Here is a 137,016-nt window from a genome sequence, read left to right on the forward strand (position 1 = left end):
TAACTCCGCGGGCTCCTGCAGCTGAACACAGGTCGGGGGGTGGGAGGGGAAGCGGGGTGGTGGGGAGACAGCAGTGGGACCTACAGGCTGGCCAACACTGGGGTAGGATCCCTGCTGCGTGAGCAGGAGCCAACTGTCCCCCTTGCTTTGAGGGGCGCAGACTCTGTGTTCAGAAGAGACCACTGGCCTGTCCCACAGAGAACGGCTAAAGGACCTGGAAGGCTCAGCTCTGAGCACCTCCAAGTCTACTTCTTGAGAAAAAGTTCGTCCTGTCTGCAGGCTCCCTGCAGCCCCTCTCCCTTCCTCCCATGGGGAAGACCACCCACGCTTCTATGATGCTGGGCAGCTGCTAATCTCTCTGAGCCTCAGTTTCTTTACCTGTAAAATGGGAATAACACCTTGTCTCATGGTTCTGATGTTGGGACTATGTAAATGTTTTATATAATTAAAACAAAATTTGACAGAATTAAATTAATTTGAGATGAAATAAAAAGAAGGAAAGTGCTGTGATCCCTAAAAATCTAAAACAAACTGAAATAAACGCACCTAATTGTGCATGAAGTTGGAGGCAAAGCCACAGAGAAGAATTTTCTCTCAAGTGATTATAAAACTCAGCATTTTGACTATACATCTCTAGGAACAAATAGAACCATGGAGAAATTTTAATGTTGGCATTATAATTTTGAAAAGCACTATTTATTGTGATAGAGCAAAGAAGTAATTTTAGTAATGGTGTAGGAACTAAGATTTTCAGTGTCAGAAAAGGAAAGTTAAGCAGAAACTATCAATCTTGAGTCTGAATGGAAATAACAGCACGAACTCCTGGTCTGTATATATATCTCCTGTCTACTGAAAAGGCTTAGAAGCAGTGACAGCCCGACAACAATGACTATCCCTTGTGCCCGGACGGTGGCCTTTAAATAATACTTTCCACTGAAAGGAACCAGGACTCTTTGGAGAAACTCCAGGTCTGGGGCAGGATAGCTTGTCATACTTCAGAATAGGGAACTTGTAGGACTCCGATCAAGTTCATGTCAAAAGGACCCAGGAGCCGGCCCAGTGGCCAAGTGGTTAAGTTTGCATGCGCCGCTTCAGCGGTCCAGTGTTTCACTGGTTCGGATCCTGGGCGTAAACATGGCACCGCTCATCAGACCATGCTGAGGCGGCATCCCATATGCCACAACTAGAAGGACCCACAAGTAAAAAAAATATACAACTATGCACCAGGGGGACTTTGGGGAGAAAAAGGGGGGAAAAAAAAAAGGACCCAGTGGCCAACTTGAGAAGACTGCCACTGGCCAAAAAGGAAACAACTTCAGGATTAAGATGAATAAGGACTGTAAGAAATTGAACCACATCAAATATGTAAAAAGTCCGTGAGTTCATAATGATACTAAAAAATAAAATCACCTCTCACCTTTGGACATTTAAAGGCACCGACTCACGATTTTGGAAATGAAATCAGCATATAGCAGATACTGTTGGTGTCCTGCCCAGCTGCCCCCTCAACAAGCCAAAGGCTGCTGACCGCCTGAGGATTTGTTTCTGACCATGGAGGTGTGCTCCGCCCAAGGGCGTGGCAAGTCAGAAGTATCCAAGAGTTGATGCCCCTGGAAACAGCCCTGAACTGTGACAGAGGGGAGGTGGCAGACTAAAGACCCCAGCCCCCTCAGCTCTCAGGTGGGAACACTGCGAGGCAAGGGCCACAGTGTCCCAGAGCTCCCAGCAGCTTTGAGCTCCAGCTGCTCACAGACATCACCTGCTCAATTATCTGGATTATTTACTCAATTATTTATTGGATTCCTTCCCTTCCCTGTCATACTTTCCTATTAAGATCTGCAAATTTTCACACCCACCAAGTCATGAGCACACGTGGGTGGGCACAGCAGAATCCAAAATGGTACATTGTGATTGGGTGTGAGCGTGTTCAGAGGGCAAAAGTCAGCTACGTGAGCAGGAGGCCCAAACTCCCACATTATCGATCTCTGTTGCACCTGCCTCTCTCTCAGCTTGCGCTATGGCCCTGTGGGGCTTCTCTGTGATCAGGCTTCAGAGGAGGAAGAAGCCCAGGCCCGGTTCATGGATGGGCCACTTTGATACATTGGTGGGAACTAAACACGGACTGCTGCCGCCCTGCAGCCCTGCTCAGGGGTGGCCCTGAAAGACGGTGGTGAGGGGAAACCCTCCCAGGAGGACGCTCCAAGCAGTACACCAGCCACCTACTTTACAGTGAGAGAGGTGACTTGAGGGGAGTGCATACACGGACTCTTGAGCAGTGGCAAATGGCTTGGTTGGTTGGTCAGGCCAGGAAAGACCCAGACTGGAAGTTTGGGGATAAGGAAGTCTAGGGAAGAGCTATATGGATGGACTTACAGGAGTGGGCATTGTGTCTTGTGGCAGTGCCCTTAAAGAATATTCACTGCAGAGAAGGCACTGAACAGCCAGGCGGACAGAAGAACGCCAGTGGGTAACAGCCAGCCTTTGTCCTCTGCCACGCCGGGGCTTGCACAATGGGCCCATGAATGGAGTAGTTGTGGCAGTAGATATGGAGACTATGCAAGGCCCACCAGCCAGGCTCTCTTTCACCAAGCTGACCTAGCTACTGCCATTGCTGGATGCTTGGCCTATCAGCAGCAGAGACAGACGCTAAATCCTCAACATGGTACCATCCCTCAAGGACACCAACCAGCCACTGGGAGGCAGGATGATTACAGTGTACCTCTTTCCATCTGGAGGGGGAGTAATATCTCTTTACTGGGATTAATGCATATTCTGGATATGAATTTGCCTTCCCTGCCCAAGTGCCTTGGCCACCACCAATATCCAAGGATATAAAGTAAATTATTTATCCTTATGAGATCTCATATAGTATCACCTCTAACCAAGAGGATCCACTTTACAGTGAAGGAACTGTGACAATGGGCACATGACCACAGGACCCACTGGCCCTGCAATATACCACATCACCTCAAAACTGCCAGTCTGACATTAGTATGGCCTCTTTACAGCACATCTAAACACCAGTTTGGGGAAAACATCCTCTAAGACTGGGATACTGGCCTTCAAAATGCTGTATGTATTTTGAACCAATGGCCATTATGTGGTGCTGTATCCCAGAGAGCTAGAAATCATGGGTACAGGAACCAGGGTGTGGAAGTAGCAATAACCCTTTCACCATCAGTCAGTGACCCACTTGGGAAATTTGTGCTTCTTGTCCCTATAAATTTAGGCTCTGCAGGATTAGATGCCCTAGTTCCTGGGGTGGGAAATGCACCTGCCAGGGGTCACAGTAAGGGTATCACTAAACCCCAGGATACAGCAGCCATGGGGTCATTTTGGGCCATTCATGCCAATTGACCGGTTGGCAGATATTTGATCTTGATTATCCCCCGTCCAGTGGTAACTGTGGCCGGGCAGTTGCAGCAATGTTTGCCTGTCAAGGGCATGGTAATGAAAGCTTGAGGCCATCAGGGCTGAAGGTCTGGGTTTTTCTATTGTGAAAGCCCCAGAGACCAACAGAATGAATCGTAGAGGAGGGAGATGTTGAACATTGATTACAGCCTTGGAACCAACTGCAGCAACGGTTACTGTAGTTTGTCCCACTAGCCCTCCTGTTGTAAGACTTTCTTTTTAAAGAATTAGAAATTGTTATCAGCCACGACCTTGAAGAATCAGCGACAGGACAAAGTGAACTTAACTGGGGGGCACAAACAGATCTGAGCGGTGCAAAGGGTGGATTGCAGCTGTGACCCACATCCTTCAGCATTCACCTCTACCTACAAGGAGAAGGCTTCTCGGTGAACATCTGTGCCTCTGCCTGAGGGCTTGCTTTCTGGCTGCGGGAGCACGTTTGTGTGCAGGGCTAGCCAGGAGTGCTGGAGGGTTAATGTTCCCAGAAGCAGCCCTCAACCAACAGACAGGAAGCTGACCGACAATACCCTAGTTTCTTTGCCGCTTGGGTGGGCTTCTCTGAGACAGGCTCTGCGCTGTCTTCCAGAATGCCCCCGCAGGATCGAGCCCAGCTGCTCCACCTGCTCTATTCACAGCTTTCACAGGCTTCCTTCCCTTTCCTGCCTCCACTTCCCCATCCCTCTCCCGGTGCCACTTAGCATGACCTACCAAATAAACTACTTGTACTCAAAGTCTTGACTCACATCTGCTTTGGGGGAACCCCGCTGTCTATAACGAATTGCCAGAGACTGGGTGACTTAAACAACAAAGGTTTATTTCTCACAGTTCTGGAGGCCGGCAGATCTGGTGTCTGGTGAGAACCCACTTCCTGGTTTGCAGATGGCCATCTTCTTGTTGTATGCTCACGTGGTGGAGAGCAGAGAGAGGAAGCAAGCTCCCCTGAGTCTCTTTTTATAAGGGCACGAATCCCATGGTGAGGGCTCCACCCTCATGCCCTAATTACCTCCCAAAGGCCCCATCTCCAAAACCATCACGTTAGGGATTAGGGTTCTAACATATGAATTTGGGGGGCCACAAACATTCATTCCGTAGCACCTATCTAAGACAAATGGAAGCGAACCAAGCCTTAACCCTACCTTTCCTGAATGGGTTATATGTCAGAATAACAAAATAGTTGATGAAGAAAATTTTTCTTCATAGATGATTCACAGCGAATAAATGAAGGAGGAATGACAAAATTAGAATATCTCCCTTTTGCTAATGAGATAGTGAAACAAGGTATCTAGACAATGATCATCAGTAACCATTAGATAAAAAGTTGATGGGTGTAGTAGATTAAATGGTGGCCACAAAAAATATGTCCACGTCCTAACTCCTGAAACCTCTGAATGTTAACTTGTTTGGAAAAAGTCTTTGCAGATGCAGTTCATTATCTGAATTCGTTCCCTAAATTCAGTTAATAGTTTTGAGATAAGATCATGCTGGATTAGCCAGGTGGGGAAAATCCAGTGATGAGTGTCCTTATAAGAGACAGAAGAGAAGACACAGACACATGAAGATGAGGAGGCAACGTGACCACAGAGGCAGCCAAAGAAGCCATGGAATGCCACCAGCCACCAGAAGACGGAAGAGGCAAGAAAGAATTCTCCTTAGAGTGTTCAGAGGGAGTGTGACACTGCTGATGCCTTGACTTTGGACTTCTGGCCTGCAGAATGGTAAAAGAATACATTTCTGTTGTCTTAAGCCACCAAGTTTGTGATACTTTGTTATAGCAGCTGTAGGAAACTAATACACTGAGGAACTTTATAATGAATGAGTCAGACTGACACTACCTGAATTTACCGCTCAACCTAAGCATCACTATTTTACTACAACCACCAGACACCATGTGCCTCCTGATGCAATGAAAGAGGAAGCATACAGCATCATTCATAAAATATTCCTGGAAAAAAAAGTAAATGTAAATTTAATCAAACTTCTAAATATAATTGCAGGGGACAGAGGAATATGTTAAACGACACCACAAGGATACACTCGGCCAAATCCAGAATGTGAGAAAATTGACTAGAAAATGACCCAGTTTCTTGAACAAACAAAAGGGCATAGATAAAACGAAAGAGGAAGAAGTATTATAGCTTCAAAGATACTTAAAAAAATTAATCAAGTGCAGTGTATAAAGTTTTGTTGGATCCTGGTTTGAGCAAATCAACTACAAAATTGTGTTTTTTAGACATTCAGGGGAAAGTGATCATGAACCAAATATTAGATAAAATTAATTTAATTTTGTTGGGGGAGTGTGATGATGGAATTACGGTTACTTTAAAAAGTCACTGTATGTTAGAAATACGTACTGAGTAATTACAGGTGAAATGGTAGGCTGTCTGGGATTTGCTTTAGAATACTCCACAAAAACAAACACAAGTGAGAGGATTCATAAAACAGGAAGGGCAGAAACTTGAAATGGTCGAGCTGGATGATGAAGTGGATCATTATACTAGTCTCTATATTTATGTGTATGTGGGAAATTCTCCATAATAAAAAAAATAGTATGAGCAAGCCCTGATGGCCTGGCAGTTGAAGTTCGACGCTCACCGCTTCAGCAGCCTGGGTTAGTTTCCCAGTGGTGGAACCACACCCCTTGTCTGTCAGTTGCCATATTACGGCAGCAGTTCACATAGAAGAAACAGAAGGAATTACAACTAGGCTATATAACCATGCGCTGGGGCTTTGGGGAGGAAAAAAAAAAAAAAGAGGAGGATTGTCAACAGATGTTAGCTCAGGGCAAATCTTCCCCTGCAAAATAATAATAATAATAATAATAGCAATATGAGACGTAGTTGTAAGAATTAGTGGTCATGTGTCTTTATGGGTGAAGAAACAGAGCTTTGCAGCAAGTGAAAAGCTCCTCCCATGACCATTTCTCATGTGGTCTCTTGACAAAGGCTGAGACATCACACTAAAGAAAAGCCATCTTTCTGCAGGCTGAGTAGCTGGGCCCAGGATCTTGGCTTTCTGGGGCTCTGACTCCAGAATAGGTCAGAACTTAGAAACCCAGAAGAGCAGTGGGCGAGTGGGTGACTACCAGTATGTCTCAGAATCTAGACTGCCCTCTAAATTGATTCTTGTGTAGATGCTGGTGCTGATGCTGTTCATCAAGTATTTCCAGTTCTATTCTAGGCCTAAGCAGGATTGCTCTTTCCTGCCCCCTTGTGGTTGAGTGGGGCCATGTGATTAGTTCTGGAGAATGGTTTGTGAACACAAGGGACAGGTGTCCCTTCTGGGCTGTAGCCATTAACTGTAAGACCCTCCAGAGCTCTTTCAATTTTTTTCTTCTGGTGATTGATGGCATTGAGCTGGTGGCTGCTCTATCAGCCTGGGTCCCTGAATAACTAAACTGAGAAGAGTCCACTTTTTGACCACAGCACATAGGTAGCCTGAGCAAGAAATGAACCTTCGTTGTTCTAAGCCACTGAGATTTGGAGGTTATTTGTTATCACAGTATAATTTAGCTTATCTTGACTAAAATAGTGCCAGACAGCAATCAACCCCACAGGCTACCTGGTAAGAACCTGAATAATAATAATTATTGTTGTTCTGTTATTATTGTCATAATAATAATCATTAATTATTATAGTTACCACTTACTGAGTGCCTTTTATGTGTACCAGGCATGTACTACCCGGTACGTGCATTGTCTCAGTTACTCGCCACAAAAACCTGGGGAGGCAGATGTTACTATCCCATGACCAAGATGAGAAAAACCGGAGCTTAGGAACTGGCACAAAGATTTCACTTGCTATATGAGGGTTATTGAAGATGCTGTTCAATCATTCTCTGTCCTTATAAAAGTCCCATGGGATGAATTCTCTAGCAATTATAGCAAGAACCCTCTTGGAAAGCAATTTTACAACACATATCCAGGGCCATTGGGATGTTCATACCCTTGGCTCCAGTCATTACTACTGTCTAGCCCAGGCTTTTTGTGGTGTAGATTCCTTGAGTAGAATAAACGTAGTGTAAAGAAAAATGGATTAATGACATTAGAGTTTGTCTCTTGAATTACTAGTATGTTTCCTCTAGCCAGATGTTAAGAATGTTACTGGTCCAGTTTCCCTCTCCACCTGGACGGCCGTGCTGGTGGGGAACGTTAAACCGAACGCCCATCACCCTGAAGTATCAATCCTGCGGTGACCCTGTTGTTGCCGGTGTTGGCCGCCGCCTCCTTCCGCAGGCTAACTTGCCTGTCAATTGTAGCAATGGTATTACCTTTCTAGTTGTTCTGCAAACCCTTCTGGGAGACTGGCAGGATACAAACACATTTTGAAGTATGTTTAGGTGCATCTCATATTTGTTCTGTGGTGCCCCGAGGGTAGGCCTGGGGGTTTGGAGCGCTCCTGGCGGATTTGAACCAGAGTAATCTTAGGTGAGTGTGTGGCGCCCCCGCATGGGGCCTGGCGAAACAATACTGCTGGGTTCTCTCGCGACTGTTCCGGCGTCTCCAACTCTCCTTCGGCCTTTTGGTGTCCTCTCCTCTCAATCTCCACTCTCCTGCAGCCTCACTCCTCGGCAGCAGTAGCCCCTCCTCTTACTCTGTCTTCCTAGCCGCGCAGTCAGCCCTCTGGGTCCCCTTCATCCCTCCCCCTCCCCCGACGCATCGCCGCACTTACAGCTTCGCCCAACACAAAAAGTCCCTAAGTTATTTTATTGCTGTTTACAGAGGTCAGTTAATGCCCCCTGGGCACCCATTCCGTCCCCTAGTAGTCACTGCTTGGTTTGCTGGCGGCACGAGAACAGCGGCCGGTCCTCGATCCGCGGGGCCGAGGGTGGTACACGCACACCCCGCCACGGGGGGCGCCACCACCTCCCTTCCCACCGCCCGGCCAGCCGGGATCTGCTCGCTGCCCGCAGCCCTCTGCCGGCCGGGAAGGCGGGTCAGAAGGGGCTCCTCCTTGTCTGGCGAGAAGGCAGGCTCGTGGGAAAGGGGCGGCGAGAGACCCCGCCACGACTCCCAGGCTTTGTCGTGCGCGCTGGAGGGGGTGCGCTGGGCCGCTACTCGGAGTAGCAGTAGGTCCCGTAGGCGGCCTGCTGGGGTCTGGGGAAGCCGAAGCTGCGCACTCCGGGATCCGGGAGGCCCCCGCAGCGCGGCCGCGGCGTGGTGATGGGGAAGCGCACGCTGCCGTCCGCCAGCCAGCCGCCGTCGCATTGGTCCAGCGCCGAGAACTTCCAGGCGGCGTAGAGATGCCCTACCTTGGCCACCACGGCCCCGCGCCGCCGGCACGCCGCGTGGGCCTCAGACAGCGTCAGCCGCCCGGACACGAAGAACACGTGGCCTGGGGACCAGAGCAGGTCAGCGACTGGCCGAGAGCGGGGCAGGGCTGGGTGCGGCGGGGATTCAGACCCCCAGGGAGCGCGGGCAGAGAAGGGGCGGGACCGAGCTTGGGTAGCAGGAGTGGGTGTATCGAGGTACGGGGTGTGGGTGAGGTTGCGGGAGGCGGGCTGGAACCTGGGTGGGCGGAGTGACGGAGGGGGCGACTTTTTGACGAGACAGAGAGGCGGCCACCGATCTCAAGCCTCCTGCGTGGTACTTTCCCCGCCCCATTCTTCAGACCCCGCCCCAAGTCGCCGTCTTAGCCTCGCTCGCCCCGCCCCGCCTCCCTCGCGCGCCAGGGCCCCTCCTCCGCAGCCCGTCAGGCTCCGCCCCCTCCCGGGTCGCTCGCCCAGCCCGCACCTGCCAGCGCAGAGGTGAAGCAGAACGCGTCGTAGCGGTCGCGCTTCCGGTCGCGGGGCCCATAGCTGCGGATCCCGGGCCGACCGCGGCCGCCGCACGGAGCGCGCGCCGTGAGCACGGGGTAGCGCACGGAGCCCTCGAGCAGCCAGCCCGCGTTACACCAGTCCAGACCCTCGGTCCACGCTGGCGGGAGATGGCAGGGGCGGGGATGGTCCGGGGGATTAGAGGCCTCACAGGCAGGAGTCAGGCCCGGAGCTCGCCTCCACTGGGGCGCATGTGACAGCCCGTAGAGGGCCTAGGCAGTGCCCAGGTTCCGCCGCTCACCCTGGTACAGCTGGGCGTAGGTGGCCAGGCGTCCATCCTGCTCCTCGCACGCCTGCTTCGCCTCGTAGTAATTGAACTGGTACCGGCCCCGGCTGGGCTGGTACGGAAACACCACACCTAGGGGGTGGCGGACAGCCTGGGGAGAGCCGGCAGACGGGGGGAGGGGAAGGAACCGGGCAGCCAAGGAGAGAGGGCTGGGGGAACCCCGAGGCGGGCGGGGGAGACGCTGGGGGAGGAGCCCTGGGTGACCCGAGATGAGGTGGCAGGAAAGGAGCGGGGCGGGAACCGAAGAGCCTCACCCTCCAGGCGCAGAGTCAGCGCCACGCTCTCGTCCTCGATGCCATTGATGAGCTCACAGCGGTACCTGCCCTCGTCCTCCAGGCGCACGCCCGCGATGACCAGGGAGGCGTCTAGACGATGTCCCCTCCGCATCCTGGCGCGCCCCCCCAGAGGTCCGTAGCCCCGGGCGTGCAGTCCGTTAGTGATGAGGATCGGCGTTTCCTGGAGCTCCCCTGGCTCCACTTTGCTCCAGCGTACCTTGTAGCTGGGAGGCGGGGTGCCCAGGACGCAGGGCAGCGTGGCCGTGGCCCCACGACGAGAGTGAATGACCTCGTGGATGGGGGGCAGGAGGTAGTGGGGGCCAAGGTGGGATGCTGAGCAGAGGGGGCCACAGTGGCAGGAACCCCCTGACCCTCACTGCCCCAAATGCCCATCCAGACCCCGTTCCCCAGACTCCCCACCCCCTCTCGTCCCTCTCCCACTCAGCAGTGACTCTCGCTCCCTGTGTACCTCAGACAGCTGCCTTTTCAACACCCGGAGCCTCTCCCCAACTGTCCCCCAGATTCTGGGCTGGGCTGAGGTCTTACCTGGGTCCCCCAGGGCTTTGTGGAAGAAGACGGTGAAGGTCCAAGGGAGAAGGAGGTGGCAGAGCGTGGGGAGCGTGAGCCAGCCTGGCATGACGAGGAGTCCGCCCAGCACCGTCCGTAGGGCACAAAGGGTGGGCATTCCTTAGGACTAAGGGAATGAGGGGGGCAGGGTTGGAGATGAACTCCCATCAGGGGTTCCTCAGAGGGGACTGTCCAGCTGGAAGCCATGGGGGCAGAGAAAGGGACTGCTGTTGGTGGCAAAAGGAAGACGATGTGGGACGGGGGGCAGTGACAGTCCCTCCCCACACCCCCACCCACACCCCGACCTCCTGGGCCCGTCCCTCTTCCTCTCTCACATCTTTTCAGGCAGCTGGTCCTGATTTAGCATCTCCTCTCCCTATCCCCTTCTCATCACAAGTGCTACTTCCCAAGTCCTGCCATCTGGATTGCCAGCTCGTCTCTATCCTCTCCCAGCACCCATTCTCCATCTGCAGCCAGAATGAGTATGATCTTGTCACTCTCCTGCTTAAAACAGTGGCTTCTGTTGCCCTGAGGATAAAGTCTAGTCCCCGAGCCACAGCTTCCAAGGCTCTCTGTGGTCCAGCCTCCCTGCACATCCAACATCACCCCCACCCCCTGTGCCCTCTGCATTGTGCTCCAGACATGTTGACCTTCTGGCTCCGAGACAGCCCAAGTTCACCCTCGCCTCCTCACAGACATCAGTGTGGGCCTCACCTCCTCTGGGAAACCTCTCCTCTCCCCCGACTCCGCCACACTGTAGTGCAGTGAGATCTGCTCCTCTGGTTCTCCTACTGCAGTGGACTGGGGGCTTTTTATTCTTAGAAGTACTTTTATTAGCAGCTAAATTAACAGTATGAATTTGAAAGTAATACATCTGCATATGTAGACTATATCAGTGAGATTTCCAGTCATTATAAAGTGTAAAATTATAGTTATAAAAAATAATTTCAAACACAATTGTCTATTTCAGTAGTTTTTCCCTCCTTCTTTATTGTATCTATTCTTTATCACCTTGACCATTTAAAAAAATTGTACAGAGGTCCTCTTAACCAAGCTTTATTCATTTTCTAAATCTGATTCTTCCACTTCCTAAGTGCATGAGTGAATGAGTTATTTCACCTCTCTCTGACCCAATGTCCTCATCGGTAAAATGTGGATAATAATACACAGCTACCTCACTGGGTAGTTGTGAGGATTAGATGAAATAATATATGTAAAATGCTTAAAATAGTGTCTGATATGTGGTAAGTGCTATGCATGTGTTAGCTGTTATCTGCAGCTCCTAGCATAGTTTCTGGTACACAGTAGGTGCTAAATAAATGTGTGTGTGTGTATGTGTGTGTATGTGTGTTAATGAATGAGTTCACACTAAGGACTTCTGGGAAGGAGAGCTGGGACCTGGGGAGAGGGAGGAAACGCTGAGGAGGAGCCAGAAAGCTAAGGAGCTGAGTTCCATCTTCCTGCAAATGAAGCCCAAAGAGGAGCTTGCAGGAGGAGAATGGGGCTTGGGCACAGAAAGGACTTCCCAATGGTTAAAAGGGAAAGTATCTGGGCCAGGGACGTGAGCGAGAGAACCACTTCTCTTGTAGAGAACCTGCTTCGCAGAGTGATGGTGGGAACTGAGACTGACTGAAGGACCAGCAGCAGGGACAGCTGGCACTCACAAGTTTGAAGCTGAATGTGCCTGAAGCTGCTCTGAGCACTTTACATGTCTGCTTTTATATTTACTCCTCCCAGCCATCCTACAAGGTAAGAGCGATTATGAATCCCCTTTTATACCTGCTCAAACAGATTTTAGGAAACTTGAGCGAGGTCACACTGTTAGTAAGAGGCAGAGTTTGCCGGGATTTGAATCTGGATTTGACAGTGAGGCTCGAGCTCTTAATCACTGATCTGTATTTCAAAGCATCAGAGCAGGCACGCACATAGCTTCCTCATATCCCTTACAGAGACTGAGAGAGTGGCCCCCAGCTCCACTGCCTACCTGTTAGACGCAGGTCTCTTCACAGAGATGGAGGAAGCAGTGATTGGCAGTTTTTCGTCCTGCTGGAGGAAGAGGTTCCAGGTGAAGGAGTTGTTTGGGTCCCTGTAAGTTCTGAGCACCTTAGAGCTCCAGGACTTGAGCATCTGATCAGTGCGGTGACTCCTTTTGCACCTTTGAGGAAAGGCTTCTGCTCTGAGCTCACAGATGATGCCAAGGTGCCAAGGTGTCCAGCCCCTTGACTGGGCACTTTATCTGTGGTGCTCACTGTCCTGCTCCCAGGGGAAGATGCTGGGGTCGGGATGAGGGGTGGGGACCCATGAAGGGGGATGGAGTAAAGAAGGCAACCCAGGAATGATTACCTGGAAGAATGCAGAGAGCTGGGTGCCTCGTTTCTTCTAGATGCTCTTGGGCCAGAGAAGGGGTGGATCGATTGGACCAATGGGAGTGGGGATGAACTACAAATAAGGCTTAAAGATCCGTAGCTGTCAAGCTCCAGCTGCCTCCATCTTTCCATTTGGGCCTCATCTAAGCAGCCTCCCTCCCGCTCCCCGAACCAAGTCCTCACCTCTACCCTCCGGTGTCTGGGTGCGCATTGCCTATGGAAAGAGGCTCTCACGGTGGGAACCAGACTTCCAGGACCTCCGGCTGCTTCAAGAAACCTGACCCCTTCTATCCAGACCCCTAGCTGTCCGTCTGTCTGTCCTTTCCTTCTCTGTCCCCACCCCATCGGAAGCACAATTTCCCATTGTCTCCGTCTTTTCCCCTATTGTTGAATAACAGGGGCCCTTTCTTTATCTTGTGGGTACGAAATGTCAACAGCTGGGGATGTGGGATGCAGGACTGGCTGGCACACACCACCGGAAAAAGGGCCTGGGTGGGGGCGGGCTCAGAACAGGAACTGACATCCTCAAGGAGAAGGGAATGGGATGAGGGAGAGAGAGTGGTTGGTGAGACGGTTGAAATGGGGTCCCCCTCAGTACTCAAAGCTTCAAGGCTCTAAAGAGATTTTGTGTGAGGCCAGGGAGATGGCTGGACTCCATGGAGGGCAGAGTGAGGAGTTAGAATCGCAATAAAAGAGATGGAAATTAGACAGCAAGGAGGATTCTTCTGTCCCTGGGAAAGGACAGGGGAATTTCTGGGGATGGAAGAACTTCGGAAAACTCTCCAAGACAGAGGTCATCTTATTTGTTCCCTGGTTTCCCATCTCCTCCTTCAGAACAGATGGATAATCTTAAAGTTCTCAAGAGAAGGTTGACGCTTAGCCTCCCTGGGTGGAAACTCACTTCTCTGAAGTCGCCCTTTTTAGGAAGTTCTTTCTGAAGTCTAAACTCCTACTGGAGTTTAAGCTCATTTTTAAACCTTTCTACTGAGGTATAATTTACATACAACAAAGAGCACAGATCTAAGTGTACAGCTCAATCGATTTTTGCTTGCATACACACCATGGAACTAACCACCCCCAGATCAAGATATTGAACACTTCCAATACTCAGAATAAGCCCCTTTCCCTTTTGTGCGCTGTCAATGCAGTGGGAATACTCGCTCTGTAAACAGCCATTGGGAAACATTTCAAGCTTCGTTATCACCTCTGAGCCTTCTTTTCTCTCTGCTCTCACACCAGTAGCTTCGCACTATTAGAATCATCCACGTTCAGAACTGGAAGGGACCTCAGGACACTCGGCTTCCTCAGTTACCAGATGAAGAAGAGGACGTGGAGGAGAAAGTGACCTGCCCAAGGCCACACAGACACGGTTGTTGAGTGAAGCTTAGAATCACCGCTTTTTCTGCTAATCAGCCTTCTGCTGCTCTCCTCCACTCTCCGAGTTAGCTGAACTGCGGGGTTTTCACTGGGGCCTGTGTCTGATAACAAGGAGCCCACCCCACTGGTCCTCTTTGAGGATTTGATTGACTGTCTTTTCCCTCTCCGCTCCATCCTCATTTCTAAGCCCTTCCCTCTTCCTCTCAGAGAGAAGGACCAACAAGAGAAGACAAACAGCCGCTTGTCTCCTCAGCCAGGACGCCCTGATCCAGCGCATCTGATTGGCTTCCGCCCAACTCAAACAAACAGCCTCCCGCAGAGAGGGGGACAGTACAGTGGGAGGCAGCCCGTGGCTGCCACCATTCCAGGCTCACTCCCCACGGCGCCTTTCTCTCCAGATCACTTCTGAACTGTGGTTTGGAAGTCTCTGGTATGTACATCCATAAAAGCCTGAGTTTGGCAGGGAGCAAGGCCTAGAACTCTTCAATCGATGCAGAAAGAACCCTTTGAGGATGGAATGAGAAAGGAGCAGACCAGGAATGAGTCAGTAGTGCAGAGCCAAACTGGGCTTCGCTCGCTCACGCTCCTTTCTAGGTCTCCCCAGGACTCTCTGAAAGAGGAAGGCGTGAGACAGCTCAGGCGCCGGCTGGCGTCTTTTCACTGAACTAGCGTCTTCTGAGGAGAGGCCTCTGCCTCTCCTGCTACTACTGACCAGGGTGAGGTGGGACCCTCTAGGACAAGCGAGGAGTCCTGGCACCTCTTTCCGTAACACCCCAGACTCAGCTCCACCCTCCAGGCACAGCTGACCAGTTTTCTTGACCCCTGGTGATGGCAAACACAGTCCCAGTTTACTGCTGGGATTGTTGCATGAAGGACTGGAGGAGTTAGCAAAACGGCACCTTAGATGGAAGAGCAGGGAGCGGCTCGGTGTGCCCGGCAGGGCTCCTGCTCCTTCTGACACAATCCATGTTCACACACAGCTGCTGCGTTCTCTGCAGGCCACTGGGCAGCCTCCCCTCCTGCTCTGCTGGCCCTGGCCTTTCTCCTCCTCCCTGGCAGCCCCCAGGCCACTCTCTTCTCTCTGGTCCAGGCTCAGGCCTCTTGTGGCGCTGGATCCTGGCTCCACTGCAGGATGATGTGGGGAGTGAGGCCGAAGGAGTCAGCCTTGAAAAGACCCGTTTTCCACTCAGGAGGCCTCATTGTACCCTGAACAGACTTTGTATTGTGGATAGAGTCAAGGGTGGGAAGAAAGGGGGAGATGGAGTCCCTGTCCTTGGAGGGGCTGCCAATCTGGAGGGGGCATGAGGTCACACGGGCTATGGAAGGAACAGCGGAATGAGAGGAGTCCTGTGTCAGCCAGATGCTAACCTCATATAAGACTCTCTACCAAGCTCCTGGAGCTTCAGTCTTTAATTGCCAAGCAGGTACCACGTCTGCCCAGCGAGACTTATTGGTGTGAGGGAGACGGAACAGCATTCCATCAAGTGAAAAGCACATTATGAATCAGTTCGTTGTTAGAGGCTGGGGGATCCTTCTATATAGTGAGGGTAACCAGTGGGGTTTCCCAGTTTGGGATCCCTGGAAGTCTGAGACAACAGCAGAGGAGAAGAGGAAGGAAGGGAGGAGAGGCAAAAAGGGGTAGAGGGCCAAAGAGCTCTCTCCCTCTTACTCTCTCTATTTCCATCTCTAGGGCGAGCATGAGGACGTCACTGCAGTGCCTCAGATGCCACCTGGAGCCCTGACAGGAGACTGTGCCTCATGTCGACTGCCCTGCCCAGCCTGGAAGTCCTGGGCAGAGCTTGGTCGCCTGTTTGTCACTCCAGCCCCTTTATTTGGGGCTCTTGAGAAGTGGGCCTCATGGTGCCCACTTCAGTACTGATCAGAACCTAGAAACTAGCACCAAGGATGTCCAGAGGGAGGAGCTGGCTGGCTGTATGGGCAGCTTCTTCCTGGCTCTGAAACGTCTCAGAGGAATAGGATGGGGGTGTCATGCTGTCCTCATCTCAACCTGGCAGATGTTCAGGTTCATCAATCATGTCTGTTCTGAGGGTGTTGGGGGGCAGTGGGGGCAGCGGGCCAGGCCGTGCTCCTCTCAAGTCCTTCTTTTCCGAAGGGCCTCACTGTGCAGAGAAGCAGGTGAGGGGCAGAAGTAGATGGCCGTAGAAAATTCTCAGTCTAGTGGGATAACACCTGTTCTGTCGACCTCAGAGGTAGACGAGGGTAGAGTAAAATCATAGAAAGCGCAGGGAACAGCAAAAGACAAGTGTCCAGTGGCTATTTTCATGGTTAATAAGATTTAACGATTGTATTTTACTTATTAATAATCACATCACCTCTCATCCTGTCTGTAACAGTCAGTTCACTGCTATATCCAAGTGGGCCACTGAAACTGCGTCTTCGTTCGACCACCCCTGCCAAGGCCTTGAGATCCTGACCCCTCGTTTTATCTCCCAGACCCCAAAGCTCGCTCAGAGCCCTGCTTCTCTCCCCACTGTGGCTGGGCTGGGCTGGGCTGGGTCTGACTTTCGTTGGTACAGACTCTCCCTCCCAGTCTCATACTAGTCAAACTTAAACCCAGAAGTAAGAAGATTTGCAGGTTTTAATCAACTATTCTCAGATAGAATTTGAATAATTTAAAAAAGTGAGCCCTATCTTATAGCTCCACTTTCCTTCACACGGGAGAAATAAACACTACCACAGTATAATTATTCCCATTTTATGGACAAGGAACCTGATGTCCAGACAAAGCAGGTAGCCTGTTCAAGGTCATATGGCTACTAAGTGACCCAGTAGCTTATCGCAGAAGCTAGCTGAAGTCCTCCCTTCTGTGAAAGGATATTTCCTCCAAACTTGGAAAAGGTAAAATGCGGATTGCTCAGTTTTTCGTTTTTGTCTTTTTGGTATCACTCTAGAGCATTGTCCAAAAAGCTTGCTGGACACTCATCTTCCTCTCCCGGGGAGGGTAACTTTGTTGTTACAGTGTATTTGATAAATAATCGATAACAGACAAAGATGCAGACACTTACAGTCGTGTATGGTTAGTGGTTAACTGGCAGAAGTTGATAAAATGATAAGGTTGTATTGCCCAACAGAGAGGTTAACCACAAAAGTGTTTTCGTTTTATTGTCCGAGAATGTTGACCAGTCTCGTATCTAAATTAGCAATCTCATTTTGGCATTCCTTTTCTTCTTGACTGTATAAGTCCCTGTTGCTCAAATGCTCTTCAAAGCTACTCTTTTATCTTCTTCCTGGTTCCCTCATCAATGAGTCAAATAAATCTTTGACGTAAGTTAACAGATAACCTTAAGAATTGTGTTTTTCCTCTTCTCAACTTGCCTATATTGAAGACCACACACTAACGCTCTCCGCTTCCCTCGAACAGCAGATCCCCTGGCGGAACCAGCCCGTGAGTCCCCCTCAACCTGCACCTCCTTGAGGGCAGGGGACTGTGTAACTCCAGCCCACAGCGGACCAGCAACGGCACCGAGAGGAGGTGGCCATTCTCAGCAGGAGTCCTCTCTGTGCCTTCCCGTAGTTAAGGACACCCTCTGCTCCAGTGGAGCACCATCGTTCCGGCAGCTCAATCCCATTAGCAACATCAGGGACCTTATGACACACCAGTTGTGCTTCCTTCAGGAAGCCTTCCTTAACAAAAGCGAGAAACGATTCAACGGCTTCCTCCCTTGGCATATACTAGGCATTCAAAAATGTTTACTGAATAAATAAATAAAATTGAGGTTTTCTCATTTCTGCAAGCTTAGCAAAAACTCAGTATGGTGTAGTGGTTAAGCTCCACTGGCTCTGGAATTTAAGTGTCTGGGAATAAATCACAGCCCTGCTCCCTACTAACCGGATCACATTAGGCAACTTGCCTACCTTCTCTTTGCTTCATTGTTTTCATCTGAAATTAAGCACAACAACAGCAGTGACAACATCAATAACGAGAACAGTGCCTGACTCACAGAAAGCAATAGATGTATTTTAGCCCTTGTTATTGGTGGGGGGAAGAAATATCAAAGGGGACAGAATCAATCAAAACACAGATACTGATTAATTATAAGGAATTGCCTTATTTTTAAAAGGATATAAAAGCTGCACATAAAAGTCAATGTCCCACTTAATTATTTTTATTTATTACAAAACAAAATAAAGGCAATACCTGCATATAATGGAAAAGAATTCAACCACTATCAAAGGGATAATAAAATGAAAAGTAAAATTCTCCTTTCCTTCCTTCCTTCTTCTCACTTCCTTCTGGAACAATTAAACCGTTGTTAAGGTTCTTCTATATTTGTCAAGAAAGTTTTAAAGAATCTAAAAGATTGCAGATAAAAAGAAACAGACATCATGCGTATATTTTAAAAATCTAATTGAGATCATATTACACAAACTGTTCCCTACCTTGCTTTTTTCACCTAATAAGATGTTGTGAGCATCAGCACACGACATAAAGCTCCCTCATTCTTTTTCACGTCTGCTTGGTATTCCACTGGGTGGCCACAGAATAATTCATTTAACGAGATGCCTATTGATGGACATTTGGGTTGCTAGAGGTTGAGACAACTAGTTAGCCATCTGGGGAAAAAAATCAAATCTTAAACTCATTCCTTAAACTAAATAAATTTCAGGATGCTCAAAGATGTAAATATAAAAATGAAGCCAGAATGAATCATAGAATAATAATTTTTTAAATTGGAAGGCAACTTCTATCACTTTTTTAAAAACTGATTACAGAATGATACACTTAATTATAAACAATTGAACAAACAAAAACCTTAGAAATGAAAATACCCCTTAGTCCTGCCACACAGAGAAAATAACTTTTAACAACTTGTTGTCTGTCCTTCCAAACTTTCAAGACATTTCTATGTATTTACATGTGTGTGAATTTTTTTAGTCATGATGTAAATGGCAACGTGCATGACATCAGGTAGCCAGCAGGTGGCGCAAGAAGACTGCGATACCGGCGCGTCTGGGCCCTGCAGCGGGCGGGGCTCCGCAGCCAGCTGGTGTCCTGTGCACTGTGGCCGGGTCACCACACGTCTGAGGCGGAAGATGTTCTGAGATGCAAATGGTACAGCAGAGACCTCAAAGCTCCTGTGTTTAGCTGAGCTCTAGTTCAGAGGGAGGGAGTCAATTTCTCAAAGCGTTGTTCTTATTGTAGCAGCAGTGCTAAGAGAAAGAACGAGGCTGGGATTCCTTGCTGTTTTTCCTTCCAGCATGGTCCTCTTTTCCACCTCTACTTCCACTCGTGTTGGTGTTTTATACTGTCACTTTCAGAAATTTTTTCATAGAATTTTTACTGATGTATCTGGAAATATTTTATTTTTAAAAATAAAAAGAAACAGCCAAGATGGATGTGTTGGCTGGCTACCTTAAAAACTCCACTCCTTAGGACGACTCTAGAAGGGGCAGCAAGCGCTGTGAGGGAAAGGGGGCCCCGCTATGCCCCGCCTCCCTCCCGGGTCATCCATCCCCCGCCCCCCCCCCCCCCCCCCCCCGCCACAGCCAGCATTCACTCACACTGGGGTGTCCACATAAATCCCTTCAAAGAAAGATTCACTGCATTCATCAAGGAGAGGCAGAGACAAGAACTAGAGGGACAATGATGCAGGCCTCAGAGACGGGGCTTGACCCCAACTGGAGAGAAGGATAGCACCAAAAAACCAGATAGCAGTGGTGCTTCAAAGAGAAATAAATGTTTGCCAAGCAGATGCCACACCAGGCTGCTTCAGAGAACAGCAGAGTGTGGCTGAGACCGCGGTCTTGTCATTCCACTTCCTTTCTCTGTGCTGTCTGGCCCTCAGGTTACTTACCTACCAATAGGGACAATTACATACAACACTGAATTATGGTGAGAATCAAATATGATAATGTTTGTGAAAATGATATTTTAAACTGTAAACCACTGTTTTCAACAAAATCCACTAATTTTAAATAGTAAAGCCCGGTACACCAGGGCTACTGCAATATTTTTATTATCGTGAACTCAAATGGTTAATGAGGTAGGAAAATTTGAAACTGCTAGGCTGAGGATGAGGAAATAATATCCACCTAAGAAAAACCCTGTGAGACACAGGCGCAGCTTTTTTTTTTTCTCAACAGAAAGAAAAGTAAATAACATTCTACTGGGTAAACATTGCTAGCATTTGTGACATACACTTTTAAAAATCCCACATTGTGGTTGTAACCACAAGCTCTTTTCTCTTGCCTCAGTCTCAGATTTCACTAACAGAAAGAAGTGACTTTTACAACAGTGGGCGTGGACTTAAACCCACTGCAGAACAATAAGCCAAGACCTGAATATTGAGGGTTGAATTCTGCTGCCGAAATTTGGAAAGGAAAGGTAATCTCGGGGCCACACTCACTTCCTCCTCAAGGTCCCCCCTGTGGCCAGTCGTATGTCTCTCATCTCTGTGACAGTCCCTCAGCACTGAGGAACTCAACTGGATTCTTTTGCTGTTTTAAAATTATTTTTCCTGATAAAATATATTAACTGTAGAAAAATTGGAAATCGGAGAAAAATGTAAAGATAGGGAAATGCTTACTCATAATCACTTCACCAGGCATGACTGCTGACGACATGTTAGTGCTCCCCCCTGGGTGTTATAGTATGCCCATGGATTTTTTTTTTTTTTAGATATAATCCACACACCATAAAATTCACCCTTTTAAAGTGTACAATTCAGTAGGTTTTAGTGTGTTCACAAGTTTAACCATCACCACTGTCTAACTGCAGAGCATGTCATCAACCCAAAAAAAGAAACCCTGTTCCCAGTAGCAGTCAGTCTCCATGGACCTGTGTCAATGGGTTTGCCTGTTCTGGGCATTGCATGTAAATGGAATCATACAGTACGTGGCCTTTTGTGACTGGTTGCTTTTACTTAGCGTGTTTTCAAGGTTTATCCATGTTGTGGCATGCATCAGTACTTCATTCCTTTTGATGTGTGAATAATATTCCATTGTGTGGATCTACCATATTTTGTTTAACCATTCATCAGTTGATGGACATTTGGGCTCTTTCCACTTTTTGACTATTATAAATAATGCTTCTATGAACATTTGTGTACAAGTTTTTGTATAGACATATATTTTCAGTTTTCTTGGGTATATACCTAGGAGTAGAATTGCTGGGTCATATAGTAATTCTATGTTTAATTTTTTGAGGAACTTTCAAACTGTTTTCCAAGGCAGCTGCACTATTTTACGTTCCCACCAGCAATGTATGAGTTCCAGTTTCTCCACATCCTCACCAACGCTTGTTATAGTCCATTTTAAAAATTATAGTTATCCTAGTAGGTGTGAAATAGTATCCTTTTGTGGTTTTCATTTGCATTTCTCTGATGACTAATGATGTTGGACATCTTTTTATGTGCTTATTAGCCATTTGTATATCTTCTTTGGAAAAATGTTTATCCAAATCCTCTGCCCATTTTTAAATTGTGTTGTCTTTTTATTGTTGAGTTGTAAGAGTTCTTTATATATTCTGGATATTAGAATCTTATCAGACATATGATTTGCAAATACTTTCTCCCATTCTGTGTATTGTCTTTTCTTTCTTGGTGGTGTCCCTTGGAGTACAAAAGTTTTTAATTTTGATGATGTCCAATTTATCTATTGTTTTCTTTGGTTGTTTGTACACTTGCAGTCATAGTTAAAAAACTATTGCTTAATCCAAGGTCATGAAAATTTACATCTATGTTTTCTTTTAAGAGTTTTATAGGTTTAGCTTTTACATTTAGGTCTTTGACCCATTTTGAGTTAATTTTTGCATATGAAGTGAGGTAGGGGTCCAACTTCATTTGTTTGCATGTGGATATCCAGTTGTCCTAGTGCCATTTGTTGAAAAGACTATTCTCTCTCCATTTAATTGTTTTGGCATTCCTTTTGAAAATCAATTGCCCATAAATGTATGGGTTTGTTTCTGGATTCTCAATTCTATTCCATTGATCAACATCTCTCTCCTATGCCAGAATTGTAGCTTTGTAATAAGTTTTGAAATTGGGAAGTGTTAGTCCTTCAACTTTGTCCTTTTTCAACATTGTTTTGGCTATTCTGGGCCCCTTGCATTTCCACATGAATTTTACGATCAGCTTGCCAATTTATGCAAAAAATCCAGGTGGGATTTTGATAGAGATTGTGTTGAGTCTGTTGACCGATTTGGAGAGTATTGTGATCTTAACAATACTAAGTCTTCCAATTCATGAAAATAGGTATCTTTCCATTTATTTAGATCTTTAATTTCTTTCAACGACATTTTGTAGTTTTCAGTGCACAAGTCTTGCACTTCTTTAGTTATGTTTTGTTAAATTTCTAGGTGTTTTATTTCTTTTGATGCTATTGCCTATGGATTTTTAACATAGATGGGCTCTTATTATGGGTACCATTTTGTATTGGCTCTTTTCTTTTCAATTATATCATAGACATTTCCCCCTAGTTATTAAGAATCTTTCTTCAACATCATTTTTAAGGCTACATATCAGTCCTTGAATGGTTACACTAATTTATTCAGCCATTCTGAAAGGGATATTTAGGTTCTTTACAATTTTTCCATTTTACAAATATTTCTGTAATAAATATTTCTATGCATCCTGCTATGTCTGCATTTCAGATTATTTCCTTATAAGTATTTGTGTATTCTTGTTCTCTCTTAATGGCCTTTATTTCTACTCTTCTGAGGTGTGAGACCCCATGAAATTTCAAATTCCGTGAGGCCCATTCCTCCTCTTTTGCAAACCCACATAGTCCTCAGGGACAGGCCTACAGCCTTGAGGTGGCTCCTTCAGGAAGCTCTCAGGGGTCCTAGACTGGGTCAGGTGCTTCTCATCTTACCCCACAGCACTGTCCTGACCTTGGCATAGTTCTCATCACTCAGCAATATAAATGCCTGGTACCTTGTTATACCTCCAGATCGTGAGGCCCAATAGGACAAGAGGTGGACATTTTTATACCTCTAGCCCTGGGTCTATAGGAGACCCTTAATAAATGTTTATCAAATGAGCAAGTCAGGTAGAACAAGGAGCTCAAGTTTCTAGACCAGACTAGGAATCTTCAGTCAAAGAATTATGGCCACTAGGTATTTGGAGTGGCCTGCAATGTGTGCCACACAGAAATTGTGGGCTGGAAAGGGCCCTTGAGGTTGCCTCATTCAGGAGTTTCCAAACCTCTTTTATGAGCACAATACATAATATTAGATAGACAGATAGATAGATAGATAAATAGGTAGATGGAGTAGAAAAGATGAAGTGGAGGAGATGGTGGAAATTGAAGCCCTGTCTGTGGAATTTTCCCAGTGGCCCAAGAGACCACAGTAAAACCACGTTTGTAAAAATGACTGAACTAGTCCAGTATTTTTTTAAAGACCAGGGAAAGGGTGATCTTGAACGGGAGAAGTCCCTTGTTCAAGGTCATGTAATTAGTGGCAGACTGGGAAAAGGGCTCCGATCTGATTCACAGAACATTCCTCTATTGAATCCAGCCTTTGAGAAGAACCTCAGAATCATCCCACATCCCTTCTGCAGGCATCCAAAATTCCACGAACCAAGATTCAATGTTTAGAGCAAAGTATTGTCCCCATGGAGCATATTTTAAAAGTAAAAATAATTCTACTGAAAAAGACGTAGAAAGATGAGAAGTATGACATACTAAGCAACTGGGACAAGGCTTTACTGTGACATGACGAATTTCCTCTTTGGCTTCCTAGGGGCCGCGACGTTACCAGAAATACCGATGTAGGGAGGGACACGTCTTTGAGGTTTCACTCTTGGGTGGCTCAGTGAAGCCTAGGAACAGTTCGTGGGGAGGGGGCACGTACAACCCCTCTTGCTGACTTCTTTACAGTATCTTCGTTCCCTCCCCTGCTGAATGGATCCTCAGCTTAAAAGGCAAGTCCAAACAGCGTGGCACGTTTTCCGGGATCCTGCGTCTCTCCATGCCCCGCCCCCATCTCCTCCAATCCTACTCAAGGTCCCAACTTGCCCTGGCTAGACTGGGTGCTCTCCGAAGTCAGGGCTCGTGTCTTATGCATCTTTGTATCACCAGTACCAAAGGCGCAGGTCCTGGCACACAGTGGTGAGTTAAACGGTGTTTGATGAACCTACTGAAACCTCTAATCTCTAGGCTTTTATAAATAACTGTCCCGCAGGCTGGGTATTCATCCCCGCAAAATCACCTCAGAGGTGCTACCTCCTTCTCCGCCCCCACGAATCTCTCAGGCGACTCTCGATGCTTTCCTCTAGAGTTTTCCTTCCTCATATTTGTGCCCGGGACTAGCTCAGGGTCTGCAGAGAACAAGTAAGTAGAACACCTCCTGAACCTCCGGAAATAGGCACGCTCCGGAGCAGAGTTTCTATGGCAACCATACAGGCAACCGGGCCTCCTCAGTACAGTTTCTCCTGGGAAGACCGGGACTTTAGTTGCCACGGGCGTCTCTATGGTTTCAACAGCCTAGAAGGACAAAAACGACACTTCCGGGAAGATGGCGGGGCACAAGTCAGATCTGGCACGTGTTTCCGCGGAGAGGACCCTGCAGTAACGGTAAGGGGCTACTGTCTCCTGAATGGTGGCAGTCTGAGCTAGGGCTCAGGAGCAGATGTGAGAGCAGCAGAGCAGTTTTACCCAAGTGAAACTGCGGCGGGGAGGCTGGAATTTAGACCCCAAGAGGAGGCCAGGGGAGGGGGTAGCCGGCTCTTTAGAACCGCTTAAGAAGAGTGGACCTGGGCCACTTCTCCAGAAAACTCAGGGTGACTGGAGAGGTGACAGCTCCTGAAAGCGTGCTCGCAGCTTTCACAAAGACTGCGGCGCACTGCCTGGGACCTAGTTGTTTCTGTCCGCAGTTATCCATTGTAAGTCCGTTAAAGCACTTCCCACCTGTGTCATTCAGTTCAACAAATAACGACTGAACGCAGTCTCGATTCCCGGCTCTGATTAAGTGCACTAGGGTTGACGAATAAAGCCCGTCTCTGATTTCCAGGGCATATCGTTTCAAATTGCTGCTACAGGGATAGGCTGTGGTAAGACTTCACGGCAGAAAGCATAAAGAGCTGTGAGAGACTGAGGAGTGTAGTGATTAAGACCACCAGTTCTGGAATGCCTGAGATCTCAGATCCACCACCTACCAGTTATTTGATTTGGGCAAGTAACTAAGCCTCTCAGTGCCATTTCTTCATTTGTGAATTACACTAATAACATCTCCTTAATAGGGTTGTTGGGAGGATTAAATGAGATAATCTCTGTGAAGCAATTAGCAACAGGCAGGCATTGAGTAAATGCGTAAGTGTTGAATGATGTTGTTGTTATAATTATTGAAATCTGGAGCTGACAGATGAGAGAGAACTGAGAAGAGGCAGAGTTTTGAGGTGGCCTTAAAGGCGTCAGTGTTTGAATTTTACTTCTCTTACAGTATCAAGAAGCAAGATAGGATCATTTCTTCACTCAGTGCTTTTCTCTTGGGATTCTGAAGGTATCAGTTATGTTTTCAGGTAATTGTCCTTCACAGTAGAAATGTGAACAGAAACATAAGTCATTCTGAATTTGCTAGTGTTCACACCTAATCAGACTGGTCATCATTCTTAAGCCTAATATATAACGTTTAGGAGGGGTTACTTAATGATGTGTCTGATGTTTTAAAGCATACTTGCTTAAACACATGTGAAAGTTTTATCCTTCAGAGCTGGCACTTTGGATTACTCCAGTAGTGCCATTAATCAGCTTTCAAAATGGTCTGCGATTCCTGCGATAAATGATCTTAGTACAAGTTAACTTCAGTGAGCCACGTCAGCAGTGGTCACCCTAGTTTTGAATGTCTGTATGATAATCCATCTTAACCATTTCAGAGGCAAATTTGGTGTATAAATAAGTTGGAGACTGCCATTATGGGGGTCCAAGAGGAGGAACATCTGAATGTCTATAAAGAACTCCACCTAGTTGGTGATATCATCAAAAGGGCCACTTCAGATTTGGGCAGCCTAGGCTCGTTCCAGCTCCATCTCTTAGTAGCTGTGTAACCCAGGCAAGAAACCCAGGCTGCTTTCCTTGTTTGTAAATAAGGATAATACCGATCTCAGAACTGTCAGGATTAAATAAGACAATATGATGATATTTCCAGTCCACCTGTTATGCCTTAAATGCTCAAGAAAAGTGCCTTTCTTACGCTAGACAGTTTCAAAAGGGGTGCTCCAAAAAGACTGAAAGACAGCAGCAATGGGGACGAGGTCTGTAGCCCCCACACCGAGGAGACAGTGTAAATGCTGGGCATGGGTATGGGATATGGACTCTGTTAAGTACCGTTATCTTATAACTAAGGTTAACAAGTACGTCATTGCTTTGTTTTTCATGGTAATAATCGTGGGAGATAGTATCATGTAGTGGTAAAGAGTGGAGACTCTGCAGACAAGCGGCCTGGGTTTGAGTTCTGCACACATTAGCTGTGTGACCTTTGAGCAAGTCACCTAACTTCTTTAGGCCTTGGTTTTCTCATTTGTGAAAAAGAAATAATACTTTTCTGAACGTGAAGTTCAGGAATTCTTCCTGGGCTGGGAAGATTAAATGAAATAATCCACGTAAAGCTTTAGCACAGCCTAGCATGTGGTGAGCTCTCCATAAATTTCGGTATTATTATTAATACCAGTTCTCCTTGACTTTTTGACATGTTGATGTTGACCTCTCTGTGGTCAGACAGGGAGCTCCCCAAGGACCAGGCCTCCTTCCTCTGTCTCTGCCGCAGGTTCAGGAAAGAATTCTTATTTGAGCAGTCAGGATGGAGTTGATGGATGACTTGGGCACTCTTCCTTTCCTCTTAAAGGGATGATGGTGACCTCCTCTTCTCTAATGAGGGCCTGAGGACAGTGACTCTTCTCACCATGAGTGTCACCCCGGAGGTCAAGAGTCGTGGGATGAAGTTTGCTGAGGAGCAGCTGCTAAAGCACGGATGGACTCAAGGTGATCCCCGTGGGGCCCCTTCCACATCCTGCCAACTCCCTGCCTACTGCCCAAGGGAAAGGCAGCATCCTGGATTACCCCCATGTGGTCCATTCAGTTGGAGGAGGAAAAGCGAGTTTAAAGGGAAATTTGCAGAAGAAAATTTCTGACTCTTCCAGAAAAGGGAAGAATGGAAGAAATTTGACAGTGAATAGTGAGAAAGAAGTGGCTGGGAGGACTGGGAGAGGGAGAAAGTGACATGACCTCTGTCCTGAAAGAATTATGAAGGAAAAGATAGTCTGGGCTCAGACAGAGGCAGGGGGAACTGCCCGGAGTGGGCTTCCAAGAGGGACAGGGCTTGCCCAATGCTAGGTGTGTGGAATGGCAAGCAGTGGCATGTGTTGGGGGTGCCATGTGAGGGCTGGGGGCAGGCAGCAGAATAAGCCGAGTCACTCACTGTCTTCTGCAGGCAAAGGCCTGGGCCGGAAGGAGAATGGCATCACCCAGGCCCTCAGGGTGACACTGAAGCAGGACAATCATGGGGTAAGACTGGACAGGCTGAGGGAGGTCAGTGTGGACGGGAGAGAGGAACCCTTGAGGATGGGGGGGGAAGGGGACAGGTCCTGAGTTCATACTTCTTCCCCTGGCAGGTGGGACACGACCCTGCCAAGGAGTTCACAAACCACTGGTGGAATGAGCTCTTCAACAGGACTGCGGCCAGCCTGGTAGTGGAAACTAGGGAGGTATGAGCTCTAATAGATGGGCACATGAAACATGAGGGCCTGGGACCCATGGGGGGAGGGAGACATGGCACGTCACCCACTCACTGATACTTCCCCACAGGATGGAGTACAGATAAGGCGCCTTTCTAAGGGGACCACCCATCGTAATCATCCCAAGCCCAACTTGCTGTATCAGAAGTTTGTGAAGGTATTAGAGGCTGCGGGTGAGAGGGTCCATCCTTTTTTCCTTCCCTGGTCTCCCCTGGGGCCTGAACAATTGCCTTGTATGCCCTACCTGTTCTCAGGACTGTCCTAACATAGTGGAATCCCGTGACCGACCTCACTGTTGCTTCCTTAGACTGCCCAGACCCTCAGCAAGAATGGCAATCTTCGGGTTGCATGGATCCCTGCCATCTGCTGATGGGGCAGCAGTAGGGAGTGGGAGCAGGGACACAGTCAGGAGGTGCTAGGGCAGGGCAGGGAGCGGGTGTCTAATTGAGAGGACTCAGAAGCCAGGAGAGACCCGAGAGATCATCTGGCCCATCCTCCTTATTTTGCACACGTGGCCAAAAGTGGGGCAAGTGTCTTGCTGTAGAGCCCATGGCTGGCTAGCAGTGGCAGACAAGACTAGAAGCCAGGTCTTCAGACTCCTGCTTCCAGCATACCAAGAGACGGGAGCTGACATTTACTGATCATCTGTATGTGCTAAGGGCTCCACATGTTATCTAGCAAATCTGTCCCATTTCTCTTCATCTCTCTGGCCATCTTCTACCCTAGTTCAAACCATCATCTCCTGCTTAATTTCTTTCACAGCCTAGTAACCAGACTCCTCACCTCTAGTCTTACTCCCCACCCCAATCCTCCACAAAGCATCCAGTGTTCTCGCTAAAACACGTTTCATTGTCACTGGCTCCTTTTTGACTTAGGATGACACTGTCTAGATTTATCAGACTGGCTCCTGTGGCCCTTCATGCCCATCCCTGCCTTCTTCTCTAGCTTCATCCCTTGCCACTTCCCTCAGGACCTCTACACTTTGGCCAGATGGAATCTGATTCTTTTCTTTGAAGGTACCATTTTCTTTCACCTTCACGTTTTTGCACATGCTATTTCCCCTGCCGGGGACACACTGCTCCCTTTCCCCCTCTATCTGCTGACTTTTTCTTGTCTTCCAGAGCTCAGCTACTTCAAGAACCTATTCCCCAAACCCTGCAGTCCAACTTGGGTACCTTTCCTTTAGCACAGGCAACACTTGCATCACAATTGCCTCTGTTCTGCCATCGTCCTTTCCCCCTCATCATGTCGATTCCATCTGGGCTGGACCCCTCTCATTCTTGTTCCACTCTGCATCCCCAACCACTTGGCCCATAGGTTGTCAGTTAATCTGGTTAAATAAAGTAGTGTGCATAGGTATGGGGGTGTGAGAAGTGCCATCTTTATTGTCAGATGGCCACCAGGGGGCACTTGTCCCACTGTGAAGACCTGATGACCTAGAGCACTTCTTCCTCCCTTCTTTTGCCCACTAGCTATTGGTGAGCCAGGGAGGCCCCACCCCCCCAGGCAACTGCCGCCCACTTCCTGCCCAAGTTGAAGTATGCAGTTTGGCACATCTCTCTGAGGGTCTGTAAGGAGTGACATTGGGGGCTGGCAAATTTGTGTCTATGCCTAAATTCGTGGGGGACTTCCAGGAGGGAAGGGGGATGGCAGTGGTGTTTCGTGGGCCTTGTCCACCCCCATAATCCCTCCTTCTAGACGGCCACACTGACTTCAGGTGGGGAGAGGCCAGACAAGGACTCGGAGAGCTGCAGTGATGACGACAACCAGGGGCCCGAGCCTCCAAAGATGTGAGACTTCATTTTAGCGCTGGGGGCACGTGGGAGGAGATGTCTTCAAATCTCAAGACAAAGGACCAAACCTAATGCTTGAGTGTGGGTTTCTTTGGGGTGGAACCATGCGTACTAATCTTTGTATCCCCAACACCTAGAAAAGTGCCAGGTCCTGAATAGGAACTCAGTGTAAAAGGAATGTTTTAGAGGGGAGGAGAGGTCCAGCCTTTCCACCAGATCTGTTTGTAATTCCTGATCTCCCCGTTCTCCCAACAGTCTGACCGATGAGATGCTGCTCCAGGCCTGTGAGGGGCGAACAGCACACAAGTAAGTAGTGTTTAGCTCCTTGGGCTCCCTTTTCTTCCCATCCCAAGCTCACCCTTGAGGAGGGCCTGTGCCTAGGGAAATGATTCCTACTGTCTGCCCATTGCTGAAGCTGCCTGAAGAGAGGCAGCTCCTCCCCTACCAACTTTCCCTCCAGTCTCAAGGATTAGGCATATTTTCCCTAATATCTCGCTCTGACCTTGGCCCCATCTGTTTCAGGGCTGCCCGTCATGGGATCACGATGAAGGCTAAGCTTGCTCGGTTAGAGGCCCAGGAGCAGGCCTTCCTGGCTCATCTCAAAGGCCAGCACCTTGGGACTCCTCACCTGCAGTCTGAGAGCAAGCCCCCCCAAAAAAAGAAAAAGAAAAGGAAGCAGAAGGAGGAGGAAGAGGCTACAGCAACTGAAAGGAATGCAGAAGAAGAGTACCCAGAACACACTGATCAGAGCATCAGGAAAAGCAAGAAGAAGAAAAGACATCATCAAGAAAAGGTCTCAGAGGAGAGAGAGGGAACAACCATAGGGAATGAGGAAGAAGAGGACGCAGGAGCAAGTGGGCCTGGGGAATTGAAGAGCAGAGAACATCAGTCTATCAGGAAAAGGAAGAAGAAGCAGCACCATGAAGAGGAGGAGGAAAAGGCTGCAGGTGCGGTCAGGACAGAGGAGGAAGAGAGCAGAGCATACCCTGACCCACATAGCACAGGCAAGAAGAGGTGGCAGCATGAGGAGGAGGCGGCTGTTACAGGTGGTGGGACCAGGGAAGCAGAAGGCAGAGCATGTGGCGATCGGAAAAGCAGGAGAAGTAAGAAGAAAAGACAGCGGCATCAGGAGGAGGAGATCTTGGATGTAAGGGATGAAGGAGATGAGGAGGATGGCAGGACTGGGGAAGTGGAGAGCACTAGCTCAAGCAGCAGAAGTAAGAAGAGGCGGTGGCAGCAGCCAGAGGAAAGAGCTGGAGGCAGCACTGACCAGAGAGCAAAAAAGAAGAAACAGAAGAAGAGAGACTGACGGTCAGGTCAAGGTGGGGCTCAATCGATTCCTCTTCAGGAGTTGAAGCCTCAGAGACCTGAGTCGGTGCAGGCCTTCTGCACCCTCAGGGAGGAGTCCCTCCCAGGGAGGAAACAGCTCAGGAACACCAGTCTGCTGTGAGAGCAGTAGCACCATGCCTTAGGTGAGGGAACGGGCAGGGTCCCCTCTGCAGCTTCTAACCCAGAGAGCGTCAACTCAAGTGCCTATTTCAGGGCTGCCCATCTTGGGATCACAAGGAAGGCTAAGCTTGCTCGGTTAGAGGCCCAGGAGCAGGCCTTCCTGGCTTACCTTGGCAGCCAAGGGACAAGGAGTGCTTAGGGCTGTGGGAACAGAAATGCAGATACCCTTTGAAGGGGCATCCTTGCTATAAGAAGCTGAAAATGTAGACTTATGTGAAATGTAATGGTATCTAAATATTGTGAAGGCTAAGAAAAACATACACATTTAGGTCTCTGGGCTGCAATCAGCCCATAGGTTGCCAGTTTCTAACACTATACCAAATGATTGCATAAACATCAGCTTGGGCTCCTGTCTATAATAAAGTCCTGACTGGCATCTCCGTTTCCCAGTCTGGGAACATCCTGAATACAAAGTAGAGTTTCCTTGGACTCCTTTGAAGAAATGCCTTCTGTTAACCTCCTGTCATCTTGCTACTCTGTTAAGCAGAAGGAGAAAGCTTAGAGAACCTCCTTCAGCTCCCTGTTTCCCTAATGGGTAAGAGTCTCGTGTGGGTAAAGGAGAGCACACCCCACTTGGGAGCCTCTTTCAGCATCTGAAAGTCAGTTTTCATTGTCCCCAATGCCAGAGCAACCTCTCTTGCCTCTTCTGTTCCCCTAGAGATATGGCACCTCGTCTCCAGTGTTGCTTTCTGGCTCCCGCCACCCATTAACCTTTATTGCCGGAAGAGCTCCCAGGACGCCACAGTTCTGGGAGAGAGAGGCACTAAGTCTTTATTGGGAAGAATGCCCACCCACCTTCCCTCATTGCAGACGATAGACACACTCAGTGTCAGGGTAGGGTGGCAGATTCAGCTGGTACTTCTTTTCCAGAGCAGGTGGCACGAAACGACCCCCCAGGTAGTGGTAGCGACCAGTAAAGTGGGTTGCAGACTTTTTGGGTGCTGTCAGGGAGATGAGCAAATCTGGCTGGATCCCTCCAGAGTTTCCTTTCTCCACATCCCAGCCTAAAAAGAGGGTGGTATTCAGGAAGAGCAGAAGAGGCCAGATGTCTGGTCTCCTTCCATACTTTCCCCTAGTCCTAAAGAAGTGGGAAGCTCCTCTGTGTTCCCACCTGAGGAACTCGCATCCTTGCAGCTCCACGTACCCCTGTGCTTTGGTCTCTTGGAGCTAATGTGTGAAGGGAACTCCTGAAGTCTTTGCTCCCCAGCCCTACTGTGGGATCCATAGGCTGTGTTCTGCCCCTCTAGACTCAACTCATTTTAGACTTGGTCTGAGCCTTGGGTCAACAATCAGGACTCCTAGGTACCTACCTCAAGACAGGGCAGGGCCCCAATCCCCCCAACCTCCTTGGACCCAGCACCTGAGGGAATGTCGATGCTGGCAATGGGCACAGTGAGTCCATTCAGGACACTCAGGATGCTGCGAAATGGCTCCCGAACGTCACCCTTGAAGCTGAAGCCAAAAATGGCATCTACGACCAGCTCATAGAGTTCATCAATCAGCATGGACTGTGGTGGAACAGAAAAAGGGAAGGATGCAGAGCCAGCAGCTGCACAAAGAGCCATTAACAGAAGAGGGTTGTCCTCTGCACCCACAGACTATTCAGAGAGGCACAAAGGTAATTTTCTCTCATTCAGATGGCACTCTGAGGCCTACAGTTAAGTGCAAGTTGGTCACTGATCCAGGCCAAGCTGAGTCCAGACACATTTTCTGTTCTGAGTGCCTGCCAGCCATTGGGGAGGCTACAGTGTGGGACAGCCTGAGACTGGGAGTCAGGAGGGCCATGATCTGGTTCTGTGACTTTGGACAAACCACTTCTCTGCACCTCAGTCTCTTCATCTGTAAAATGTGTTAAGAAATTTAAAAAAACAAAACAAGTTCTCAATTTCCCACCCCTAAATCCATGCATCTGCAGAAAGGGTCAAGGATGAGGCAGTCACTTCAGCCCCTAAAAGGGGCAGATAATGTGTTTACTGCATGCTGGAGGCAGAGGAACTGACTAGAGGGAAAGGAGTGCCCAGGGGAGATGAAGGGGACAAGAAGCTTTAGAGAGGGGGTGTTGGGACTCCGGGAGCACACCTTGAGGAGGAGAAGGCTCTTACACTGCTTCTATTCACAGAACATACTTCAGGCACCTTCTGTGCCAGACACTATCCCTACCCTGTAAGAGCTTATTGGGTAAAGAGGAAGATAAATGAGCGCAGCCTGGAAACGAGGGAAGAGCAGAACACAGGCAGTGGTTATTGTGGAGGAGGCCACTAAACTGGAGCCACCTACCTCTGGGGGCATTTCACCAAGGAAAGGGATGTCCATTTTCTGACACTGGGTCACCAGTGCAGTGAAGAGTGGCTTGTTAGGCCTTTTGGGGTAATAGATGGTTGGCTGGTAGCCCTACGAGGAAAGGAAAGGGGTAATTCAAGCCCAGATCCTAGAAACCTCACGCCCACCCCCCCACAGCCCTTCCCCAAATACTTACAAAGAGTTTGAGGTGTCGGGCACAGACCAGGCCATCTCCTCCATTATTCCCGGGGCCACAGACGACCAGGACAGTAGGGGGGCTCCTGGACATGGACGTTGGGGGATAGGCCTGAAGGCAGAATCAAAGGGGATTCAGAGGGGTTTTGGGCACTAAGAGCCCAGGCTTGGTCCAGCTTACCCTCCCACTCCGTTGTGCCTAGGCCAGGGGGCTTGCACAGTGACTCGTCCCAAAGGTCGAGAGTTGCACCACTGACCTTGGCAATGGCTGTGGCGCAGCTCAGCCCAGCCAGCTCCATCAGTTGGTCCACGCTGAACTGGTACTCGTTAAAAAGCTCCTCGTCCACGGCCTGGGCCTCCTCCTGGCTGAGGAAAGCCACAGCCTGAGTCCCCGCCCCGCCGCGCAGCAGTGCCGCCCCGGCCCCGCCCCCGGGAGGACAGCAGGCCAACCCCGTCCCGTGTCCCGCGTGCCCGCCCGCAGCCTCGCCTACCTCAGGTACTTCACCCCCGTGCTCGCCATGATCCCTGCGTCCCCGCGGCCGCCCGAGCTCAGGCGCCGCGGCTCCCACCACGTGGGTCCCGTGCGACAGACGCCGGCCTGGACTCTGACGCGCGACAGGCGCGAGCCCGCAACCAGCAGCCCGAGCCCCAGCAGCGTCCGCAGCCCGGACATCCAGCTCGCAGAGCGCGCGCCCCCGACCCGGCCTCCCGCCCTAGCGCATGCGCGGCTCCTCGCCCCGCCCCCGAGAGGCCGGGCCCTCGCGCCCCTGCCGGAAGCGGTCCTGGCGCGGGCGCCGAGCTGGTGTTTTCTTCCGGCGCTTAGAGCCTGCGTCCCAGCCCTTCCCGAGAGTATGTACGTATTGCCTCACACGTCCAGGTGGACCAGGAGCGCTTTGCTCTCAACCGCCCTTTGACGATAGTTGGTCACGTTTAGCATGGCGGGTAACCTGGGGCCCTGCCCTCCCACTTGCTAGCTGAGTGAGCTTGGACGCTCTTGGTTTCGATTTCCTGTCGGTGAAACGGGAATACTAGTACACACTTCACAGGGTAGTAATGCATGTAAAGCCGTCGACAGCGCCTCGTGCGTAGAGCACGATAAATTAAGCTAATTTTTTTTTACACTACTGTGTTTTGTATAACTTCGGACCCCTCTTCCCACTACGTTAGTTTCCCCTCTTTACCGGGATAGCACGCCATATTCTCTAATCATACATAATATTTATCCCTCTTTATGGAGATAGAAAATTGTAAACTCTAAATAGGTTGAATATGCCATGGTTAAAAATGTGGTTGAAACCATAGACTCCATGTCACAAAAATATTTCAAGAAAAACCTGGAGAGAAAGACTTAAATTTTTTACCCAAGACACACTCTTGTAGGGTTAAGGGAGAAGTCTGCAGAATAACAAACCAGTTACCATCAAGGCACTAAAATGAAAATGAGTATCAAGGTGGGGTGAAGGTCCTGTTTTTATGCTATATTTATTCTTTTTCTGTTTCATGAATTGCATTCCTGGCTAGTTCACTGAGAAAGGCAAGAACAAGCCCTGCTTTTAACTACTACTCTGATGTCTCCTTTTTAATTATAGGAGGTTTCTCATTTCCTATAAGATATACCCTTAGCCTCCAGCTATGCTTGTTTTACATGTTTGTTGTGAGAAATTCAATTTATCGGACTGTGATTGTGGTGGAAAATTGTTTTTGTTAGACTGTGTTTGTGGTTGGAAACAGTTTATTCATCTAAATTGTAATGTACGGTGTATGTTACAACTGGATAATCTTATCAAAGGCCTCATTAACTTTGTTTTATAACTTCACTAGTATATAAGCAGCTTCACTTTTATATATTAGTCAAGTCAAGACTCCCTTCAGGCCTATTTGAGAAGATAAGTTTGGTGATTATGAAGATTCATTTCTAAAATGCGATGTGAAGTGTGTTTCTTTGACATAAATAACATTTTGAATACTTATATGTGCCAAGTACTAACGTGAATCATTTCATTTTATCCTCACAGCAACCCTGTTGTTATTCCCATTTTACAGATGAGAAAACTGTCTCAAAGATGTTGAATGGCATGCCTAATGATACAGTGATAGCTGTAGGTGAAGCTAGGATCCAAGTAGCTTGACTTAGAGTCTGCGCTCTGAAGTGTTATTTTATACTGAACTGCCCTCCCCAAATGCAGAAATATGTAATTAAAGGGATGTTGCTGCTAGCATTTTGATGAGGTGTAACTATAGAATAGTAACACAAAACATATCCCACCACACACACCCAGAATTTATAAAACAACCAAATAAGGGCTGTCCCCAGGAAGGCAGTGCCCAAGATCTAGTCCACCTTGTTGCTGCTGCCTTTCTGACGTTTGGAGTTTTCTTGGGGAAATGTCTTCAAAACCCCTTTAGGAAGGGCACGTGGATGGAGCGCCTGCTGAGTTCCAAATGCGTTACATATGTTATCTAATTTAATCCTGTTGATCCTGTGATGTATTTTTATCTTCGTGTTATAGATGAGGAAATTGAATAGCAGAGAGAAGTCACGTAATTTTCCTAAGATGATACAGCTATTAAATGGTAGAGCCAGTGATGGTTGATACTGGGTTGACCTGACCCAGTAGCAGTACTCCTGTGTGGCAGATGCTGCTACTTGTCCCTCAAAATCCATCCTCCTTTCTTCCTTTGGTAACAGAACCCCTGAGTTTTATCTGGCCACATGGCTGCCCAGCTAAACACTACATTTTCCTTCTCCCTTGCAGCAGCTAGGCATGCACCCATAGCTAACTTCTGACCAATTAGATGTGAGCAGAAATGATATATGCAACTGTGAGGTCATACCTTAAAAAAATGAACGTTTTCCTCCACTTCCTCTTTTCTTCTTATTGGCTGGAATGAAGGTATTACGGCTGAAGCTGGAGCAGCCATTTTAGACCATGAGATGGAAATCCTGTATTGAGGATGGCAGAGCATTCTGCCTGACTCCCCAAGCTCTATGGAGCCATTAAATCAGCCCTGGGCTGTTTATATGAGAAAGGAATAACGTTCTCTCCTTTTAAAGGCACTGTTATATCAGTCTTTCTTACAGCTGGTGAACTTGCATCCAAATCAAGACATCTTGAATGCCTGACAAGATAATAAGCTCCATTTAGATAAGGAAGATTGACAGCTGTGTCCCCAGCACCTAGTTCCACGCTTGGCATATAGTAGGTGCTCATAAATATTTTAATGAATCTTCAAAATCTCATTGTGAAGTGGTTCACAGTACAGTAGCCCTCTTATCTGACATGATCAAGAGTGGATTATTTTATTTCAACTTAAAACAACACATTCATGGGGCTGGCCCCGTGGCCGAGTGGTTAAGTTCGTGCGCTCCACTGCAGGCAGCCCAGTGTTTCGTTGGTTCGAATCCTGGGCGCAGACATGGCACTGCTCATCAAGCCACGCTGAGGCAGCGCCCCACATGCCACAACTAGAAGGACCCACAACGAAGAATATACAACTATGTACCAGGGGGCTTCCGGGAGAAAAAGGAAAAAAATAAAATCTTTAAAAAACAACAACAAAAAAAACCACATTCATTTGCCATCTGTCAAAGTGTGGTCAGGGTCTTTTCTTTGAGGATGGGGCCAATGATTGTAATTCTCCATCTTTCTTGCATAAACCTCACCAGTTATGTATCACCTGCAATTTCCAGTTTGCCTCCTTAAGGTGGAACAGACAGTTAATGGCATGTTTGAAGCGAGCTGAGTGTAAAATTCATCTAGATTTTTATTATTTTCCCTCAATCTGTAATAATCTTCCTGCTCACACTAATTCAACGGCAGTTTTTAAAGTGACTCACCTTAATCAAGTCTTCTAAGGATTCAACTTAGTTTTCATAGAAACAGTGCTTGTTTTCACACACTTAGTTCATTCATTTGTATAGTATTTAATTAAATTACAAATTACAATCACACATACAACCAGCATAAACACATTTGGTATCAAACGTAACCGGCTCTTGGTAAGCAATGGCTTAACTGGGGGAGTGGAACTGCATAGCATTCTGGAAGGTGCTCACTGTCTCAGTTTGAATCCTGGCTTCTCCACTTACTAGTGTGTGACCTGGGAGGACAGACTACATAACCTTTGTGCCTTCTCCTCATCTGTGAAAGGGGATAATAATAGCACCTCATAGGCTAGTGGTGAGGGCTAAAGGAGAAAACCCTTGTGAAACACTTGGAACAGTGTGTGGCAGGGACTAAGTGATCAGTAAATGTTACAGACTCTCTTTGTTGTGGCTGCTGGCAGCAGTTGTCCTCCAGGCTACAGGCTTGGGGTCCCGCAGCAGCATCCCTGCATCTCACGGAGGAAGCTGGGTGCATCAGTTGGTTAAGATGCATCTTCTGTAGTATCATGGCCCCATTTCTCATATGAGAAAATGAGGTCCAGAGAGAGTCAGTGACTCCAAAGCCTCTTGACCAGAAGCCTGTTTTAAGAACTGGCAAGGGCCTTAGCAGTCATGAGGTTTGGATCCAGAAAGAAAAGGGGAAAATTCACTATCCATCTTCCTTTTAACTTTTTCCTATTGAGTCCAAAACTCCCAGTGAGGAGCAAACTGAACACCTCTGTGCTGAGCCCGTAGAGCTCACTTGCTGACCATGTTGGGTTCCACGTCCATACAGCGCTGAACAACTGGGAAAGAGGCTCAATCCCAGGAATCCCTGCCATGTGTATGTTGGGGAGACACCGCAGGGGCCAGGGCCACGGCTAGGAGGATGGGCTCACATGATCGTGCAGAAGCCAGACTTGGTGGATCTCCTCTGAGGGTTCCTGCTGGGGGTTTCCTTGGGCCCTTTGAGTGACCTGAAGGAGGCAGAGAGGGGCTTGCCGTGGGAGGGACTGGGGAAGGAGCAGAAGGCAGCCTGCTCTGGCTCCAGCTTCTGTTGCCCTCTGGCCCTTACCTCTGCTGGTGGGCTCCAGGGCAGGAAGGAGTGGGCTTAAGCTGCATATCCCCCCATTCAGCAGGACTCCCCCTTTCTCCGAGGCCCACAGTCAGGCTGTGTTGGAGGCAGGGAACAACCCTGGATGAGGGTTGTTCAGATTGCTAGCAGGCAAAGACAAGGAGGCTCGGAGCACTACATCCCTAGTGACCAGACCACATCTCCCTCCAGCTTTAACAGTAATCATGTTCTGTTAAAATCATCCAAAGCCATGCCTCTCCTACTTTGTTTATCCATTCCCCAGGCCTCTTCCCCTCCCCTAGGGACCCACCTATTGGCTTGGGGACCATTAGGTGCCAGAATGCCAGGATACTTCATTTGGAGGGGGCCTTGGCCTCCAAATGGGACATGGGCCCTGGGTCCTGGACCTGGATGGAGAGGGACAGACACATTCATCACAGGCCTCTCTGCACCAAGAACCATCACAGTAGAAAAGAGAAAGCTTTGGGAAAACAAAGAGAGTGGGGGTTAGGGGATACATTGGTCACTGTACACGGAGGGGGCCCCAAGGACTGTGCCATGTATGGGGCAGATGCTTGGCAAACCTGGGCCAACTAGAGGCTAGACTGTGGGAATGAATCACCAGTGCCTGGAAGAAAACACACTGCAAAGAAGACATCAGTGAATTCAAGTCAACAAGTAGCAAGCAACTCTGCCCCCAGAGTCCAAAGCCTTTCGGGGAGGAGAGTAGTAAACAGTGAGCCAGGGTAGGAAAAGTGCCCAGTGCCCAGGCACACAGTAGGCTTCCAACAAACCCTAGTGCTCTAAGATGCAAAGTTCTGGAAGTTAGGAAAGCCGTGGAAGCAGGGAGGAAGAGGGGATTCAGGGAAAATGGGCCAGGGCCTTGAGAGAGGAACAGAAACTGGGGAAGGATGATCTGGGGCTTGGGACCCTGGAGAGCTGGTGGGGCAAGCCTCAGCATCAGGTCTGATGCTGAGACCTGGGCACGGGGGCAGGGGGGAACAGTAAGGGAAACGGGGATGGGGCTGAGGAGAGTGCTTCTGTTTTCAGGGAGGAGGAGCACACCAGGGACTTCGACTCACACTCCAGTCCCTGCGCCCAAGATGACTGCATGGAAATATTCACCGACCCCTCTTCCTCTTTCTCCTCATGGCCCTCCTCTAACTCTTCATCTTCCCACCCACCCGAAGATCTGTAGGGGTAGAGAACAGGGGACAGAACAGCTCCCTGGAGGTCCCACCCCTACACCCAACTTTGACACCTCCCAACACCCTCCAGAGCCACATCCATCCCGGAAGCTCCACCCTCATCCTTCACCTGTGCTGCGCTTCTGCTGTGCTCCATCCCACCCTGGCGGGGGTGCCGACCGCCGGGCAGATCCCACCTGGAGCCTGAGGCCTCTGTGGAGCCGAGGTCTGAAGATGAAGGGGAGTAAAGGGAATCAGTTTGAGAAAAATGCCCATCCCAGCTGTGGATGTGTGTTAGAGTGTATGTTCCCTCTAGACACAGTGGCCCCAGAGAGACGGAGAAGTGCCAGACAAACTGGGGTGTGCTGCTTGTCTGAGAATGAAATTGTGGGGCAAGGCCCTTTGTTCTGTTAAGGTCCCACTAGTAACTCAATTTAGAACTCAAGCTCAAGGACTAGCAGACCTGGCCAGAGCCCGACCACCACCCCATCCTGCCTGGGCCCCCAGGGACAAAATCACAGAAAGTTGGTGGATGACTTCTGATGGAACCCAGGTCTTCTGACTCCACCCCCCATCCAGTCCTCTGCCTGTACCAGGCTAATTTAATTTCGCTTGCAAATTATTAACGTGGTATCCTAGACTTTAAAATAAGAGAGGATGTAAAACCTATTACATAAATATAATAAAGTATAATTTCAATTCCTGGGGTGGGAGGCTGCCTGAGGGTATCTCACAATGTGAGGGAGGAGGCCGTTGGAGAGACATGGCCTGTTGGGATGGGCTGGGAGGTAGAGAGAGGGTAAGATGGAGTCCAAGAGAGGGGCATGGTGGAGACCCACAGAGAAATGGCCCCCAGAGAACCGCAGGTGGGAGAAAGGGACTTCCTTGCAGCACTGTCCCCATCCTGTGGCCCTTTCAGGAACTGCAACCAAGGCCTTAAAACTTTCCACCTCCTCCGAAGTACTGCTCAGGATCCTTGGTTGCACCCCGTGGCCTCCACCCACTGGGTTAGTCACCACTCAGCCAAAGCTCTGGCACAGCCCTAGTGTTGGAGACGTGCCACAGTCCCCAGCCCACCTCCCCACCCCCAAGTGGCTTCGGGAAAGTGATATATGTCCCATAAGCAGGCCCCAGAGCAGATGAACACAGATGAGCAGTCAAGCGCAACATCCCTGAGGACATTGGCTCTTCTTACCACCACCCGCTTCTCTGGGTAACCTCTCCCCACCCCTTACTCTGTCTCAGGTGTCATCTCACCAGGGTGTGAGTTGGGACCAGCCCACCCCGGGCCAAGTAGATCCTCATGGTGTCTGTCAGCTTGGCCACCAGCCGCTCTCGCACAGAATCTGGCTCCTTCTGGGGACAGGGTGGATAATGGGGTAAAGGGGAAGGCCTGGGTTTTGTGGTCCTCTGGGGATTGGGGAAGAAAGAAACAGGAAAGGGAGGAAGGAAGGGGGTTTGTCTCCCCTTCTTCTACCTCATCCCTGTGCCTTTGACAGGGTCCTGCCACTGCCTGCCCAGGGGACAGAGACGGACTCTCCCTCACAATAGTGTCATGAGACCTAGCACACCCTGTGCCCAGTGCATGTCTGATGAGTGGATGAATGGTGGGGAGAAGACAAGGAGTGAAGGCAGGAGTGTCAGCTGGAAGGAGAGCAGGGACATTAGATTCCGGGACAGAGGGTCTCACCTGACACCGGGCCAGTGCTTCCTGATAGTACTTCAAGGCCTGATCATGCTGCCCCAGTCTGGCTGCAGCAGCCCCCAGACCCTCACAGGCCTGCCACTGCCCTTTCACGTCCCCTGGGGAAGAGAGCCTGAGAGGTCCTCTCCTGGTTCCCTGCCCCACTGACCCTCCCCTCCAGAGGTACTCCCCAGCCCCAAGTCCCCCCATCTGCCTCTCCACCAACCCCGAGGACCCTCAGCCTTTGCCCACCCCCAACCCCCAAGCCACCTGCTACCCCCTCACCCTCACCAGTGTCCCGGGCAGCCTGCAGAGCATGCAGGTAGTTGTCTCTGGCGGCTTTGTGGTCCCCCAGCTGGCTCAGTGCAAATGCCAGGCTGCCAAAGCTCCGGCCCTGCTCCCACCGCTGCCCCATGGAGCCTGATGACAGAGCCCGGCCCACCCTGAGAGGGGGCCTTGGCTGCTGGGGCATCCAGACCCTACCCCCCAACCACCAAGGGAGGGTCCCAGGAGTCCTGGTGCTCAGCCCCAGCACACCGCCAGATGCTCCACAGAGGCCTGAACTGTCCACACCCAGCCTCTCCTCAGTCCTGAGTTTTGGCCTGACTGCCTCCCCCTGGCTAGTTGGAGCCATGCAACAACCCTGTGAGGCAGGCAAGGCAGATATTAATAGCTCCATTTTTATACGTGTGGAAACTAAAGCTTAGAAAGCAAAAATGACTCGCTGAGTATCACACCGTCATTCAGTCAGAGGAGGCACCGGGCTCCACATCAGGTTCCTTTTCCCAGCCAGTGCCCTTCCCTGTGCCCATTGCTGCCTTTCCAACCCCAGGCTTCAGCCTCTGGGCCCACAACCCTCTGTCCTGTCTGGCTGTCCTATCTCCTGCACCTGCCCCCTGGTGGTGGGCTTCCCGGCCCCATAACTAGTCCTAAAGGTCCATCTACTCTTCAGCCTTGAGGCCCTGCTGGAACCCCCTCTTAGACCCTTGGACCGATTCCCATTCCCCAGCCCCTGGTACCCACCGTGCAGGTCGGCAGCCTTCTGGTGAAGCTCCCGCGCTTCCTGATAGTTGCCAAGGGCGTTGTGGGCCATCCCAAGGTTTCTTAGCACGGTGGCCTCCTCTCCTGGCCCCCGGCACAGGGGCAGGGCCTGCACAAAGGCCTCTGCTGCTAGCGGGAACAGCTGGAGCTGGGAGTAGCCCAGGCCTAGGTCATTATAGAGTTGCCCTAGAGGGCACGGCCAGGGTCACTGGTGGCCAGGGCAGATGCAGCTGAGGCTGTACTGGTGCAGCCCCTGTCCTACTCTCCCAGGGCTCCCCCAGCGCTTTCCCCAGCCCTCGAAAATGCCTCTGCTTCCACCCTCCTCTCAGAGTATCACCAGGTCTGAATCTCCCCACACGCCACACCTTCTCTGCCCAAAGGCCTCACCCAGCAGCCCCTGCTCGGTGCTCCTCTCGGCAAGCCTCCAGCTCTCCTCCAGCACTTGCACCACTTCACCCACCCCATGCTGCCCGCTCTTCAGCATACACCCCGCCGCAGCCCCCAGTGCGAGGGCTGCAGCCCGGGGCTGCCCTGCTTGGGCATAGGCCCGGCTTGCTTCCTGCAGGCAGTGGGCTGCTAGCTCAGGCTGTCCCAGAGCCTGGTAGCAGGCTCCCATTTTTGCCTGGGCTTGCCCCTGGTCACCGAGTGGTTGGTAGTGGCCCAGGGCCTTATGGTACCAGGCCAAAGCTTGAGGCAGGTCACCCAGGGCATGGTAGGCCAAGGCCACATTGAAACACTGGTCGCCATGACACCTGCCCTGCACCTTCTCTTCAGGTTGGGCTCGCAGGAGCAGCTCAAGGCCTCTGGCTGGGTCCCCAGTCTCCACATAGGCAGCCCCCAGGTTGAAGGCACAGGCCCAGAGAACAGGAGTATCCCTTTTTCGTGGGGCCTTCAAGGCCAGGAGGAAGGCCCTTTGGAAGCTGATCAAGGCCTCATGGTTCCTGCCAGCCAGTAGGGCCCCGTGGCCAGCCTTAGTGAGGGTTTGGATGCTGGCCTCTTGCTGTGGCCACTTTATTTTCTTCTTTTTCTTCTTGGAGCTTGAGGGCTCAGGCTCTTGGCGGGTATCCTCAGGGTTGGGGGAAGACATAGTGCTGACAACGGGGAACAGAGGGGTCAGTATGTCACCTTTGGCTTCCTCCAAAGCAGGATCCCTCAAGGACAATTCAGCTCTACCTGTGCCTGATGTGACCCTCAGGGTTTCAAGGATTTCATTCTACATCTCAATTTGCTTCATCTATCCCATTACGCCCAACTCTCCTTCTAATATCCCAACTAATTCTCATTCCTCCTTCAAGACTCAGTTCAACTGAGAGCTTCCTTCAGAAAGCCCCTCCCCTGAACCAACTGACTCCTTTACTCCCATAGCATCTTATGCCTATGTCTTTTATGGCATTTATCAACCTGGGTTAGAATTGCTGACTTTCATGTCTATCTCCCTTACTAGATTTGCGGTGACTTGAAGGGTCTGGCACATAGTAGATGCTCAATAAATGTTTATTGAATAAGATGAAACAGTTCTGGAGATAGATAGTAATGATGGTTCTAAGCAATGTGAGTATTAGTGCCACTAAACTGGAGACTAAAAAATGGTTTAAAATGGTTACTTTTATGTTATATATATTTTACCACAATAAAAATGTTCATTGAATGAATAAATGAATGGATGAATGAACAGAGCACATACAGAGCCTCTCCATCATCATCTTCACACTGTGACTCCACATGCACCCATCCACTCATAATCTAGTACTCCTACTGTCTAATCTCAAGATATAGCTCAAGTCAGTTCAACAAATACTCAGTGAGCTCCTGCTATGTGCCAGGAGCCATACAAGGTACTGGGGGCACAAAGTTGAATAGGCTATTGAAATGGCAAGGAGCCAACTTGCAGGAGCGAGGATTCTGTCTCTCCATTTACTGCCCACTCCCTATCTCAGGGGGAACCTCTTTTTCCCCTATCTCCTTGGCTTTCTGTCTGCTGCTAGTTCCGGTTCCCCAGCATCCTGCTGTGATCTCCAGAATCCTCTTAAACCCAAATACATTTCTCTCATCAGCATGTGTTTCCCATTACTATCTCTCCCCTTGAAAAGCAAAGCCTTTTCATGAACTCTCCTCCCAGGAAACAGGAAAGGAGTGGAAAAGACCCAGGCACTGGGCTCTCAGCCCCTCCCATTTTCTTCGTCCTTTTTTTCCGCCTTTTTTAGGAAAGGCAGGCAGAGGTGATTCTCTTTTTAAAGGAATTAACCGTGCTCCTAAGAACACCCAGGAATCCTGCCTCTTCAAGGCCCTCATCCCTGGGGCATTTCTGGCTACCCGCACCAGGTCTTGGGGCCCCAGCCACAGGACACCTTACCTCCTTCGATCTTCTCTGCAGCTGGCTTTCTGGAATGGGCCCTCTGGCTCACATTACCTCCCCTAGATCTTAACTCAGAGCCCCCGGGGTTACCAGACAACCAGGTACCGCCCTCCACTCCTAGGGAATGCTTTGATTGACAGCTTAGGTGCCCTATCTCAGTGCTGAACCCTGCTGGTGCTTGGACACAGATACCTGGATTCCATTGCCCTTCCTGCCCTGCTACTCCCCACCCCTGCAGACACACCCCTCAAGTCCCTCACTTAAAGAAAAGAATCAAAGCATCATGGGCTTGTTACTAGTTACAACCTCAAAGATCATCTATCGCATACCCTCATTTCACAGAAGAAGGGACCAGGCTCAGAGAGCAGGTGTGACTAGCCTGAGGTCACAGAGCAGTCCTGTAGCTGGCATTAGACCCCAGGTTTTCTGATTCTGGGCTGACAAGCCTAGATTCCCTTCCACTACACTGATTGCAAGCTTTAATGAGGCTTGGGCTGTCCCAGAAGTGAACCCTTTCACTCATACCTACACGAACACACACACACTCTTATGCACTGTGCTTCTGTGTGGCAGTTTCTCATTTGGGAACAGGGTGAAATGCTGATGATCATGAAAGCCTTGGAGATCAGAAGAGCCTCCCTGGCCCCTGACTCCTCTTCTCAGTTCCACTGATCTGCAGCCTCCGAGTTCTGCTTAATGAGAGGACAGCGGGCCCCAGGACAATGGGCACCTACTGCCCTCACTCTCCAAGGGTGGCCTGCATCAGACAGCAAATGTCCTCATTTATCTGGTGAAAGCTCTCTTCTAAGTAAAGGCCTTTGCCAGAAACAAAATTATAAGGAAGTAGATGCGCTCACCTGCATTTGCCGGGCAGCCTTTGCTGAGTGCCTGCTGTGTGCGGGCACGGTGCTGTGTGCCACAGACGGTGCCCACGCCCAAGGCAGGCTCTCCCAGCTATCTGTAGCTTCTGTCCACAGGCTGGGCCTTCAGGATGCTACCACAGCCTGGCAAGGGCCAAACAGGCAGTACAATCTATCGCTCATTCAGCAGGCTTTCCTTAAGAGGAGGAGAGGATGATTTGGGGAGGGGACGGGGACTGCAACTGCTCTCATTAAGGTTCCAATGACCTCTCAATGATCTAGTGATGATTTCTGAATCATTTTCTTGTTTGATTCCCACTGTATCTGACATATCCCTGCAACTCTCTCCTCACTCAGCTTCCATGACCCACTGTGTCCTGGCTCTTTCTTCTGCTCTGACAACTCCTCTCTGTCTCCTTTGCTGGGCCCTCTGTCTACTAAACGCTAGTGTTCCCCAACACTCTGCCCTTTGCTTTCTTCTCTTTTTACTTTGCATACTCTTCCACAAACATTTCACTCCTCTGATTTTGTTTTCTCTCATGTGGGTCCACTCCTTTGATTTTAACACCGCCGATAAGCCAATAACTTCTAAATGTATACTTCTAGACTTGGCTTGTCCAAGCAAAATTCCTGTTTCCTCAAATCTACCCATCCTATGCTCCCAGTGTTAGCTGGTAAACCACCAACCCAGTCTCTAAGCTAGAAACCTGGGAGACACCCATGACTCCCCTCTCTCTTCCAGCTCTCTGTCCTGTTGGTTCTACCTCTGAAACCTCTATCCAGTGTATGCTCCCTTTTGCAGCCTCATGGCCATGGCCTTGGATGTGGTATAGTATATAGTGGTTAAGAATTCAAGCTTGGAGTTGGCCTATCTGAGTTTGAATTTTGGCTCTACCAGTTTTTACTGGTGTGACAGTTCTAAGCCTCAGATTCCTCATTTGTATTGTGAGGATTAAATAAGATGGTCCTTGTAAGATGACACTAAATATAGTACTGGCATATAGTAAGCACTCAGTGCATATTGTTTCAAGCCCCTATTCCACTGGGAAGGAGGAAACAATGTGAGTCCATTTAGTTTGTCTCCTCTTTTCTGCCAGGGTGGAGTCCAAGTTGGGGGAGGTATCGGGTGCTAAGACTTGAGAGAGAAGCCTATCTGGTCCATTTGCTATCCACTGACACCACCTTTCTTCTCATCTACCTGGCCCTTTCAGGTCCAGGGACACTCGTCTCAAGCAGAAGAGGGGGTAACTCATCCAGATACTTCCTTTCTGGTTGGATTGGGCAATTTCTGCACAACTGTCTAAGGGCATACTACCTAGCTCATTATGCAGCTGTTCCTTCTCAGGGTCCTGTGCTTCCAGGGTCCTTCCCAGGAAGCCGGGAGTGGGACTTCTATCACCAGGAGCCACCAACATCTAGATTCTCTCTACTTCCCCCCGGGTGGGGGACAAAAGGGAATCTCTTCTGATTTCAGGTAACACTCACTCTCTTCAAACCCACGTCTCCCAGTTTTATCTCAGCCCTGAGGCACCTCTGTTCCTCTGAAGGTTTGTATATTTTCTGTTTTCTGCCCCTTCACATCTCTCCTCTGAGGCTATGAGCCTAGGCTGCCTAGCTGCTTGAATGGGGCGTTGGGGGGAAGGGCAAAAGGAGAAATACCCGATGGGGGAAGCCTATTAGGTAATATACCCAAAAATATTTTTTCAGCATCGTGGTTGTTATAATTATTTTTATTAGTTCAGACCCTTATTATCTCTCACCTGTGTTACTGCAGTAAACTCCCAATTGGTCTCTGTCCCTAGCCTCACCCCACTCCAAGCCTCTGTTGCAAAAGAAATCTTTCTAAAATATAAATCTGGCTCTGACCTATGTCTAAAGTGTTCTTTGGCTCATGACTGCTCCCCAGACCACAGCCCAGCACCGTAGCATGGTGCCCAAGGCCCTGCAGGATCTGGCCCTGTGCCACTCCAGGCTTACTTCCTGCCTCTCCCTGGTTGAGCTTTGTTCTCCTATAAAACTGAACCGATTTTAATTTCCTGAACTCATCTCCTTGCTTTTGCTCATGCTGTTTCCACAGACTGAAATTCCTTTCTCCTCCAATCTGATTAATTCTTTTTAACTTTTCAACCCCAATCAGCTGTCACCTCCCCTAGGAAGTCTTCCTGTCCTTCACTGCTCTTAATTACAGCAATTACCTCCTCCCTCTGTGAATCATTGACCGTTGATTTACTTGACTATGTTTATCACTCTTTCCAGAACAGCAGGCTTCTTTAGGGCATTAACTCTGCTTATTTATTCCTACATCCTCACCACCTAGTTTAGTGCATAGCACCAAGTAGGCCCCCCAGTTAGCGGGACCCAAGAATACCATACGAAGCGGAGCGTGGATATTGAAATAATAGACGCAAGGGCAGGGGTAGGCTCTACTTGAAATAAGACGGTTTAGCAGCAAAGGAGCCCTGGAGGAACAGCAACCCAATGTACCGTCGGTTGGGCAGCGCCCCTTCCCTCCTCGGGTGGTACCTTTTTCCTCCCCACCTGCCGGCGAGTCTCTGCAGCCTGGAACTACAAATCCCAGTTCCCCTTGCGGCACAGACCGGAAGTGTCTGTCCAACTGTGGCTACGGTGAGGGGCGGTGGCCCAGCGGCGGGAGATTCAAACCTGGAAGAAGGAGGAACATGGAGGGAAGAGGAGCGGGCCGGGGCCGGGCGATATGTGAGTGCCAGAACAGGCCGAGGAGGGTCCAGAAGTGGTGCCCTGGTCGAGGACTCGACAGTCCAGAGAGGGATTGGGGCGGGGGCTGGGCGCGGGGTCTGCCAGGCAAGGGCGGCGGGACTGTGCTCAGTGGGGAGGGAGCATTCCGGACTCCTGCGGGACCGGAGGAAAGCTGTGAGCTGCGAAACGCACAGCAACCCCCCCCCCCGCCCCCTCCCCGCGACTTCTGTGCTGAGCTTCAAAGCTTACAAAGAGTTTTCTCCCTTATTCCCGAATTCTAAGGCTCTGGAGCTGGGAGAACGTAGGTAGTCTGGATGGCCTCTTACAATTCAGCAGTTAGGACGGCTACCCATACTTGTCAAGCGCTGCCAGGGGACAGGACGCCTAAAGAGATGGGGAGGGGGGCTCCTTCACTTTTTGATACCTCTTTGAGACAGTGATTCTCAAATTTTAGTGTGTGGGAATTACCTAGGGAGCTTGTTTAAAATGCACGTTCCTGAGCTTTAGCTCCAGTAGGTCCGGATGGGGGTTTATAACAAGCGCTGCCGTGCTTCTTCGTCACCCCAGGTAATTGTGATGCAGGTAGTCCTTGAAGCACACTTTCAAAAACCCTGCTTTATAAAGAGAGACTGGGGTCCACGAGGATGGGAAGGCAGAAAGGTTTCCATCTGACCTTCACAATGAAAGGCAGAATCTGCTCCTTCTTCCACCCTCTTCCCTTCCTCTCCATTAGGATTCAAAAAGCAAAGTCCGCGTTTACTGATCTGTTGAAGGAAAGCTAGTTCCAGACCTGAGAAGAGAGACTGATTTTTTTTTTTTTTAAGACTCTGTGTGTGTATGAACAAAGTCCCGCCCTTCTCTCACAGTCTTCAATTCATAACTCTGAGGTGATGTCATTCACTTACTGGCTTATTTTCCAAGCTTAGCAACCAACACTTATTCCTTGTACACCCCCTCGGAGGAACTGATGGATTTCCTGCAATTGGCCAGTGCTTTCAAATCTGAACATGGAGCGGGGTGTGTGTGTGCATGTGCGCTTTAACTTGCTTAACTGCCAGTTCAAAGAAGCCCTTCCGCTCCCCCAAATCCTATTGCAGGGTATGCAATATAAGGAAATAAGATAAAGAATGGGAATGCTGTTAAGTGCTGAATCAAAGACAGATTGAGTAAGCTGTTTCTCCTTTCAAGCCCTCTGAGTTTATTTTCTTAGTGTATGTGTGTAGCTTTCTCTCATCCTCTCTGATTTTGTGTTGTCTTCCCTATGGGGACAAGAGAGATGGGGAGAGGAGGAAGGAGAATGATAAAGGGAGGCTGTGGCTAAGGCAGAATATGAGTGCTGTCTCATTTAAGGGATTCCCTGTTCTTGAGTTTGGGAGTCAGAGTATTTTCTGAGTTTTATTTAGCTTGGAGATTATTTTCCTCCTCAGGTGACCTACACAAAAAGGAGAGTAAAGATACCTTTGTGGTCTTTTAAAATTCTCTGTCCTTCCTCGTAATCCCAAGTGAGTGGCCTTTGTCCCGTGGTTCCTTCTGTTGATCTGCCTTCCTGTTCATTCCTTAAGATTCTACTCATATGTAGAGCCCTTTACTTCCTCTGCTGCTTCCGTAGACTATTCATGGGCTATAGTCACATTTATCACTTTAGGTTGGAGTTTTTTACTTACATGTTTTTCTCTTCTAATAATAATCTCAGTATTTCTTGAGAGTGGGGGTCCACTAGCCCAGTGCCTGACATATAGGAGGTATTGAATGAATGAATGGCTGTTGGATGATGAGTCCTAGCTGGTTCTGTTAACCTGAGCCTCTGGGAGAGTACCTGAGGAGGATGACACAAGCCCAGTTCTTGAAAATCTCAGAGTCTAATTAGGGATGAAATAAGGAGCTAAATTCTCAGCCAAGGAGGGATCCGGACATCCCCGCTGAGAGGCACTGAGTGAAGGATCATGAAGTATATTTGGGGAGGAGGAGGTCAGGAAGATGGCTGGAGAGGAAAGGAAGGGACGCCTCTGATACAGGAGGGATCCCCCTGTTAAAGGGTAGAGAGGCCACCCTTTAACAAGCTTTACTGGATGCAAGCAGAAGATTGGAGCCCGGGGTGCCCTGGGAAGAGCAGGACGGACATATGGGACATGCTTCCGGTTTCTGAGCAGAGTTGCCTAAGAAAGTCTGTTAAGAAGAAGCTTCCATGCTATGGCCTGGCCCTCTAGCTAACGCTCCCTTCATTGACCTTATCCTCCTTCACTCCTCAGATGAACGCCTCACAGCTGAGGAAATGGATGAGCAGAGGCGGCAGAATGTTGCCTATCAGTACCTGTGCCGGCTGGAGGAAGCTAAGCGGTGAGCAGAGGGGCTGCCTCTTTCTTGTCCCCCTTTCCCTCCTGCCTACCCGAGGCGCCTGCCCCCAGAGCAAATGCAAAAGGACAAGAGTCCATTCTGTGGGAAAGGGGGAGATGAAATAGCCTCTTTTTTTTAAGACTTAATTTTTTTAGAGCAGTTTTGGGTTCATAGCAAAATTAAGAGAAAGTTACAGAGATTTCCCATAAATCCCCTGTCCCCACACTTGCGTGCCTCCTGCGTTATCAACAGCCCCCAAGAGTGGTACATTTGTTACAATTGATGAACCTACTTTGACATGTCGTTATCAACCAAAGCCCATAGTTTATCTTAGAGTTCACTCTTGGTGTTGTACATTCTATGGTTTGGACAAATGTATAATGACGTGTATTCATCATGATAGTATCAGAGTAGTTTCACTGCCCCCAAAATCCTCTGTGCTTCACCAACCGCACTCCCCCAGCCTCTGGCAACCACTCATCTTTTTACTGTCTTCATAGTTTTTTCTTTTCCAGAATGTCATATACTTGGAATCATACAACATGTAGCCATTTCAGATTGACTTCTTTTACTTAGTAATATGCATAATGAGATGTCTCTTGACATTGTCTTTTGTACCACAGAAATTTTTAATTTTAGTGAAATTCAGCTCATCAATTATTTCTTTCAAGGATTGTGCTTTTGGTGTTGTATCTGAAAAGTCATTGCCATACCCAAGGTCATCTAGGTTTTCTCCTATGTAATCTTCTAGGAGTGTGATCGTTTTGTGTTTTACATTTACATTGATGCTCCGTTTTGAGTTGATTTCGTGAAAGGTGTGAGGTCTGTGTCTAGATTCATTTTTGGCATGTGAATATCCAGTTGTTCCAGCACCATTTGTGGAACAGACTGTCTTTGCTGCATTGTATTGCCTTTGCTCCTTTGTCGAAAATCAGTTGACTGTATTTGTGTGGGTCTATTTCTTAGCTCTCTTTTCTGTTCCATTGATCTGTTTGTCTCTTCTTTCACCAGTACCACACTGTCTTGATTACTGTGGCTAAATCAGGTAGTGTTAGTCTTCCCACTTTCTTCTTCTCCTTCGATATCGTGTTGGCTGTTCTAGGTCTTTTGCCTTTCCATATAAACTTTAGAATCAGTATATTGATATCCACAAAATAACTTGCTGGGATTGTGATTGGGGTTCCATTGAATCTATAGCTCAAGTTGGGAAGAACTAACATCTTGACAATGTTAAGTCTTCCTATCCATGAGTATAGAATATCTCTCCATTTATTTAGTTTTTCTTTGATTTTGTTCATCAGAGTTTTGTAGTTTTCTTCATATAGCTCTTGTACATATTTTGCTAGATTTATACCTAAGTATTTCATTTTGGGGGTTGCTAATGTAAATGGTATTGTGTTTTTAATTTCAAATTCCACCTGTTCATTGCTGGTAAATAGGAAAGCAGTTGACTTATATATATTAACCTTGCTATATATTATCCTGCAACCTTGCTATAATCGCTTATTCGTTCCAGGAGTGTTTTGGTCACATTCTTTCAGATTTTCTACAGACAATCATGACATCTGTGAACAAAGACAATATCACATCCTTTTACCCTCCTACATACTACAGTACATATCTCTAAAATATATGGAGGAACAACAAAAGACCCCAAATAGCCAAAGGAATCCTGAGGAAAAAAGAACAAAGCTGGAGGTATCACACTCCCTGATTTCAAAATATACAACAAAGCTATAGCAACCAAAACAGCATGGTACTGGCACAAAAACAGACACACAGCTCAAGAGAATAGAATCGAGAGTCCAGAAATAAACCCACACATCTGTGGACAGCTAATTTTCAACAAGGGAGCCAAAAACATACAATGGAGAAAGGAAAGTCTCTTCAATAAATGGTGTTGGGAAAACTGGACAGCCACATGCAAAAGAATGAAAGTAAACCATTATCTTACACCATACACAAAAATTAACTCAAAATGGATTAAAGACTTGAATGCAAGACCTGAAACCATGAAACTTCTAGAAGAAAACATAGGCAGTACACTCTTTGACATTGGTCTTAGCAGCATATTTTCAACTACCATGTCTGACCCAGCAAGGGAAACAATAGAAAAAATGAACAAATGGGATTACATCAAACTAAAAAGCTGCACAGTAAAGGAAACCATCAACAAGACAGAAAGACAACCTAACAATTGGGAGAAGATATTTGCAATCCATATATCTGATAAGGGGTTAATATCAAAAATACACAAAGAACTCATACATCTCAACAACAAAACAACTAACAACCTAATTAAAAAATGGGCAAAAGATCTGAACAGACATTTCTCCAAAGAAGATATACAGATGGCCAACAGGCACATGAAAAGATGTTCAACATCACTAACTATTAGGGAAATGCAAATCAAAACTACAATGAGATATCACCTCACTCCTGTCAGAATGGCTGTAATTAACAAGACAGGAAACAATAACTGTTGCAGAGGATGTGGAGAGAAGGGAACCCTTGTACACTGCTGGTGGGAGTGCAAACTCGTGCAGCTGCTATGGAAAGCAGTATAGAGAGTCCTCAATTAAGAATAGATCCACCATGTGATCCAGCTATTCCACTGCTGGATATTTATCCAAAGAACATGAAAACATGAATGTATAAAGACATGTGCACCCCTATGTTCCTCACAGCACTATTCCCAATAGCCAAGACTTGGAAGCAACCTAGGTGCCCATCAAGGGATGAATGGATAAAGAAGACGTGGTGTATATATACACAATGGAATACTACTCGGCCATAAGAAGTGATGAAATCTGGTCATTTGTGATAACATGGATGGACCTTGAGGGTATTATGCTGAGTGAAATAAGTCAAGTCAGAGGAAGAAAGTCAAATACCATATGCTCTCACTCATAAGTAGGAGATAAAAATAACAACACACACATAGAAACAGAGATTGGATTGGTGGTTATCAGAGCGGAAGTAGGGAGGGAGGAAGGCAAAAGGGATGATTAGGCACATATGTGGTGATGGATGGTAATTAGTCTTTGGGTGGTGAACGTGATGTAATCTACACAGAAATCGAAATATATAACAATGTACACCTGAAATTTATATAGTGCTATAAACCAATGTAACCGCAATAAAATATATATATATATATATTTTTGCTTACATAACCACAATGCCATTATAATATCCAAATAAGTTATCCATTAATCCTTGGAAAATCAATACCCAGGGCCATTTTCAAATGTTCCTGATTGTCTAAAAAGTAATCTGTTTTTACAGTTGGCTTATTCAAATAAGGATCTAAAAAACTTCACGTATTACATTTGGTTATTATGTCTCTTAAGTCTTCTTTAATCTAGAACAGCCTGCCTCCCCTTTTCAGTTATGTCATTGACTTGTTGAAGAAACCATGTCATTTGCCTTGTAGAACATCCTCCCTTCTGGCTCTGTTTGCTTCCTGTGTCGTTCAACTTGTTCCACTTTACCCCATATTTTCTGTAAATGGATATTGGCTCCAAAGTCAGGATAAATCCTTAATTCTTTCCTTTAATCAATAGTATATTTTTAATGTTTTCCCAAAAAGTAGGTAGGATGTGATAGACAGGAGATCAGGTGTCTGTGGCAGGGAAGGTGTGAAGTGAGATGTGACTGACTCTCTTTGAAAATGGTTACTTTCCTATAGCCCCCAGTATGTGGAGAAGTTTGGACATTCCATCCGAGGAGCCCTTATTCTCTCCCTCATACAAGCATCAGCAATAATATACTTTACGTTTATATTCAAAGTGTTGTCACATTCGTTAGCTCATTTAATCCTGGCAGCTGCCCACTGAAGCTGGAAGTACAGGGGGTGTTTCTTCATTTTTCAGATTATGTAACTGAGGCTCAGAGGTGAAATGGGGGAGGTAGTGTGGAAAGCAGGTCTTCTGATTCCAAGGGCTGTGACCTTTCTGTCCCTTTGTGCCACTTCCTTCCCGTCAACTCTGGGGGTCCCCACTACCCTCACCATCATCAAAGCTGGGTTATGGGCTGTGGAGATTGTTCAGGCAGAAGTGACTTTTCTGTCCCTGGGTTCTCAGAGAACATGCAGAATGAGAGAAGGGAGCAGATTCAGTCTGGTTCAACAGTCAAAGGCATAACCAGACTGAGTGAGAAGTTCTATCACTTCACAGATAAGAGCCTGTTTAAGCCTTACTGAAGATGGGCAGGTTCAGGATCTGTCAGGGAAGGATTTCTGGGATGGGTAGGGGCTGAGGATTGGCCAATCCAGGTGTTTAGGGCCACTTAGGAGAAGGTGGGAACAGCCAGGTAAAGGCCAGGGAGGGGAGCTGGGCGTAGGGCAGGAACAGGAGGTAGGAGAGAGTCAGGCTGCTTAGGGGAGAAAGGGAGGGAAGGTCCTGTGATTAGAAGGAGCTGCTGTCCTGCCAGAGTGGGCAAGAAGGTGCTTTCATGCTTTCAGCTGGATGGAGGCCTGCCTGAAGGAGGAGCTTCCTTCCCCCGTGGAGCTAGAGGAGAGCCTCCGGAATGGAGTGCTGCTGGCCAAGTTGGGCCACTGTTTTGCGCCCTCTGTGGTTCCCTTGAAGAAGATCTATGACGTGGAGCAGCTGCGGTACCAGGTGGGGAACAGCGGTTTCTGCTTTCCACCTTCTTCCTCTCAAACGAACCCTGATCCTCAAAGCTGTGAGGTAGGGTGAACATATAATTTATTGTCCAAACCTGGACACTTTGGGGGTGAAGGAAATGCTATTAATCATTGCTCAGGGACAACAGTTATCAATGGGTGTCTTCCAGCCAGGCAGCGTGTACCATCTTTATCAGCAAGGGACACTTGCTAGCTGGGCTTTGAGATGCCCCTGATATGAGAACCTCCAGGCAGACTTGTCTACCCACAGTCTACACTCAGAGGCTTGTGAGCTGTGCCACCCGGAAGCATTTCCTGGGCACGCTGCCCCTTCCCTGGGCTCTAGCCAGCCCCACCCTCCTTTTTTTCCCCTCCCAGCTCTGGACTCCCGTTTTCCAGGAATACTAAATTGTTATTCCCACCCTGTGCCATCCTTTCCAAATGACCCACTGGGTCATCCATTCCTCGTGGTTTCTGTGTCTGTGTGTCTGTTTTGGGGGGATGGGAAATCCATAGGGCAGGGTCCTCCAGCTCCCCCTGCTCCTTGAATCTCCAAGCTGTGGTCTGGGCTCTGCCCATAGGGAACCCTGAGAATGGTGGAAATGTTATCTTCTCTTTCCTTCCCTTTCAGGCAACTGGCTTGCATTTCCGTCACACAGACAACATCAACTTTTGGCTGTCTGCAATCGCTCACATCGGTCTGCCTTCGGTAACACTGAGCCTCAAGATTGGGGTTCCTCTTTGCTCTTCACCAGCACCCCCAGACATGCTTTATCTCCCTGGGACCCTTCAGCCCTCATCTCCATGTGTCTTCTAAACTAACTTAATCTAAGAGTTTAAGTTCTTGGGGACCGTGTATCTTTGAGCCCTGTTACTTGGTCTCTGCCTCCACTTCCCTGTGGGTAAAAGGAGGTGAAGGCTCCCTGGCCCAGCTTGCGTTGTTCCCATTAGGCAGTGAGGCCCCTGTGTAATGTAGGAGATGGGGTCATAGTGGCCAGCTATCTTTCCACCAGAATTTCATAGTGTGGAATTCATCCCCAGGTGGTAGATTGGAAGCCTAGGCCCAAGACCCCAGTAGGACACATGCTGCATGTCCTCTCAGCCTTTGAATCTCAATTGGTTTCTCATTTGTAAAATGGGCATAGTAATCCTGGCCTTGTCCACCTTGTAAGGTTGTCAGGAGGATCACATGATCTTTGTGAATTCCCTTTGTGAATTGTAAAGTACTATGCAAGTTAAGGCACAATAGGATTCTACGATGTAGAATTTCTTTCTGTTTTGTTTTTCTTCACTGTAGAAGGGAATTATAAGACCAGGAAATAGCAGTAAAGAAAGACGCTTTGGTGGGAGGCAGGAGCAATGGAGGCCATGTGTCCTCAGTGGGACTGGAATACTTTTAAGTCTTTAGATTTGGTCCTTTCTTATGAATCTAAAGTAACCGAGAGGTATTGAGGTTAGACCTCATTCTAGTCACCAGGTAGCATGGGAAGCCATACATGGGATGACTCGGTTCTTAGAAGGGCCCCACTGATCAGACAACTCTGGCTTGGAGACAGGGATGACATGCCTCTTTGTGGTCCTTGGCAATATATGCCTCATTGGGCCCTCTGTGGGAGCGTGGTCAGCTTCCCAGCATGCCACCTTTCTATTGAGAGTCCAAGGTGAGGAGCACAGGCTTGCTGTGTCTATAGGATGAATAGGGGCCTGTTTCTCTTGGAGGATATGGCCTGCATCCTATAGCCTTGATAGCTTTGCCTAGTGTTTGGTTAATGTGGGGCTGTGTGTCTGTGGCTGGGTCTTGGCTTAGTGTGTGTCCCTTGTGCCTTTCTTTTATACCGGGCTGGCTGTAAGTAGTTGGGGAGACTGACCTAGAAGCCCCAGACAACAAAGGAGCACACACCCCAGGTTGGAGATGAAGATCCATTCTCTCCAAATCTGGTGCTGCTTAAAGGTCTCCAATGGCAGTAACCAGCAGTTTCCCCTCCAGACCTTCTTCCCGGAGACCACGGACATCTATGACAAGAAGAACATGCCCCGGGTGGTCTACTGCATCCATGCACTCAGGTGAGATACCCAAACTTTCATCATCCAAGTTCCTGTAGGTGGAGGCAACCAACGATTGACAGCAACAAACATTGCAGCAGGAAGGATGGAGGCAGACCATAGGGAGCACTTCTCAGGAGAGTGGGGTCTTAGAGTTCTGTAGTTGTGTTTGGATTTATGTCTATGTTTGTGGGCACATTTATATGTGACCTGTGCGAGTGAAGGAAAAGGGCAGGCAGGGAAGGGTCTTCAGCTTGTGACTGGGGTACAAAGGAATCAGAACAGGACCCATCAAGAGTGTCACATGCCAGTCACTTAGTGTGAATGGCCACGGCTGTTTGCTCTTACTCACAGCCAGCCATCTGCAACCAGTTGGCTAAATCAGAAAGTGATTGACCAGTTCCTGTGTCCACCATGCCATCTCTTCCTGACTTCATTTCCCATGTCCTTTCAAGCCTCTGTGCCTTGGCTCAGCAGGTCTCTTCTTGCTCTGCCCTTCCCACCCTCCGTCTCCATCCTGCTACTGCAATGTGCCCTTCTCTGTGAAGCCCCCCAATTTCCCCAGACCTCCCACAGCATCTTATTTATCTTCTATAGCGCTTGCCTCAGGCTGACTTACAATAACATCTCTCCCTGTGGAATCGGGGTGACTTGAGGGCAGGTGCTGAGTGGTCTTCATCTCCAGGTCCCCTAGTATCTCCTGCAAACCCATTATGGGCAGCATGTCACAATGAACAGGCCCCAATGCCTTGCATTTTTTCCCAGTCTCTTCCTCTTCCGGCTAGGATTGGCCCCTCAGATACATGATCTATATGGGAAAGTGAAATTCACAGGTAAGCCCAGCTCCTTCCTCAACTACCACAGTCCCGGCAGGGTCTTGGGGTTCTGGGCCTGATGCGGGGCACCTGTGGTATCATTGCAGCCGAGGAACTCAGCAACATGGCCTCTGAACTGGCCAAATATGGCCTCCAGCTGCCTGCCTTCAGCAAGATCGGGGGCATCCTGGCCAATGAGCTCTCGGTGGATGAGGCTGCAGGTAGGGGGTGGGCTCTGCCCTGCTAGGAGTATGCTCGGCAAGAATGGGAGGACTCTGAGCCTCACAGCTCTCGGATGGATTCTGGCTACCTCTCATCCACAGGCAGGGCCATCAGGCTACCTGGTTTCCCTGGCCCCTGTGGCTGGAAAAAGGGGATGATGTCGGAGTGGCCTGCAGCTGGTTGTGCTGCAGCTGGTCTGGGGTTTGTTCCGGCCTCCTGACCTTGTTTCCATGCCCCCTCCCAGTCCATGCAGCTGTTCTTGCCATCAATGAGGCAGTGGAGCGAGGGGTAGTCGAGGATACCCTGGCTGCCTTACAGAATCCCAGTGCTCTGCTGGAGAATCTTCGAGAGCCTCTGGCAGCCATCTACCAGGAGCTGCTGGCCCAGGCCAAGATGGAGAAGGCTGCCAATGCCAGGAACCGCGTAAGGAGGAGCCCTGGAGTTCGGGGCCTGAAAATCTGAGTGGCCTGGAAAATCTCAAGTGAAACCAGGACTCCTGTCTGTCCTGTCTCTTAAGTTCCAAAGTTGCTTAGAGAAATTGTAACTCATCAGTCATTTTAGAGAAGTAGGAGAGAAACTCAGGAGAATGATGAGATTTCAGAAGAGAAGACAGGAGAAGAGGTTCTGTGGGGATGGATCTTCAGAGGGGCTGAGAGAGACTCTGGAATGTAGAACTGGATCAGATTGGACTGGAGATTCCAAAGGTTGCTGTTTGACTTAACTGTTTCAGTGCCAGGGGCTTGGACCCCACGATTTCTTCAGATTCCTTCCAACCAGACTGACCTTTGGCCTTGGGAAGGACTCCAGAAGAAGAAATAGGAATAGATGGGAGGGAGGAGTAGGAGGAGATTGGATTGGTTTTCCCAGGTTCCCCTCTCAATGCAGTCTTTGCAGGATGATGGAGAAAGCCAGGACATCTATGACCGCTACCTCACTCAAGCTGAGATCCAGGGCAACGTCAACCACGTCAATGGTGAGAGAGAGGGGCCACGAGGGGCTTTGGGGGTGCTCTCAGGGTAAGCCACCACACAGGGGGGTTTGGGGAAGGCTCTCAGGCCAGAAGGCCCTATGACCTCACTTGGGCCAACCCATGTCTCAGGGAAAATCAGAGTCAAGGCAGTGTGTGCTCTGTTTTATGGCTATCAGTGTCTGGAGAAGTGGTCCCTGTCAAGGGGGCTTCTGTTTGAATGGAGATCAAACAGATCTTGGTGCTGGGGGCAGTTGAACTGGGGTCCTTCAAGAAGGGGGTGTGGAGGATGGATAGGAGAGGGGGCGAGCAGAGCAGGAGGGGCTGCTTGAAGGCTCAGGATGGATGGGCATCTGCCTCTTTGAGTCAGGATATCCTCAGAGTCTCGGGTGGTGAGATGGGAAAGCTGGGAGGATTATGCTAAAGAATTTGGGCCGGTCCAATTAGGCCCCAGGAACCTAGAGGGCAGAGGTGGGGGTAACTCTGGGCAGGCAGGAAGAGGGCAGACTCCTAGGGCTGGGCTGGGGATGGTGAGGGGTGGGCTTTCTCACACCATCCTTTATGGAAACTTGGTCTTTTTCAGTCCATGGGGCTCTTGAAGTTGTTGATGATGCCCTGGAGAGACAGAGCCCTGAGGCCTTGCTTGAGGCTCTTCGAGACCCTGCGCTGGCCCTGCGAGGAGTGAGGAGAGACTTTGCTGATTGGTACCTGGACCAGCTGAGCTCAGACAGAGAGCAGAAAGCGCAGGTTGGGCTCTGTCTATCACCTGCAACCTCCTCTCTCTGACTGTAGGATGGGGGAGGGCCTCTTAGGCGTCACCACTGTCAATTCTTTATATTCAATAAGTGCCATGTTTACATGGTTAAATCACCCCAAAGCCTAATGGAGTAGACTGATCAGCTTCTGCCTTTGAGTCTCTCTCAGACTGACCAGGGGGACCCAGGGGCAGACCAATAGGCAGTGATATGCTCCCCTACTGCTGAATTGGGTCCTCAACTCGGCAATCTTATTTTCAATACTGTTGACTCTTTCCCTGATACTATTTATATTTGTGCTGCTTCTGTTGTTATTTCAGATGTTTGCTGGGTAATAAAGAGCCAGAAGTTAGAGATGGGTTAATGGGGACGGGTGGGCCTGGCTGGTCTGCCTAAAGGGGAGAGGCGCGATTGAAGGTGGGTGACCAGGTGGACCTGAGAGCTCATGCTGGCAGCTCCTAAAGCATGTTCATGGCCCCAGGAGGACTTTCTTCTACTGCATCTCCTCCCTCTTCCAGGAGCTGGGCCTGGTAGAGCTTCTGGAAAAGGAGGAGGTCCAAGCTGGTGTGGCTGCAGCCAACATGAAGGGTGATCAGGAACAAGCCAGTAAGTCATCATCAGGCTGAGGCCTGGCCTAGGTGTATCGCTGGCTCTTGGAAGAGCATCTAACCCCTTTGCTGGCCTCCGTGTAGGACAATGCAAACTGCTGCCCAATTTTCCAGCCTGGCAAGGGACTTCTCCCCTCATCTCATGTGCCCTATTCCTGGCTGCCTGCAGGGACACTACAGATAAGTTCATTAAGGCCTTAGAGATAATGACGGCCATGACTGCACTGAGCTGGACTCCTGGAACAGGCAGTTTCCTTCTAGCCCTTAGCCTTACTCTGTATTTTGACAGTTTCAACCTTGAGTTCCTTTGGTTTCTGAAATGTGATTTCCCAGATAAGAGAGAAACTCATGATCCAACTCAGTTTTCCTTAAAAACATTATATATAAATACAATTCTTTATTAAAAGAATGTGAGTGAGTGATTGTCTCCCTCCAAGGGGACCAACCTGGATAGCAGGAGGGAGGAGAATTAGAGTGCTGAGGTGCCACGCAGCAGCCTGTGACACTAGACCTGTGACAGGTGCTTGACTCCATCTTGACTTGCTGTCGGGTTTTGAGGTTGTGCCCTAACCATTCCCCTTTGTCTAACAGAGCTCTCAGATGCTAGCTCGAACAACCCCCAGCCAATCCTGGCTAACTCCTTGCTTATCTCAGTTCATTCCTGTTGACAGAGTAATCTCTCAAGCACAGATCTGGTCTGATCTTCGCTATTGAGCTTCTTCAGACCTTCGTGGGTTCTTTCATTTTGTATCCTAGACTTTAATCTCCTCAGTGTGGCAGATAAGACCTTTCGAGTCAACCCCATCCCTTCTCTTCACATTCCACCCAGCCCAGCTGAGCCAGATAACCTGTTCTTCCTTGCTTGGCCCTAGCCTTTCACACTGCCAGGCCTCTGGATTACAGTTCTCCCACATTTTCACCTGTTGAAAGCAGGTGAAAACCTCCTCCAGAGCTGCCTCAGATGCGTCCTCCTCTGGGAAGTCCTCCTACTCTCTCCCCCAGAATCCCTACTCCCAGCACTGCCATAGCATGTGGGGGGAGGGGCAGTACCTCTAATGTGGCATTGACAGCAATGCACTGTAAGTCTCTTTGTATCCTTATTTCTCCCCAGTATTAGTGCGCTCCTTGATGCTAAGGCCATATCTGCTTGGCATTTTATAAGCCCCAGCGTTTGAAAGCTAAAACTACAGTGATGCACCCTTGCCCCTTTTTAGCTTACTCCTTCCCTCTGCAACCCAAATGGCTCCCCCTCGGAGCTGGTTCCTTATTCCTCTGCACTGTCGTCAAGATTTGGTCCCTGGAGCCCCTTGACTAACCTCATCTTAGCTACGCTCCATAGCCTCCTGTCAATCTTGTGCTCACCACCTCAGGAACTCACTTCTGCCGTGACAGCCCCTCCGTGTTACCTGCTGAGCTGCTCAACTTCTGGGCCTGACAAATCGCTTCTTCCAGAGCCTCTTCTTAAAGTGACCCAGCCCCTTTTCCTCCTGAACATTTAGAAATGCATTTGAACCCAGCAGAGTAGTTTTCAAGAGCAGTTACAAAGCCTTTTCCCCTCAGAGATCCCTAGCAGAGCCTAGTTGGCCAGGAGAGAAGAAATGGCACTGAATGCCCAGCCCATGCAGCCCCTCTCCCTCCTCCCCTGCAGTGCTCCAGGCTGTGCAGAGGATCAACAGAGCCATCCAGAGGGGAGTGGCAGCTGACACTGTGAAGGAGCTGATGTGTCCCGAAGCCCAGCTGCCTCCAGTGTACCCCTTTGCTTCGGCTGTGTACCAGCAGGAGCTGGCAGTGCTCCAGCGGCAGCAGCAGGGGGTAAGCCCCAGAAATGACGGTCTAGCTCTTGGGTTCCTGAGCAGCTGGAGGATCAGGGCAGTCAGTCCAGAGCACCCTCTGAGGGTACTCCTAGATGCTGGCAAGAGATTAGGGGAGCGAGGAGGGCTACCGTCCTTGCCACCCTGAGCATATTATAATAGCCAATACCCTTGAGCAAACACTGCTTTACTAACTCATTTAATCCTGAGAAGAGCCCCATAAAGTGAGTAGTAGTATTTCCACTTTAGAGATGAGGAAACTGAGGTGCAGAGGTTAAGTAACTCATCCAACTCAGCTGTAACTGGCAGTGCAGGGTGAATGCTCTTGAGGCCCGTACTTCTAAACCACTCTGCTATCCCATCCCCGTCCTTCAGCTTCTCTGACTGTGAGGTGATCGGGCCCTCCCTTAGGGACTTCCTAGTCTGGTGGAGGAGTTAGAATATACCTGAGGGTCCAGACAGAGACAGGGAGGGAAGAGTAGATGATGTAAGTGGAAGATGACTTCCCAACAGGGAAATGGGTGGAGCAGAGCTGGGGTAAGGCTTCCTGGAAGAGAGGAGACCGGTAGAGAATCATACCCACAGCAGGCGTTGATAGAGCATCGACTCCAGGCACAGCCCTCAGGAAGGGCTCAGTCTCAACACAGGAGTCTATGGTACAAGGGAGCAGACAATGAGTGCTAAGAGTAAAGCACAGTGACTGAGGCTGTGGACTTTAGAGCCACACTGCCTGGGTTAAACTCTGGCTATGCTCCTTCTCAGCTGTGCGACCTTGGGCAAGTTATTTACCTTCTCTGCCCCTCAGTTCACGTGTAAAATGAGACAATAATCTATCTATCTTATAGGATCGTTGTAAGGATTAAACAAGTTAACATATGTGCTTTGAAACCATCCTGGCGTGTACGTTTTAGCTGCTATTATTGCTAGTATTCACAACACTCTGTTTGTAGAGGACAGGAAGGGTGCTCTAGACAGAGGGAGTAGCATAAGCAGATGTTTGGAGAGGAGAAGCCTGGGCAGGGAAGAGGGGCCAGGGCCTCGGATGTGTGGTGCAGCGTGCAGGTGCCCTGCCCACTTGATCTTCCTCTCTGAGTGCCGGGGCAGTGCAGTTCTTGATGAGTGGGAGGGGCCAGAAAGGAGCTGGGAGAGCTCACTGGTTGAGTGTGGGCTCTGGAATCAGGCAGCTTGGTTTAACGTACATTACTTGACTATGGGCTTATCTGTGAAATGAGGATATTAATGATACCTACCTCACTGGCTTGTTATACAAATTAAATGATAATGTGTGTGAAGTACTTACACATTGAGCATATAGTAAGCATTCTTGAGTATTAAGATGATTAACTGTTAGTGAATGAATCAGGCCATTGGGGTTTTGGGATAGAGACTCTGGGATGTAGGAAAGTCTTGGGGACAGGATGGCAGGTAGGCCCCCAGACCCTTTACCAGCCCACTTGGGAACCAGCTCTCCCCTCTGTTGTAGGAGCTTGGCCAGGAGGAGCTCTTCGTGGCCGTGGAGATGCTCTCAGCTGTGGTCCTGATTAACCAGGCCCTGGAGGCCAGGGATGCCAGCGGCTTCTGGAGCAATCTGGTGAACCCCGCCACAGGCCTGGCCGAGGTGGAAGGAGAGAATGCTCAGCGGTGAGAAAGGTTTACCCACATGTTGAGAGTGAAGGGATGTGGGGAATGTTACCAACACCCTGAGTTCTCCTGCTTGGAGATTAGCCTTCTGCGTGATGCCCTGTTCTGGGGCCCAGGCCCACCCTCTGCATCTGTTTGCAGCACCTTGGCCTGTGTTTCCTCCTGGGAGTGGGTGAGTTCACACTCATGCCCCTTTCCTCCATTTGTTCATCCTTTCATCGTGAAGGTTTGAGTACCCACTCATGTCAGATACTGTTCTGGGTGCTAGGAAACGACACTGAACAAAACAAAGTTCTTGCTCTCATCAAACTCACATGCTAGTAGAGGGAGACAGACAAAGAACAAACATGTCAGATGATCAGAGGAGAAGAAGAGCTCTGGCGAAAAGTAAAACAGGGCAGAGGGGTTAGCAGGTGGGGACGTGGTGGGGCGGTTTGTGTATTTTACAGAGTATGGTAATGGAAGTCCTCTTTGTAAGGGGTCATTTTGAGAGACCTAAAGGGCAGAAGTGATGCCACGAGGCTGGCTAGGGCACAGGCCCTGAGAAAGAAGCATGTTTGGTGTGTCCAAAGAACGCCAGGAAGCCAGTGTGGTGGAGCAGAGCAAGGAAGGGGGAACAGCAGGAGATGAAGAAGCAGAGGCCAGACCGTGCAGGCCTCTGGCTTTCACTCTGAGCGAGGAAGTAAGCCGCGGGAGGGTTCTGAGCGGACAGGGAGATGATCTGACCCACTGTTAGCGGCATCACTCTGGCTGCTGTGCTGAGAATCAACTACAGGGTTAGAAGGGGAGAAACAGGGAGGCCTTGTTAGACGCCTATGGGAGGAATCCAGGCCTGGCCTAGGGCGGTAGCAGTGGAGGTAGTGAAAAGGAGTCAGATTTCAGATATGTTGTGAAAGCTGAACTGACAGGATTTGGTTATATAGTGGACATGGGTGTGAGAGAGGGTAGAGTAGGCTCTGACTCCAAGATTTTTGGCCTGAGAGGTTGGAATGACTATTTACCAAGATGGGAAAGATAGGAAAGAGCTAGGGGGAATTGGGGGGGATCGGGAGCACGTGGGGTTTGAGTGGCTCAGTAGGCATTTCCGTGGAGATGCCCAGGAGGCAGCTGGGACTGATGAATGGGCTAGAGGTGTGCTTTGGGGAGTCCTTAGAATATTGTGTTTAAAGCCGTGAGGATAGGTGAGATCACCTAGGATAAGAATATGGAGAGAGAAGAGGTCTGAAGACTGAGCCTTGGGATGCTCTGATGTTTAGAGGTCAGGGAGGAACCAGCACAGGTGGCTTAGAAAGAACAACCTGTGTGGTGAGAAGAGAGCCAGCAGAATGTGATGTCCTGGCGGCTGAGAGAGGAGGGTAGTTCAAAACTTTCCCCTGACTTCTGGCTGATGATACACGCGCTGCTCACTGCTCTCTCTCTCACCCTGCTGCCAGTTACTTTGATGCTCTGGTGAAGCTGCGACAGGTGTGTGGAGTGGATGGGACCTTCCTGAGCTGGAATGACCTGCAGGCCACTGTGAGCCAGGTCAACGCCCAGGTCCAGGAAGAGACTGATCGTGAGTGGAGTCTGGGGCTGGGAGAAAACGGCCCAACACAGGCAGCCCATCCCTTAGCCATAAGTCTGGGGCTCTGCCTACCTAGATCTCTCTTCCCCAGAAGTCCTTGCGCTCAGCCTCATCAACGAGGCCCTGGACCAGGGCAGCCCTGAGAAGACCCTGTCTGCCCTGCTGCTTCCAGCGGCTGGCCTGGACGATGTCAGCCTTCCTGTCGCCCCTCGGTACCATCTCCTCCTTGTGGCAGCCAAAAGGCAGAAGGCCCAGGTGAGGTTCGGGTGGGCTGGGTTGGTCACCGGAGCGGGAAGAACATCCCCTGTGGGTAGAGCTGTGCCCAGTATGCACCGTGGGAAAGCCCCTGTGGAATGGACACAGTCCCTTCTCGGGGTGGGTAGCAGGAGGGGTTCCGGTCTGATGGGGGAAGGTAGCTCCCATTGCCAGCACTGGACAGAGCTTAGTTGGCAGCACAGAGAGAATGTTGGGGGCCTTGTGCATGGGAAGAGCACAGGCCTGGGAGCCAGAGAACTTGGGTTGGATTTTCTGCTGTGACACTTAGTGACCATGTGACTCCTAGCAAATCCCTAATGTCTCTGAGCTCTGCTTATTCACCCGTAGAACACTACATGCCCTGGTCCTACCTACCTCCTGCAATGGGGGTGAAAATCGGATGAGTGGAAGAAGGCGGCAGGGTTTGGCCTGTAATTCCCTGAGTATGTGGCCGTTTAGAGAGCAGTTGAGGGCTAAAACTCCTGACCCGGACTACTTGAGTTTGCATCCTGGCAGGCTGACCCTGCACATGTTACTTACCCCCTCTGCCTCAGTCCCCTCACCTACAAATTTGTGATAGTAGTGAACTTATCTCAGAGTTGTGGGGTTTAAGTGAGATGATATGACAGTAGAACCAGCTAACGTTGGTTGAGTCCTCACTCCGTGCCAGACATTGTTCTATGTGCCTTATTAATGTTCATGGCAAAGTGCTTTAGAACACTGCCTGGCACATAGTGCTTATTCAAATGCTAGTTTAGAAAGTCCACTCTGTTAATGAGCAGAGTTGGGAAGGAGAAGAGTCTAGGTTGGGGTTGGGTGAGGCCAGGGAGGGAACAAGCCTGACAATTTGGCAGGCACAGGCTCACTTGACCTGTGGTCGCACGTAATCTGCCCGTCACCTTGTGTGGGAGAGGAGTGCTGAGTGGGAATGGGAAGGAGAAAGTGGCGGTCAGGGTCAGGATCAGGCTGAGAAGGTGTGAACGGAGGCAGAGGGGAATGGGGAGCAGGGGCAGGGAGGTGGAGCCTGCAGCGTGGGCTCCCCCTGGACGTGGCTGAGGCGCGAGGGCAGGAAGTGAGCTATTGAGAAGCTGGGGGATACCGAGTGCTGCAGGTTGGTTCCAACAGGCCTGGGAGCCTGGGGAGACCTCCCTGGGCTCTCATCTTTTCCCATCTCCTCAATTTATCAGGTGACAGGGGATCCTGGAGCTGTGCTGTGGCTGGAAGAAATCCGCCAGGAAGTGGTTAGAGCCAATCAGGACACAAACACAGCTCAGAGAAGTAAATGGGCCGGGGAGGTGGGGTAGCTGCAGGAGTGGAAGGGAGGGAAGGCCATGTGGGCTCAGCAAGAGCCCAGATGATCAAGTAGCCTCCCCAGTCACCTCCCTCTCCCTTTCACCCTCGGTGGGGAGGTGGGCCAGAGTCAGAATAGGAGGGTTGCTGCTTGGACCATAGGATGGATTTCCCAGCAGTCAGCTGGGCAGGAAATCCTCAGGAGTTGAGAGCCCATAGTCCATCCGCTGCCTCCTTCTGTGCCTTCCTGTGGCCGCTTTGCCCCACAATGTGAGCCTGTGAAGTCAGGTGGTGGCCAAAAATCCATCCCATTTTCTGCTGGTAGCTTGAGTTTGGGTTCCCACGATCAGCCCTGGCTAGAGAATCTTTAGTCTTAAGGGTGGAGAAGAGGGGTTGGCTTTGAGAAAAAGCAGGCAGGATCAGTGCAAAGAGACGCTGGTGTTCTGGTGTGGGGTGCTGATGGTGTTAGTTCTCAGTGCTTGGAGGCCCTCTGTCCATCTGTCTGTCAGTGAGTGCCTGGAAGGCAGGTATTGCATCAACCACTCCCACTTCTTCGACTTTATTCTCCTCCTAAGTAGCTGTCCTGAGGTTCTCTGCCCACAGCCTGCCTTTGAGCTTCTGTCCGAGCTGACTTTCCTTTTACCAAGCCCTAGCCCTGCCCCATGCTGCCTCCTTCCAGGAAGCCTTCCATGACTGCTACCTTTTCCTCCAAGCACAGCTGTGTGCTGCTGCTTTTCATCTGTGTCTGCCTCCATCCTGGGATGTTCCCTGTCCCCTGTATCAGATGGGGTGTTTTTGTGTCCTCCTCTGAATCTCTCCCCCGTGGACAGGACAGGGCCCATGGGAGGGACTCAGGGAAGGATTGACTGCTCCCTCCTGATGCCCCTGTCAGTGGCTCTTGGTGTGGCCGCCATCAATCAGGCCATCAAGGAGGGCAAGGCAGCCCAGACAGAGCGGGTATTAAGGAACCCCACCGTGGCCCTCCGAGGAGTGGTTCCCGACTGTGCCACCGGCTACCAGCGAGTCCTGGAAAGTGCCATGGCAAAGAAGCCGCGCCCAGGTAATGGCCCCAGCCTGAGCCTCTGCTCCTCTCTCTGCCCCCACCACCTCTTGCCTCCTCTGAGCCTTCTCTGCTTACTTGGCTTCTGCTTAGGGGACGCAGCTTACTGGGTTCAACATGACATGAAGGATGGCACCACCTACTACTTCCATCTGCAGACCTTCCAGGGGACCTGGGAGCGACCCCCCGGCTGCCGCCTCAACACCTCCCACCTTACTCGGGAGGAGATCCAGGTTGGCAGGACCCCTGCAAGGGAGGGGGATCATGGTTGGGGGTTCCCTGTGGGAGGGGCTCCTACCCACCAGGACACCACAGTCCCTCTCTCCTGCCTCCACAGTCAGCTGTCACCAAGGTCACCACTGCCCACGACCACCAACAGCTCTGGAAGGCCAATGTTGGCTTCGTCATCCAGCTCCAGGCCCGCCTCCGTGGCTTCCTGGTTCGGCAGAAGTTTGCTGAGCATTCCCACTTTCTGAGGACCTGGCTCCCGGCAGTCATCAAGATCCAGGTGACAGGTTCTGGCTCCCTAAGTCTTCAGGGCCTGGACTTATCTGAGTTCCAGGATTTCCTTCCTACTTCCTTTTTGCTGAGTAGAGTTAAGATGCTCTTTGGCCTCTGAACAGTAGTGGCTAACAGCATGGATTCTGGAGCCCAGACGACCTGGGTTTGAATCCTGGCTCTACCAGTTATGAGCTGTGTGACCTTGACAAGTTACTTATTCTTTCCCAGTTTTCTCACCCGAACAATAGGAACCTGAAAATTGTAGCACGTACCTTATAGGGTTGTTACGAGGAGTCAGTGAGATAATATCTGAAGTGCTTCTAAACAATGCCTGGCAGATAGGCAAGAACATGGTGTAAGTGCTAGTTACTATCATCATCATCACTATGCAGAGGGTGCGAGAAGGACTTTTAGCTCCCCACACGGAGACTGGGATAAGATTTAGTAAGACATTGGGTTTAGATGCCAGGAGGACTTCCTGACTGGAATAGGAGTGGTGAAGGGGTGGTGGTGGTTAAACAGAAAAGGGTGCGATCCCTTAGGGACAGAACTGCCACCTTTTCTCTCCAGCCAGTCCTTTCCACATTTTTTTTTTTGAGGAAGATTAGCCCTGAGCTAACTACTGCCAATCTTCCTCTTTTTGCTGAGGAAGACTGGCCCTGAGCTAACGTCCGTGCCCATCCTCCTCTATTTTATACGTGGGATGCCTACCACAGCATGGCTTTTGCCAAGCGGAGCCATGTCCACACCCGGGATCTAAACTGGTGAACCCCGGACCGCCGAGAAGTGGAACATGCGAACTTAACCGCTGTGCTACCAGGATGGCCCCTGCCCTTTCCACTTTTATTATTCCAACCTGTGGATGGTCCAATGTGACCTCTGAGACCAATCCACAGGTAACTGAGACACGGGGCCAACTGGGAAGATAGGCCTTGGGCCTGGGCACTTTACAAGCCAGGAATTAGGGGAGTTGAGCAGAGACCTCCCTGGGTAGATGTGACGCGGTGGGCCTCGTGGAGAAGTTGGCAGTGTAAAGAGACTTTATTTAATAAATGTCTCTGAATGCCCAGGATCTGCAAAGGCTGCCACTTAGCACTGGGCACGGGAGGGAGATGGGTGTGAGAGACACAGATGAGTGATCACGTCTCTCCCCTCGAGGGAACTGGAGTACAGTTGATGTTAGACGTCGTGATAGTAGGGACGCAAAGACAACACCAGAGAACCCCAGGGAAGACAGATGCATGGGCTGAGACTGGCAGATGGCCCGCGATTATGATCTAGGACGTGTGGGGTTTGGTAATTGAAAGCTCAGGCTTTGGAGTCACAGACTGGAGTTTGCCTCTGGGTCCTGCCACTTCCAGGTCCTGTGACCCTGAGCACCTTACTTAAGCCCTCTCCCACACTCAGTTTCCTCATCCTCAATGACAGTACTTGCCTCATATGCTGACTGTAAGGATTAAGTAGGAACTTTACACGTAGCACTCAGTGCAGTAAGCGCTCCATTGGTGATGGCCATCATGAGATGTTACATTTCAGGGCATTGGTCCCAGAACTCAATCCAGAACCTTAGGAATCAGCATTTAGTGGTTTGAATCATAGGGATTCCTCCCTCCTGAGTCCAGACTGGAATTTCGCACCAACTCTAAGGAGCTGAAAAGCCACATCAAGAGTGTAAGAGGGAATATAGTCAGAGGGTTCATTTGCTCCACTCCTGGAGCTGTGCGGGCTCTGGCCTGGGTCCTGGGAGACAGAGACAGGGAGAGGTGGCCTAGAGCTGCAGACCACTTGCCCTGCAGCTCTGGGGAAGTGAGTCAGAAATGAAGCCACTTGGGTGTGCTGAGACTCTAAACTCTCCAGAAAGCTCTGACTCTGGCTGGGACCCAAGTTGGGGTCCTGAACTGTAAGCAATCCAGATTGGGAGGCCTCTTCTTTAAGGAGGAGCCACGTGGGGGTGGGTAGCGGGTAGGGGCAGAGAGGAGGCCCCTGTCTTTCACTACCGGAGCTGTCCAGAGGGTATGTCAGGCAGTACCTGGAGTAGGAGAGGAAGGAGTGCTGAGGAAACGCATGGAAGTGGGGCTTCCTGGCCTCTAGGCTCCAAGGTGGACAGCAGTGTTGTGGGGCCAGGCTGCACCTTATACATCTGTCCCAGCAGAGAGGCAGTGTAAGCCTGAGGGGAAAGCCTGGCCAGGAGAGCTGGCTTCAGGAGGGGCTGGGACGACAGTTGGCTGAAGGAGGATGTTCTTAATGCACCAAATGCAACACTGTCAGTGGCGGAGTATCTTCCAGGGCCTGAGTGCCCGGGGGAGGTCTGACAGGCACTGAAAGACGGAAAGGATCTCCGTGGGTAGAAATGGGGCTGGGGGGCGGGGGGCATAAACAAAGGTTCAGGGGCTGGAAATCATAAGCCTTGTTTAGCAGAAAGTGAAATGTCTGATGTGGCTAGAATCTTTAAGCAGGGACCTGTGGAAGGTCAGATGGGAGTCAGGGGTCAGATGGTTGAAACCTCTTGGAAACTTGGAGGCTGGGAGAGACGTAGGCCGGTGGTGCTTTAGGAAAATTCGTCTTACACAAGCTTGGGATGAAAGGGAAGAGGCCCTTAGGGAAGAGACCAAAACGGAAGGGGGCCATGAGATTGCTGTCTTAGAGACCAAAGGTGGCGTGATTTAGGGAGGAGATGGTCTTTTAGACCCTTTGCCGCAGACTAGTCAGTCTGATAAGACTGAGAGCTGAATTCCTGGGGACCTTGCAGGGAAGATTTGTTTAGAGCTGGGGTAACGAGCCGGATGGTGTAGTTGTAAAGAGAAGCGCGAGTTACCAGAGCTTTAGTGACCTGCTGCCCATTAGCAGAGATGGTGGGTGCACAGCTCCGTGCCTGTACACCCTTTCCATCCATGCCACCGTGTGCCTCTCCAGACTGTGCATGTGAGGGAGACAGAGTGGCTGATAGTGTGTGGGTGATCTCTATATGGGTGTATGAGTGAATTTGGGGGGGATATGGTGCATGCTTTGGTGAAGTTGGTGAGTAGGTGTATGCTTTATAATATCTTTTAAGCTTGTATCTTATGGTTGAGTTTCTGTGAGGAGGTGTTGGTTAGCATGGTGTGTGTGTTTGATTGTACAGTGCATGTGTGTGTTGCATACAGGCTGGGACCGGGGAGTGTGGCAGAGGGCACGGTTGGCTACACACAGACATTTGGTCTCCCCCATGAAGCTGGAGGTTCTTTGAGAACAGGGCCAGTTTCCCCTTCCCCCTCTACTTGCCTGCTCCTGCCCTCCCCTGGATAGCCCAGCATGAAGCTTTTCCCACAAGCCTCTCAGGCCAACAGAGACCAGCTGGGGTTACCTCTTTTTCTCTCCTGATGCACAGGCTCATTGGCGGGGTTACAGACAGCGGAAGCTTTATCTGGAACGGCTGCAGTATTTTAAAGCAAACGTAGACGCCATAATCAAGGTAGCTATCGTGATTGGGCGGGTTCCTATCTCTCTTCAAGGACCCTCTGGGAACAGTTTTTCAGTCCTCTCACCTCCCTGTGACCTCTGGAGATGGCTGACTTGGCCTGGGTCTGAGGTAGCACGTCTCTCCTCCCAGATCCAGGCGTGGGCCCGGATGTGGGCAGCTCAGAGAAGATACCAGAGGCGTCTGGATTACTTCCAGAAGAATGTGAGTGTCATCCTGCCCCCCCCATCCCCCGTCCACATAGCGAACGTTTACCCGTGAGACCAGGCAAGCACAGCCAGCGACCCTTCCCCCACCTGTGCTCCTGGCAGGTTAACTCTGTTGTGAAGATCCAGGCATTCTTCCGAGCCAGGAAAGCCCAGGATGACTACAGGATGTTAGGTGAGCTGCCTGCTGTCCCCTCTGCGTTGTAAGTAAACTGCCTGGTTTCCCTCCTCTGTCTGTGCGAGTGTCTGTCTGCGTGAGCCTCCTGGCTTTCAACAGTCAGCAAGGCAGAAAGTCACACCATTCCACAGCTTACAAATTGGGGCCTCAGAGAAGTTGTCTGGCCTTCTTGGGTCCTTTTCTCTCATCAACAGCGGATGTCCCCAACCTTGAACATTTCTTAGGACCCAGGGCAGGTGGAAGAGTGAGATGTGTTCCTGCCTTTGGGGATTCCCCAGTTTGATGCAAGAGATAGGAATTCCGCCAGAATCAGAGTGGTCTAGATATCCCTCCTGGAGCTGCCCAGCAGATAAGGAGAAAGGTACAGGTTGTCTGCACAGGAATGTCGAACAGGGATTGTAACAAAGGCCCCCCTGCCCACCCCAATAGCAGCCTCATCACAGGGAAAGCCTCTCTCACCAGGTTATGTCTGTACCAGGCTTAGATTATCTTCGTGTTGCTACCACCAAAGCCAAAAAAAAAGAGAAAGATCTTTCTCCTCTCCCTAGAGGCCCAGGCTTCTCCCACTTTCCCCTCTTCCCTGGTCCGTGCCTCTTTCACCTCCCACCCTCTGTGGCCCAGCACACACGCAGCCAGGTGAGGTGTGTGGCATTCTTTCTGCGGTGCTGGGGAGCTTGCGGAGAAGCCCTTGCGGGAGCCCCGTCCTGCCCCGTACTTCCCGTGGTTGGGAGTGCATTTAAAGCCGTAAAGAGGTCCTTCTAGGCTGCTCTTGGCTCCTGTCCTTAAAGTCCAGAAGCCCAGCCATGGAGGTCCCCCTCCTTTTTATGAAATGGACTTGGGATCCATCTCCAGTTCCCCTCCAGCCCTTGGCTTCCTGAAGAGGAGGCCCCTTTCCTTTCTGGGCCTGAGGCCACACTCCTGGGCTTCAGGTTGGACACACTGTTCAGGAGTCATCTCCTCCGCCTCCTCGGTCCCTCTTCCCACTCTGTCCTGCCTGCAGGGGCCCCGTCTGCCCCTCTCCGGCCACGGACACTTGGCCCATCACTTCCAGGAGCCAGCTGCTTTTCATCCTCACCCCTCCCCAGCCTGGCCCCTCCTATTTTTTTTCTTACTGTTGTGCTAATGCCGCTGCCCTGGCCATCCTTTATCTGCTTTTCCTTCTCTTTCGTTTATAGTTTTTCTGTAAGAAGTTATTTTTCCCACGTCTGTCTCCCAATTTCACTAACCCAGGCTGCACTCAGGGCACTGCCACGTGTTAGCTGTGTGGTTCTAGGCGAGTTCCTTAACTTCCTTACTGCCTCAGTTTCTCACTTATAAAATGGAGATAATGAGAGTGCCTCTCTTGTAGGCTTGTTTTCAGGATTAAATGAATTAATGTGCTTTATCGCTGTATTTCATCGAATCTAAGAGGCCATCAGTTGTCTTTGATCCCGCCATTCTTCACTCCTCGAAGACCTACCCTCCGTGCAGTAGCCAGATTCACCCATTAAACCTGTCCCTTGGCTCTTGTCACTCTCCTGCTTAAACCCTGTCAGGGACTCCCCATTGCCCTGGGGATGAGTCCCGTCTCCTAACGCCAACTTCCAAGGCTCTCTGTGATCCAGCCTCTCCCTGAACTTCTGGCCTCACTGCCCCCCAGCCCGGTCCCTCGCCACCTGTGCCTTCTGCACTGTGCTCCAGACATGAGTGACTTCCAACACTCCCGCAAACAGCTGCGTTCGCACACTCTCACCTCCTTTACATAGACAGCAGGTTGGGCCTCACCTCCTCCGGGAAGCCTTTCTTCACTCCCCAATGGGGCTTAGGTGGCCCACTTTTGTTTTCCCAAAGGTCCCCCTGCTCCAAGCACTAACCACACTGTAGTGAACTGTGGTTTATTGGTTTAGTCCCCTTCCTGGACTGCCTTTAAGGACAGGGCCTAGTTTTATTCATCTTCACATCTGACTCCTTCATTTATTACTAGCTGTGTAACCTAGGGCAAGTTGCTTACCTGCTCTGTGCCTCAGTGATCTCATCAGTAAGTTACAGTATCCTGACCTCACAGGGTTGTTCTAAGTGTATAAAGCACTTAGAACACTTTCTGTCCCAGAGTGAACTTTATATGTCTTAGTTTGTTGTTATGCCCTGTAGCTTAGCTCAGACGCTCCTCTTTGCCCAAACACCCATTCCAGAAGAGATTCAAGGACAATTGCCACCTAGCTCTGACCTCCCTATATTATAAAATCCACTGAACAGTCCCACTATCCATGCTCCCCGCTGTGCAGACCCTCCTGACAGAGGAGGGTCGTGTGAGGGGCAGGCGGGGCTGAGTGGAGCTATGGATGGAAGTGAACTTGGGATAAAGGAGGAGAGTAAGGTGGCCGAGCAGGAGTGAGGAGTAAATTGGAATGGGGGGCCTTGGTCAGAGGGAGTGAGGGCTCCGACTTTGTTGTGGGAGGTCCCTGGGATAGGCCCAGGTTGGGGGTGAGTCCAGAGGCAGGGGAAGGACATCTCTTACGTCATACCTGCATATAAGACAAGGAGCCCAGGGCCAGGACTGGCTGGGAGGCTGCCACTGCCCTCCAACTGCAGGCAGAACCAGTTAGAAAGGGAGCTGGGGTTGGGGGCCTGCTGGCCCAAGCAGGATGGGGACTGAGGGTGAGGTAACCGGGATAGGGGGCTGGCGAGGAAGCCTCTGGTGAGGGCATGTCTAATCCCGACGCCTCTTCCCTTCCTGCCAGTCCACGTGCGCCATCCCCCTCTCAGTGTGGTACGCAGATTTGCCCACCTCTTGAATCAAAGCCAGCAGGACTTCTTGGCGGAGGCAGACCTGCTGAAGCTCCAGGAAGAGGTGGTCAGGAAGATCCGGTCCAATCAGCAGCTGGAGCAGGACCTCAACCTCATGGACATCAAGATCGGCCTGCTGGTGAAGAACCGGATCACCCTGCAGGTGAGGGGCCCGCTGGCCCATCCCCTCCCCCAGATCCAGCTGCTTCTGGAGAGGTGATGCTAGTCATTCTCTGGTTGCTAATCAAATATTTTTTAAATGTCTGGCTTTTATCGCCTGGCTCAGGTCCTTGTTTCAGTGGTCCTCTGCCCTAGTAGTTTGTTGGGGGCACGTGATCTAGTGGAAAGAGCACTGGACATGGAATTGGGATGCCCGGCTCTGCTGAGATGGGACTGTAGGCTGCTCATTTAACCTCTAAGCTTGATTCCTCGTTAGTAAAGTGGGAATAATGAGAGTGCCCACCTCACCAGGCCAAATGTAGAGACAGATATGAAAACTCCTTAAACTGTAAATGACCATACAAATATGCAGTGACGGGGAAGAAGTGATATGGTGATATCTGCACCTCAAATTTGTACCACAGTCTAATTAAAACCGAGACACAGTGCCTCAGCCTGGCAGCCCAGTTCTCTCTAGGGACTCACCCTGTGAGAGCAGAGGTGCCAGATGGAGTCTCAGTGCGGTAGGAGGGGCCCTTTCTCACCCTAGACCGTTTCTCTCCCTTGGCTCTGCCTTGAATACCCTGAACGACAGAAAGCCCTGGCTCTTCAAGGCGCTGATTCTAGACCACGTATTCTGTGCTGTGTGCTGGCCTGGGCTGGTTTATCACCTGCTCCCCTGCCCCTGCAGGAGGTGGTCTCCCACTGCAAGAAGCTGACCAAGAAGAATAAGGAACAGCTGTCAGATATGATGGTTCTGGACAAGCAGAAGGGATTAAAGTCGCTGAGCAAAGAGAAACGGCAGAAACTAGAAGCTTACCAGCACCTCTTCTACCTGCTCCAGGTGAGCAGAGGACTCGGGAGGGAGAGGACTCCACCATCCCCTGGGGGTCTGAGACCTTGAGGCCTTCACGTCTGTGCCTTTGCTTCCATGTAAGGTGTCCTTTCCCACAATCCTAATGCCTTGACCCCAGAGAAAGAGACTGCCTCCTGTGTGTCTGGCATGTTTCTAGTACCCCCAGGAAAGTGTGGCAGTGCTTTCTCCATTCCAAGTTCCCATCAGGAAAGCCTGTCTTTATCCGATCACTAGTCCTCGAGGTGCATTATCAGCCACTCCTGTCTCCCCATTGCTTGCAGACTCAACCCATCTACCTGGCCAAGCTGATCTTTCAGATGCCACAGAACAAAACCACCAAGTTCATGGAGTCAGTGATTTTCAGTCTGTACAATTATGCCTCCAACCGCCGCGAGGCATATCTCCTGCTCCAGCTGTTCAAGACAGCGCTCCAGGAGGAAATCAAGTAGGTTTTTCAGATGAAAAGGAATGGGAAGAGAAAGGGTTAAGAGTTGCCACTGTTGGCTCCTTCACAAGGTGACCATTTACTGAGGTTTGTGGGTAGAAATGGAATTAGAAAACCTCTTTTCTCTGCCTCATGTGTGGCAACTAAAAGTAAGACATTTCCTAGGACAGCACAGTAGGAGGACATCAGCTGACATGTTGGCACAGAGGATAAGACAGAGATATCAGGACGCTTCTTAAGAGGAGGGACACCAGAGCAGGCTTTGAAGAGCCAAAATCTCAAAAAGGAAAAGCAGCTATTTGTCCTACACAGCTTCAATGACCTCTTCAACACAGGTCAAAGGTGGAGCAGCCGCAGGACATGGTGACAGGCAATCCAACAGTGGTGAGGCTGGTGGTGAGATTCTACCGCAACGGGCGGGGACAGAGTGCCCTGCAGGAGATCCTGGGCAAGGTTATCCAGGATGTGCTGGAGGACAAGACGCTCAGTGTCCACACAGACCCTGTCCACATCTACAAGAGCTGGATCAACCAGACCGAGGCCCAGACAGGGCAGCGCAGGTGAGCAGACAGGTGGAGGGAGAGCTCTCTTTGATCCACTTGGTCTTGGGCCTCACTGGGGGAGCTTCGGTGTGCTTTGAAGGTGGCATATAAATGAGCATGCTGATTTATGCAAATGTGACACCAACCCTGTAGGATGAAGTAAGGTAGCCTTTTAGACCTCCTCTGGTAATTAACATGGAACTGATGTAAATGACACTGGACCTGGTGTGCTTACACAGAATGAGCACAGATGAATATGCAAATGTGTTTAATTGCTATATCAGCTCTTGCAAACGATATGTCAAATTTGTTGGGAGTTGGGATATGGACTCCTCATTGATGGGGGTATAGATGAATATTCAGATTTACAGACGAATAAGCAAGTGAGATGGTAGGAGAAATAGGGCTGCCTTACAGATTGAGGCATTACTCAGGTGCATAGGTACTAGGGAAATGGAGCTGCTGAGGAGAGCAAACAGTGCTGGTGGCTTCTCTGGGTGGCACGCAGGCTTGTCAGTAGGGGGACTGCAAGGCCCTGGCCCAGTCTTCCCTGTTGCCCCAGTTTCCAAAGACTAGATGCAGAGAGGCCCTGGTCTCCTCCGGTTCTCCTTAGGATCTTTCCACAGACTCTGGATTTCCCATTCCCTCCTACTCTCTTCCTCCATCCTGTGGGTACTCCAACTCTTTTCTCTTCTTCTTCCACCCACATTGCTCCAGTCCTTTTTGAGTCCTTTCTCCTCTTCTGGCCTGATCCCCTTCAGCGTGCTGGGCTGCCCTTAGCATGTGTGTATGAAATCCTGTTATTTGTTGAAGCTTTAAGGGGTAGGGTGCGGGGAGGGGAGGCCATGGGAGGGGACTCTGGCTGACACCTTGTCTCTCTCTGCCCACAGCCACCTCCCCTATGATGTCACCCCAGAGCAGGCCTTGAGCCACCCTGAGGTCCAGAGGCGACTGGACATCTCCCTCCGCAACCTCCTCACCATGACCGATAAGTTCCTTGTGGCCATCATCTCATCCGTGGACCAGATTCCGTATGTGCAACCCCACCCCAGCCTGGGCACGGGATCTCAGGAGGGCCAGGCCACTGTGGGAGCAGAGCAGTCCTGAAAGGAGGAAGGCAGGGAGGGAAGCAGGGCTGGGGGTGCTCCAGGGCTTCCGGGAGATGGGTGGAGAGTGCTCGAAGCCCCTGCTAGAGACCTGAGCTGGAATACAACACACGGGTCTGCGTGCGGCCTGTCAGGACATCACTGGAGCCGGAGAAGGAAACTTCAAGTGAATATGGCGACATATTATTGTCTGAGAGCAAATGGGGAAAAAGTAGATCTCTCAGTCCACAAAGTCAAAAATAAGAAATACTTCAAACCAGTAAAGCACTTTATAGTTCCCTCCTTTCTTAAAATTTGGTCAATAAGTGTTTTTTAAAAAGCAAATGATGGAAAACGCTGACAAGGCAGGTCTCATCTAGATCATCACTCAGCCAGCCAGCCTTCCTGGTCTCAATGCTGCACGGGGCAAGGTGGGGGCGCTGCAGAGGGGACCCCACAGAGCTCATGCCCCTGCTCCCCAAACCTGGGGAACGGGATTAAGGGTGTACAATTAGGGCTCAGCAAAGATCGTTCTAGGACTGATAAAGAAAGTATGCAATGAGCTGTAAACTTCTGTCTGTGGTACCCTAGGAGGTGGAAATATCTTTTAAACAAATGTAATTAAATTTGTAGGTGGCACATCCATAATAAGAATAATAAAAATGATAATAGTAATGAAGGCTAGCTCATTTGAATAGCGCTCTACTGTTCTACATTACTCTCACAGACATATTTTCACTTGATCCTCACAAAAAGCCTATGAGATAGAGATGACAAGGATGATCATTCCCGCTTTCCAGACCAGGGAACGAACTTATAAGCGGAAGGAAATAGCCTCAGCCATCCTCTCTGGTTAGTGGTAGAGTCAGGACTGGAGCTTCTTCTCCTGGTCACTGTTCTCCTCGGGCCCTGCCTCTAGCCTCAACCAGGCCCTGCACGGGTGTTCCGAGATGACAGACAAGGTTGGCCACCTCAGAGCCTCCTGGGCTGTCCTGGGACAGGGTTCTAGCTGTGAGTGTCAGACACCCAAGGTACAGGCTAAAGGTGCCTCTGTTGGGGAAGGTGGGATGCATACTGGGATCTGGGGTGTCCCCCAGGGAAGAGTAGAGGGAGCCAAAGAAGAGACTCTCAGGCCAGGTTGGAGACTGTGCAAGCTCAGTGGATGACAGGGCCCTGGTCCTGGGTAGTGACTCGAGGGCAGGAGGGAGGGACAAGGCCCAGAGCTGTCTGGAGGAAGGCAGCAGGGAGCTGGCTGTGGACAGTGGAGGGCCGGTGCTTGAGCTCAACTCTGGTGCGGCTGAGCCCGGTGGGGAGAGATGGGAGTGCACTCAGGCCCTGGACTCCGGTGGAGGTGGGCAGAACCAGAGTGCACCTATTGCTTTGTCCCCAGCTATGGGATGCGATATGTGGCAAAGGTCCTGAAGACAACTCTGGCAGAGAAATTCCCCGATGCCACGGAGAATGAGGTCTATAAGGCAAGTGTTGTCTTCCCTCCTCAACCTCCTGAGCTCACCCTGCGGTGCCTGTGAACCCCCAGACTAGGACCAAAGGACAGAAGGCCCTATGCTGTAAAAACCAAGGATATTATGCTCCACCCCGTAAATAGACCCTGGCTCACCAGCAGGGCTTCAGTTAGCAGACGGAAAGGCACCTGGGACATGAGCTAACAGAGTGGACAACTCTGGACTTGTCGGGAGTTCTGGGTTCTAGTCCTAGCTCTTGCTCCAGTTTGCTGTATGACCTTGAGCAAGTTGCCTGCCAGCTCTGGGTCTGTTTTCTGTAAAATGATGGGGTTGGCCCAGGTGGTCCCTTCCAGCCAAGTGAGCTGGGAGAGGGGCTGGGGCTGTCAAGGTGGACCCCAGGCTGCTTCTGAGATAGTCTCCTCTGCCCTCAGGTGGTAGGGAACCTCCTGTACTACCGCTTCCTGAACCCAGCTGTAGTCGCCCCCGACGCCTTCGACATTGTGGCCATGGCAGCAGGCGGCGCCCTGGCTCCCCCCCAGCGCCACGCCCTGGGGGCTGTGGCTCAGCTCTTGCAGCATGCTGCGGCTGGCAAGGCCTTCTCTGGGGAGAGCCAGCACCTGCGGGTCTTGAATGACTATCTGGAGGAGACACACCTCAAGTTCAGGTCTTGGGTCCTGGCATCCTATTCCTCCCCGTCTCCCTTTTCTCTTCCCATCCTCCTTCACGTCCCACTTCCCTTCTCTGGAATCCGTGAGGAAGAGAAGCATAGAGGTGACGAGCATAGTTAGCAAGCCAGAGGCTAGACTGTGGCAGGGGCTCCCCAGGGGAGAGAAAGAAGGACTAGTGAAGGAAGTTGGCTTGAGCGGACACTGGGAGAGGGGTAGGGCAGGGCACAGGGGCCAGAGCCGAGACCAGAGACTCAGAGTCGGCTTGGGCTGAGGGGAACAGCACACGTGTAGGGGTGCTGGCCCGCCCCACAACCCACATGCCCTCCCTCTGGAGACAGGAGGTTCATCTGCCGAGCCTGCCAGGTGCCGGAGCCAGAGGAGCGTTTCTCGGTGGACGAGTACTCAGACATGGTGGCTGTGGCCAAGCCCATGGTGTACATCACTGTGGGGGAGCTGATCAACACGCACAGGGTGAGGGGCCACAACCACGGGGGCACTGGGTAGGCGGGCAGGGCTTTGGAAGTCTACCATGGGGTGGTGGGCTGGCCCTCAAAGAAAGGCCAGGGCCAGACCTTACATCTCTTTTTCTCCCTCCGTCCTGCAGCTGTTGCTGGAGCACCAGGACTGGATTGCCCCTGACCACCGTGACCCCCTGCATGAGCTCCTGGAGGACCTTGGAGAGCTGCCCACTGTCCGTGACCTCATCGGTGCGTGCCATCCTTCACAGCTGGGGCTATGGGGGGAGCCTGCCGGGAGGGACAGACAAGCAGGTGAGCAGGGCATGTGAGCATGCCCTCTCTTGAGGTTTTGTTCAGTGTGGGATGTGTGCCAGGCAGCTAGTTACACACCCTCCCTCCCTGTGGTTCTGAAATGGACACATGGACACAGACCGATGTGGAGAGTGGGCTGATAGCGGAGAGACCCAGTACCGTCATATAAACGGCCAGTTAAGTCACGTGAGATAGCTGTGGAGGGACTAGGGCCTGTTTGGGGTCTCACAAGGTTTCTCTGGTGAGGAGGGATTTCAGGAGCTGTGGAATGGGAGGCAGCTGGCTTATTGGGGTGGAAGGGCAGGATGAAGGTGGTGACAGACAGCTGAGAGCCAGGGGCTCCAGGCTCAGGGAGGCACAGTCCCCACCCCCAGGGCACCTCGGCTGAGGGTGTCACGGAGGCACATCCCCAGTAACGCAAGGGTACGCTCTGTGGGTAACAGCCCTTCCATCAGTGCTCAGGGTTGGCACAGGGTGGTGCCACAGGGCAGTGTGGGAAGGCTTCCAGGAAGAAGGGCGCATGGAGCAGCGCATTTGCCGTGACCCCATCTGAGCGTATGTGTATGTTTGTCTCTCTCCTTCCTCACCTGACCTCAGGGGAAAACATAGCTGCAGATGGCAACACGGATCTGAGCAAGCTAGAAGTGTCCCTGACACTCACCAACAAGTTTGAAGGGCTGGAGACAGACGCTGATGACGCCAGTGCCCGGAGCCTGCTTCTGAGGTGGGCGGGAGCCGCTCGGCCTGCTGCCTTGAGCCGCTCCCTCAGGCCGGGAAAGTGGCCCTCTCTGAAGTGGCCATTCCACCTTCTCCCTGGGTCTCTTATCCTTCCGAAAGTTCTCCCTGAAGCCTAACTGGCGTTCCCCGTGCTGCAGTCCCAGCTGTTTTCCTTCTGGCAACCTCAGCTGTTTGCTGTGTTGTAGCTGAAGGCCAAGGAGCAGTTAGGATACTGGCAAGAACAGGTGTTTGCATATTGCTGTGCTGTTTACCAAATGCCTGTATACGTTATCATTTAATCTTAGCAGCAAACTACGAGGTAGATGATGGTTTCCCTGCTTTCCAGTTGAGGAGAGAAACAGGTTGAATGACCTGCCCAAAGTCTCACAGCGGGCTGGTGGTGAGCTCCGGCTCTAAGTCCTTGTCCTTGTAGAGTGATGGTCAGGAGATGGGTGTGAACTCTGCTCCCCCAGTTCTGCAAAAGTTAAGGAGGACCCCCCCCCCGAGGGCTGGGCTGGGCATCTGGGCAGAGGAGGACTCAAGCCATCACCTCAGTGTCCCTCCCAACAAGTCAACCCCCTCCGTTCATCCATTCACCCCAATAAACAAGTGAGCTGGGTATTCAGCTTGGTCCTGCAATCGAAGGTTTTATAGCAGGGTGGGGCTAGGAGTGGACACATAGCCAGAGAGCCAGCAAGAGGGAGGTGGGGGTCAGGTGCATTGAGAGCTCAGGAGAAGGGACACCTGGAGAGGGAAAGGTCTCACAGAGGACGAAGTGCATAGTTCAGCCCAAGGACTCAAAGGAAGACAGTTTATGGGAAGGCACTGTAGGCAGAGGACACAGAGGTGCAAGAGAGCACAGTGCGTTCAGAACTATGGTAGTTCTGTATCATCAGGCCCATCAACCCACCTCTGGGTATCCCTCCTGGGTTGCATTCTCCTCACAACACCTCCCTGTTCCTTGCTCGCTCTCCCTTCCCAAGCATCCCTGGCGGCCATGATGCGGGGCAGGGTCCACTTACCCTCAGCACTCTGGCCAACCCCATGTCCAGACCCTTCCCCTGTTCCCCATCACTCCCCTCCTCCTGCAGCACCAAGCAGATGCTGGCTGACATCATGCAGTTCCACCCTGGGGACTCCCTCAAGGAGATCCTGTCCCTCTCGGCATCCAGAGAGCAGGTGAGTGGCCAGGCCAGCCCACGGGTACTGTCTTGTCCATCCCTCCCTCACCCCACCAGCATTGCTGAGTCCTTCCCCTGGAACCCCCCGACAGTCTCCCACCTGTGCTCACCAGTGATGAGAGCTCTGGAGGGCCAAGGCCTTTGCCCTTGACCCCCAGAGACCCACAGGCTGAGGAGAGCGGCCCTAGCCTGCAGATCCCGGGGCTGCGCTTCGCCGTCCCCACTCCCCACTGCCCACTGAACCTGAGTGAGCTCTGCAGGGACGCCAGGCTCTGATGTCAGTGCCGGGTGTCCGGGAGGGGCTGCCGAGAGGCAGTTTGGGCAGCTACCCTGAAGAGCACCGAAGGGGGGACTCAGCAGAGGGAGTGGGCCCCCTGAAGGCCTGGAGGCAGGAGAGGGTGGTGAGTGCGTGGGGGCCAGGGGCAAGTTGGGCCAGCTGAAGTGAAGACAGCCAGGGGCTTCCCAGAGAAAAGGTAGGGACAACCAGCAGAGGCATGTCTCCAAACACAGGGAAGATGGAGGGAAATGCCCCCAAATACCCTGGAGCCGTCACAAAGCTCCATGGTTGGGAAGTCACAGCCACTGTCTATCTGGAATTCTTTATGCTGTAGCTTCTGTTTGGGTCTCCCTTGGGCCAGTCCTCCCCCTGTGGCAATCGCTGAGGTCCTTCCATGTCCAAGATGTCCCACTTTGATGTTCTTCACAAGCCACCCAACCCCAGTCCCCGTCCCTGCCCCTCAGAAGCTGGGCTCTCCTGATGAGACCCAAAGTGCCCACATTTCCCTTTGTTGCTGGTGCCCGTGGGGCCTCCCCTGACTTGGGGGCAGAATGGTAGAGCCTGGGTAGATCCCTCCAGCATCTCTGTCCCCCAGGAAGCGGCCCACAAGCGGCTGATGTGCCGACGCCAGGCCTGTGAGGCCCAGACCCCAGAGCCCCTGCGACGACACCGCTCACTGACAGCTCACTCCCTCCTGCCGCTGGCGGAGAAGCAGCGGCGGGTCCTGCGGAACCTGCGCCGACTCGAGAGCCTGGGGTTGGTCAGTGCCAGTGACGGCTACCAGGGGCTGGTGGATGAACTGGCCAAGGTGACGACCTGGGATCTGTGTCGGGGTGTGTGTGTGTGCACGTGCCTAGCATTGGCCCCTCAAGGGCAGGCCTCTCCCTTGTAAGTGCCCACCCAGAATTGTCACCAGCCAGAGGAAGGCCACAGGACCTCCAAAGGGTCCTTTTTGAAGGAAAGATCTTCAAATTAGTCAGGGAAGGGGGTGTTCTTGCACCTCTCTTTACTAAAAGTCCAGGAGCTTTGAAACAGTCACTCCTCAGCAGGGGAGAGGTCCTGAAGACATCCTTTGAGGGCTTGGGATGGAGCCCGTCAGACTGTCCTCCTCCCAGGAAAAACAGCCTTGAAATATTCCTCTTCCTGCTTTTCCCGAAGATCCTCAGAGTGGGTTGTTCTCGGGCCTGAGTCAGGCCCTGAGGCTCTCCTGCCAGGAAGGGCCAACTCACCCCTCCCTTGGTTCCCCCAACCCCAGGACATCCGCAACCAGCACAGGCACCGGCAGCGGCGGAAGGCAGAGCTGGTGAAGCTTCAGACTACCTTCCAGGGCCTGAGCGCTAAGACCACCTTCTATGAGGAGCAGGGCGACTACTACAGCCAGTATATCCGGGCCTGCCTGGGCCATCTGGCCCCCAGCTCCAAGTAGGTGCTGCCTTCCTGCACTTGGGAGGTGGCTGTGACCTCTCGCCCCTGCCCATGTCGACCTTTGCCCCGCTCCCTACCAGCTTTGAAAGGGGCATCTCACCCCAGCACAGCGTGGTGCCTTCCTGACTCTGGTCTTTGGGTCTCACTTACCGAGTCATAGGCTCAAGTGCAGCCCCCTCCTTCGTCGTCTACCAGTGAGAAGTCTTCCTCGGCATCTGCCTTCCTTCCTGCCGCCCCCAGAGAGAGCTAGTGTCTTTGGCGTTACCGAGTTTGGTGGATGAACTCTCTGGGGCCTTTTTTCAATTAGGAGTTCTGGGAAAGGGAAGAAGCAGCCATCTCTTCATTACACTGCTGCCCAGCTCCTGGAGAAGGGCGTCTTGGTGGAAATTGAAGATCTTCCCACCTCTCAGTATGTGTCTCTGGAGGGCAGTGTCAGACCCTTCCTGTGCGCTAACCTGGGGCTCTGCACCCGGTGGGAGGGAAGGAGAAGCACGGTGCCTGCCTTGAAGGAGCTGTTAGAATGATGGGCGGATAGGACACCGGTGGTCAGAAAGTTTAGGGCCATGGGCATGGTCTGGCACAGTTCACACCCCAAGGCAGAGGAGGCTGGAAAGCTTCCTGGAGAAGAGAACAGCTGATTAGGACCGGGCAGATAACAGACATGTGGGTGGTCAGCAGATATAAAATTGGGAGAAGATGAAGGGCTGTGCCCCCCGGGAGCGATGGAGGGTAAGTCTGGGCTCTGGGTGATACACACCGCTGCCTAGGACGAGAGCAGTGGATGGAAGAGTGAGGCTGGGGCCCTGAAAGAGGCAGTGGGTCCCCATTTTGAATCCTGTTCCTGATAGCTTCAGAAACGTGATCTTTGACATCACCCCTGGAGATGAGGCGGGAAAGTTCGAAGTAAATGCCAAGTTCCTGGGTGTGGACATGGAGCGATTTCAACTTCACTATCAGGTGAGGGGACACTCCCAGGAGCTCTCAGATGCCCGCTGGGCTTTAGGTGCTAGCCTAGAGACAGTAGGCTGACCTCGCTTCCCTAGGCCTCTGATGACATCAGCTCTGTTCCCCACCCAGTCACTATGGTCTGTTCCTGAAGAGAAGGGTGAGGGTCTGTGCAGGCTCAGCCCGTCTCTCCCTGTGCCCTGACACAGACCCCACTGCCAAGCATCGGGAGAGTGGAGTGGGCTGGTGATGTCGGGAGCAGGATTAATATTTGAAGCCCTATCGCATGTCAGGGACTTTACACGTTGCGTCATTTAATCCTCTCCACCACTCTGAGGCATTATCCCTATTTTGCAGGCTCTGAGGCTGACAGGTTAAGAAGCTGGCCTAAGTCATAGGACAGTGTTCAGGGAAGCAGTCATTTTAAATCTAAATCTTTTTGCTCTGCTATTTTGCCTTTTGAATGAGAGAACTGATTTCAAGCCCTGGCTCTGCTTGAATTGACGTCTGGTCAAGTCACTGTACCTCTCTCTTGGCCTTGGTTTCCTCATCTGTAAAGTGGGGTTTCGATGCCCCACTTCAGTGGCCAGTGCCAAGGATGATTGTGAAAGGCTCCAAGATGTTAGTGTGCTGTCGCCTGGCTGGACCACAGTGAGGAACCCTCAGACTCCCCTCCCTGCCCCTTCCCTCCTCCTAGGACCTCCTGCAGCTCCAGTACGAAGGTGTGGCTGTCATGAAGCTCTTCAACAAGGCCAAGGTCAATGTCAACCTTCTCATCTTCCTCCTCAATAAGAAGTTCTTGCGGAAGTGACAGCGGCAGTGGGTGCCATGCAAGCCCTTCTGACCTCGCTGGATGCTTGTCTTAACACTAACTCACTGCCACGCTTCCCTGCAGACACCCAGAGCTCAGGATTGGGCAAGGCTTGGGGAGTCTCACCCCCTCCCCGGCTCGGGGGAGCCTGTCTACCTGGCCACAGGCAGGGTCTCTGACTGGCTGAAGTGAGCCTTGCCTCGGGGTATGGCTCTGTGGCCTTTAAGTCCCAGAACCCGATGGTTTTCCAGCCAGATGGTAGGGTATGAACCTAGGCCTGCCCTTGGCCTGGGAAGGCTATTGCTCTTGTGTCTGCCGCTGCTTTCCCACAGTCAGCCCAGTATTACAAGCCCTGCCCTGGCGGCCTGATTTCTCTCCACCTTCCTTCTCTCTGCAGACCCCAAAGCCAGGGCCGGGCTCCCTATCCCTACTCCACTCCTCAGCAGCGCGTGTTCCTGCCCTTTGAGCCCCAGGCCGCTCTGCTGCTGCGATGCCTCCCCCCGGGGCAGATGGTGCTTGTTAATGCCCACGTGGCATTGTGGCGCTGTTGTCCTCCGTGGCGGCATAGGCAAGATGACCCTCCATTAACCTCAAACCTCACTCCCATGTCTATGGTCTGTTTTATATGTGGGTCACTAGGGTATTTATTCTCTCTCCCACCCCTACACTCTGGATCACTGTGCAGCCTTAATCATGGTTAAGTCTTTCTTCTTTTTGAGCTCAGAGAAAGAGTTCTCATTTCCCCTATTCAAACTAATATTCACGCCGATCTTTTATACCTTGTATATAAAGTCACCTTGGGTTGGGGCAATAAGATTGCACTCATGTTTAAGAGCTCATTATTTTGGCTTCATGCGGTACAAAGAGCAGTCTTGCCCTTTTCTCCTTCACCCTCAGGACTCTCGCACCTTAGAGCTGACTCTTCCAGGCAATTTCGATAGATCTGCACTCTTGTCTCTGCCCCTGCTCTCTCTCATCCCCACATCTACCCAACTTCCCGTCCCTGTTGTCCTTCTGATGTCATTTTAATAAAAGCAGCTGTTCCCCCCACATCTGTTGTTAACCTCTTATTTCGTTTCCTGCAGAGCAGGCCTCCCAGTTCTGGGACGGATCTTCCCCGAGAGATCTGGGGAGTCCTTCCTGCAACCTCCCCGGCCCCCTGCCTGCCTCCAGCGTGGGCCCAGTCTGCCAGCCAAAGCTCGTAAAAGCTTAATGAGATGTGGCATTTATTCCTCTCTTCCCTCCCCCAGGGCACAGAGAGGAGGAAGGAATGCTTAGGTTTCGATTCTGTTCTTTATCGGCCACTCTGAAGACTAAAGCCAAGAGGAGGAGACACCAGTCCGAGTTCTACTCCACCCGTTTTGCACACATTCCCAGCAGGGTTCTGTTCCTGAGTCTTGGGTCACGACGCCAAAGGTGCCTGAGCTGCAGTTCCTTAGGTATTGTAGGTTCTATACTCGGATCAAAATCTCCCTTCCAGGAGGAAAGCTTCCTCTCCCTTCCTGCTTTCAGGAAGCAGGGAGGGAGGTCTGTGGAGAAGGGGACAGCACAGCAGACACCTGCCTGACATCTGAACTCCCAGGCAGCCCCAGTTGGGCACCCACAAGTTTGCCTGGTGCAGCCTGCCTCCCCACACTCCATTCCATTCTGTCACTCAGGATCTATCTTGCTGTCACATTCAATCTCAGTCACATCCTCTTCCCCTCTTAACATGTCACAGCAAAGACTTCAAGTACTGCCTTGCTCTGGGTGACACTGACACATACCAGTGGATCCAAGTTTCTACCCATGATCAGTCATCATTAAAAATCTCACACTCACCAGTGGCTCCAACACTATCCCACTGTGAGGCTCGCCCACAGTAACATGAGCGCAGCTGCAGACACCACAGTTAGAAATGTCACAGTAGCTACCCTTATTGAGGGCCTGTCATGGGCTAGGATATTTACATCCATTTACTCCTCGCAACAACTCTACAAAGGTAAGCAGTGCCCTCTTTGTTTAACCCATGATGGAACTGAGGTAAGCAGGTTTGGATAGTTGCCCAGGGCTGCACAGCTGGTCAGGGACAGAACAGGGCTTCAAAGTGAGGCCCGCCCACCCAGAATTTACATTCCCCTGCATTATTCTCCGGGAGAAACATTTCCACCTCCTTCAACCCCAGCTCTTAGGCCACTCTTTCCAGCCTACCCCTCTCCTCCACCCTAGTGATGGTCTCTGATGAGCTTCAGTTCCTCAGTGTCTTTTCCCAACCTTCAATGCTCAATCTGAGATACAGGCACTTAGTTTCTATGGGTGGGAGTACACACCAGTGCAATCTCTTTGGAGGACGATTTGGCAACATTAAAAATGTAAGTGCAGGGTGCCAGAACAATTCAATGGGGAAAGATGAGTCTGTCCACCAATGGTGCTGACACAACTGGATATCCACATACAAAAGAATGATGTTGGACCCCTACCTCACACATATACAAAAATTGAAATGGATCATAGACCTAAATGTAAGAGCTAAAACTATAAAACTCTTAGAAGAAAACAGATATAAATTTTCATGACTTTGGATTAGGCAATGGTTTCTTAGGACACCAAAAGCACAAGTGACGAAAGAAGAAAAATAGGTAAATTGGACTTCATCAAAGCTAAAAACTTATGCTTTCAAAGGACACCTTCAAGAAAATGAAAAGACAATAAACAGAATGGGAGAAGATATTTGCAAATCATATCTGATAAGGGACTTATATCTAGAATGTATAAAGAACTCTGGCGACTCAAAAATAAAAAGACAACCCAATTAAATGGGCAAAGAATTTGAATAGACATTTCTCCAAAGAAGATACATGAATGGCTAATAAGCACAAGCAAAGATGTTCAATATCATTAGTCATTAGCAAATACAAATCAAAATAATAAGATACCACTTCACCCTCACTAGGTTAGCTAAAGTAAAACAGATAATAACAAGTATTGGTGAGGATGTGGGGAAAGTGCAAGTCTCAATTATATTGCTAGGAAGGTCGTAAAATGGTGGAGGTGCTTTGGAAATAAAGTTGACGGTTCCTCAAAATGTTAAACATAGAGTTACCATATGATTCAGCAATTCCACTCCTAGGCATAAACCCAAGAAAATTGAAAGCATATGTCCCACAAAAATCTGTACACAAATGTTCATAGTATCTTTTTTTCTTTTTTGAGGAAGATTAGCCCTGAGCTAATATCCGCCACCAATCCTCCTCTTTTTTTGTTGAGGAAGACTGGCCCTGAGCTAACATCTGTGCCCATCTTCCTCTACTTTATATGTAGGACGCCTGCCACAGCATGGCTTGAGAAGCAGTGTGTAGGTCCACACCCAGGATCCAAACCGGTGAACCTTGGGCCACTGAAGTGGAACTTGTGAACTGCTGTACCACTGAACAGGCCTGCATCATTATTAATAATAGCCAAGGGGGCCAGCCCCATGGCTGAGTGGTTAAGTTCACGCGCTCCGCTACAGCAGCCCAGGGTTTCGCTGGTTTGGATCCTGGGTGCGGACATGGCACCGCTCATCAGGCCACGTTGAGGCGGTGTCCCACATGCCACAACAGAAGGACCCACAACTAAAATATACAACTATGTACTGGGGGATTTGGGGAGAAAAAGCAGAAAGAAAAAAAAAAATAATAGCCAAAAAGTAGAAATAATCCAGATGTCCATCAACTGATGAATGGATAAGCAAAAGGTAGTATATCCAACCAATGGAATACTCTACAGCCATCAAAAGGAGTGAAGTACTGATACATGCTATAACATGGAAGAACCCTGAAAATATTATGCTAAGTGAAAGCCAGACACAAAAGGTCATATATTGTATGATTCCTTTTATATGAAACATCCAGATGGGCAAATCCATAGGAACAGAGCATAGATTAGTGGTTCCCAGGGTCTAGGGAGAGGAAAGAATGGAGAGTAATTGCTACTGGGTATGGGGTTTCTTTTAGGGGTGATGAAAATGTTCTGTAATTAAATAGTGGTGATGGCTTCACAGCTCTGTAAATGTAGTAAAAACTACTCAATCGTATGTTTTAAAGGGATGATTTTTGTGGGATGTGAATCATATTTCAATAAAGCTGTTATTTTTTTTAAATGTAAGTGCACATACCCAGCAAGGAATTTGTCCTATGGATATACCTGCATGGGGGGCAAAGAGCTCTAGAGTATCTGTGGCAGGACTGAATGTAACGGCAATAGTCTTAGTGCAGACACACAATGGAACATTATGCAGCCAATAGAAACGATGAGCTAGATCTTAGTGTACTGATGTGAAGAGCTGTCACTGGTATGTGTTGTCTGGAACCACACACAAGAAACTTGGCAGTGGTCACCTTTGGAGAGTAGGAATGAGGGGAAGTATCTTTCTCTGCTGTGATTACAATGAGCTTACATTACTCTTATGAAAAGGAAAGCCAACACAAACGTTAGCTTGAGAACTGAGGTGTGAGCAACATGGAGGAGGGGCGTGTCCGTTGTTCTAGGGCAGTGCTGCTTGGAGTAGGCTCCACAAGCTGTGCCTGGTCCATGACCAGATAGATACCTGCAGAGACGGAGAGCCAGCGTTGAGAAACTTCCAGCCAGCTCGTCGTTTCACCCCTCCATCTAATAAAAAAAATTGAGTTTAGGGGCCGGCCGTGTGGCTGAGTGGTTAGGTTTGCACGCTCCACTTCAACGGCCCATGGTTTCATGGGTTCGGATCCTGGGCGCGGACATGGGACCGCTCATCAAGCCATGCTGAGGTGGTGTCCCGCATGCCACAAATAGAAGGACCTACAGCTAGAATATACAACTATATACTGGGGGACTTTGAGGAGAAGAGGAAGGAAAAGAAAAAAGATTGGCAACAGGTGTTAGCTGAGGTGCCAATCTTTTAAAAAGAAATTAAGTTTATATTTTATAGGTCTTTTTTATTTCATTTTTCTAGTAACTAGTTTTTATTGTATTTCACAAAAATATCAGTCCATAACAGATAGGAAATTTTAAAAAGTCGTCCTTCACTACAGAACTACGAAGGCATACTTCTAGGAATGTGACATAAGAATGCATTAGCACCATTGAATTAAACTAGAGAGACTGAGTTAAGTAGCTGAGATCATACCGTACATGCAATTTTAGATTCTACTTTATTCATTTAGCCATGAAAAACATTTCCCCGTGTCTTTAAAATTTCTTCAAAAACATTATTAATGTCTATAATATAGCCCCTATGTCTAATGTATTTAACATTCCTACAATATTGAACAGTTCTCCATTTTTACTATGGTATATAATTCTGTGATGGATATCTTTGTGTACAAGATCTTTATTTACATTTCTAATGATCTCTTTATTTATTTTTTTATTTATTTTTTTTGAGGAAGACTAGCCCTGAGCTAACATCCACTGCCAATCCTCCTCTTTTTGCTGAGGAAGACTGGCCCTGAGCTAACATCCATGCCCATCTTCCTCCACTTTACATGTGGGATGCCTACCACAGCATGGCTTGCCAAGTGGTGCCATGTCCGCACCTGGGATCTGAACCAGTGAACCCCGGGCTGCCGAAGCGGAACGTGCACACTTAACCGCTGCACCACCAGGCTGGCCCCTAATGATCTCTTTAGAATAGAATGCTAGAAGAGAAATTACGCGATCAAAGAGCATGAACTTAAAAAAATTTTTTTTCCTGAGTATAATACATACTCATCACAGAAAATTTAGCAAATATTTAAAAAGCAAAAAAAAGGTAAAAATAACTCATGATACCATCATAAAGTGATAACCACTTGTAACATTTTGATGTATTTTCTTCCAACCATATTTGCAATTAGAATCACACTATGCATCTTATTTTGTAACCTATTTTTTTCCATCTATATTGTAAACATTTCCCCATGTTAAACAGGATATGCTATAATTTACTTCATCCGTGCACTATAAAATAACCATCTAGATGGTTTAAGTTTCAATATATAAAAGAATGCTATGTGGCAAATCCTTTGTGGTGGTTGTCTGTTGGGGTTGCTTTCTCTGGGTCTCTTCCTTTAGGAAACCGATCCTCCCTCCTTCCACGTGACTGGTGGGGTTAATGGTTAGCGGAGTCTGCCACCCACTGACCAGGACCTTGGGCTCAGGACTCTAGAGCAGACACTCAGACTCCCTTCCCCTCTGCCGTGGGAATTAGAATGCTGAGGGCGGCACCCAGGAAGGGCAGCCAGTTGGAGCTGAGTCACCAGCTGGTAGCACCCTGGAGAGAGGGCCACCAGTCTCTGGCACTGAGATCTCCAGAAGGGTCAGTGTGGCATCTTTCCTAGATCCAGTCATCTCACTCCTTACAATCCTGATTGCTATTCAGCATCTCTCAAAAAATCCCTACTTGTTGAAGTTCCTCAGCACCATGTTTTGTTTACAAAGATTTCTTCCTGATTCATCCTTATACCTAAACCTTTGTGCCCGTGTTTATTTCCCTGGATTATATTTCTAGAAGAGAAGTTGCTGCTCAAAGGGTATGTACCTGATAAAGGACCTTTTTACATATGGCCTAATGTTCTCCAAAAAGTCTATACCAATTAACAGACAGAGGGCACAGAAGGTGAAAGGAAATGGGTACACCACACGGGGGCCAGTGGTCCAGGGTCCAGAAAGGAGTTCAGCCTGACTCTGCTGCAAATCAACACCAACCTGCCCTTGCTGAGGCTGCGAGACCTCACAGTTGCCTCTCCACCAGTGCAGCGTTAAGAGGGCCCTTTTCTCCACAAGGAACAAGCACATTTAAAAAACACGGATGGCCAAATGCAACGTGGTACCCTGGACTGAATCCTGGGGTAGAAAAAAGGACATTAATGGGAAAACTGGTGAAATCGAATGAAGTCTGGAGTTTTGTTAATAGGGATATGTTAATATTAGTTTCCTAGTTTTGACAAATGTGCCATGGTAATGTAAGATGTTAACCTTAGGGAAACTGCGTGAGGGGTATACAGGAACTCTCTGTACTGTTTTTGCAACTTCTCTGTAAATTTAAAACTATTCCAAAATTAAAAGTTTATTTAAAACTCTACTGCACCAATTTATAGTCCCACTAAGAGGGATAGAAGTGTTAGTCTTACCACAGCCTTGCCAGCAGCAAGTATTTTTAAAAACTCAGTCCTCGAACAAATATTTATTAAGCGCCCTCGGTGTACCAGGCACTATCCTAGGTACTGGGGACCCATCATTAAACAAAGCAGACACAGGTCAACACCCTCACGGAGCTGACACTGCAGCAGGGAGAGACAGACTGTTTAGTATGTTAGAAGTAATAAGTGCTTTGGAAAAAGGAAGGAGCAGAATAAGGGACAACACGGGTGACGGAGAGGAAGAGGGGTGGGCAGCAATTTTAAATACGGTGATGAGACGCTTCATTGAGGAGGCGACCTCTCAGCAATGACTTGAAGGAAGGGAAGAGGCGAGCCATGTGGCTATCTGGAGAAAAGGTTTGAGAGGTAAGGTGGAAGACAGATCACGTATGGCCCTGTAGGTGCCATGCAAGGTGGCAGAGACCACCAATCTCTCACCAAAAATTCTGTTTACTCTGCTACATTTCCCAGCCTCCTTGCAGTTGGGCAGGACTGTATAACTAGTTTGGGCCAATGAAATAAGACTGGAAGCGTAGTGTGTCACTTCCAGGTTCAGGCAACAAAAATCCTGCATATGATTCCCTGGCCTTTCTTTCCCTGATGTGGTAGCTGCGTTCCAGGTGGTGTAGCTACAAAATGGTAGAGCCTCCATGAGCCTGGGGTCCTGAGTGACTACGTGGAGCGGAACCTCCCCTACTAACCTGCATATGATGTGCGTCATGAGCTGAGTCGCCAGCTGGTAGCACCCTGGAGAGAAGCCGCTGTCCGGCACTGACTCTAGGTTAAGCTTCTGGGATTTAGGGGTGGTTATCACAGCAGCGCAGCTTAGCCCATCTAGCCTGACACAGAGGACTCGGCTTCCACTCTGCGTTAACCGAGTCAATTGCCATTCATTAGAAAAATACAAGCATCATTGCTTAGTTTTAATTTCTTTGCTATTTGGTAAATGTAGGAGACTGTATTTTCTAAAATGGCCATACCAAAATCTCCCATGCCTCATGCTCTTATCATGGCATTGGCACTCCTCTCATTGAGAGGAGCATCTCTGTTCCTTCCCCTTGAATCTGGGCGGGCCTGTAACTAGAGTGAAAGTGAGGTTATGTGACTTCTGAAGCTACGTCGTAAAAAGTGATATGGCTTTCATCTGGTCCTGTTGGGACGTTTGCACTTGGAAGTCTATTGCCATGCTATAAGGAAGCTGAGGTCATGTGGAGAAGTCAAGGGTAGGTGTTCCAGGTGACCTTCCCAGCTGAGGTCCTAGCTGACAACTAGACATGTGAGGGAGCCTTTGAGATGGCTCCAGCCACTGTCTGTCTTCAACCACATGAGAGACCCTGAGGGAGAACAAGGCAGTTGAGCTCAGTCAGCCCAAAACCATAACAATAATAATGTTGTTTTAAGCCACTAGGTTTTAACGTGGTTTGTTACATAGCAATAGATAACCGAAGAGTGAAGCTGAACATCTTCACCATTTTTATCTAATATAAGAAGTCTTGGGGCCAGCCCCGTGGCCAAGTGGTTAAGTTCGCACGCTCCACTTCGGTGGCCCAGGGTTTCACGGGTCCGAATCCTCAGCGTGGACATGGCTCCGCTCATCAGGCCAGGCTGAGGTGGCATCCCACATGCCACAACTAGAAGGACCCACAACTAAAATATATATACAACTATGTACTGAGAAAAATGAAATCTTTTAAAAAAAAGTCTTTTTACACTAGGATGCCACCTCCTTGACAAGCCTGCTTTTCTCATTCCAGATAAAAGTGCTAAACAGGATGAGGCAATGGATGAAACTACGAGAGATGCCCCTCAAAGCTGACACAGATCATTAACAAGATGTTCTGAGTATAGCTGTTCAATTAATACACAGTAGGTGTTCAATAACTATTTGTTAAGTGAATGAATAATGCTGTCTATGGAGCGGGGAATACAGAGAGGTTGGTCAAAGGGTACAAACTTCCAGTTACAATGGGAATAAGTCCTGGGGATCTAATGTTCAGCATGGTGACTATAGTTAATACTGTATTATATACTTGAAAATTACTGAGAGAGTATATCTTAAATGTTCACACACACACACACACACAAAGGCAATTATGTGAGGTGATGGAGATTTAACTAACCCTATTGTAATAATAATTTCACAACCAATACATGTATCAAATCATCACATTGTACACCTTAAACTTATACAATGTTATATGTCAATTATCTCTCAGTAAAGCTGGAATAATAGTAATAATAATGCTGTCCACATTTCTGCATCGTATTTAAAATATATTATAGTCAACCAAATTAAATGCTTTGATGAAATTCAGACGTATTATGCAACATTCCCCAGAAATACCAGTCTATTAAACCCTTTTATTATAAAAGGCTTACAGCAAAGTTGGCTTATTTTCTCCTTCTTTTTTTTCTCTTTTGTTTCCTTTCCATCAAACAAATAAAATAAGTATATATCATCTCAATGTAAAAGATTCAAGGGGCCAGCCCGGTGGCGCAGCTGTTAAGTGCGCACATTTCCTTTTGGTGGCTCGTGGTTTGCCAGGTTGGATCCCGGGTGCAGACATGGCACCGCTTGGCACACCATGCTGTGGTAGGCGTCCCACATCTAAAGTAGAGGAAGATGGGCACGGGTGTTAGCTCAGGGCCAGTCTACCTCAGCAAAAAGAGGACGATTGGCAGTAGTTAGTTCAGGGCTAATCTTCCTCGAAAAAAAAAAAAAGATTCAAGTAATACATATGAAGGAAAGGTGAAACATATCTGTACCTCATTTGCCCCAGAGGCAAGCCTTGCTGACGGCCTGGTACAGATCCAGGCCTTGTCTCTGTACGCTTGCATTCATGTATACGAACGTAGTACAGCAGAGTGTATTTTCCAAAAATGGCCACGACAACATTTCCCATTCCACATGCTCTTCTAAAACCTTGCCATGCTGCCTGAGATGGAGGCTCCGTCCACTACCCCACAACCTGGGCAGCCTCTGTGACTGCCTCGCCCACGTACGACAGAAGTGATGTTAGGTGACTCCTAAGGCTAGGGCAGAAGAAGCAATATTGATTCCCCTTGGCTCTCTATCCCAGGACACACACTACTGGAGCCCTAAGCCACCTTGTAAGAAGTCTGGCTACCCTGAAGCCCCATGCAGGAGACACCACACAGAGAGAATAGAGAGAGAAAGGATCATAGCTTTTCCCAACCCCACCTTGCTTGAGTGCTCCCACCCAGGCGCCAGACATGTGAGACAGCCTCCGCCCCAAAGCCTGTCAGAAAGCAACAGCGTGAGACTCCGACCGAAAACCACCCAGCTGAACCCCAGCCATCAGCAATAATAATATAATGATAGTTGTTGTTTTAAGCCACTCAGTTTATAGAGAGTTGATTAATACACATATCCCCACACCTGCTTATTTGCATAAATGGCCTACTGTTGTATAGATTGCTCTGAGACTTCCTTTCTTCATTGAACAATTTGTCTCTGAGACTATGGTGCATCAGTGGGCCCAGATCCACTTCCTGCTTTGCAAGGCCGTGGGGCATTCTATGGCATGGATATTCCATAACAGAGCACAGAGGAGTTTCAAACAACTTAAGCTGTGGCCCGGCTCTTCAGAGGAAAGCTTACTTGGAAGCCCACTCTGTGAAACAAGTGAAAGCAGCCACCGGGCCCCCACAGTGCCTCTCATTAGTAACCTCCCTGGAGGGAGAGGCCCTTGAAGGAACTCCTTCTGCACCACAGGGCCCATCCCTCATCACTCCCCCAGCAAGTTTCATAGCTGCTCAGTAAATACTTGTTGAACGGAAGTGCTCCTTCTGGATAGGAGCTTCACCAACGCGGGAAGTGAAGAAGCATGGTGATGGCCCTGTGTCAACAATGAGAGAAGGCCTGCGCTGCTTCCTGACAAGTCCTCAGACCCGTTAGAGACGCGGTTGGATGGGTGACAAGGCGCAGAGGAGAAAGAATACAGTCTTTCCTATCGATGGTTCCCTCTGTCAAACTCCAGTCAACCTAAAAATAAATTTAAAGTAATAGGATAAAGATAAGGAAATACAGTGGAGCACTTCAGCTTTGAGAACACTGAGCTTCCAGGATGGGTGAGGAACCCCCGCTGACAGGGTGCCTCTCTTCTGTGTAGCCTCCCATTCCATCTCCCCACCAGGCTTCCCACCTTGGGCCTTTGCATTTCCGGAGAGTCGCCTACTTTTGAGAAGACAGGGCAAGTCCTCGACCCCTCCTGTCACCCCATGAAAGATGCTTAACTGGTTATTCATCCCCTACCCCCTGCCCGGCCCCCGCCAGCCCTCAGAGATAGTGTGAGTGTGGCACAGGTGCACACACACTTACACAATCATTAACATGCTGACTGGGTGAGGAGTCCATCCCTCCTCTGTAACTGGCGTGAGGAAGATGGGAGAGGGAACCTCGAGCTTTGTCCACCCTGCTCCTTTACTGTCTCCCTGCCTCCCCTTGGTGTAATCAGTGCCAGGGCCCCCTCCTATGCCCTCCAGGTACACAGCCTCTGGTTGCTTAGCAACGGCGTGCCTCTTCCCTCTACCTCAGCAACCTCCCCTGTAGCTCTAGTAGCAGCTGCAGCAGGGAGAGCCAGGCTGGACCCCACAGGAGCTGCCGCCGCTGCTGACAGGGAATGTGTGGGAACAAGCCCCAAAATAGGCCCGAGTGTGAAACCCAAGGTTCTTTTTTAAGACCCAGGTCCCACACTGACTCTTGGAAAGTCCTGCCATGCTCCCCTGTCCCCAGCATCTGCCAGGTGGCTTGTTCCCCCTCCCATATTGGGTGTCTCAGCCCACTTCTGTGCTGTCACATGTCTGCCCTTCTTTCTGCCTTGGGTCTCTGGATCTGTCCCTGTGGTCTCTCCCTTTCTTGGGGCTCAAGGCTCCTTGTCTTTTTGTCCATCCCTTAACTCCACAGCCATGTGCGCCTGTCTCTGGGGTCTCTGTAGCTGCCCCAGCCTCTCTTGCAGCCCCTCCTGCTCAGACCATGTAACTTCTCCTTCACTAACACAAATCTCCTCTCTCCCCACCTCCAAGGGCCCATCATCACTGTGATAATTCCATGTTGCCATAGCAACCATGACCACACCCCTTGTTACCAAATTTCTAGGAAAGGCCTGTGGTGGGAATGGGTCACAGAAGAGGCCCCCAGGGGAATCTTCCTTTCCTCACTAACCTGCCCTGGGTTTCAGCTTCAGTGGAAACTCACACTGGACTTCTGGCCAACCAGAAGAGGGCTAGGGCCAGAAAAGAAAGAAAGGCCTTCCTGCTGCCTTCCCACCATCCCCTCAGCTACATTGTCCGAGTTCCCAAGAGAAGCCTCGGGAGAGGCTCACCTGCCATGGTCAGGAGCCTCTCCCACCCGGAACAGTGCTCCCCTGCCCCCAGCTGCACCACGCCTCCAAGGGCATGGTGTCCATCTCCCTGTCTGTGTCCACCTGACTTGACTTCTTTACACTCCCTGCCACCCCACCTCCCTCCGTCCTGAATGCTTGGGTCTGACAATACGATCTGCAAATTAAGAAGCAAGACTAGGGAGCAGCCAGCAAAGAGTGGACCGAGAGGATATACTTCCAGAGTAAAGGGAGGCAGGGCGGAGCCCAGCTCCCAGGCAGAACAGGGTTGGAGGGACGCTGAAATGAGGGCAGGAGGGAGGTTTGGGGAGGGGTGTCTGGATTCTACCTTCTAGCAGAGGAAGCAGGCAAACAGCAGATGGAACTTCCAGGCAGGAGGCCGGACCAAGTGACCTCACCCAAACCCTGTGGTCTGCTGCTATTGCAACCTGGCGAGTCTCCCGGCTCTCCTGGGTCCCCAAGTAGGAGAGCTTTTTATAGTTCACTCCCCAACTTGGGTTTGAATAATTAAACAAGATGGACAGAAATAGCAGCTGGACAGTGAAGGCGGGTTATTTTGGGGTTTTCTGGAACACAGAGTGCTCCTGGGCGTCACCCTATCCCTGCAGGGGGTGGAGCCACCATCAAGGCTGATGGGAGATCCTGTGGGGGAAACCCACCCGCACCCCCCAGGGTTCCTTGGGTTGACAGTATTGCTCTCAGCCAGAGGAGGGTCTCACTGCTTCTTTCTGGTCTTCAAGGAAAGAGAGGGCTCTCGCTACCCTCTGCTCATAGCTCCTCCCCTGGCAGGAAGACCCTGTTGTCTGTCAGCCCTTCCACTTCAGAGATGGTGACAGATGTTGAAATCAGATCGATAAGCAGCTGCAAGACAGGCTGAACCAGGACGAGGTGGCTACTGCTCCTCTGGCCAAGGAGCTGGAATCAGGTGACAGGAGGTCTTGTTCCCCTCTCACCCCCCACTATAACTATTGGGAAGCCGTTGACGGAATGAAGGTTAGGGTGGAGGATGGGAGGCAGAGCTGGGGAGAGGAATTGGTGGAGGAACAGATCAGGCTCCAGAGAAGAAAAGGCCAAAGATGCATTAGTGTCTGGGCTGAGAAGCTCTGAAGGGGCAAGAAGTTCCCCTCTTCCAGCTCCCTTTTAGTGTCCTCTGTCCCTGGCGGAAGCCCAGCCTGGGTTTCCTGGGACAGGTTTTAGAGCTGAGTTGGGGATGTGGAGAGGTTGGGAGGCCCCCCCTTGGGTCTCCACTGCAAACCAATCATTTGCGGCTTGTTTGCATAATGCTTTTGGTTTAACCACAGAGATTAGAGCCTCACCCCAATTCTACCTTGAGGCTGTACCACAGAGCTTAAAACCTGGGGTACAGAGGGGGCATTTGTAACGTTTTCTCCCTTCAGGGGTGGGTTTGGAGGTCAGATTCCAGGAAGTACTGAAATCATTCACTCATTCAACAAACTTTTTAAAGCATCAACTACAAGCCTCACATTGTGTTGGTACTGGGAATACATTAGTATGGCGAGGTCTTTGCTCTCAAGAAGCTCACAGTTTAGTGGGGGAGATGGCCATCTTAAAACTACTCCTTACGATTATTGAGCACTTACTATGCAATAGATACCACACAAGAGCTTCGTAGAAATTGTTCCATTTAACTTTCATGGCAAGTCAATGGTCTAAGTAGCATTAGCCCCATTTGACAATTATCAGAACTAAGATGAAGAGACTTGTCCAAAGTCACTCAGCTAGTAAACAGTATAAATGGAATCGGAACCATGCTTACATGATTCCAAGGTTTGTGCTCCTAACCACTGCCCAGTGGTCCCTAATGCATGGAAGGAAGAGGTAGGTCCCTTAAATCATTAAACGGTGCGGGTGTTCAGAAGAGAGTGAGATTGTCTCTAGCTGCAGGTGTGTACTACGAGAGGGGGGAAGGGGTGTGGGGGGGGGGGGCGGAGCAATCAGGGAATGCGTCCTAGGGGAGGTGGCTGTGCACTGGACTCCATTTATTCTACAAAGACTTAAATTGACTATTTACTACGTGCGTTGTTCTTGGTGCTGCGGGTACCAAAGTGAACAAAATCCTTGCACTGTGGACACTGACAGGGATAGAGGAAAGGCTGAAATTATAATTGGGTGAGTCTTCAACGCCAAGTCTCCTTTACCTTCAGAATTATTCTGCTCCTCCTGGGTTTCTCTCCCAGGCACAAATACCCAAATTTCTGGGGAATCTAGAGAAAAGGCTTGGCCCTCCTACCCTGGGAAGTCCTTCCTAACGTCTATCCCGCATTTCTTCCAGTTCTAATAAATTTCCACACCCATTCCTCTTTTTCAAGGCCAAATCTCACAGCAGTAACCGGGCAGGCCAAAAGCATCTGGCCCTTTAAGGCCACTTTCTTCCCCCCACGTGCCGTCTGGTTGGGCTGGCGACGCTGACGCACGCGTGACGTCAATGGCAGCTGGCGGAGTCTGGGCACGAGGAGCAAAGTTGGGATGGGGGTGGGGGCCGAGAGCGTGAAGGCGGTTCATTTGCATTTAAAGGGGCCACTCCCGGGTTAGTGCTCAGAGCTTTAAAGAAATGTGTATCTGGCAAACTTTCCGTTTTGGGCTATGGGGCAAGAAAAAGGCGTGGTACAGCTGAAGTCAGTGGTGACTCGAGTTTGCGATGTCAATTATGTCCTTCCGCGGAAAGGGGAAAATAGTCCGTCGGTGCCCGAGCTGAAAGCACGTGACCTGGAGGGGGCGGATGGCGGGGGGAGAGAGAAGGAGGGAGGAGCTGGGGAGACGACTGTCAAGCTTCGTTTCAGCTGCCCCCACCCCCACATCCTGCCCACCCTCCTGCAGCTGCCACCACATCCTGCCCAGCCGGGGGCAGGCAACTCTTGTGGGGGGGCACTGACCGAGGACCTGGCTTTGGTACCCCTTCCCTGCCCCCTTCACTTCCAGGGTGGGGCCTCTGCCCTTTGCCCCGGGCCTGGCCCCAGGCACCCTGTCTCTGAGCTTGGGGCACAACTCTGCCAGCACAGCCTTGGACACCTCTCTGCCTGACTAGCACCCCTGTCCCCCCAACGCTGGCCCAGAGTCGGACTTGTCAGAGCAGAGCCCCATCCCTGGGCTAGCACAGTTATCAGTGGACAAATAGAGGTGTTCAATAAAGTTTTTATAATCTTGAAGCAGATACACAGCTACATACATACACATATACAGATTCATGTAACAGACATCTGCTGAGCCCATTCCATGCAGGGTCCTGCAAGGCCCTGAAGACCCAAAGTTGAGTTAAAACTGCTGCCCTCAAGGAGCTCAGGATCTGGTGAAGAAGAGTAAATTGGAAACCCAAAACGTCAGTACCATATGGTGTGTACTGATGAGGTAAATACAGAGTAGAGAGCACTGTACACAAGTGGAGGCAGAGGATGACACACATGTCCACATGGAGAATATATACACAGAAGGACCACCAGGACACAGGCTGATGGCCCTTCCCCTCACAAGCAAGGTGGAAGATTTGGGGAGAGATGGGGGAACTTGCTGGATTACTGTAAAACTAGGAGGAAGAATGATCAGCCCAATGGAGGGGATGAGATGGATGAAGGTCAGGGGTGGAAATTGTCCAAACGACTATGGGGAAGGCAAGAAAGGTCAACCAAGCAGCCATACAGAGGCTGGAACAACAGGAATGGCATCCCAGAGTTACGGAACAGCAGGCAGGAAGAGGAGCAGCCCTTGAGATGAGGAAGACCTTTCCAGATTAAGTTGGATTAGGGATGCTTGGGGGGGCATGGATAAGGGAGCTGTTGGTGTCCCATTGCCATATAAACTTTTGAAGATGATACTGCACAGAGGAGTTTACACATACTTTTTAGGACTTTGGTGGGCATCTGTCTGACTCTTAGGGGATTTTATAGAAACTTTGGGCTGTTAGATGACTTTTCTCTAGGAAAGATGGGTTAGTAGCCAGAAGGGGAGAAGGAAAAATGAGACTGAGGTGTCTGAGCCTGCTCAGGCATTTTCCACCTAGAGGATTCTAGGACCGGTTATCCAGGGAATAGGAGAAAAAGATGTAGTGAGTCACTTTTAGGAAATCATTATAATCTAACTTCCAACAACATTATTCCCTAGATCCTTTCTTAGTCCGCCACGGAAATCAAGACCTCATGTTTGTTACTTATCCTTTCTCATTAAGTTCTCTCGATAAATAAAGAAAGAAAAATTCTGCCTCATTTGCCATGTCTGCCTCACCTACTCCTACTCTGTTCTCTAATGAATTATCATTTCAGCATCTCAGGGGCCAGGACACTCCATCTCCCTTACTGAGCTCTTCCCTCCCCTCCTTTCTCCCTCCTGATCTTGGCCCTTTAACACCCTCCCAGGTGACTCACCTTCCTTCCTCATTCCTTTGTTAAGGACCCAACATTCCATGGCAAGGAGGACTAGCTGGCCAATCACGGCCCTGGCAAGCCTGCCTCGGGCTTGAGATTGGCTGGAGCTGTGGTTGGCGGGAGGCTCACCACGCAGTTCTATAAGGGGTTGGGGAGGGGGTTTCTGGGAATTAGCCCTGGGAAAGAATTTGTTCTGGGGCTGCTTAGGTTTTGGGAGTGAATCCTTCAAGTGGAGCTGGGGCCAGAGGGGTCTCTGGCTTGGAGAGCCTCAAAACTAGGGGCAGGCTGGGAACTCAGCTCTCTTGGTCTCCTGCGGGCTTGGCTGCCCCCCTGCCCACTTTGGTTTTTTTCTGTGATCTGGGACCCAGTGGTCTGAAGGCTGAGTTCCCAGGCCTATTCGTAAGAAGTCTTTTCCAGCAGCCCTGGATCTCTCCAGTCTCAACATTCTGCTTTCCCGACGTCGGAAACAGCCGGAAAATAAACACCCTGATGACTAAACGGTTTCTCCAGCTAGAGCCTGGGGAAGCACTAAAAATAGAGGCCACAAGTGAGGGGAGGTTCCCCACTTGAGGGAGGGGGGGCACTTTCCCATCCTGCTACTTCCAAAGCCCCAGGCCTGGCACAAGGCTCTGTTCTTCTCAGAGTCCTTGGGGACGGGGCAGATGGCTCCCCCTGCCTACCCTGAAGTCCTTCAGGCAAGTTAGCCCTGCCTGGCAAGGAATGCTGACATCGTCTGGTGCTGGGGCCCCATCTCCCAGATCCAGTGGGCAACTGAGAAGCTACATTTGGGGACAAAGTGGGACACTGTTTAAATCAGGTTTCCTGAGGGAGGGGCCAGGTGGAAGGGTTGGAAACTGAGGCCAAGGAAATAGGAGTCTGCTGGCTTCTGGTCTTAGGACTACAAGACAAGCCTTCAACCTATTTGCAGAGCAATTCCACTGAACTTGCCTCCTTTGAGGCTTGTATAGGATAATGGGCCTAAAGGTGTCTTTGCAAGTCCAGCCCTTGAGTTATTATAATGCAGCATGAGGCACTGTTCTAAGCAATCTACTTCTATGAACTAATTTAATTTTCACACCAAATATATGAGTTAGGTACTATTATCCCCATCTCCCTTTTTACCCGTGAGGATCATGAGGTACAGGGAAGTTAAATAATGTGCCTGTGTTTAGTTAACAAATGGTGGAATAAGGATTTGAACCAAGGCAACTTGACTACTCCAAAGTTGATGCTTCTAATCACCACGACATGCTGCCTCTCTCTGTATATAATAGTCTCTTCGGCATTTGACCCAGAATCAGTTTTTGTTCAGTAACTCAGACCCAGCCAGATAGAAACCAGGGTGTGTGAAGAACTGAGTGCCCTTCTGTTCTGCAAGGTTCTTTGAGATCTAAGCTAGATTCCATCATTTCCTCAACCTCCAGGTAGAAAGCAGCAGGACTTGGAGGTTAACAGTGATGCGAGAGAGCAAAGGTGACGGGACATTTGTCCAGTAGGCACAGCCCCTACACTCCTGCTTAGGACACAGAAAGATTCGCCACACCCTGGGACAACCAGAATTTTAAATTTTAATGTTTTTCAAAGAGCTACTACTGCTTCTTTAACAAAATGCTTTTGGGCGTTTCCTACGCTGGGAGAAATTAGGGTCCCGCCCCTTTAAATTGCCCCCCTCGGCTGTAAGTGCTCTGGGGCCGCAGGCACTGGGGATTAGGTCACCCTACAAGTATGAGCTGTAGCTTTAAATTGCTGGGCGTCTGCCGAGCCGGGCCCTGGGAGGGGAGGGGGCCTGTCACAGGTAGAGGGAGCAAACGAGCTCCCCAGGTAACTCCCCAGAAATGAACATGTCCCTTTAAGTGAGGCTTCGGCACACACTAAGTGGAGGAGATGGAATCTTTTCCCCACTTAGTGTCTACCCTTAATTTATCTACTTCGACTCCCACCTCCCAACTCTCTGGGGGCTTGGCGGGAGGAAGGTGGGGACGTCGAGATAACGTGTGTCTGGGAGAGTGTGCACGGAGCCCGCGGAGCCTCCCCGGAAAGGACCTCCTTGAGCGCGTGGTGGCAGCAGTGCCGGGCGGCCGTCCGGCGAGCTCGGAGGGGCAGCACGGGCGCGGGCCGATCCCTTTAAAGGCCTCTGGGTCTCGCCTCCCTACTTCGCCTGGCTCCGTCCCTTCCTCCCTCCCTCCCGGCTGGCGGAGGGATCTGCCGCTCCCGGCGCTGCAGCCTAGCTTTGGAGGGCGGTGGGGTGGGGGCCGACCCGGACGGGCCCGGCCGGCCCGAGGGAAGCGAGGGGCGGGGCCGCGTCCTCAGGTCCGCCCCTGCTCCGGCCCCGCCCCTCCGCCCCCACAGGTTCCTCCCATTGGCCCCCCCGCCTGTCCATCACCCCTGTCCCCCCACCCCTCAAGCTAGGCTGAGCTGTGCCTACGTCGGCCTCGACTCCCGGGGGCTGGAGGAGTTACCTTTGGAGCCCGAAAGGAGGAAGGAAGCAAAATATCAACAACAGCCGAGGCGGCTCGGGCGCTCGGCCCCGGTCCCCTGCTTGACCGCCGCCCGCCTGCCCACCCCCGTGCCCACGAAGGGGGCCCAGGCCCCCCGGCGCCGCCCAGGGCCCGCGCGGACGCCAGCCTCATTTATTATTCCCCCCGCCCGGATCTTCGGCTTCCCGGTGTTGAAGATCTCCCGGACTAGGGGCGAGGGCTACCCCCTCCCAGCCGTGACACCCCCCCCCTTCTCCCAGCGGGGCTGGTGAGTAGAGAAAAATAATGCTCCTGCCGCTTTAAGAGGCCCCCTCCCCCACCCCGTCCTGGGGTTGGGGTGGAGGGTGGTCTAGACCGTCCCCCTGAGGGGTGGGATGGGGTGGCCTCCTGGGCTGGGAGGAACTCGCGGAGCGGGCTGTGTGGTCTTGTGGCGTTGGTGGGAGATTACATGGGGACTGTTTGTTTGTGTTAGGGAGTCGGCTGTGGGGGATAAGTGAAGTGGGCTGTAATTCCCTTAGGTGTTGGGGTCGGGGTGGGCACCGGCGGCTTGGGGGCGCGCCGGTCTGTTGGTGTCTGGGGGTTACGACGGCCTCCGAGTGGTCTGGGAAGGGGTGCCATCCTCAGAGGGGGTCTCCGGTGACAGCCGGGAGCTACTGACATTTTAACAGCCGGCCCTCCCTCCCTCTCCCTCCCAGCGCCGCCTGTTCCCTCCTCCTTGGCCCGAAATGGTGCAGAAGGGGGCCTGGGAGGGCGGCGGGAGGGTGGGGGCGGGGGGAGCCGCAGCTGTTTGGGAAGCGGGGGAGGGAGGGGGGATGTTGTTCAGATGACACCGGGGTGGTGGGTTGGGGTGCGTGAGGGTGTGTGCGTCCGGGGCCCGGGTTTGCCGGGTGCCTGTGGAGTTGGGACGCAGAGTCACCACGGAGGTGGACACCACAGGACCCTTCCTTGGGACCTCCTAGCTCGCTTCTCAGACCCTTGATCTGGTTTGTCAGCAGCCCCAGCTGAAGAACCCCCGGCCAGAAGTTTGCAGCTGTTCAGCATCTGGGCAAGAGTTCTCCACTCCCTCTCTCCACCTATGGCAGGCTGAACGGGGCTGGGAGTGGGGGTCGAGGGGATGTTGGGGGGGCTTTTGGGTAGGGAGGGCCAAGGAGACTCAAATGCCTCTAGTCTCTCACCCCGGTGCCAGCCCACATCCCATGAGATTTGGGTCTTACAGGGTTTGGGGAAAGGGCCTCCCTCCCCCCCTGATTCAAACTGACCTCTCAGCAGCCTCCGGAGGGCTCTCCCCATAAAGGAGGGCTCCTGGGTGTGGGCACGCTCGGTGCCGCTGACTAGGTTATCCCAGGTTTGTCCTTCTGAGTGGGAGGTACTCTTTGCCTCCCCTTAAGCGGTGCATTGTTGATGGGTTGGGGGAGGGTACAGTGGGTGGATCCTTTCTCCCCGGCCCTGTACCCAGCCCCACTTTTGAGGTCCCCTCGTAGGCCTGGTTTCTTTGGTTTGGGGGAAACCAAATGCCCCTCTCCCCTGTGCTTTCAGTGGGTCTCCTAGGCAGTTCAGGGGCCAGCCTGGACTATGGGAAGTTCGCCGTCTGGGGCGGTGACCTTGGGCTGCTCTGGCCTGGAGATAGCAGGGGCGCTCAGGCCAGCGTGAGATTGGGTGTTTTGAAGTTAGGAAGCTGTCCACCTCCCACTCCCCTCCAGCCCCCCAACAAGGAAGTCTCAGTAGCCACAGAGAGCACTGAAAAGGCACATGGCAGTGTTCACAGATGTCTACCCGCCTGTGGCCGCTGGGTCACACCCGCCCCAGGACTTAGCCTGGCTGTCCCAGCTCCCACGGCCTGCCTGGGAATGAATTTCCTTCCTGTGGTTTCCCAGTGTGTTGGACAGGAGATGGGGGTGGGGTGGGATCAGTGTGAGGGTTGCTGAGGACCTGTTTAGATGGGGTGATGGGGGGACACTGGAGCTTATGTGTAACTCTTTCCCCACTTTCCCCAACACAGGCATTTGGACCCTTGGGTCTCAGTGATCAGATTCTCTTTGTTGTAACTCCTCTGCTCACTCCCCCAACAACACACCTCATATGTGTTTGTATATGTGTGTGTATATGAATGTATGTGCATGTATATTTGTAAGGGGAGGAGTGTGGTTTTTCTGGGGAAAGGAGGATCTTTCACTCATGTTCCTTTAGAGACCAGAGAGGTTGAGCTTTTTACCTGAGATCACACAGCAAATCTGTGTTAGAACTTTAGCCCCACGACTGCTCTTTCAGGCACAGCTTCATAGTAGGAGAGACCATAGGAAGAAAGACACAGTCCTTAGTCTTGGAGGCCCTGGTCCAAGGGGAGAAGCAGGACCCAGTCAGAGAGCTTCATAACCCGTGTGTTGGAGGATGGGCAGGGGAGATTGGGCTAGAGCTTCTGTCTGCTGTGCCCAATGCCTGGAACAGAGTAGTGGAGGACTTGGAAGGGAGCCGGTGCTGCCCATTGTCCACCTTACTGTACCCGCTGCTCCTGGGCTGAAGGGGCTGGGGCTTCTCAGCTCTGCCCCTCTTGGCTCCTGGCTCTTCTCATAGGCTGGGAGATATGATAGTCTTTCTGGCTGCTGTTATATAATCTCTCCCCAGCAGGTTTTTGTTGTTTTTTTAAAATCTTCCCTGGGTCTTTCCTGGGAGGTATGATGGGGGGGAGAAGGAAGAAGGTAGACTTCCCAGGTGGGGGGCTGGAGGATCATTAGCAAGGAGGCTGGGAGAGGCCCCCTGGCCCCTGAGGGGGACAGGGGAGAGGAGGCCTTGGGATTAGACCGTCATTCATTGTGACCTAGCCCCTCCCACCCTCCTCCTCTGACCCTGCCCTGGGAAGGTCTCTCTGCTGTGGGCCTCCCTGGCCCTCGTGCCCTCAGAGAGGCCTGGCCCTCTGCTTGTCGTGTCAACCTTTTCCTTCTGGCCAGCTGGGCCCCCTGCCCTCCCTGGTTGGCACTGGGTCCAGAATCTCAGTGCTTACCGTGGCCTGGTGTGGGCGGGCCCTGTGTTGAACACTTTGCCACCCACTCTGTACCTCTGTGGGCAAGGGGAGGCAGGGGCAAATGGGTGGGTCCAGCATTTCCCTAGTTGTGTTTGGAGCCAGGCCCCTGCTTGTCTGCCGCTCTAGTCCGGAGGGTGGTGGCCTTACTGGAGAAAAAGACTTGGTGCGGTGGGTAATAGAGGCCTCGACCTCTTGTGCCGGCAGAAGTCACAGTTGGTGTTCACCGTGGTTCCGTCAGTGGGTATGAGGATCAGACGTGGGCCTGTCACCCATCATCAGGGTCAGATTCTGGGTCTTATGGCATGTGGTGGTGGGGTCTCCCCACCACTTGGGACCATGGCTGGGACTTGCCAGGCTCTCAGAGGTCAACTGGTTTGAGGCAATTATCTCCCTTTTACACGGAAGGAGGAGATGGTGTCAGGGCTGGCATAGCCTCAGCATCACTGTAATTGCTGGTGGCTTTTATGAGCCAGTCATGGGGCCAGAGTCTGGCCAACCGTCTGTTCTGTCCCAGTTTGGTGACTTACTTATGCGGGGGAGGGGAAGGTGTTAGGTACTAGTAGCTCTGTTCTGGAAGCTGGACACCTTACTGTGTTGTGGTTGATGTTACCTTGTCTGTCCACAATTGCAGCAGGCAGAATGGAACTTAGACTTCAAGAAGAACTTCCCAGTGGGGCTAGATGGGAAAGAGAGAAATGGCTCTAACTTGGCCTGGAAAAGAAGGGGATCTCAAAGCACTTTCTTCTCTGGTGGCTCTTGGTGGCTCTGCTGAAAGGCCTTGAACATTGGCCTAGCAGAGATGGTGCTCTTTGGCTCCTGGAATATTTATTTTCTCTTCTCTCCCCCTGCCTGGGGCTGAAAGTCTTCTGGAGCCGTGGGGGCTGGGTGGATGTCTGTGCAGGCTGGCATGCCCAGATGCACCTGGCAGGTCCACGGCATTTCGTGGTGGCACACATGCACGAAGGTGTGTGGCGCATACACACCGGTGTGTAGACACCCCCGGAGCAGCTGCCACTCTGTGGGGGGTGGGGGGAGGGGTAGTGAATGGCAAAGATGATTAAAGGATTGGAGACTGGGGATAGGGTGGGGAGACTGGAGGCAAGAAGGCGAAGGGCATGCAAGAGCTCTGGAGAAAGGAGGCTTGGCTACAGCAGGAGGGATTGAGGTTAGACCACAGACGGGCAGGCCTAAAGCATGGCTCGTAAGTTGAGAAGCCCTGGCTGACTTCCATCACTACCCCTTACAGTCCCCCTCATTTATTCCTCTCTGTGGCCCTGGCCCAGCCTGCCTCTGCCCCTCAGCAACCATGTGTCCTTGGGTAAGTCAGCTTTCTAGACGTACAGGAGTTTCGCCAGCCTCATGGTGATCAGAGCACCTGGGTGTTTTGGTGGTTTGTCACTCGACTCTGTTGCCCTCCCCACTCACGCTGAGGAGCGAGGCCACTCTGAGGTGTCCAGATTGCATCTGCGCCCTCAGGCATTTTGGGGCAGATCCCTGGCCTGGGTGATCCCCAAGGCCCTTTGCATCTGACTTTTCCTTTTCCTGAGGCTGCTGCTACAGCCTGCCCTTCCTGAGAGCCTGGCCCAGCTTCTGGCCAGGTCTGGAGACAGACGGATGCATTCACTGACTCTGCCCAGGACCCCGATAGCCTTCGGGAGGGCAGGCCCTTGTACCTGCTGTCTCTCCCTTCTGCTGTGGGCTGGGAGGGGAGGGGCCTGTCCGCAACTCTGGCCTGTTGCTGGCCACACCCAGGCGGGACCATATTTACTCATTTAAACTCACCCTCCCAGGAGGCTCTGGGCTCCAGGCCTGGTCACTGACCTTGGCGTGGTGCCTCTGGCGGGGTGCTCTGGCCACTCCCGTAGGAGTTGGGCAGACCAGGGAAGCATATAGAGAAGGAGCTGTTTTTGACCCCTGGTGAAGAGAGCTTCAGTCTCAGGCAGTGCCCCACTCTCCCTGTTTTCTGATATACTTTGGAGACCCAAAACTAGAACTTTCGAGGTCCCTGGGGACTGGAGGAAGGAAACTTCCATTTGCTGTGCCCCTGTGTGCCAAGCTCCGTACTAGGCATGGAGACATATGGAGGCTCATTTGTTTCTCTCCACAACTGTTTTTTATGTTTGGGGCGACTGAGTCAGATTTAAGTGACTTGCTCAAGCTTTCTCAGTTAGGAGATGATAAGGGCTTCTGTCTGGGGTTGGGGGAAGGATTCTGCCCTGCAGCTGGGGCACTGGGAAAGGAGGTCCGGGGGAAGGAGGAGGATTTGCTGAAGGAAAGAGCTAACCTAGTAGGATTCCCTGCAGAAGGCAGAGGATTAGGGTTTGGTGGCAAATTGAGGGGGGTGTGCTTCAGTTCCCTGAGAACGTGTTGTCTTCTGATTGACCGCCATGGGAGAAAGCCCCCAAAGCAGCGGTATGAAGGCGGAACGGATGGCACTCAGGGACCCCTCCTGCGTACCCGTTAGTACCCCTTGAGCTACCACCTGAGATGGATGAGGAGCGAGACTAGAGTGGGACGACTTGAGCCACAAGAGTCCTGGGCTTGTCTGAAGGCAAGAGGCATGGCCGACACGAGCTTCCCAGGCTCAGAAATTAGGGGATCTGCCATGGAAGGAATGTGCTGTAACTCTCCGGTGGAGGGAGACCCTGCCTGCTCTCAGTCCAGGTCACGCGGGGAAGCAGTGTGCTCAGGAGTCAGCCCACCTCTGCCACTTATTTCGGGTGACCTTGGGCAAGTCCCTGCCTGTTTCTGAGTTGGTTTCCATTTCTATGAAAGGGAGAAAAGGAACCTCCTTCCTCATTAGGAAAGGAAGGAGGTTCAGTGGGAAAATGTATGGTGCTCAACTCAGAGTGGGTGCTTAGAAAGGGGGTGCATCCTTTCTTCCAGACATCAGCTCCAGCCCAATGTCAAGGCCTAGGACTTGCCTGCTAAGGCAGCCACCCAGAAGGTGGGGTGAAGTCAAGGTCCCTGGGTAAGGACTTGGTGTGGAGGGGGGCTGGGGAGGCCTGAGGAGACCTCCAGGTCTGGGGCTCAGTCTGACCCTGGGATGGGCTTGGGAAGCAGAGCCCAGCCCTGCCCTCCCCAGCCAGCTGTCTCCTTGTCTCCGGACCTACCCCCTCCACACTTCGCCCCATGAGTCTTAGCAAATCCCTCTGGCTGCGTGCTTTCTTACTCCTCATGATTTCCCCACCCCGCCAGCAAATACTTGGGGTTGAGGGTTGGGAGCACAAGGAATAAGAGGGAGCTCATCCCCAATCCTCAAGGGAAAACTTACGGTGGGAGTGGGCGTGGGTGGGGAGAGGAGGGGTCGGTCTCTTCCTTTTTGTGGAATCTCCCCACTCCAGTTGGATCAAGTGACATGGAGACAAGGGGATGGAGCAGATCACCTCGCACCCGGAGTTTTTCCTTTCAAAGCATGTGTGTATTCTGTGTTCCGTGAGGGACAATGGTTGGGGGTAGACTAGGAGGAAGGGCTGATCTCAAAGAGGTGCTTCGGGCCTTCTCAGTCACATCTCTCCGTGACCTCTGAGCCCCTTTCCTCCTGCCCCCACAGCTGCCTGCCTCTCTGCTGACTCCCCTTTGCATACCCCATGGCAGGCCTGTGGGGCCCCGGCTGACTGGGTGGGGACAGGTGTCCTGGCACAGCTGCTCTCTCTTGTCTCCCCCACCTGTCAGTCCAGGGGGTGGGGAGCTGACAGGGAGGGGAAAGGAGGAACCTCCTGGCCCCTCACCTGCTCCCTGGGGTGGGGCCCTGGTTGTAAAGTATAGCAGAAGGATTGAGAGTAGACAACAGGGAGGACTTCCCACTCAGAGGAAGGACAGCTCCAGGTCATAGAAACGGCAGAGCAAGCTTGGTGGGCAGGGGTGCTAGGTGGCAGAAATCAGAGGGCTCTTTGCACAGTGTCTTCAGGAAAGAGTGAGGAGCTGGGTGTTGGTGAGGGGCACAAATCAAATCTGGGGGTGAGTATTTGTATAGCTGTGTGCAGGTACCCACCCCTACCAAGCCGGCCGCCCGGCCCCCTTCCATCTGGCTGGGCATCTTAGCTTCACCTGGCACCTTTCCTGAAAGCAGCAAGCTAATCCTGTAAGAGCTGCCTGGCCGGCCGCCTCAGCAGGCCCACGCAGCCGCACTGCCTGCCCTCCCCTGCCAGGGGCTTGGAGGACTGTCCTTCGAGTCAGAAGGAGACCTGGCCACTGCCCTCAGCGGCCCCTTTAAATCCTCCGTGGCTTCCTGAGGTCATGATGTCTCTAGGAGGATTTGCTTTCCCTGATTGGATTGGCCTCTTTCACCCCCCTGGCTGTAATTGTAGGTGGACACTTCACATTCTGATCCTCCACCTTTTCTGCCATCAGCATTGGTGCTGTCCAGTCTGAAGGCCCAGGCCTCAGGGGGCCCCCTGCCCTCTCTCCTTGCCCTCACCTCCCAGCAGTCAGGGCCCAGACCCCTTTCATCTGCTTCAGCCAAAGCAGCCATGCCCCTGTTCTGTGGGGAAGAAAGGATCTTGCTCTTTAAACAAGGGGACAAACCACTGCCCTGAAAGGGAATGCCCTTCTGAGACTGTCTACTGCCTGCTTTTCTCCACTTTTTCCCTGAGCCTGCTTTTCCTTTGGCCAGGGGCCCACACTCCATAGTTGCCCCATGCCCTCATTTCCATGGGAAGTCCCTCCCCTGATCTAACCATCAGCCCACCTGCTGCAATGGCAAGTAGCCCAGACCCAGCACTGGTAGCAGTATACTCACCCCAACGGCTCTTAAGCTGACCCGCCCCCAAGGCCCCAGCTGCCACTTTCACTTCTGTCTCCTGAGACCCCAGAGGGAAGTTGGGTGGGGAGGTGGAAGGTGACACACTAACCGTCCCAACCGCCCCCACCTCTCCTCAGTCAAGGCTTCGAATAGCCAGGGGCCCCTGTCCACCACTCTCGTCCAGATGACTGACATGGGCTTAGGTTGCAATATAAGGGTTGGCTGCAGTAGGAGGGATGGTGGTTAGATAGCAGGAAGGACTTCCCAGGAAAGGAGACCACTGCTGGGCTCCATTGTTTCAGAGGGTATGGCTGGAGGTGTAGATACTACAACTGGACAAGCGGAGGTCAGTTTGACCTCTTCAAGGTAGGCAGGGGACTGGTTGTCTTCCTGCTCCCATTGGTTGGAGTGTAATGCCAGGGCTCCCGTGCTCTCCCAAATGTTACCGGCTGCCCATGCTGGGTTGGGTGACTTCTAACAAAGCAAATTTGAGCCCCAGAGGCTAATTTGAGGCCAAGAACTCAGACCTGGGAAGTCTTCTCTGTAGTCTTGCATATATCCTGCCTGCCGTACGAGGCCGTTTCCCCTCATTTTGCGCTCTCACGAGTGGATTTTAGAAGTGGGAACAGAGGTAGAAGGAAAGCATAGCCCACTCCCATCCTGCTGCCGCCCCACCCTCGGCGCTAAGGAGGGGAATGAGGCTTTTCTGTTGCGGAGCCCCAGGCAGCATCACTGTGGAGCCATCACACTTCACCCTAGGAATTTATCGAACTCCTTGGCTGCAGTGCTTGCTTATTCCTCATAATCTCACCTTCCCCCGCCCACTTCCCTTCCTGGACAGGGGACCTAGACGGGAGAGGATGACCAGTTGGACTGAAAGCTCTAGAAAGATGATACTCCTGGGGGTATTTATCAATTCAGACATGCTTTCTGGAGGAGAAGAATGGCACTGGAGGCCTGAGGTACCAAGAACGCTGCTTGGGGTCCCTGAGTACCTAGGGATGCTGAGTGGCGGTGGCCCAGGTCCTGGAATGGGAAGTTGAGCCTGATGGAATAAGGTCAGAGACACTATGCAAATCCCCATGCAAATGAGTAGTAGTGAGTCATTACCGATCATGAAGCAAGGCTCAGGCTTGGGTTCCAGAACTGGCCCCACTAATGACCATGACATTGACCTTGGGCCAGTGGCCACTCAGTAACCAGAAGCAAGACCTCAAGCCTTGGGTCTGACAGGCATTCCAGGTGTGTGAGGAGATTGGGGTGGCTGAAGCTCTGCTGCCAGGGCCTTGTGTGCCCCACCTGGCACCTGCCTCAGCTGACCACGAGCCTCTATCACCCCTTGGCCATCTGTTGTGGGGGTTACTGTTTAGAAAGCACCTCTGTCTTCATCAGCCCCTCTCCACTCTCTTCTGGCCTCCACATTGCCTTCCCCCTCAAGATGAAGGACAGTGAACCCAACCGGCCATCTCTTCTGTTACCTCTCCAGAGAATCATAGCCCTGCTCTCCCTTCCTTTGGGCCTCTCTAAAGAGCACAGGAACCAAATTTCTGGGCTGTAAGGGCACTTGGGTACCTAGTCCACTCCACCCACCCACTGTACTGGCCGGTGAGGTGAAGCCTGGAGGGAGGAGGAGGCAGTGACTTATTCAAGGTCACACAGTGAGTTGGGGCCAGAGTAGGGACTAGACCCAGGCATCCTGAATCCCTCCCGGACCCCCATATTTCCCCGGGCTATTCTTTGCTCTACTTCACCCACCTCTTTTCTACTAGGACTCAATCTTCTCTTGCCCCCAAATTCTTCCTGAGATCAAGCTGGGTGGCTCTAGGAACTTGCGGGGGTTGGGAGGGGTTCCTAGGAGCCAGTCCAGAGGCCTGAGGGGAAGGCCAGAGCCTGGGGTGGGAGGTGTTGGAGCCTGGCTGGGGGGCTGGCTGCTCCCTCTGTAGGGAGGCAAACAACCTCACAGCTGCTACAGGAAGGATGAGAGCTAGACTACAGGAAGGACAAGCTGGGGTGGGGAAGCAGTAGAGGAGGCTCAGGAGCCAGACCCTCACTGGAGAGGCATCTCCTGGGCAGAGAACAGGATGACCCCGTCCCAGGAGATTTGCCAAGGAGAAGAGGGCGGGAAGCCTAGGGTGGGGCTCGAGAGAGTTGTCCAGCGGAAGCTGGAGGGAGGGCTCCCAGCCCTGCTCCCCACACTGGTGCTCCTCTTGGCACCTCAATTCCTGTTCCTTAAGCTGAGGCTGCGGTGCCTGCCTCCACTTGTGTTCCTAGGGTGCCTGGGGCCCAAGACCACCCCTGCCCCAGGTTCAGCTTTCCTGGACTGGTCCTTCCCTCCCTCCCCCCAGCCTGACAGCCCGCCCCCAGGTCCCTTGTCGGTGAGTTAAAATTAGCTCAGTGCCCAGGCTAAAAATAGCCCCTGCCCAACCCTGAGGCTGCTGGGCTGGGGGAGGGGAGTCCCCGAGGGAGGGGAAGATGGTGGGAACCAGGGGTTTGAGAAGTGAGCCTGCCAACAGAACTTCGAAGGGAGGAGGATCAGGGATGGGGACCTGCCTGCGCCTTTGAGAGCAGACCCCAGAAGAACTCTGGGGTGAATGAAAAGAGGCTGCCATGGGGGAGGGGGCAGAGAGAATGGAGTGGAAGAAGGAGCCGGGGAACAGTGGGTGGGGACCAGGCTGGGGAGGGGGGTTAGTGTGAGACTCCAGCACTGCCTTCGCTCAGACTTCGGAGGGGTGATGCCCCCACTTCGGGGCCAGTACAGTGTTTGTGAAGGAACGGCTCCCTGTGTGTACCCCAGGGCCCTCTTGCCTGGGCCCCATCCTTCTGTGTTTGGGGGGTAGTTGCTGAGTTCACCTTCCCACCCCGTCTTCCAGAGCTCCTCAGCGTCTGTCTTTGCTTAGAGGGAAGAGGTCCGAGGGCTGTGCTTCAGAGAGTGACTAGGAAGGTTGTGAGCCGTGGGGGTGGGCTGGGAGTGGGGGCCGTTCCCAGGGGATTAAGAGGCCCTAGGCCTGTGCTCACCTCTGCCAGCTCTCGGGGCCTGCCCTCAGGCTTGGGGAGATGCTCCATCCCAGGCCCAGTCCAGGTCCCCAAGGGCCCCTTGCCTCTCCTTGCCCTCGCCCTAGATGGGACCTGGCCTTCCCTTGTCTCTCTTGGCTGGACTGCAAGTTTTCAGAGGGCAGGGTTGGTGTCCTGTCAGGTTACGCCCACGCCCGGCCTAGCCTCAGGGTTCTGCGAGCAGCTGTTGCACCTGTCTCTTGTTCTCTACCTGTTTCTCTCTGAATCTTTGTCTCTGTCTGGTCTCTCTCTCTCCCTCTCATCTGACCCTTTCCTTGTCCGTCTCTGCCTCTGCCCCACACTCTGCCTTCCTCTTGGCCTCTCTGCCTCTTTTCTCTGTCTCTTTTCCTGCGTTTGTGTGTCTGTCCCCCTCTGCCACCCCCCTCATGTCTGCCTCACCCACGCCTCCTCCCTCGTTAGTGAGCAGACTGCTTGAGGCCGCCTGACTGTGGGGGTGACAGGTGGATTGGATTGTCACCCCCTCCCCCAGCGCCTGCTGCTTATTTCATGCCCTGCAGCCCAGCCAGGGGGAAGGGGCGGGAGGAGGGATGACAGCTGTCTCCAGCGCCTCCTGCCTTCTCCTCCAGTCCACAGCCTGCAGCCTGGAGCAGCCTGGGAGGGAGGGATGAAGGGCTGCTTAATGAGAGATGCCTTTCTCACTGTGTGGAAGAGCAGGGTTGAAGCCCCGTTGCTCTGTGATGGGGGGCTGCTCACTCAGCCTCTCTGGGCATCTGCTCCATTTTGGCCTGTGCTGGTATGGCAGCTCTGAAAGCAGATGCCCTGCAGTTCCTCTGAGCCTCTGGGACAGAAGGTGGATATGGGTGGGAGGGTGCAGGGGAGAAGGGTGGTCGGTACTGCCCTGCCTACAGCCGGAAAGGGGGTGGAGGCCAGCCATTGGAAGGCATGGCTCCTGCACCTCCCCAGGAAGGGCCGCCCTGCTGCAGCTGCAGCTCCAGGAGGCCGCCCTGACCTCTCCCCCCAACTCTCCCCACTGGCCCCAGGCCACCCTCACACAGGAACTGAGATAGCATCATTCTGAAACCCGAGAATGGTTTGAATATTGCTCAGGTACCAAGAGGTGTTACATTGGGGGAGGCAGGGGCCTGTTTCTTCTCCTTTACCCCCTCTAAACCAAGACCCCTTTAGGGTACCTTTGGTATATTATTTGTACCTCGTTTACATGTAAATATGACCCACAGGTTCCGGTTGGGTCTGTAGCCCTGCTTGGAACAATAGCTGTCCAGGGGGATCCTTCTGGATCTCCCCAGCTCTGGTTCCCTCAGCCCTTCCTTGTCAAGGGTGTTTTCTGATGAGCCTCCTACCCTGCGTCCTCTCTGCTCTCCATTTGCTGAGGCTTCTCTGCAACCACCCTTCTCTGCAGAAAGTGGGCCTGAGCCTGGCTCTCTGGGGCTCAGCCCAGCTGCCATCCTCCCTCCCTCTTTGCTCATTCTGTCTCCATCGTTGTCATCGTTGTAGAAGGCCCTGCCTCTGCCTGCCCCCAAGCCCCACCCCCCAGGAGGGCCACCCTGCCCAACCCTGTCCTGCCAGCACTGCCCTGAGTGGGTGAATCAGAAGCAGCCAGAGCCTTCGAGGGGGTACTTTTGGTGACACAGATGCTGCCAGCCCAAGGAGTCATAGCTGTGGCCTGAGGTCAGGATTGGGTGGGTCCTGGGGCCTTCAGGATGGCCATCCTGACCAACCCCCTGTCTCCATGGCAGCCCTAAACCCTCCCAAGCCCTGGGCTCCAGGAGAAGCAGCCAAAAGCCAGGTCATCTGGGAGGGCTTCCTAGAGGAGGAGCAGGCTGGAAAGGAGAAGAGGAATGGGGCCAGGCCAGGGAGAAAAGGCTCACATCTGGAGAACAGATGCCCAGGCCTCTGGCTCCTGGCAGTTGGTTAGGTAATTAGGCAGAGGGCTAATTAAGGAGGTCCAGGTGTTCATTAAAACCTCCCTAATTGAGCAGGAGGGAAGCTTGGACAAGATAGGCCTCCTTACTTTGGATAGGGTCAGTTTAGGGTCCTTTGTGCCCATCCAGGCCCCAGCTACTCCTTCCAAAGTCAAGGCTAAGTTCATGTTCTTGCCCCAGGGCTTTCAAACACTGCAACAATGTAGAATGGATAGCAGAAGGGGAAAGAGATTAGTCCAGACTGAGCCTTCTTTGTTGGAGGGCTCCTGGTTAGATTGGAGGAAGGACTGCCCAAGGCAGGGCACCTCCTCCGGTGGCAGTGTTGGCACAGGTAGGAGCAGCAGTGGGGAAGGGGCCCTGGGAACGTGGAGTTAGGAAAAGTGCTTTGGGCAACCTCGGCAGAGACTTGGGAAAGATGGGGCCTAGATTTTTTTAATCCTGACTTCCCTCTGTCAGAGGATGCTCAGTGGGCCTCTATGGCTTCCCTATCTTCTCAGCCCTGATCCCTCTCCCATCCCAGCTCCCCCAGCATGAGGCGGGGGTGTGGGGGGGCGGTGTAGGAGATCAGCCAGGGAGCTGGTTGCCAGGCGACAGTTGCCTAAGCAACCCCATCCTCTCCATCTCCATGTGCTCAGGGCTGCTCCTTAGAAGACTTCAGAGTCTCACCCTCTGTACCAGCCAACTCGAGGGTAGGGAGGGTTGAGGACTGAAGTAGCAGCAGTGTTTAGAGGGTAGGTGGTATCCAAATGGACAAGCTTCAGGGGCATCTGGGAGAGGAAGTGTTCTATCTCCACAGAGGACAGAGTGAGAGGAGCTGGTCCTGCAGCAGGACTGATTCAAGTTAGACAACAAGAAGGACTTCTTACAGGGTCTCAACAATGAAACAATCATTTTTTCCTTTCAACAGACATTTCCTGAGGTCTTTCTTACAGGGGACAGAGTGGTAAAAAAAAAAAAAATGTGGTTCCTGCCCTCAGGAAGCTTCATCTCATTGGGAACCAGGCATGTAATAGAAGCACAGAATTGTAATTATTTACAACTGTAAGTGCTAGAAAGAAAAGAACAGGATGCTCTGAGAGTACATAATTGGGAGAACCAAAGGAATGAGGTTGGATGGCAGGAATGACTTTCCTAAGGCTCATGAGAGTAGAGAGAGCGTTCTCTCCCAACTTGGAGGAGGAGGTGGTGTTGGCCATGAGCTGATAGAGCTTACAGCTCAGCAAGAATTCGCTTACGAAGGAAAGGTGGCCAGCGGGAGACGGTGAAATGGGAGAGGGAGGTAAGGCAGATGCTCTAAGCCAGGGGTGTGCAGCAGTGACTGCATTGATCAGTCTAGATGGGGGGGTGTCAAGGCCAGGCCTGTTTAAAAGCCCTCTTCTTAGCGCCCCCTTGCCCTCAGTGTGCCCTCCCCACCTTCCCTGCTGAGCCCATACCACTGCAGTTCCAGAAAGTACAGCCTTTGGATTGCACCGGGAAGCAGGGGAGCTGGAGTCCTTGGGCTGAGGCCTTTGTGCTAGGGGTTTGGCAGAGATGGAGGTCACAGGCAAGGAAAGAGGTGGCTGCTGAGCCACTCAGGGCTGGCAGGGCTGGCAGGGCTGGTGTTGGTGTTGTCCTAGGGAGTGTGTGAGGGGGGACAGTAGGAGGCCCAAGGAGCACCTTGAGGATAAGGAAGAGAGGAAGAGGATTCTGGGGTCCCTCTCTGGAGAGAGAGAGTGAGGGGTGGAGGGAGGGAGCACATTGTTTTCTGAAGGTATCTGGACAGAGCAGAAGCCTTCTTTCCACCGGGGCTAGGGGAAGCCCAGGGTACAGTCCTGGTAATGGGAAAGGGTAGGAAGGGGTATTCCTGGCTCCTCCCAAGTCCATAGATTCCCTGCCCTCCCTTCCCCCTTCCCTCCATGGCCAAGATGCCAAGGTTGAACTTTGGCATCTACTGTGGTACCTTGGGGGCCACAGTTGAGTGGAGCTGAAAAGGCTCCAGGGAAGCTGAGCAGCCATTGGAAATGGGGGCTGGGGAGGGGGTTCATAATTACAGATATCTGTCATCAAACACCCCAGTGACCCCTCTGCCTGGGTTAGAGGGGAGGTCAAGACAGAGGCTCCCTGGATACCTCTGCCCAGGAGAGGTGAGAGCCCACCTTCCTGGACTCTGCAGTGGGGTCTCTGGAAGGGGCTGTGTGGAGGGGGCGTTCTAGAGGGGAGGGCTAGACTTCTGAGGGCCACACTCCTCCCAGGACCCAATCAGAGTGGCTTTAGAAAGCTTGGGCTCCATGCTCACTGCCCTCCACCATCTCCCAGGAGGCTCTACCTCTGGAATCACAGAGCTAGAGGGGTCCTGGGGTCATCTCATGCCTCCATCCCACCCTGAGCCCTTCCAGTCCCCGAGGGCTCACCCACCCTCTTTGGGCACTGTCCACCCCTGAGACTGCATACCTTTTCTGGCCCAGGCTGGGCTCCCACTCCTGGTCCCCCTCCCATCCTGGAGATGTACAGTGCGGAAGTGTTTCTTGTCCTGGCTCGGTAGTCTGTGTGATTGGTTTACAGGTGTTCTGGGATGGGGATCCCTCTGCCTGGTGCCTGCGTCCCCTGGCTGCCAGTGGCCTCCTTGGTTTATCAGTAGGCTCTGTGTTTTCTCTCTGTGCTTCAAGGTGGACAGGGTTGGGAAGCACTACTCTGACTGAACTTGGGTTCTAGACCTGGCCCATTCCTCTAGAGCAGGAGTCGGCAAACTGTGACCCAGGGGCCAGATCTGACCCGTGCCTGCTCTTCTAAATCTAGTTTTATTGGGGCACAGCCGTCCTCGTTTGTTTATGTGTTGTCTACAGTTGCTTTGATGCTGCACTGGCAGAGTCAAGTAGTTACAACAGAGACTGTATGGCCTGCAAAGCCTGAAATAGTTATTATTTGGCCCTTTACAGAAAAAATTTACAGATCTCTGGTCGGGGGGGGTGGTTTATTTATTTTGTTTATTTAAAACAGCAGAACCGTTCCTTCAAACAAAAATTTTAGGCTGAGGCTGAGTAAAGGATTGGTGTGGAGGAGCCCTGGTTGAGGGGATGGGGTCCTGCAGCCCCAGCCCCACTCTGGGACGCCAGGCTCCAGGGTTCCGTGAGCCGAGTATGAGTACCACTGCTCTAGACCTGCTCTGCTATGTTCTTGAGCTAGGGGCCCCAGAGCACTCCCATCCTGGCACCAGGTACACTGTACTAGCTGTTCAGAGCCTTGGCAGGTGTTCACTCAGCACATTCTCTGCACCACGCTCCAGAACGGGAAGCACCATTCTAGGCCAGAGGGGCAGCTGGTGAACCCAGATGTCTCTACTCTGGGCAGGCGCTGGGGAGAAGGGGGCGGGGGGTATTCTCTAAGACCCAGACCCTCTGAAGCCAGGGAGCTCCTGGTACTCTGACCTAGGACCTGAGGGCAGGAGTGATAGTGTGAGTCCTGGGCCCTGAGTGTGAGTTCCAACTTGTGCCTGGCTGTGGCATGCCATTGCCTCAGGTTACCACCATTTCCTCACTTTGAGGATGGGGCTCAGATGCCGCTAGCCCCTCAGAGGGATGCTGTGAGCCTGGCCCGTGTGGTCAAGGAGCAGGCTGAGGGTTGCCAGGTCTGACAGTCCTCTCGTGACCACCCCCTCCCAGGAGGCTGTACAGAAGGTGTCCTGCAGACCATGAACTGAGCGCTGGTCCCAGACCGTTCATGAGCACAGTGTAAGGCGTGCCGAGACCCACCACCCAGCGATCCCCTCCCCTCCCTGGCACTGAGGATCCCCGGAGAAGATGGGGAGGAAAAAGATTCAGATCCAGCGAATCACTGATGAGCGGAACCGACAGGTGAGGAGGTCTTGGAGCCACACAGAGTGGGTGAGGGCAGGGAGCTGGCCTCTGCCTCCGTTCCGTCCAGCCACTCCAAGAGGGTTTCCTGGAAGAAGGGGGCTGTGGAGGCCATTATGGAAGGGGAAAGGCTGAGTTGAGAGAAGAGGAGCCTCGCCTCCCTGCAGCTCTCAGAACCCTGTGTCCCAGAACCCTGAGGCTCATCTGTTGCTGCAGCCACATGGACCTGTGCCCCTCCCCAGGAGCTGCATGCAAGCTGCAGGCCGCACCAGGGCTGCCCCCTTTCCGAGATGAATCCTTCCCCTCTTCCTCCTTCAAGGGAAGAGCCAGGGAGCCCTTCTCTTCTCCTTCCCTGACCTCTTTATAGCCCCCAGCACAGAGGTGTGGAGTTCTGTCCATCTAAATCCTCTCCCTTCAGTGAGTTGACTCTGGGCTATGTCTTGGCCATGTGTTGGCAGAGAGGTCCTGGCCTGTTCATTCCCCAGACCAGGGGCTCCTTAGATCAGGGCTGTGTCACCCTGAGAATGGGGCCTCCCAAGGCAGGGGCTCTTTCCAGCTGCCTGTAGGCTGGGACTCCTGGGCAGGCCTTGACTGAGCCAGACCTGACTGCCCACCTACAGGTGACATTCACTAAGCGGAAGTTCGGGCTGATGAAGAAGGCCTATGAGCTGAGCGTGCTATGCGACTGCGAGATCGCGCTCATCATCTTCAACCACTCCAACAAGCTGTTCCAGTACGCCAGCACCGACATGGACAAGGTGCTGCTCAAGTATACAGAGTACAACGAGCCGCACGAGAGCCGCACCAACGCCGACATCATCGAGGTGGGCCCACATACCCAGACCCCACCCCCTGCCTGCAACTGCACATCACATGCCCACGCAGCACGTACACACGGACCTGCCCGAGCACATGCCTGTGTACACCGGCCCCTCATAGCCCCTCACCTGCGTGCACACACGTATAAACCCACATCCTCTCACACAAACCCCGGCCCAGGGAGGAAGGAGGGGCAGCAAGTAGATGTCAGGTGGGGCTGCCCACCCAGCCCACTCCCACTGTAGCCCTCTCAGAGAGCCTTTCTGAATGTGTGTCAGGCGTGACATGACGGCTCTCTGCTCTGTCTTCTTTCACACTCTCTCTTTCTCTCTCTGTTTCCCCCTTCTCCATCTTGTGGTCTGCTCCTGCATCCGACTCTTTTTCTTTGTCTCCATCTCTCCTGCTCTGTCTCTGTCCCTTTGTGGGTCCCTATGGCTCAACTTTCTGTTTCAGAGAGCTGACATTGTGAACTGTTGAAGGACATGGCCTTTGGGACCCAGCTCTGGCCTTTCCTGACCACGTGGCCTTGGGCAGGTGGTTTTGCCTCCTCGAGCCTTGGTGCCCACCTCCGCCAAATGGGGCCACTGCCTGCTTTGAAGGGTGTTGTGTGAACTGAATGAGACAGCCCTGTTCCTGCTTTGCCCACTGAGGTCCATGTGCTTTGGGGGTACATAACTTTTGCTGATGAAGAGGGTGTCCGGAAGCCCCAGGCCTGCCTTCCTGGAGTGAGGCTTTAACTCAAAGATTTGGAGGAAATTCCTTTATTTTTTTATATTAGAGAAAACAGACTTATTCTGGGCTAGAATGTAAAATTTGCATTCATTTTATAGACAAAACAAGTATCTGTGAAGCTGTTTTGAGCATGGAGAGGGCAGCTTTGGGGTCTCCTCCAGACCCAGCAGGTGTGCCCTGCCTTGTGTGGACGCATGCACACATGTGAGAAGCGCTGGCCTCTGGGCAGGGACAGCGTGCGGGCTGGTAGAGTGGGGACTCAAGTGCCCGTTCCCTCTTTTCCTTTCTCCCTCTGATTCCTCTCCCTCTCTTCTCTTTCTCTCTTTCTCTCTCCCCTATTTCTCTCTCCCTCTGTTTCTCTCTTCTTCTAAGGAGAACCCAGGAATTGAGCTGGGCAAAGCCAGTGTTGAATATTTTCCCCTGGGGAAGTCTCCGTGCCTCTGGCTGGCACTTGCCCAAGAGTGGTCAGTCCGGGGCTGGCCCAGGGCACCAGCCCCTCAACCCATGCCCCAGAGAGCCCCCTCCCCACATATCACCTTGGAAGCACGTGTGTCTGTGCCAAGTGCCTTCTCTGAGTTAGGCCCACCTTGCACATGACCCCTGTGTTCTGATGCCTCCCCCACCAACCACATCTTCACATAGTGCCCCAGGAGGGGAGGGGCACACTGAGGGAGGGGGCTGGGGAGATGCTGGGAACCCTGAGGAAAGAGGTTGGGGAAAAGTAGGAGGGTCTTAGGCAAGGGCTGGAAGGAGCTCTGGGGAGGCGGGCGGGGGAGGACCCTCACCCCCCGCTGACGGTAGTGGTGCGGTTACAGACCCTGAGGAAGAAGGGCTTCAACGGCTGCGACAGCCCAGAGCCCGACGGGGAGGACTCGCTGGAACAGAGCCCCCTGCTGGAGGACAAGTACCGGCGCGCCAGCGAGGAGCTCGACGGGCTCTTCCGGCGCTATGGGGTGAGCCCCACTCACTCTCTCTCTGTTGGCCCCCCTCCCGGCCCCTTCCCCCCAGGCGCTGCACAAGAAGCACAGGGAATGTGAGAGCCCTGAGGTGGACGAGGTGTTTGCCCTGACCCCCCAGACGGAGGAGAAATATAAAAAGATAGACGAGGAGTTTGATAAAATGATGCAGAGTTATAGACTGGCCGTGAGTAGTCGCATGGAGGAGAGCCTCCCTGTGCTGCATGGTGTGGCTTCGCGCCCCGGCCCGGCCCGGCCCGGCCCTCGGCTGCCTCTGATGGGTGTTCCGCTCTGAGCCATGCTGGGGCTATTGGTGACCACTGAGGAACCTCTGACCTTGGTCATAATAAACTTGTGACACTTGCTGAGACTCATCTTGGATGAAGCATAGGCCGGGAGAGGCTTGGGCTATTCCCCTCACCAGCAAGAAGTGTGTAGATGACTTGAGATCCTTAGATGAGAGGAAAGTAGAGAATGTGCTCTTTGTCTGGATCTTTTTTGGGGAGAGGGCCCCTTGGGCCTGCTTTGACATCCCCAGCCTAATATACTCTAGCATTATTTAGGGGAAGCAGAGATTGCTAAAGGGGAAGGCAGTGAGGTGGGGTGAGCACCCTTTGCAGCAGGCTGGATGGATGAGAGACTGCAAGTGAAATGACGTCTTGACCCATGGTGCAGGCCTTTAACAGCTGTGTGTGTGAATTTGGGTCTGTACTCAGGGCCTCTAACCTGCTCCCTGTGTCCTGCCTGGCTGAGGACTAACCCACCTCCACTAGGGGGGTTCCAGGCCCTGTCTGCAGTGAACAGAGCCTTGTTCTCCTTCTCTGGGCCAGAACTGGATCCCAAAGCCTTCCCACCAACGGACTTCCTTGGTGGGAGTGGCAGGCAGGACTCCAAGAGGGCCCAGAGCAGAGAGATGGAGCTGCCGGCCCTAGGATGCACAGCCTAGAGACTAGAAGAACCCTTGCCTGCCCTCTCAGGCAAAGTGGGTCCAGGGTAGGAGATCACCCTGGCCTGACCCTGCCTCTCTGTTTTCTATCTAGTCAGCTGTCCCGGCCCCCAACTTTGCCATGCCCGTCACGGTGCCCGTGTCCAATCAGAGCTCACTGCAGTTCAGCAATCCCAGCGGCTCCCTGGTCACCCCTTCCCTGGTGACGTCATCCCTCACGGACCCACGGCTCCTGTCTCCCCAGCAGCCAGCACTACAGAGGAACAGTGTATCTCCCGGCCTGCCCCAGCGGCCAGCCAGTGCGGGTGAGTGGGCTGGGAGGTGAGTAAGTGAGGGAGAAATGAGGTGTGATGGAGACTCAGGGACCCATTTTCAACAGTGTATTTCCCTTCACCTGCCTCAGCAGTCTCCCGTTTATGTGGCTCCTGAGGGAAGGAACTGAGATTCCTCCCTCTGTTCAGTCCCCAAGACTCACTCTGGAAGGGGGCCTCCTGTCAGCTCGTCATGGTTCTGTTCTCTCTTCAGGGGCCATGCTGGGAGGGGACCTCACCAGTGCTAACGGAGCCTGCCCCAGCCCTGTCGGTGAGTGCAGCCGCCCTGCCTGGGGGTGGGGTGGGATCTGCCTGCTCAGTGGCCTCAGGGGCCAGGGAGCAAGAAGGATCTGGATTAGAGGAGAGGAAGATCCCAGGGCCTGAATTGGATGTAGAGTCTGAGGATTTTTAAGCCCCAGCATTTTCTTGTCTGTGGCGTGATTGGTGTGGATGATCAGCAGAGATGGAGGCTCAGGGAATTCTGGGCAAGTGGTGAGAAGGGACCAACAATTCTAGTTGGAGGAGAAGACCCAGGTTTTTCCAGTTGAATGAGGGCGTCTGGGTGGGATCTGGAGGGTGTGAGTATCTGGCATTGCTGACAGACAGTAGGCACAGACTCACACACAGGCAGACATCCTCACTCTTGTGGAAATATCCAGACATTAGATGTGAACTTGTGAGCACACATCTATAAGCCACAGAAGAAAGGCTGCTTTCCCTGCATCCCCCCACCCCCACAGCTGACAGCCCCCTCCTGCCCTGTGCCGTTGTCCGGCTGGTGACTATGACTTCGAATGTCACCATTGACGTCACCCTGACATTCCTGCCATTCCCAGAGTGATCCGGGAATTGGGATGGAGGTGCCACACACTTCCAGGGCAACAGTGTACTCTCAGGGGACAGAGCAAGGTGACACTTCTGACTGTGGTCACCCCCACATCTCTGGGCTTTAGAATCCCCCAGCTTAGCCCTACACACCATATAATACCCCTTTGGCAGTAGTTGTGTACTGGGGTCAGGAAATGGGGGAATGGGTGAATACCCCTCCCTCTGGAAGGAGAGGGCCAGAGAAGTGCCTTCAGATCTTAAGGGAACAATGATACTTGTGGGCCCTGAAGTCCAGCACGTGGAAGGCTTTGTGGCCCTGGACAAGTCATTACATCTCTGCCAACCAGGCCTCAAGTTTTCTCTTCTGTAATAGGGCTAATGATACACGTCCTGTCCGTTTTGCAGGATAAATAAGATAATATGTGTGTGAAAGCCCTGTGTAGATTGTGGAGTGTGGAACAAATGTAAAAGATAGTCATTATGCTTGTTATTTCCAGTCTAATTATGGTGGTGGCTATGTTAATCAGTCCCCCAGTGCCGGTAACGACACCACCACCAGCGCATGGCTCCTCTGCCCCAGAGCTGTGGGTGTCTCGTCATGTGCTCGTCTGCATCACAGCATCCCCAGCTCATGGCGAAGGGAGTAGTCAGTGGTTGATTTGCCCTGGTGACCAGGATTCTCATCGAAGTCTAAATTCCAGGCCACCATCCCTCCTCCAACCTAGGTCACTGTGGGCCCAGTTTGGGGCAGCTTGTGGGATCAGAAGGTGCCGGATTTCCTGTCCGTGGAGACCAAAGAAGAGAAAAGGCAGGGAGAGGCTTGGCTGCGGAAGAGCCTCTTGGCCATTGCGGTTTCCATTTCCAGTTCTTCCTACAATCTCAGAGCTCTGCCACCCAGCCTCATCACGTGTAGTTTGGAGGCAGGGGGATAAACCCAGTGATTTGGGAGTAAGGCATCTTCTCCCCTTTCTCCAAGACAGGACGGTTTTAGGGGAGAATCAGAGAGCTCAGCACCCACTCAAAGCCTGCGCATGGCTTTGTGAGGTTCTTGGTGATAGAAGTCCTGGCTTGGGGGCAGTTAACAGGGCTGAGGGGTGGGTCCATGTTTTCCCTTCTACCCTCATCTCTTCTCCAGGGAATGGCTACGTTAGTGCTCGGGCTTCCCCTGGCCTCCTCCCTGTGGCTAATGGCAACAGCCTAAACAAGGTCATCCCTGCCAAGTCTCCGCCCCCACCCACCCACAGCGCCCAGCTTGGAGCCCCAAGCCGCAAGCCTGACCTGAGGGTCATCACTTCCCAGGGAGGGAAGGGGTTGATGCATCACTTGGTGAGTGGATGTTGGGAGAAGGGGCAGCGGTGGGGCATGGGAGGGTGGCGAGGGAGGAGAGAGCCGGCTCCAGCAGGAGGGATGAAGGTTAACCAGCAGTTAGGACTTCCTAAGAGAGCATGGAAGCATGGCTTTTCATGAGCTCTTGCTTCTCAGAGGGCCATACAAGAGGTTGGAACACAGAAGCACCAGCTTCAAGGGCAGTAAAAGGGACAGGAGGTGGGAGAGAAGGTTCTGTGATGGGGAGGATGATAGGAAGGATTTGCCATTACAGCAGAGGGATGGGAATTAGACTGTGAGGATTTCCTAACCGATGGACATTGGGATGTGGCATTTTCTGGAAATCAGTCAAGACAGTGAAGAGCTCTGTCCTAGGCTGGTGAGAGCCATCCTGCTCCTCTGCAAAGAGGTAGATGGGATGGCTGTGAGGGCAGGGGTTTGAGGGGAGGGCAGAGGCTAGAGACTGAACCATCCCCTTGGTTTTGTTTCTGCTCCCAGACTGAGGACCATTTAGATCTGGTAAGTGAGGCTATGAGATGTTTGCTGTGGCTTTGAATTCTGGGTCAACCCATTGCTCTCCGGTCGCCCAGCATGGAGTATGTGTGTGCCCTAGTCCTTTCGCCTGTGTGTGTAGTGTGTGTTGTTTGTTTGGTTATTTGCCAAGAGCTGCGCTCAGTGCCAGGTGGCACACACAGGTGAATGGGGTGGGATGAGGGATTAGACATGCATGTGTGTGTATCTGTTTGTACATGGATGTCTTTATGTGATGTTACATTCATGCAGACACACCGTTGTGTGTGTTTATGTGTGTGTGCAAGGGGAGTGGGCCAGCCCCACGTTTCAGAGGTCCCATCTCCATGGGTCCCAAGATACCTGGGTTAAGGCTCTTGGACCAGGGGCTGGACCACACTTGCCCTCTGACTCCATTCCGGCCTACCGAGCATTCTTGGAACCCAAGACAGGGACCTCCTTAGGAGGGCTGCCAGGTGGACAGTAAAATCAGTTTTCTAGGGGAAGCTGAGGCCCAAGGAAAGGCCAGAGTTGTCCTTGGTGGGGGGGCTTCCCCACCTCCCCCCATCTCCTTGTGCTCCCTCCTGCACACAGCCCATCTCACAGGCAATCAGAGACAGACACAGCCACTCTTCTCTCTCACACACACACTTGCATACTCACCCTCAGCCAAGAGTGGGGTGGGGGCTCCTCCTCCCCAACTCCCTGACGGGAGGCCAGAGAGGCTGGAAAAGGCAGGCAGGCTTTGGCGGCCAACACGGCGGCAGTTTCGGCCCCAGCGTGGAGCTAGAATAAACAAGTGACTCAGCGGCAGATGGAGCTGACAGCCCCACACACGTGTGTGCATACACGCAGGCACACGCCACGCCAGGCCCCGCATTCCCCTCACAGATGCCAGCACACTTCTACCAGGGCGTGTGCTGCAGTGTGATGGATGGGGAGTAGGCTCCAGAGGGACTAGCCGGGAGAAGAATGATGTGTCTCCCTTCTCTCACTCTGCCCTAGGAGACAGGCCCAGGGTTGGTGTTGGGGCCACAGGGCCAGCATACATGCCTTCCTCTTTGCTTGGGTGTAGGTGCGAATGGATCTGTGTGTGCATGTTTCTCTCCATGGCTCTCAGTGTCTCTGTGAATGCGCCAGCGTGTGTTTGGGTGTTTATGGGGGGCCTCCATGCTGAGGCATCCCACCTGAGCCTTGGGATTCAGGCACTCCAGCCTGGCCTTGGAATGGAGGGCCAGGATAAAGCAGCCCACCCATCTTCCACCTCTTGACAGACAGTTTTCTCCTGCAGAACAACGCCCAGCGCCTTGGGGTCTCCCAGTCTACCCACTCGCTCACCACCCCAGTGGTTTCCGTGGCAACACCAAGTTTACTCAGCCAGGGCCTCCCCTTTTCTTCCATGCCCACCGCCTACAACACAGGTGAGTGTTCGTGTGATAAGTAGCTGTGTGCGCTTGGCCTTGGGGCAGGGCTGGGACCAGAGAGGGAACATGAGATATTCTCTGGGGGATGCTGCAGTCTGAGGAAGGCCGCGGATTTGGGGAGCCCCCTCCTGATTAAGGTTGCCAGATTTAGCGAACAGAAACATGGACTGCCCACTTAAATTTGAATTTCAGATAAAACAGTGACTAATTTTTTAGTAGAAGTATGTCTCAAAGACATAGTTCTGCTAAAGTATGTCCCAAAGATATACTTAGGCTAAAAAAATCAATCCTTGTTTTGTTTGAAATTCAAATTTAACCAGGAATCTGTTATTTTTAATACAGGACTTAATGGAGAAAGGAGGCTGTGTCCTTAGGGTCCTCTCCCATCTGAGGAGGAGCCAAGCCAGAGATGGGCTGCATAGATGATTCAGGCCCACCAGCGTTGGGGAGTGGGGAGGGGGACATGGTCAGTTCAGCAAGGCGTCCTGGAGGAGGAGAATGAAGGAATGAGGAAGAGAAGAGACGGGAGGCTGAGGAGGCCAGAGAGGAGGCATGATCAGGAAGATGTATGCAGCTTCCTAGGAAAGCCACGTGGGGGCTCCAGAGCAGGGGGGAGGAGGTAGGGGCCTCTCACCCCGATGCTGGCTTGGTGGTAGGGTAATGAGGGAGGAAGGGAGGAGGAAGACTGGTGAGGCTGGGGAGAGGGCTCTGAAGGTGAAGAGTCACTTGGGGACAAGGGAGAGGTCTTTACGTAGAAGAACTCAGACAGGACACCCAGTACCTGGGCTGTCCTGGGTCCCCAGGGTTGTCCTAGCCTGTGTCACCACCCACACCCTCCCAGGAACAGTCTGTGACACTCTCAGCCATCCTTGCCTCCACTCCAAGCAGCAGTGTCAGAGTGGACTTTGCAGTGGGGAGACACCTTGTCACCTTGTTTGAGAGCATTTATGTGGCTGGGGAAGCTGGTCTCTTTCCCACTGAAGAGCCTCTGCCTTTTCCCACATTCTCTGACCTACGAATGGCTTGCGTTAGGGTTGTTTTGTGATGAGACCTGGCTAGACCAAAAAACTCCTAAACTTCTCCCCCCTCCCCAAGCCCCCATTCCAGAGTTGAACCATGCTAGGTCCCAGACACCAGTACAAATAGCCACAAAAATCCCACCTCTTCACCGTGAGTAAAAATCCAGAACCCAGCCCTGTACATAGGAAGGTCCCTTGGGGCTGGGAAGAGAACTGGAGGAAACGCCTCATGTTGAGGGGCCAGACTCTGGCATGTGTGTCTGTGTCTAGATTTTGCCACCCAAGTGTCTGTATAGCCCCTTGTCCCTTGTACATGCTCCCATGCGTGCACCCACTCCCAGGCTATCTTATCCTCAGAGAGAACCTCTTCACATGGCCACTCTCCTCAGGTGTAAGGGGCAGGGTGGACAGGAGGTCTCTGAGGCTCTCCCAGCCCTGCCAGCTGGGGCCCTGGGGCCCACCTAGAAAAGCTGTCTCGAGAGAGCAGACAAGGGTGGTTGGCAGAGAGCAGCACAGACCACTTTTGGGGAGCTCTTGTTTATTTAGGAATTCCATGGCAGTGGTCTTCTGCCGTCTTCTCAGGTCCCCCCCATCTTTGTGAAGCAGGAGGGAGGATAGAGGGGTCAGTGAACCTGGGACAGGTGTTCAGCGAGGCTAGACTTTAGACTGTCACTGTGGTCTGAAAGCAGATTCTGATGCTGGGCCTGCCCTGGGAGCCCCACTGGGAAGTGTGCGGGCTTTCTCACGTCGTCTCAGAAATGGGGGCTTCAGTTCCTCTTGCTGCAGGAGTAGTTAAGCAGCCCTCGGTTTAAACAGCAGGTGTTTTCGGGTGACCCTAGGTATATAAACAAAACCCCATTGAACACGTGAGTGTTAAGTTGTTCACTGTTTACAGTCCTTGGCCCCAGTTCAAGTTCCTGCTCGGGGTGACCTGGCTATGGTAATGTCTTGGGTAAGGGACAGCCCTGGCTCCTTCTTGACACTGGCAGCAGAGTTCTGGCTGTGGTCACTCTAGGGGCAGACCGAATGGGCTGCCAGGTGGCGTGTGGGCCATGTTTCTGCTGGCCCCAGTGGGGCAGGCCTCCAGGTAGATAGGGCTGGAGTGCGGTGCGAAGTGCGGGCCTGAGAGCTGAGTCTCTACCATTGGCTCGCTGAGGGATGTCGGCAAGGCACCGCTGTTCTGGGCTTGGCTTCCTTGTTTGTAAAATGAGGGTTGGAAATAGCTGGTCCTAGGGGCCCCTTTCTGCCCTTGCTCCGCTTTTAAATAGAAGCATCTCAAAACTCCTGGCTAACGTTGTTAGGAGACCAGATCTTTTGGATATTAACTGTGTGCCAGACACTGTTCTACATGCTTCATGTGTATTAACTCACTCAGTCCTCACAACAGCTGTGGGATGCAGGCAGGATTATTGCCCCCAGTTTATAGACACAGAGTAAGCAGCTCGCCCACGGTCACATGACCTGTAAGTGGGGTAGCCAGGAAGTTTGACCTCATCGCTCGTGCCCTTCACCTGATTGTTCTGTTGCACAGACATTGCTGTCCTCCTTGCATAAAGACAGAGGTGGGGCGGATGACCCTTGAGTCAGAGCGTGGTGGGAGCGGGTTGGGGTGACTGGAGGCCTGCTCATGCCCTCAGCACCGCAGCCCGGTCCCCTGCCCTGTGTTCCTCAGGGAAGACATTTTCTAATCTCTCCCAAACAGGATGCAACATGAAACATAACAGTGCTGTGTAAATTGTGAAACGTCTCATGGTTCTGTTTGTTCTGTGACAGTGCAAACATCACAGTTTCTTCATTAAGACAGAAATTTTAGAAAATAATGAGCGCCACCTCATGGGGAAACTTGCCAGCACCTTGGCCAGCTGTGCTGCAGGCTCGTTCCCCTCGCTGCGCCTCTGTTCTTGCAGACACTTCTCGAACCCCTGCTGCTGCTTAGTTTACGTGCTGACAGGCTTCAGGAGACTCGGGCACTTGGCAGAAGGTGGAGTGGTAGTCACAGTAATTTGCTTCGGGTGCCCCATTCCCCTGCCATTTACCAGGATTCCCCTCTGTCTCAGAAAGGTACTTGAAGGCCTGGTAGTTGACAAGATGACAGTTAGACATATATCAGACCTTCCCTACTTACCATTTTCCCTTTCTTTTTTTTTTAAATCAACATTCTAAAAGTGATACCTACACATGGTGAAAAAAAAATTATTTTATTTTATTATTTATATTACTTTAAATAAAATTAATTTATTTATTTTAAAAAACCACCTCTGTTTTCATCCTGTTAAAAACAGCACCTCATGGTTATTACGGTTTGCTTTTCTTTAACTATGAGTGCCATCTTAGCTGAATTTGTATGTGTTTAATTATTCACATCTGTCAGCTGCGCCCCCCCATCTCTCTGGCCCTCCTGGAGGTGGCTCCCCACAGGAGCCTCAGTCCCCTCCCTCCCACTGCAGGAGGCTCACCCTCGCTTTCCCCCCACCCCCTGCAGATTACCAGTTGACCAGTGCAGAGCTCTCCTCCTTACCAGCCTTCAGTTCGCCCGGGGGGCTGTCGCTAGGCAATGTCACCGCCTGGCAACAGCCGCAACAGCCCCAGCAGCCACCACAGCCGCAGCCTCCGCAGCCCCAGCCGCAGCCGCAGCCCCAGCCGCCCCAGCAGCCGCAGCAGCCACCTCAGCAGCAGCCCCACCTGGTCCCCGTGTCTCTCAGCAACCTAATGTGAGTTCTTGGGGGATACCGTGTGAGTAAGTGGGAAGGGGAGGGGCCTCTAGAGATCGGATCCCTTCGAAGTTGTCTGTCATTGGTGGATAGTATGTGAGGCACCAAGTGGCAGCTCTGGAGTCCCCTGTACAGACCTGGGAGACCCACCCTGAGCCCCTCTCAGCCAGCCCTGGGTGGGGGTCGGGGTGGGGGGCCCCGGACTGCAGAAGATGACATGGGATAGAAAGAGAACTAATACGACTTATTTCTCCTCTCTTCCCTTCACTTGGCCCTCTCTCTTCTGATCTCTCTGTCTTCATCCACTTGTCTCTCCCCTCCCCCCTCACCCCATCCTCCTCCTTCTCATTCTCTGTCCTCTCTCATTCTCTGTCTTGTGACCTCCCATCACTTTTTGTCACTCACCTCCTCTGTTTCTGTCCCCTGTACCCCACTCCATCCCCATCTTCTGTCTCCAGCCCGGGCAGCCCCCTGCCGCATGTGGGTGCTGCTCTCACGGTCACCACCCACCCCCACATCAGCATCAAGTCGGAACCAGTGTCCCCAAGCCGTGAGCGCAGCCCTGCGCCTCCCCCTCCAGCTGTGTTCCCAGCCACCCGCCCTGAGCCTGGCGATGGTCTCAGCAGCCCGGCTGGGGGCTCCTATGAGACGGGGGACCGGGATGATGGACGGGGGGACTTCGGGCCCACACTGGGCCTGCTGCGCCCAGCCCCAGAGCCTGAGGCTGAGGGCTCAGCTGTGAAGAGGATGCGGCTCGATACCTGGGTACTGTAGCATCACCCCTCCTGTCTGCCGTTGTCTGCTGCACCCAGGGACTGCCCCGAATGCCCCCAGCCTGTCTTATCTCCCACCTAAGAGGCCTTGTGGCCAGCTAGCCCTTCCATCAGCACTTTTGAGGCAGCACCGACACCCTTTACCCTGCCAAAGGCCCATCTCCTACCTTCCCTCCAGCATCAGTCCTTCTGCTCGATGACCTCCTCCCTCAGGGCTGGCCCTGCCACTAGAATCCTGGCCCTACGGGAGAGGGGAGTGGGGGGCACACACCCAATAGCCTGGGCCACCCCCTCACATCCCCTTCTCCATCTCCTCTCTTCACAGACATTAAAGTGACGATTCCCACTCCCCTCCTCTCAGCCTCCCTGATGAAGAGTTGACAATCTCACCGCCCACCCCTCCCTGTCCTGGGCTCCTCCCGCTCGACCCCCACTTCCTTTCTTGTGCTCCGTGTCCTGTTGACGGTTACATTTGTGTATAATTATTATTATTATATTATTATTATTATATTTTTTTTAATTTGGATTCTCGCTTTGGAGAGGGGGATACTCCCCTCTCCTCTTTCTGCACCCCCTGCCATTGTCACTGGCTGGGGGGCTGTTTTTTGCGGGAAGGGAGGGACACTTTGCACGTTGTACACATATGCTGCAGGAGGGGGTGGGGGGCCCAATGGGCCTTTGGGAAAGGACAGGTGCCGAGCCCTGCATGCGGAGCCCTCCCACCCCATCCCCCTGATAGAGAGAAATAACCAAAAAAACTACCAAACAACAAAAACCCCTTACAATAGACTGAAACCCCAAAGTCGGCTTGGCGGGTGGGTTTGTGTTTCAGGGGGAAAGTGAGGCAGAGGTTCTGGAAAGGGTCTCTGCTTCTGGGCTGTTCCTGTGGCCACAGGCACATGGGGCAGAATACCCAAGCCTGGCCCCCAAATGCCCCTGCATACACACAACACACTCTCAGTGATTCTCATGTAAGCTGCACCCCAAGGTGTCGGGGTGCTGGCTGAGCTTTTGGGCTGGGAAGGCTGGCTGGGAGTCTGAGACTGGGGGTAGGGGTTTGAGGTGGGGGCCTCTCTGAAGCACATTTGGAGAGAAAGACAGCCATGAGGAGAGGGCTGAGCAGGGGCAAAGGACTGGGGAAAGGGGTGAACTGGGACCCCTCCCTCCCCCAGCATTTTCTCTAAGATATACAGTGCAATATCTCCCCTTCCCTCAGTTGACACCAGCCGTGTAAAGCTGGCCACAAAGTGCAGGGAGAACCTGGGAGAGGAACTCCAGTGAGGTGGCTCAGCCCCAGACGGCCTTGGGCACCCTGGGTGCCTGAGGATGGGAACCCCTGCATCCAGGGGCAAGTGTGAGTGAGGGGACTTGCTCTTCCTTGCACGTGCACATCCCCAGAGGAGTGGACGCTGGGATGGTGTGTGAGGGTGGGAGAGGGGATGGAGGAGGTTTGCAGAAGGCCTGCCTCCCTTCTCTCCTCCTTGGCCCCTCTCCCCAGCCCTCCTCCCAGCTCCTTCCGCTCCTGACCCCACCTCTCTGCTCTTGGCGCCCTCATTGTCTCGCTACCTCCTGTCCCACCACCCCCAGGCCGCATCCCACCTTCCCTCTTGGCTACTGTAATTGTAAATAGCAACCTTTGGAAAACGTTAGCAGTGTAACAGTCCAGGAAACTGTTTTTTTGTTGTTGTTGTATTGATATGAAATGAGATTCTATTTTTGTCAAAGTATATTGTAATAATAATGACTCAAACGGCCTGTACTGTACAGACGAGATTCTTCTGCTGTTGTTCTTGCTCCCCTCCCCTCCACGAGTCCACCCCTCTCTGCTGCCTCCCCAGTAGGGGTGGCCGAAGCATGGGGTCCTGAGACCTTGGGCTGGATCACAGATCAAACTGGAGGGGGAAGGCCCCCAGCCCATGATCTACTACCAACCCCCCGCCCTAAGGGGCCTGGGGTGACATGGGCAGGCAGACTGGGGTCTGCCCCACTCC

The 137,016-nt window shown here is 51.5% G+C and overlaps 6 protein-coding genes and 4 long non-coding RNA genes across 37 annotated transcripts in view; 5 read left to right on the forward strand and 5 right to left on the reverse strand.

Annotated features, from left to right (window-relative positions):
* Window positions 1-8,094: 8,094 nt before the first annotated feature.
* Window positions 8,095-13,041, reverse strand: HAPLN2 (hyaluronan and proteoglycan link protein 2). 12 transcript variants are annotated; one of them, XM_070267027.1, is made up of 9 exons: window positions 12,900-13,032; window positions 12,694-12,789; window positions 12,335-12,393; window positions 10,686-10,817; window positions 10,330-10,477; window positions 9,763-10,116; window positions 9,464-9,580; window positions 9,140-9,322; window positions 8,095-8,741 (listed from the first exon to the last, which is right to left on the reverse strand). In XM_070267027.1, exons 5-9 carry the CDS (start codon window positions 10,466-10,468, stop codon window positions 8,461-8,463), a joined length of 1,074 nt encoding a protein of 357 aa, XP_070123128.1. In that variant the 5' UTR covers window positions 10,469-10,477; window positions 10,686-10,817; window positions 12,335-12,393; window positions 12,694-12,789; window positions 12,900-13,032; the 3' UTR covers window positions 8,095-8,460. The 12 variants fall into 12 exon arrangements, with proteins under 12 accessions (XP_070123128.1, XP_070123127.1, XP_023496759.1 ...); XM_070267026.1 differs by having other exon boundaries at window positions 12,335-12,396; XM_023640991.2 differs by having other exon boundaries at window positions 12,694-12,801; window positions 12,900-12,932.
* Window positions 8,617-17,394, forward strand: LOC102148155 (uncharacterized). 5 transcript variants are annotated; one of them, XR_011438689.1, is made up of 4 exons: window positions 8,617-8,757; window positions 11,940-12,099; window positions 12,300-14,523; window positions 15,784-17,394. It is a non-coding gene; the product is annotated as an uncharacterized lncRNA (long non-coding RNA). The 5 variants fall into 5 exon arrangements; XR_011438686.1 differs by having other exon boundaries at window positions 13,956-15,517; XR_002808018.2 differs by having other exon boundaries at window positions 13,956-14,523.
* Window positions 17,395-24,037: 6,643 nt separating this feature from the next.
* On the forward strand, window positions 24,038-32,960 carry GPATCH4 (G-patch domain containing 4). Of its 6 annotated transcripts, none has more exons than XM_005610017.4 (10): window positions 24,038-24,164; window positions 24,539-24,629; window positions 25,495-25,573; window positions 26,896-27,032; window positions 27,481-27,554; window positions 27,662-27,754; window positions 27,855-27,941; window positions 29,483-29,574; window positions 29,833-29,883; window positions 30,100-31,499. In XM_005610017.4, the coding sequence occupies exons 4-10, from the start codon at window positions 26,954-26,956 to the stop codon at window positions 30,884-30,886; spliced, it is 1,263 nt and encodes a 420-aa protein (XP_005610074.1). In that variant the 5' UTR covers window positions 24,038-24,164; window positions 24,539-24,629; window positions 25,495-25,573; window positions 26,896-26,953; the 3' UTR covers window positions 30,887-31,499. The 6 variants fall into 6 exon arrangements, with proteins under 6 accessions (XP_005610074.1, XP_014595415.2, XP_014595416.1 ...); XM_014739930.3 differs by having other exon boundaries at window positions 24,054-24,164; window positions 25,495-25,554; XM_014739931.3 differs by lacking the exon at window positions 25,495-25,573 and having other exon boundaries at window positions 24,054-24,164; window positions 30,100-32,960.
* Window positions 31,832-34,317, reverse strand: NAXE (NAD(P)HX epimerase). The gene is made up of 6 exons (XM_001500314.6): window positions 34,053-34,317; window positions 33,819-33,927; window positions 33,563-33,673; window positions 33,364-33,477; window positions 32,447-32,594; window positions 31,832-32,090 (listed from the first exon to the last, which is right to left on the reverse strand). Exons 1-6 carry the CDS (start codon window positions 34,232-34,234, stop codon window positions 31,888-31,890), a joined length of 867 nt encoding a protein of 288 aa, XP_001500364.1. The 5' UTR covers window positions 34,235-34,317; the 3' UTR covers window positions 31,832-31,887.
* On the forward strand, window positions 34,301-37,127 carry LOC138924079 (uncharacterized). Its single transcript, XR_011438692.1, has 2 exons — window positions 34,301-34,414; window positions 36,632-37,127. It is a non-coding gene; the product is annotated as an uncharacterized lncRNA (long non-coding RNA).
* Window positions 37,128-37,469: 342 nt separating this feature from the next.
* TTC24 (tetratricopeptide repeat domain 24) lies at window positions 37,470-48,290 on the reverse strand. The gene is made up of 11 exons (XM_070267029.1): window positions 48,153-48,290; window positions 45,627-45,825; window positions 42,801-43,504; window positions 42,396-42,599; window positions 41,664-41,792; window positions 41,379-41,491; window positions 40,946-41,044; window positions 39,819-39,916; window positions 39,584-39,693; window positions 38,812-38,908; window positions 37,470-38,403 (listed from the first exon to the last, which is right to left on the reverse strand). The coding sequence occupies exons 3-11, from the start codon at window positions 43,498-43,500 to the stop codon at window positions 38,322-38,324; spliced, it is 1,632 nt and encodes a 543-aa protein (XP_070123130.1). The 5' UTR covers window positions 43,501-43,504; window positions 45,627-45,825; window positions 48,153-48,290; the 3' UTR covers window positions 37,470-38,321.
* On the forward strand, window positions 48,204-87,838 carry IQGAP3 (IQ motif containing GTPase activating protein 3). 2 transcript variants are annotated; one of them, XM_001500245.6, is made up of 38 exons: window positions 48,204-48,344; window positions 50,594-50,681; window positions 55,144-55,300; window positions 55,937-56,014; window positions 57,293-57,369; window positions 58,114-58,181; window positions 58,271-58,384; window positions 58,630-58,808; window positions 59,271-59,358; window positions 59,936-60,099; window positions 60,626-60,713; window positions 62,364-62,527; window positions 64,010-64,167; window positions 65,601-65,722; window positions 65,823-65,986; window positions 67,174-67,264; window positions 68,169-68,336; window positions 68,430-68,569; window positions 68,674-68,844; window positions 72,205-72,288; window positions 72,427-72,498; window positions 72,606-72,675; window positions 75,399-75,607; window positions 76,295-76,447; window positions 76,741-76,904; window positions 77,240-77,464; window positions 78,337-78,477; window positions 79,922-80,006; window positions 80,426-80,658; window positions 81,001-81,133; window positions 81,267-81,369; window positions 82,030-82,156; window positions 83,241-83,328; window positions 84,203-84,415; window positions 84,863-85,029; window positions 85,340-85,441; window positions 85,881-85,989; window positions 86,675-87,838. In XM_001500245.6, exons 1-38 carry the CDS (start codon window positions 48,308-48,310, stop codon window positions 86,786-86,788), a joined length of 4,908 nt encoding a protein of 1,635 aa, XP_001500295.3. In that variant the 5' UTR covers window positions 48,204-48,307; the 3' UTR covers window positions 86,789-87,838. The 2 variants fall into 2 exon arrangements, with proteins under 2 accessions (XP_001500295.3, XP_005610075.2); XM_005610018.4 differs by having other exon boundaries at window positions 48,229-48,344; window positions 59,280-59,358.
* A 9,411-nt stretch (window positions 87,839-97,249) lies between these two features.
* On the reverse strand, window positions 97,250-99,778 carry LOC138924078 (uncharacterized). The gene is made up of 2 exons (XR_011438690.1): window positions 99,598-99,778; window positions 97,250-97,912 (listed from the first exon to the last, which is right to left on the reverse strand). It is a non-coding gene; the product is annotated as an uncharacterized lncRNA (long non-coding RNA).
* Window positions 99,779-106,032: 6,254 nt separating this feature from the next.
* MEF2D (myocyte enhancer factor 2D) overlaps window positions 106,033-137,016 on the forward strand; it is a 33,198-nt gene continuing 2,214 nt past the window's right edge. Inside the window, exons 1-12 of one of the 7 annotated variants that reach the window (XM_023640998.2) lie at window positions 106,033-106,390; window positions 122,479-122,670; window positions 123,291-123,494; window positions 125,037-125,174; window positions 126,218-126,428; window positions 126,649-126,705; window positions 128,398-128,588; window positions 129,087-129,107; window positions 130,390-130,519; window positions 134,024-134,252; window positions 134,711-135,017; window positions 135,351-137,016. The exon at window positions 135,351-137,016 is cut by the window's right edge and continues 2,214 nt beyond it. In XM_023640998.2, coding sequence (XP_023496766.1) covers window positions 122,617-122,670; window positions 123,291-123,494; window positions 125,037-125,174; window positions 126,218-126,428; window positions 126,649-126,705; window positions 128,398-128,588; window positions 129,087-129,107; window positions 130,390-130,519; window positions 134,024-134,252; window positions 134,711-135,017; window positions 135,351-135,362 — 1,554 coding nt within the window. In that variant the 5' untranslated portion in view covers window positions 106,033-106,390; window positions 122,479-122,616 and the 3' untranslated portion in view covers window positions 135,363-137,016. Of the gene's footprint in view, window positions 106,391-106,943; window positions 107,168-122,478; window positions 122,671-123,290; window positions 123,495-125,036; window positions 125,175-125,229; window positions 125,365-126,217; window positions 126,429-126,648; window positions 126,706-128,397; window positions 128,589-129,086; window positions 129,108-130,389; window positions 130,520-134,023; window positions 134,253-134,710; window positions 135,018-135,350 lie in introns of those variants that run through there. The other 6 variants (XM_023641000.2, XM_070267030.1, XM_070267031.1 and 3 more) reach the window with 6 other exon arrangements.
* The window catches only part of LOC111773510 (uncharacterized), a 13,569-nt gene continuing 8,615 nt past the window's right edge, over window positions 132,063-137,016 (reverse strand). Inside the window, exons 2-3 of the long non-coding RNA XR_011438691.1 lie at window positions 133,395-133,614; window positions 132,063-132,376 (exon numbers count right to left, since the gene is read on the reverse strand). This is a non-coding gene — a long non-coding RNA (uncharacterized lncRNA). The remainder of the gene's footprint in view (window positions 132,377-133,394; window positions 133,615-137,016) is intronic.

This window comes from Equus caballus, chromosome 5 (assembly GCF_041296265.1).
Source record: "Equus caballus isolate H_3958 breed thoroughbred chromosome 5, TB-T2T, whole genome shotgun sequence".
NCBI classification, from domain to species: Eukaryota; Metazoa; Chordata; class Mammalia; order Perissodactyla; family Equidae; genus Equus; species Equus caballus.

Bases quoted from the DNA above. Each gene is read 5' to 3' on its own strand.
- HAPLN2 (XM_023640988.2), bottom strand. From the start codon at position 10,468: ATGCCCACCCTTTGTGCCCTACGGACGGTGCTGGGCGGACTCCTCGTC. The intron at 10,117-10,329 runs GTAAGACCTCAG...CCCTCTGCTCAG, and splicing joins CAAAGCCCTGGGGGACCCAG to CATCCCACCTTGGCCCCCAC. The intron at 8,742-9,139 runs GTGCGGGCTGGG...TCTGGTCCCCAG, and splicing joins CTTCACCTCTGCGCTGGCAG to GCCACGTGTTCTTCGTGTCC.
- GPATCH4 (XM_014739929.3), top strand. From the start codon at position 24,115: ATGCATCTTTGTATCACCAGTACCAAAGGCGCAGGTCCTGGCACACAG. The intron at 24,165-26,895 runs GTGAGTTAAACG...TTCCTCTTAAAG, and splicing joins GCAGGTCCTGGCACACAGTG to GGATGATGGTGACCTCCTCT. The intron at 29,575-29,832 runs GTGAGACTTCAT...TTCTCCCAACAG, and splicing joins GGGCCCGAGCCTCCAAAGAT to TCTGACCGATGAGATGCTGC.
- NAXE (XM_001500314.6), bottom strand. From the start codon at position 34,234: ATGTCCGGGCTGCGGACGCTGCTGGGGCTCGGGCTGCTGGTTGCGGGC. The intron at 33,674-33,818 runs GTCAGTGGTGCA...TTCTGCCTTCAG, and splicing joins GCGCCACAGCCATTGCCAAG to GCCTATCCCCCAACGTCCAT. The intron at 32,595-33,363 runs GTAGGTGGCTCC...GTTCCACCACAG, and splicing joins TTGGTGAAATGCCCCCAGAG to TCCATGCTGATTGATGAACT.
- TTC24 (XM_070267029.1), bottom strand. From the start codon at position 43,500: ATGTCTTCCCCCAACCCTGAGGATACCCGCCAAGAGCCTGAGCCCTCA. The intron at 42,600-42,800 runs GTGAGGCCTTTG...CGTGCCCTCTAG, and splicing joins CACCGAGCAGGGGCTGCTGG to GGCAACTCTATAATGACCTA. The intron at 41,793-42,395 runs GTGGGTACCAGG...CTCTGTCATCAG, and splicing joins GAAGGCTGCCGACCTGCACG to GCTCCATGGGGCAGCGGTGG.
- IQGAP3 (XM_001500245.6), top strand. From the start codon at position 48,308: ATGGAGGGAAGAGGAGCGGGCCGGGGCCGGGCGATAT. The intron at 55,301-55,936 runs GTGGGGAACAGC...CTTCCCTTTCAG, and splicing joins TGGAGCAGCTGCGGTACCAG to GCAACTGGCTTGCATTTCCG. The intron at 76,448-76,740 runs GTGAGCAGAGGA...CATTGCTTGCAG, and splicing joins ACCTCTTCTACCTGCTCCAG to ACTCAACCCATCTACCTGGC.